Genomic DNA, 142,849 nt, shown 5'->3' on the forward strand with positions numbered 1-142,849 from the left:
TCCTGTCTGGTTCTCTGATCCAATTCCACGCCTGCTTCCTTGTCAGTTAGTTACAGCTGCAGTCTTTTCTTCATTAGTTTCCCTCAGTATAGATTCCCCTTGGTTTCTCTCAGTCATTGCCAGATCCTTGCGGTATCTCCTCATGTTTTCTCAGTTCATGATAATTTTAATCTCCTTATTTTCAGTCAAGTTGCCCAGTCAGTCCTTCGGTTTTTTCTTCTTACCAGTCTGCGCTTTTTGTTACAGTCTTTAAATAAATCGAGTTCAGTTTTCCCTCAACCTCCTGCCTCATCTGAATCTACATTTTGGGTCCTTACCGTTCTTCATCTCCACCATCCGTGACATAAATAGTAGGAGTGTATCTTTAAATTTGTTATATAATAATGATTATATCTTAAACATGCTATAAACAATATAAGGCTTGTACAACGAGGTAAAAAAATAACAGAATGCTGTTGAAGATTGCCAACTTTTGTTTTGCATTCATTTGGAAGAGTTTTTCCATTACAAATAATTAGTATTTATATAATAATTGGGTAAATGACTTGAAAAATGTTCTTGACTGTCACAAACTTTGTATTTTGTCACATTTGGGTGCAAGACGGGTCTGTTGAGAAAGGTTTTGGCCTTCTATTGATAAAGATGTGAAACAGAAAGGGAGAGGATGGCAGTTAGTTAAGCAGCCAAAACCCAACAGAAGGCAGATTCCAAACAATAGACCTCGTATCAAAACAGGTTCTAAAAACAGACGGGGAACGCCAAGACTTGGAAACTTGACTGAACTCGCTGAGACAGTTTTGTCAGTGAGTTCAGAGGAATTATTCCACCTGCACACTGTTAGCGTTTAGTCTTTTTCATCCAGGTCATAAAGCCATGAAGGCTTTATCTGGTTGGACTTCTTGAGTTTGCATTGGAAATGTGTTTGATAAAAAAAAAAGAATAGAAAAAGCTGGCATGTTGTCACATGCTTCCTCCACATATGAAAGGAACCTCTTCCTATATTTGAATAAGATTACATCATCTGACAGCTGGACTTTGTGTCTTTAGGAGTCACCATTACAGCAGAATGGAAATAATACTGGGAACACTGGGAACACTTTGTATTCAGTTTAAAGAAAAAGTAAGTTGGAAGGACAAGATTAAAAAGCACACGAAGGATTCAGCCCCATCGATGAAGCTGCAGAGTATCACAGAAAGGAGCTGCAGAAATCTCTGAAACCTTCACAAGAGAAACTTGATCTGTTTGAACACTTAGCGAACTAACGAACTACCAGGCTGCAGTGGAAAGAGTCCAACAGTTCCCCCTGATGGATGATCCACAGCCAGGTTCAGCAGCCGTGATAGATGAGGCCATATTTTAAGGCATAAATTGATCATCTTCAAGTAAAAAAAAGAAAGTATGAATATGCTATTACAATTTTATTTCAGCAGAGATTTAATTTTAGGAATGAAATCACCGCCCAGAGAACGATTTAGAAGCAGACTTTCTTACCATTTATTCATGAATGCATACACAAAATATACAACCAAACAGGTACAAACTGCAACAAAAATGTTCTTAACACATATATATCTGAAACGTTGTTTAAAAAACCAAAGTTTTGTTTCATTGAAAAAGACATACACAGGTATATATTATATTTTTTCATTAATAAGAAAAAGCAAAGATCAGAGATGCCTGAATCAATTTATTTTATGTAAATATGTGAAATAAAAACAAAGTATAAGGTCACGGGAAATTCAACATCAATAGAATCCGATGTATTGGAGTTATTAAAGACTTCCCGTCCTTTCCTGCAGTTTAGACACAATCCCCATCATTCTCTATGTGAGCCCAAAAAAGACCCCAAAGTTTGCACAGAATGTTCATCTGAATTAATCTGACAAAAAGAAATTCTAACACAACATTTATGCCTGGAAAACTCCCCCAACTGGAGAGTGACATCTTTTTTTTTTTTAGAGTTAAACAGTTCATCTTAATGTAGGCACAGAATCCTGCCATAACTTAGGGATTCAAATCAAAATCACATATAATTCATATGATTAAAAAGATAAGAACATTACTGCAAACATGCTACAGCTGGAGAGTAAATCATGTTTAGTGAGCCCAGTGACCCCAGAAACCTGTCGATAAAGGGACTGCATGTTGTTGTGTTACAGAGATGGTCATTGGTGTTATCTTCAGGGGGCATTTATTCTGAGTGCCAACGTAAGGAAACAGCCTCTCAGTGAACGTGTGCTTGAAGAGGTGAATCTGTTTCTTAGTATCCAGGTCAAAGAATGAAACCCTCCCTCTGTCCCAGTCCAGCTGAACTCTGATCCTCTCCAGCTTCTTCACCAGGAGAACTTTGTCTGGAAGTGGTGGAGAGGCTGCTGTGTATTTTCCATCAATGAAACATATTCCCCAGTATCTCCTGTGCATTTTTCCATTTCTCCGAGCTGACTCTTTCACCACACCAACACACCAGATCTGATCATCTCTGACCTCAACATCCCAGCTGTGAGTCCCTGAGTTAAATCCTTCAGAGCTCAGAACACATAAGTGATGCTCAACCCTCTCTGGGTTGTCAGGAAGCTTCTGTCTTTGTCCAAATGTCACACCGGTCAGATCTTCAGACAGGATGAGTTCTGGATAAGCTGTGTTTGGATCCAGAATGACGGGTGAGAAGGAAACCATCTCCTTCATCTTGCTCCAGATATGAAAGCTCAGGTTTCCCAGATGTTTGGCCTCGTCGATCAGAGATCCAGAGACAGGTTGCACATCATCCAGCAGGTGGCAGTACTTGATCATTTCTGCATCGTTGTAGTTCTGCAGAAACGAGACATTTCCAGCCTTTAGCACCTTCTCTGTAAATCTGATTGTATCTGAGAGACCTTGTATCTGTCCACTCAGCGTATCAGTCTTCTTCTTCATCATCAGGGTCTTCTGCTCCTCTTCTGACCTCAGAGCAGATATCCTGGCCTCCTGTTCCTCTTTCAGAAACTGGCGAAGCTTATTAAACTGCTCCACAATCTGCCTCTCTGTGCGCTCTGCCTGGAACTTAATGTGTTCTGCTGTTTGATCAAAGTTCCCTTTATGTTCTTCTAAGAGCTTCAGTTTATCCTTTGAAGGAATCAAGTAAGTGATGAGCTCCTCCCTGTGATCCTCTGCAGCTTCATCGATGGGCCTGAATCTGTGGCCGTCGTGCGCTTTTGAGTCTCGACAGACGAGACACACGGGCTGCTGATGATCCAGGCAGAAGAGTTTGAGTTTCTCAGCGTGCAGACTGCACAGAGGCTCAGACTCCTCAGAAGCTTTCTGATCTTTATCGAGTGAGAAGGCCTCACACAAGTTCTTTAACGCCAAGTTACAGGGTGGATCCTTCGACAAACTAATCTCATGGCAAAGTGGGCATTTTTGTATTGGTTTCTCAGCCCACCATCTCTGCAGGCAGTCCTTACAGAAGCTGTGGCTGCACAGCAGGACCACGGGGTCTCTGAAGATGTCATGGCAGACAGGACAGGAGAGATCATTTTCAGACTGAGAAGCCATTTTACTTTGAAGCGGCAGAACAATAATGTCGACCTTCAAACTTACTTTCTCTTCAAGTCCAGGCCTCTTTTAACTTCTGTGCAAAACAGAATTTGTACCGTCTTCTTGCATTCCAGTGATCCAGTGTTCCAAGCACTCTTTCCACAGTAGTTGTAATTCCTGGCAGCTCTCATGGAGTATTTCAAACAGCCGTAACAAAAACGAAACTATCAAAGGGCGGAATGAGGAACATGTATGACACACCTCCATGGCTTCTGATTGGAAAATTGGGGCAGGGCAAAGTCTCTGTTTTATATTCATTATTTTTGGGGGGGGGTTATGCCTTTAATGGACAGGACAGTTCAAGAGAGACAGGGAGCAGAGAGAGGTGGAAAGACATGCAGCAAAGGGCCGTCCGATGCGAGACTCGAACCGGGGCCAGCTGCAGCGAGGACTATAGCCTCTGTACATGGGGCGCCTGCTCAACCCACTACACTACCGACCTTTCTGTTAGGAAAATATCTTATGAGATCTTTTAAGATATGATGGAGCTCGGTCATTTAGAGCTTTATATGTGAGGAGAAGAATCTTAAATTCTTATGGATCCTTCTTACCATGTATGTACACAATTAGGCATATATGACTATGAATGATAGTTGATAATACATTGATCACCTCTTCACCATTGTTCTTCTGGCAGACTTCAATACCCATGTTGACTTCCCTGATCTGAATTCAAGTGGTGTCTTGTTTTTGGACTTCTGTGCATCAGTCAGTGTACTAATCTGTCCGCTGTCAGCAAACATCGGAGACATCTATATTGGTTTATCTTTAGGTTGGAAAAATGCTATTTCGACTATATTTTGGATTTTCTTTACTTTAAGGGTTGAAATTAAGGGGGAAAATAGCAATGTGATTAAAAAAAAGTGGGCCGTAGTCATACCAGACTTTAATCCAATCCTGAAATATAGATGAGATCACAATCAGTCGTTAAATGTATCTGAATTTAATTGACTAAGCATGGATTCATAAGATGCTGTCTCAACCACTGCATTATCCGGTTCCTTTCATCTGTAGATTTAGACATTTTCTAATGTCTCACAATAATCCTGGCAGCTGTGATGAAATGCTTACAATTTGGGATGTTATGTTCTTTACAGATCAGGAGTCAATGGAACAACTGAACTCTGAAGGATTTTCACTCACACTGACTTTGACAATTCAGCTCCCACTCAGCTTATAAATGCAAAAGATGTTCTTATATTTCGTCAAAGAGTTTAAATGACAGGTGTCTGGGTCTGCTAGTCTTTCTTGCCCCTTCTGCCTCTATGTAGAGCCTCTAAAAGCCCCACAAAGTGAAACTGCCAGACGTTGCGTGTAACTGGTCGCCCATGTGGGCAGGGAATGAGGAACAGACTGGGAGAAGTAAGAACTCAGCATTAATAAACACGACTTAAATGCATCAAATCAGATGAAAGAGCAGAAACTGGTATAAAAGCCTAAAATTCCCACGGAACTGAAATTTTCACCACAGTGATCAGTTGCAATGACAGTTTCTCCACCAGGTGGGATCATTCTGCTGAGCACACTTACACTTAAAGATGTTGGGTTCCTCTTAAGTCTTTTTTTCTTTGACTTGGCCAGTTCGAGCAACTTTATTTTCTTCCATCTATGCCATTTCTTTTCGACACACAGGGTCCGTCTGCGTCTCCTACTCATCTAACATTCATCCAAGGAATTTAAGTTTATTCATCTTTCACCCATCCATCCATTAACTACGGATGTTTTATTCCTTACATAACAAGAAGCTGTTTGGAACATTGTCGCAAACTGCAGGACTAATGTGTTTTAGCACTTTTTAACAAACTTGTGGATCAAATGCAGCTGTGCTAAATGAGCTGTTTGCCCGACTTTTTACCCGTTACTATGTTATGTCTGTTCAGATCATCGATTTCCCCTCACCTGTATAACTTCTTCCACTCCGTTCATCAGCCTCTCAAGTGTTTATACACTTCCACTCCGCCGTACACCACTTCCAAGATAGAAGTTATATTTCCATTAGTGCTTTCTCATTTTTGAAGCCTGTAGTCATCCACACACTGCAATTAAGATAATAACTAGGGCTGGGCGAGTTAACTTGTTATTATCGCGTTAACTCGTTAATTATTTAACGCCGATAAATATTTCATGGCGCATTAATTCAGTTTTTTTATCTTTATTTTTTTATTATTTTATACAATTTTACTTTTTTGGGGGGCTTTTGTGCCTTTAATGTATAGGACAGTTCAGAGAGACAGGAAGCAGGGGGAACAACAGCAGCAGAGGGCCGTCCCATACGGGTCTTGAACCGGGGCCAGCTGCAGCGAGGACTATAGCCTCTGTACATGGGGCGCCTGCTCAACCCATTACGCCACGGACCACCCCTGTTTTATTATTTATTTTATTATTGTAAAAGTCTGTCGCTCACAGGCTTTCATTTTGTATAAGTCTGCTGCTGTCTTCTGTGGAACCGGAAAAGAAAGTAATCGGCGGATCCACCAAACATGGAGAAGGGTACGGAACTTTTACTCGGCCATTTTCATTTTAAAGTTCTTCCAGACGGCGGAGTCGACAGAACCAAAGTCATCTGTAAACACTGCCAAGTTGAATTGTCTTCTCAGCGTAGTAGTTCCAGTCTAAAATATCACTTAAAGGCAAAACACACAACTGATAGCAGCAAGTCATTCAAGGAAACAGACAGTGGAGCGAGGCTTCTACATAAAAACTACAGAAAGATGCTGATGTTAAAAGTGTGTTTGCACAACAAATGTTATGGCACTTTCATTCATATGGCAGCACATTTAAAATAAAGCTAAATGCTAAAAGCTATACACTACTTTTGAATTCATTTTTGGATTCTGCGTACAAATGCGATTAATCGTGATTAATCAGGGAAATCACGTGATTAATTAGATTAAACATTTTAATCGTTGCCCAGCCCTAATAATACCATAACAAAAAGAGATGTGTCTGTTTTCCTGAAATATTAAAGGCTTGTTTAAACATTTCTGATATGTCTCTTAAAATGTTGTAGCTTTTCTTTTAATAACACAACTTTACTTGTAGAAGAATAAAAACTTAAAATTCAGTACATAACTTTATTCTAGCTCACACGTTTATTTAGAAAGTTTTTCCTTTTTCACCATTGATTGATTGATGCTTTTATACTTTTAAAACACACTGATACAAAGTGAAAAGACATAGTAAAGATTACAGTAATCCTGTACCCGTGTCAGCCACATCCCACATGAGCTAAAAGTCTTGTCCTGGTCACCTGGACCTCTCCTGTAATTCAACTGCAGTGTTCCCCTCCTTTTCTCTCTATCTCTACACTGTCAAATTACAATAAAGACACTTTAAAGAGAAAGAAAACACAGATAAGAAGTCCACAATCACAAATGTTCATGTAGATATAATCACTTCAACTTTTTAAGACACATACATTTTCACTTCTCTCCATGTAAATTCAATGGGCACTGACTGTGATTTTTAAGCCTTTCAATGAGCAGTTTTCACAGTTTAGAGAAAGGTGGAACTGATACATGTTGTGATGTGATGAAATCTCATAAATATCAGGCAAAGTTGCTATTTTATGTCCTTTTTCATCATTTAAATTTTGGAATCCTCAAATCCAGTGTACACAAAGTTAACCGTATATGACAGTTTGATATTCAACAGCTAACAAACCTCGATGAAAGCCCAACGTATGAATCTATACACAAACCAGTCTACAACTAGCAAAGATCAAAGCTTCCTGCATTCATTTTCTAAAGGGTTGGCTATTTTATCATTTTTTTATGCTGTCATTTTTATTGAACCCCCAAACATTAGCATAACAACAGAATAAAATGGCATAAAACAACATCCATCACAGAAGTGATAGAAAAAACAAGCTGAATCTGAGGAATTAAATTATTAAGGCCAGCAGGCACAACACTTCCAACAGTCTTATGAGTCCAAAAATGATCCCTGGGAGCGGTCCCGTCTTCCATTTGGTTTCTTAAGCGACGGGAAATCACAAGACACTCCATTTCAACCATTGTACTTATCAAGTTCTCTGGAAATGTTCCCATTTCTCCCTAAATAATCCTCAGAACTGTGATCAACCTGGCAAAAAAATAACAGAAAATTAACATTTTCATGCATTTTCTATTTGGGATCTGCTCCCTAATGGAACAAAAGTCAGTGAGTTTCAGTTCCTCTGTCTTATAAAAGGTAAAGGTTGTTTGCAACAGTTTTTCCATTCAAGTCTTGTTTCATATCTGAAACTAAATAGCCAGACTGGACTAGTTTGTCTCGTCTCTATAAACCAGGTGTTGTGCATCTGCTTGTGCATATGGTTCTGAAAATGCCGTTTCACCCAATCTAAAAACAACAGATTTCAACTGAGCATACTGTAAAAACCGTATCCTCCCTTAACTTGTGTCCTTACTAATTATGTGATGGTTACCATCTCTTCTTGTATGCTCACACCTTAACTGACCTATTAGATTTCCTTTAACGCTTTAAAGAAGAAGTTATTTAACATCAACTTTTCTTTATAAACACACAACCAAAGAATAGAAATAGACCCTGTGATCCTGAGATTGTGACAAGAAACTGGAAAGTTGATGTCCGAACAGCGCTGGACTTTTCATCATTGGTACCATATCATCCATGTGTTTGAACACCTTAAAAATGATAATGTAATACACAATAATGCTTATAGTATGAAGTAGGGATGCACCGATACCGATACTGATACTGGTATCGGACCGATACTATTCTAGTTTACTTGTTAAAGTTAACTGATACCATGAACCGATACCAATTTATTGCATGAAGACCACGATCAGACGGTAGCTTGTCATATTTGTTGTATTTTTTTAGATTGGTGGCTAGGGGAGATGCCAAGCTAATCAGGAACAGTGTGGTTAGGCTAGTGAGACCGAAACCTAAGTATCGGCATCAGTACTCGATATCGGCAAGTACTCAGATCCAAGTATCGGTTTGAAAAAAAGTGGTATCGCTGCATCCCTAGCATGAAGCATGTTTAGAAACCCCAGAAACCTGTTGCTGAAAGGGCTGCGTGTTCCTTTGTAACTGAGACTGTCATTGGTAAGATCTTTAAGGGTAGCTTGTTCTTGGTGGAAACGTAAGGAAACAGCCTCTCAGTGAAAGTGTCCTTAAAGGTGTGAATCTGTTTGTTAGTATCCAGGTCAAAGAATGAAACCCTCCCTCTGTCCCAGTCCAGCTGAACTCTGATCCTCTCCAGCGTCTTCACTGAAAGAACTTTATTTGGAAGTGGTGGAGAGACTGCTGAGTGTATCCCATTAGAGAGACATATTCCCCAGTATCCAGTTTGTATTTGACCCTTTCTTTGAGCCGACTCCTGTAACACACCTAAGCCCCAGAACTGCTCATCTCTGACCTCGACATCCCAGCTGTGAGTCCCTGAGTTAAATCCTTCAGAGCCCAGAACACAGAAGTGTTGCTCAAACCTCTCTGGGTTGTCAGGAAGCTTCTGTCTTTGTCCAATCGTCACACCGGTCAGATCTTCAGACAGGATGAGTTCTGGATGAGCTGTGTTTGGATCCAGAATGACGGGAGAGAAGGAAACCATCTCCTTCATCTTGCTCCAGATGTTGAAGCTCAGGTTGCCCAGGTGTTTGGCCTCATCTATCAGGAGTCCTGAGACGGGCTGTGGATCTATCAGCAGGAGATCCCTCTCCACTCTCTCCACTGCAGTTTTGTAGCTCTGGAGGAACGAGACATCCGCCTCTCTCAGCCTTTCCTCTGCGACTCTGATTGTGTCTGAGAGAGCTGTTATCTCCCTGCTCAAAACACCAATATTCACTTTTATCACCTGATTCCTCTGCTGTTCTTCCTCCCTCAGGGCAGTTATCCTGGCCTTCTCCTCCTCCAGCAGACACAGGCGAAGTTTCCTAAACTGCTTTTTGATCTCTCTCTCCGTGTGTTGCGACTGGATCTTAATGTGTTCTGCCGTTTTATCAAAGCCGTCATTAACTTGTATGAAGAGCTTCAGCTTCTCCTTCAGGAGCCTCAGGGATCTCTGCAGCTCCTCCCTGTGATCCTCTGCAGCTTCGTCGATGGGTCTGAATCTGTGGTCGTTGTGCGTTTTTGAGTCCCGACAGACGACACACACGGGCTGCTGGTGATCCAGGCAGAAGAGTTTGAGTTTCTCAGCGTGCAGACTGCAGAGAGGCTCAGATCCCGAAGGAGCTTTCTGATCTTTATCGAGTGAGAAGGCCTCACACAGGTTCTTTAACTCCAGGTTACAGGGCGGATCCTTCAGGAACGATAACTTCTTACAGAGCGGGCACGCTTGTGTTTTTATCTCCGACCACCATCTCTGCAGGCAGTCTTTACAGAAGCTGTGGCTGCATTCCAGGTCTACGGGGTCTCTGAAGAGGCCGTGGCAGACGGGACAGGAGAGATCCTTTTCAGACTGAGAAGCCATTTTACTTCAGAGTGAGAACAAAAACCCAGCTGGCGAAATGGAAATGCTGCCTTTCAAAACTTACTGTCACTTTGAGCTTCTTTAAGACTTCTGTCCCAAACTGAAAATCAGCACGTATGTGGCACTCCAGGTTCCCAGTGGCAGTATTCCCAGTGCTCCCAGTATTCTTTGCGCTGTCGATGTTATTCTCACGTCTGCTCTCTCATGCTCACAAAACAAAACTCTCCAGTGATGCTTATCTTTGCACTCACGTGGGTACGGAATGAGGAACATGGATGGCACACCCTTCTGGCTTCGGGTTGCAGCAAAACCTCTTTCTTTGTTTCCTTTTTTATATTTGCACTGTTTTTGGTGGCTTTACATTTCGTTATACCACGTATAATGACAATAAAGGTATTCTGATTCTGATTCTTGTTTCACTGTTATAACCAAACCCGTGTCTGTTCAATAAGAGGAGAGATCAGATGAGTTGTAGTTTATGAGTTTATTTCACTCAAACAAAATGAAGCTGAGTATACACAGAACAAATACTAACGAGGTGGAAACCAAGGAAAGGGGGGCGGTCTTCATGACAGCCTGACTCCACCCAACAGAGTCCTGCAGAGCAGCTTTTCAGACATCGAGAAGTGCCAAGAGACATTTCATATAACCATAGTGTGTCATTGTTTTAACCTATTACAGAATATGAAACATTGGAAGCTTCCCCTCTTTTAAACATTTTATTTTGCACTGTAAAAGGAAATGGACATTTCTAACATTAGTTAACACATTTTTAAAGATTTTTTACAACCAAAGTTAGCAGTTTTTAGCTGCTACATTACCTTCAAAGTACTTGTGTAGATGTTTGCTGGAGCAATTTGCAGTTTAGAAGCAGGAAATTCACGTGTGAATGTCTGAAAATTCTGCTCAGTTGCAAATAAAAACTGGGTTACAAAACTAACGAGGGTGTGGTCATGTTCTGATGTTCATGAACAGTACATTACATTACATTACGGTCATTTTGCAGACGCTTTTATCCAAAGCGACTTACAATAAGTGTGTTCCACATCGGTAGGCAAAAGAACTTCAGGTCACAAGAAATCATAAGTGCATTTCCTTCCAAAACCAAATAGCTAAGAGCATAACTAGTGCTAGAGTAAGTGCGGTACGTTAGGTACCAAGACAGATGGGAAGACAATTTAGAAAACAAAGACAATACCAGACAGTACCAGACTACATCTGCCTGAAGCACGCGACTGAGTCAAAGTGCCTTTTATATCGGATTTGTATTCATGTTGCCTGTTCCCTCAGTAAACATCCAACAACATGTGAAGCATCTTCGAGTTAAATAAAAATACAAGATCAAAGCGTCCCACACACATCAAAACAGATCTCAACCAACACCTAAGGTTAATATTTGATATATTCACTCTTTCTTGAGATGTGAACACATGAAAACAGATAGACTGAGCTGAGGGGGTCTCTCCATGCCCTATAGTGATCTGTTAAATAGAGATGGAAATTAATTAAATGCATGAAATTTATTATTTTGACCAAAGCAGGTCCACAGACATTTCATCAAGACCTCACTAAACTGTCTCAGGTGGTGATATAAAAGGACACATTATGTCTCCTTTAGGCAGCAGGACCTGTTAGTCATCTTGTATGTGGCGCCTTAAGCCTGCTCCACAATTATGCAAGTGATTTTAAACACAGTTTAAAGTCAAATCCATATTTGTCCACACAAAGTAATCTCCATCGACACGGATTTGTTTGAAATTGCAATCAGAACCATTGATGTACACTGGTTACGTGCTGATCTTTCTGAAAAACACACAGTCAACCTGCATGTGTTCACCATCATTTCTGAAAGTCTACGACTCCCTGGTGGGGACTCTGTTTAGGATTTTTGTATTTAGATTTTCTTCTTTTGAACTCCTTCATACCTCCAGAGTGAGGTCAGAGACACCCTGTAGTGGCCATTTGTCCATAAAAAACAAATTAAACTTAAACCAAACAAAATCAAAAGACCACTGATGCACTATGGGGATGTGGTTTAACGCAGGCAAAAGAAGATGAATGTCCAAAAATTTATTCTTGCGTTTTTCTGATTATTTATTTCCAAAACAATAAAACAAACAAAAGAACAAAGAAAACCTGCTGCTCTCTCCCTTTCCCTGGTAAAAACCATTGGCCCACCCCAGTGCATGCTGGTACTCCAGGTGCCTACTACATAAATAGACTCAGGTGCCCAGTGTGACCCAATTAGGAAAATATTCAAAACAAATAACTAACAAAGAATATTAGCAGGAATAATCTAATCAAAATAAAGCACTGAAATTAATCAAATAAAGTTACTCATAATTAGCTAATTAAATTTACAACTAGAACCAAAAAACAAACTCTACAAATAGCTCCTACACACCCCAAGATATTAGATCACTCAAAAAAAAAGTTAAACTTTTCTAGAAAAATGGAATAAACTTATTTATAAGGGGACCGCATGCTGTTTATCTATGGTGATGGTCTTTGGTATTATCTTCAGCGGTAATTCATTCATTGTGTCGATGTAAGGAAACAGCCTCTCTGTGAACGTGTATTTGAAGGAGTGAATGTGTTTCTTCGTATCAAGGTCGAAGAATGACAGCTTCCCTCTGTCACAGTCCAGCTGAACTCTGACCCTTCCAAGCTTCTTTACTGGGAGGTTTTCATTTGGAAGTGGTGGAAAAGCTGCAACATATTTTCCTTCTGAGTGACATATTTCCAAGAAGCCAGTCTCAGTTTCTCCCTTTCTCTGAATGGACTCCTTCACCACCCCCAAAGCCCAGTATTGATCGTTTCTGACCTCAACATCCCAGCTGTGCGTCCCTGAGTTAAATCCTTCTGAGCTCAGGACGCAGTGGTGTTGCTCAAACCTCTCTGGGTTGTCAGGAAGCTTCTGTCTTTGTCCAAATGTCACACCGGTCAGATCTTCAGACAGGATGAGTTCTGGATGAGCTGTGTTTGGATCCAGAATCAAAGGTGAGAAGGAAACCATCTCCTTCATCTTGCTCCAGATGTTAAAGGCCAGGTTGCCCAGGTGTTTGGCCTCATCTATCAGAGCTCCTGAGGCCAGGCCTGAGACACCCAGCAGGGGGTGCTGTTGGACTCTTTTTACTGCAGTTTTGTAGCTTTGCAGGAAGGAAACGTCTCCGGCTCTTAGCTCTTTCTCTGTGGCTGTAATTGCATCAGAAATATCTGCCATTTGTCTGTTCAGAGTATCAATCTTTTCCCTGATCACCTTACTTTTCTGCTCTTCTTCCTCTCTCAGAGCAGCGATTCTAACCTTCTCTTCCCTTATTAGAAACCAGTGAAACTTCTCAAACAGCTTCTTGATTTCCCTCTCTGTGAGTTTAGCCTTTTCCTTGATGTGTTCTGCTGTTTGATCAAAGTCTCCTTTCGTTTGTTCAAAGAGCTTTAGTTTCTCCTTTAAGTCTTTTAAATGTTTCTGCAGCTCCTCCCTGCGATCCTGTGCAGCTTCATCGATGGGCCTGAATCTGTGGCCGTCGTGCGCTTTTGAATCCCGACAGACGAGACACACGGGCTGCTGATGATCCAGACAGAAGAGTTTGAGTTTCTCAGCGTGCAGGCTGCAGAGAGGCTCAGATCCTGAAGAAGCTTTCTGATCTCTTTCCTGTAAGAAGGCCTCACACAAGTTCTTTAACGCCAAGTTACAGGGTGGATCCTTCAACAAACTAATCCCCTGGCAAAGTGGGCATGTTTGTATTGGTTTCTCAGCCCACCATCTCTGCAGGCAGTCCTTACAGAAGCTGTGGCTGCACAGCAGGACCACGGGGTCTCTGAAGATGTCATGGCAGACAGGACAGGAGAGATCATTTTCAGACTGAGAAGCCATGTCGACCTTCAAACTTACTTTCTCTTTGAGTCCAGGCCTCTTTAAACTTCTGTGCAAAACCTAGAATTTGCACCGTCTTCTTGCATTCCAGTGTTCCAAGCACCCTTTCCACAGTAGTTGTAATTCCTGGTTGCTCTCATGGAGTATTTCTAACAGCCGTAACAAAAACTAAACTATCAAAGGGCATATCATTTTAGTGTGGAATGAGGAACATGTACGACACACCTCCATGGCTTCTGATTGGAGGACTGCGACAGGGCAAAGTCTCTGTTTTAGATCTACTATTACAATCACACCCCTGACAGGAAAATATGTGGGGAGATCACAGATGAGATAAAACTCAACAAAGTAGAGTTAACACTAAACAAAACCTAAGGAGGTGGAAACCAGGAAAAAAAAAAAAAAAGAGGCAGTCCAACTGCTATTATCTAGATAAGTGATGTCCAAAGTCGGACCTCGAGGTCCGCTGTCCTGCAGGTTTTAGATGTTTCCCTGCTTCAACACACCTGATTCAGATTAAATGGATCCGTTCAAAATATTGTTAAAGGGATAGTTCGTCTCTTTTGACATGAAGCTGTACGACATCCCATATTAGCAATATCATTTATTTTCTTACCCCCTGCTGCGTCCTGTGAGCAGAGTTCCAGCCTCGTTTTGGTGTTGATGAAGGTAGTCCGGCTAGTTGGCAGGGTTTAAAAAATAAAGCGTTTTGCTTCTCAAAACAATATGCGTTCCAAAAGAGTAATACATTTGCATCACAAAATCGTTCAACAAAAAAAGTCTGACCTCACAATCGCTTGGCCCTATTTTCTCTCCCTTCATATCACTGCCTGCTGCTGCCTGCCTGTAGTCGCACCTGTTACGGTGTTTGCTGCTCGGAAGCAGGGGACTGCTCGGTCTGCACGGTTTACACAGCAGGCAGTGATACGAAGGGAGAGAAAATAGCGCCAAGCGATTGTGAGGTCTGACTTTTTCTGGATGAACGATTTTGTGATGCAAATGTATTACTCTTTTGAACGCATATTGTTTTGAGAAGCAAGACGCTTTATTTTTGTGGCTCCAGCCAACTAGCCGGACTACCTTCATCAACACCAAAACGAGGCTGGAACTCTGCTCACAGGACGCAGCAGGGGATAAGAAAATGTTCTTAAATGATATTGCTAATATGGGATGTCATACAGCTTCATATCAAAAGAGGCGAACTATCCCTTTAAGTTCTGCACAAGCCTGCTGATGATGCATCGATCTGAATCAGGTGTGCTGGAGCAGGGAAACATCTAAAACCTGCAGGACAGCGGCCCCCCCGAGGACCAGATGTGGACGTCCCTGATCCAGATCATCAGACAGACCAGCAGAACTGAGTCTTCATGACAGCCTCAGTGTGTCTCCATTGTTCATTCAAGATTATGAAATGTGGGGCCCACCCTTTTACACAACATTTTAAGCTAAACTATGAAAGAAAATGGACATTTCTAACATCAGTTCGCACATTTTTATTGAATTCTTACAGCCAATATAAGAGCTGTGATCCCTTTATAGCACTGATGGAGATGTTGGTCGGAGCAGCTTGCAGTTTAGAAGCAGGAAATTCACATGGAAATGTCTAAAAATTCTGCTCAATTGCATATAAAAACAGTATGTCATGGACTACCAGAAGTTTCCTAAAGCAATGAGGATGTGGTGATGTTCATACCCTGTTAGATCTGCAAAGAGCATCTGAGACAGCGTGCTCTACTGATGTCTGATTTGTATCGATTCTGCCTGCTCGCTCAGTAAAGCTCCAACAACACGATGCTAGTTGAATATGACATAGATGAGAAAAGAGTCTCACACACATCCAAACAAACAGATCTCAACCAACACCTCAAAGTTTTAATAACCAATATGTGACATATGTTTTCTCATTCATCAAATATGACATTAACCATTTCAAACCCAACTCTGGACTTAACTGTTTGTGAGCAAACAAAATAATATGTACAAAACAACACAAGAGGTCATTCTCATTTAAAAAAAAAAAAAAAAAAAAAAGGAAAAACATAAATCTCTTCAAAAAAGTTTCAGTGCAGCAAATAAATAAATAAATGTTTTTTCTCCACTCACTGGTATCAAAATGGCTGTGGTCGATCGTCTGCTCATACAGGTGAGGAGTTCAAGAAGCCTTCAGGAACAGGTGAGTGGCTGTTACATGTCAGGGTTTATATCAGTGGACAGTAAGAATTCTGGGAGAATTAACACCCAACATGGATCCAAACTTTCTGGGAGTTTTGTTGCTGCCATAATATTCGCAAGACAACATCTTTTAATAAGAAGGCTCACTGGAATACCTACTATTCAGGGTCTTTTTAAGGCTCTTAAAGGCTGAGGTGAGCTCAACCCTTAAAGTATTCACACGTTTAGTGAATTCTACTGAAGGCAGAAATGTTTTAACAACTCGATCACAGATCTTACGATTTCCCGAACCAGTAGGAAGGTGAATCAAAAAGAAAAATGTTTAAAACAACGTTTCTGTGGTGATTTATAGTACCAGTCAAAAAGAAAAATGTGGGCAAATGTTTAAAAGTACAAAAGGGTTTCACAGCAGACATACATGTCAGGTTCTTCTTAAAGTTAAGGCTGCTTCCTTCAGAGTCCCATCTTTCTTAGGAGAGGACGGACTCGGTGTCTGCGTTTGGAAAGCACAAAACAGAAGAGATCTAACAAGTCGGCATACGTCTCTGCGATAGTCCCGACGTCCGTTTCACTCTGCAAACGACAGCTGAAACTGTGTTAGCTGGCCACCTACGCTGGCAGTTTATCTGCTGACCTTTGATTAAACACAACATGATAGAAACATGGTGCAAAACAAACAAAAAGATGTAAATGCATCATCCATCCATCCATCCATCTTCCTTCTGCACCAGCTGTGATGCGGCCTTCCTTCCCCCCCGACACCACACGAGTCCGTCGGTGAGATTTTAAATCACGTGGTGTCGTACAATCGTAGCCGTGAAGGATCCTTCCCTGACTTTGAGAAGCACCTCCTGACCGGTCACATCAGAGAAAGCTCAGGTGTGTTTATAATGGCCGCATTTCATTTAAGTATATGCTCGTTCACAGTGTTACCCGGACACCTAAGGGACTGGAGCCACCATAAACTCACCTTGGCCGTCTCTATTGTAACAGGTCAACGTGTCTGCTTGAAAAATAAAAGTGTATTTCAGGTTTATTTCAGCTGGCAGCGACATGTCGCACGTAGTTTGGATTCTAATGAACTTTTTTTCTTTCTGGTGGACGGTTATACTATTCTTTGAGCTGTCCTGTGAATAAAAGGAGACGGTTGAGCTAAGCTATTATCAGCATTGAGGGTGGAGGAATGGGAAATGGCTCACCGAGCTTTGTTGCATTTTAAATCACCAATGAGCAATCTGTGGTTTTATTTAAGGGGAGTTTAGTGGCTCTGATCGTTTCCATGTTTTCCAGCCTTTATGCTAAAGCTCAGACATTAAAATTTTCTTGGAATCTAATCCTCACGTGGAAAACAAATACGTTTATTTCTCTAACTGTCAAAGTAGTACCTTTGATGATTCTCTTCATCTGTGCATGCAAAGGGAATGATTCGTTCTAAACTTCAAAAATGCAGATTTAACGATGAGCTCACCAAATAACTATGATTACATGCAGAAACAGAGTTAAGTAAAGTACCTCCTGGGACTAAAGGTTCACTCAGTGGCTTCTGGGGGGTGAAAATGAGACCATCGCAGGGCAACTTCACCTTGGTCCATAGAGATTATGAATTCTTTCCGTCTTCAGATCTTTGAGCATTTCACTTTTAACACATTCATTGTTGTCTACCCTTGAGCGTGATCTGTTAGTCCTGTTGTATCTGGTGTCTGAGGCCTGTTCACAAGTGCACAATAAGTGCATTTAAAGTCAAAAACCAGTCTTAGCCCATACAAGTGTTTTGGCACCGCCTGAAATGCCCCCCACACCCCCACTGATGTACACTGGTTATGTGCCGTTAGCTCTGACAGCGACACACACACACACACACACAACAGGCACGTCTGCGCCATCGTTTCAGAATTATTTTTACCCAGAAAAGATCGCCGAGGACCCCAAAAGTGATCGAAAACATTTTTTTTTGTCTGCATTCTGACTTTTCTCCCAACAAGGTGTCACAGGTTTCAGGCTGCTTAAACAATCCCAACTCCGGGTAGCGTTACGTTTCATGCACCGTCATTTAGTCTGAGCGGCTTTCGCTTAGCGATGAGATAAAACATTGAGAAGCTGGAGTTTGTTAAGTATTATAAAAACTGTGGGTGAGGAGCAAATGAGACAGCAGGGAGGGGGGGGGGGGTTCCCACAGCAAAGATAGTTTTAACAGAAGTGTAATCAGGTAAAGACAAAACAGAAAATAACTTGTGAGTGAGTTGGGCTCAGTAGTTATCAAATGAACTTGTTTTTTAGCCTTTTTTGTGTTTAAAAAAGACTTCCAAAGAAAAGCCCACATCCCTGGTTTGAGTTCCAGGTGGAGCAGTGATTCAAAGTAAATGCACTCCAGTAGAGAAAGAACCACGTGTTTACATCCCTCATGTTGTATGTAGCAGTTCTGTAGTTTGCATATGAAGTTGTACCTTGCACACACCGTCTGCTTTTGGTCTGTCTGAGGATCAGTGCAGCTGTGAACGTCTTTTATCCTCCTCACTTCGTGTTCGCTCCCTTTGAGGATCAAGGAGAGCTCAAGCAGTGTTCTTCTTCTTCCCTGCAGAGGTTTTACTTCAGAACCAGCGTGGCCTCTGAGCCGTCCTTCCTCTTCAGATACAGTCCGTAAGTCAGATGGTGTTCCCTCCTCAGGAAGGCGTAGAAAAAATCCGACACCAGCAGGATCTGAGAGGAAATGGATATCAAGACACCAAATGAATTAACAGCTGAAAGTCTACAAACAGGAATGAGTTAGCTGAATTATTTCATTTCTGAAGTTATGTATTAAAAACATTTAAAACAAGGCTACTTCTTTCTAATCTTTAGGAATTATTTGACACTTTTTCAACATTTCCTTTTTTGAATTTAAGCACTTTTCAACTATTCTATGACTTGTTTCAAGTGGACATTTCTTCTTTGGTTTGTTGTACCTTCCCTTATGTATTCATTTTTCAGTTCTACATAATTAAACAATGGGGAAATTCTACAAATAGTGTTTTTATGAGTCCCTGAGTACAGTTAGATCATCTGTGAGAAGCAGTTTTAATGTGGGACACCAGGCTGAGGCGTGCCAAGGTTCGAGTCATCATCTGTGGCCCTTCCCTGCACGGCACGCTCTTTTCTCCGCACGTCCCGTCTCTTTTAGACGAATAAAAGCCACTACAACATGGAAAAAAAAGTAAAAACTCCCCTCTGATCCAAAGGTTCCTGTTTTTTTCCTCAGCAGAAACAAAAACTCGGGCATCAGTCAAGATTTAATCAAATCTGACAGCTTTTTACATGGAATACATTTTTATTTTTGACATCTCTCTTGTTAATGTTTCTGTGTCCATTTGTCTCCAAAAACCAGAACTTCCACAGCCTGTCATTTTTTTAAAGCCCTTTGAATTTCATTACACCTGTAAATAATGTGCTTTTGTTGGCTGATTGCTAAAGAAATTTCTATTTCATCCCAATGCTCATGTGTGAATAATCAGTGTTTGTTGAACCAGCAGCTTTTCTTCATCTTTTAATAAATAAAATTATTGCTGACTAACGAGAAACAACACAGGTGAAAGTCTACAAACAGGAATGAGTTAGCTGAATTATTTCATTTCTGAAGTTATGTATTAAAAACATTTAAAACAAGGCTACTTCTTTCTAATCTTTAGGAATTATGGGCCTTTTTCAATATTTCCTTTTTTGTATTTAAGGACTTTGACTTGTTTCAAGTGTACATTTCTTCTTTGGTTTGTTGTACCTTTGCATATGTATTCATTTTTCAGTTCTACATAATCAAACAAAGGAAAAATTCACGCTGGCACGCTCTTCTCTCCGCACTTCCCGTCTCTTTTAGACGAATGAAAGCCACTACAACATGGAAAAAAAAAAAAAAGTAAAAACTCCCCTCTGATCCAAAGGTTCCTGTTTTTTTCCTCAGCAGAAACAAAAACTCGGGCATCAGTCAAGATTTAATCAAATCTGACAGCTTTTTTACATGGAACTACTGTAAAAGATTACCGTAAAATTTTCTTCTTGCTGATGTTTCTGTGTCCATTTGTCTCCAAAAACCAGAACTTCCACAGCCTGTCATTTTTAAAGCCCTTTGAATTTCATTACACCTGTAAATAATGTGCTTTTGTTGGCTGATTGCTAAAGAAATTTCTATTTTGTCCCAATGCTCATGTGTGAATAATCAGTGTTTGTTAAACCAGCAGCTTTTATTCATCTTCTAATAAATAAAATCATTGCTGACTAACGAGAAACAACACATAGCTGAGAAATATCACTTCTTCCATCTGTTTCTGTGCAGTGGAACACTGTGCATGTGGCATGTTATTGCTGCTGTTTACTCCTGGTTCCAGTCTTTAAGTAAAGCTAAGACAACCTGCAGGTAGTTTGATATTTAACAGATATGTGATGTTGAACCTCTTCCTTATGTTGCATTGAAAATGTTGGACATAGACATAGAAATGATGGATGCGTTCAGAGAGACATTACAGGGAGACAGAGAGGAGACGTACAGTGCCCGGGGATCCTGGAGCTGAAAAAGCTGAATGGAATTAACCCACCATCTTTTTTAAGCATTTGAACATGTGTTTTCTCGTACTGTGCATCTCATCTCTATCTGCTCCTGCCCATCCTGCGGTCCTACCTGTGCCACGTTGAACAGCAGAGTTATGGCATAGTAGAAGTTGGAGTTGGCGCTGCCAGCGTAAATCCAGAGGTGCCACAGAACCGGGAACAGAGCCGAGCAGGCCAGCAGGACACAGGAAACCAGGAAAATGTTCCTCAAGACTACACAAGGAGACAAAACTGAAGCCTCAGCTCAAACTCTATCAAAAATACTGAGTCATAACAAAGTCCCAGAGATAATTTAACTGCTTGTTTAATTATCATTCTTTAAACATCACAGATTGTAAAGAAAGATTATTTTATGTTAACCATGTCATCACATGAGCAACTCCGCTTTACGTGGCTTTTCTGGATTCTTTCAGGTCAGCGTTTTGTTTTTATGACCCACAGATTCTGTTCCTCACACAGCTAATTTTCATTAAAATACCTATATAAACCATTTAAAAAGGAGCTCATGCTTTGTATATTTAAGAAAAAATTAGGAGCAGAGACCATTTTCACAGTAACATAGAAAGAATGAGACCAAAGATTCAGATAGAAACGAACAAACTCTGTCCTGGAACGTGATGTTTTTACTTTAAATAGAGTGTTTACAGGAAGAACAGTGGAAAACCACTTCAACAGCTGTTTTCCTTCTGGGCAAAATCATACCAGGGATATAATCTAAGGGGAGACCAAAGGTCCGAACAAATATGAAAAGCATGTGCGTATCGAGCTGTGGGGCGACTTTGTGGAACAGTCTGGAGACAAAACAAAGTGCAAATATAATTCTGTTTAAAAAAAGGTACAAACAAATATTTTTAAACAAGTACATGGAAGAGGAAGTATGTTAACGGAGGATGATGAGGGATAAATATATGAATAGAATAGGGTTAATTGTTATATTGTCATGTAATTAGTATATGGTATATATTTATTTATGGGGATAGTTATATATATATATATATATATATATATACATATATATATATATTCATATTTACAAGGATATGTGTGTAGTATATATTTAATTTTTGTGATTATATATTTATTTAGATATTTAGGAAGTGTATATATGGCATATATCTATATAGGTGTATTGTAGTTAGGATATTTACAAACTGAAGAGCAGTTAAAAAGGGGTGGGAAACTAAAAAAGTATTGTACTTCTTCCCATTCCTTTTTTCGAACAATGTGCCGTGTTTTGTTATGCATTATTAGCACTTTATGTGATTGAATATTTTATTTTTATTTATTTTAATTTCTCTTTTTCTTTCTTTTGTATGTACAAATAGTTACATACATTTTCTTTTTTATACATGTTCGAAAATAAAAATCTATCAATCAATCAATCAATCAATCAATCAATCAATACTGAAAAATGTTCCTCGTGTATGCAAATCAGATGTCAAGAGAATATATTTGGAGTAATCTTTAGACCAATCAATATGTTCCTCGTAGTAAACCTGCTTTTTACACTCACATCTGTGCAGGTGACTCCAGACAGGAAGGAAGGCCAGGTAGAGGGAGATGTCTCCCACAGTGGGGTAAGACTTAAAGATGGAGATCACAGCTAACTGCATGAAGATCAGAAACACAGGATGCTCCCTGCAGCACACAAAACACATTCAGATTTCATTTCAAGAAGAAACCGGGTCCAACTGCATTCGTTTGGATGAGCAATCGCAACCAGGTGGACTTACTTGAGTTTGATCGACAGAGGAATGGTGTAGAAGAAAATGTTGATCTGGAATACGCAGAGGAAGAAGAGGCGGAAATGCTCGAACATCTCGGCGAAGAAATACCAGAAGAGTCCGATGTTCGGGGTCAGGTCAGGGACTGAGAGACTGAAGGGAGAGAAAAAGCAACCGTCGAACTAAAGTTCCGCAAACGCACCGTTAAAATGCACGAAACAGTAGTTAGAGCACTCGATTTGTTGTTTGGATTAGTTTAAATTAGTTTAACAGATGGCCCTGATTGGCAGAAATCTGCATGAACAAAGCAAAGAGCCAAAATGAATCCGCTCCAAAGTACCGGCTCTCTTTTATTCACTCACATGAAGCCGTAAACGGAGGGCAAGAAGTCCCACGAGCCGAGGAGGAAGAAGGAGAGACAGATGATGACAAACAGGCTGCCGAGGAACATGAAGAGATACTGCACGATGAACCACCAGAAGCTGGCGCGCCGGAAATTCACCGGGATGTACTGACGCTGAGGAAACAGCAACGCACACATGGAGAGGTTGACAAGCTTTATAAAAAATGAGGGTGTTAAAAAGATGAGAGCGAAACAATCGATCATCAAACACACCTGCATGAGATACAGCAGCGCTGGAGCGCACAGTGTGAGAGGATAGATGGACTGATAGGTGGCCAGGCACAGAAATATGGCACTCAGCAGGACGTTCCCTGAAACACAAAGAGATCATTCCAGAATGAGCAAAACATCTGGACACTGGTATTTGATACAGCCAGAAAAGCTCTATATGCCTCTTTTTTGGGATGAAATTTATTTATTCTTATTTTTTTTAAATAAATCGGATAAAAACTAGGGCTGGGCAAGTTAACTCGTTAATTATTTAAGGCTAATAAATATTTTATTGCGCATTAACGCAGGTTTAATTTATTTAATTTAAATTATTATTATTTTCTTATTTTATTTAAAAAAATAAATTTAAAAAATTGGGGCAGAGAGAGGGGGAACGACATGCAGCACAGGGCAGGGGCCAGCTGCAGCGAGGACTATAGCCTCTGTACATGGGATGCCTGGTCAACCCACTAGGCCACGGACTACCCTCGTTTTATTATTTATTTTATTATTGTAAAAGTCTGTTGATCACAGGCTTTTATTTTGTAAAAGTCTGCTGCTGTCTGCTGTGGAACCGGAAAAGAAAGTAATCGGCGGATCCACCAAACATGGAGAAGGGTACGGAACTTTTACTCGGCCATTTTCATTTTAAAGTTCTTCCAGACGGCGGAGTCGACAGAACCAAAGTCATCTGTAAACACTGCCAAGTTGAATTGTCTTCTCAGCGTAGTAGTTCCAGTCTAAAATATCACTTAAAGGCAAAACACACAACTGATAGCAGCAAGTCATTCAAGGAAACAGACAGTGGAGCGAGGCTTCTACATAAAAACTACAGAAAGATGCTGATGTTAAAAGTGTGTTTGGACAACAAATGTTATGGCACTTTCATTCATATGGCAGCACATTTAAAATAAAACTAAATTCTAAAAGCTAAACACTACTTTTAAATTAATTTTTGGATTTTGCGTACAAATGCGATTAATCGTGATTAATCAGGGAAATCATGTGATTAATTAGATTAAAAGTTGTAATCGTTGCCCAGCCCTAACAAAAACTTTAATAAACATCAGCGTTTGAAAGACAAATAAATACAAAAAGCTGGGAATTTGGATATCCACCTTTTATCGTGCAGAGGATGAAGAGTGCGACGACGGCGTTATTCAGGCCGCAGGTTGACTTGGCAACACAGGAGAAGATGGTAAACGGGTTCAAGAGGTAACTATGAGAGAAGACAACAAACAGCTAAGCTGCCACATGACCCATCAAATGGCTCAAATATAAATGCTTCCTTCTTTATATTGAGTGAATGGTTTGAATGCCCTCTGAGGGGCGGGTGCTACTTACAACATGGCTACTTTCAGGGGGATGTAGTACATTTCTTTGGGGCTTCTGATGAGCTCCAGACAGTCCAGAGGGTAGCGGTCTGCCTCCAGGGCAAACTTCTGCTTTCTGAACTGAAAAACCATAAAAGCAGCCGAAAACCACCCATCACTGTTACTACAAGAAAGAGAGCGCATGCATGTACATGACGAAAATATTTGACCGATCTATAGGGATGGGAATTGATAAGATTTTTACGATTCCAATTCCATTTTCGATTCTGCTTAACGATGCGGTTCTTTATCGGTTCCCTTATCGATTCTCATTTGGAGAAAAAGGACAACAAACCGGTCGATTAGCATCAACTTTGTTTAGTTTAGAAGTAACACGAGTCATGACCTTATAAACCCAACAACGGTGAGGTCCACATTGGTCTATCATGGCCTGGGTAATTTAACTCTTCCCTGCTCTGGTGAAAGGAGAAGCTGGAGGTAGAGGTGAACTGGGGGTAGTACCACCAGCCTCTGGCTCTGAGCCAGTCAGGCTCTGTCTCTCATGATTTCATCTAAATGTAATGCCTGAGAAGGCATTCATTTAACCTTAACCGTTACTAACAGCAGGTTTTACAATGAGGCAAATGGCGCTAACATGATAGGCAGTGTTTGTTAGTTAGTTAGTTACCTGCAGTGCTAGCTGAGGACATGCTAACGTTGCTAACGTTGCTAGGTTCAGATTCACCAACGTTAGTCCGGAGCAGATCGAAAACGCGACATTCATTCATAGTTATTGCATGTTGGTAGTATTTCCTCCCGTTGGTGAAATATTCACTTTGCAAGTTGCCCTGTTGTCGTCTTTTTTAGGGGTGTGTAACCAAACTTTCGAGCGTTTGTACCGCTTGGGCGCCATGTTTACTGTTGACTGCGCCGGACTCGCCACGCAACGTTGCGTGGTGACGTCATTCGCGCCCACTGGAATCGATAAGGGAATCGTTTGCAAAATCGCCAAACGATTCCAAGTAATTGAAACACTGGGAACCGATTCTCGATTCCCATCCCTATGAATATAAATCGGACTCCTCTGTCACATCACAAGTGAAAAAGACTGTTTAACCAGTTCCAATCAGAGCACAATGTCTCTATTCATTTGCAGTTTACTCACCACTTGCTTGTTGTAGTCCTTCACTGCCAAATAAAGAGCAACAGCAGTGATAACATCTGCCAACTGAAGAGACAGAAACAGTAAAAAACCGAGCAGAGCAAAACGCTGAACGCATCAGTTCGGTCCAGCTGAAGAGAGACGCGCTAACTGGAGTTCACTCTGGATCAAACCGACTGAAATGCAAGTCCTATAGGCTACCGTCTTCACTCACCATAAACGTGATCTCTGCATAATCCACCACAAAGTGAAAGAGGTAAATGGTGAGAGGAGTCTGGAGAGAAAGAGGAGAGGAAATGGGATGAAAAAGGTTGGTCTTTACACGAGTCTGAGCTCACAAACAAGCCCACACGGGTTGAGCTGATGTCATCTGAAAGCTGTTTTAATAGAAATGTGCAACTCAAAGAGACGTGACTTTTTTGCAGAAAAGGAGGCGACATGATCGATGCTGATGATCTGCTTTGGTTTGATTGCTGAGAAACCTCTTGTGCTTTAGAATAACGGCCGCTGGATTTACAGAAAACAGTTAAGATGTCCAATGTGCTCTCAGACTTAAAGGGATAGTTCGCCTCTTTTGACATGAAGCTGTATGACATCCCATATTAGCAATATCATTTATGAACATGTTCTTACCCCCTGCTGCGACCTGTGAGCAGAGTTCCAGCCTCGTTTTGGTGTTGATGAAGGTAGTCCGGCTAGTTGGCTGGGGTTTAAAAAATAAGCTTCTTGCTTCTCAAAACAATATGCGTTCAAAAGAGTAACACATTTGCATCACAAAATCGTTCCTCCAGAAAAAGTCAGACCTCACAATCGCTTGGCGCTATTTTCTCTCCCTTTGTATCAATGCGTTCTGCCACCTGCTGACAGCCGCACCTGTTACGGTGTTTACTGCTCGGTTTGCACTTCGGTCTGCATAGCACGCAGTGATACGAAGCGATTGTGAGGTCTGACTTTTTTCCTGGTGAACGATTTTGTGATGCAAATGTATTACTCTTTAGAACGCATATTGTTTTGAGAAGCAAGACGCTTTATTTTTGTGGCCCCAGCCAACTAGCCGGACTACCTTCATCAACGCCAAAACTCAGCTGGAACTCTGCTCACAGGAAGCAGCAGGGGGTAAGAAGATGTTCATAATGATGTTGCTGATATGGGATGTCACACAGCTTCATGTCAAAAGAGGCGAACTATCCCTTTAAGTGTGTGTGTGCGTGTGTGCGTGCAGATGTCTCACCTCATGGAAAACATCTCCAGAGTACGGTGAAACTCCCAAGTCGAGTAAAGCCAAACCTTCAACAACTGCAGACAAACAGAAAGGTCACAAAGAGGCAGGAAAGCAGCTTCCCATTCCAGCTGCCTGATGAACAGTTCTCACTTCGGCGTTTTTTTATCCGAAAACATCTGCACGTTGTCACGAACAGCACATCTGCATCTCATGCTGAGATGCACACTTCAAACATCTGATGTCGAAAAACAAATTTTTCAAAACCTCTCCAGTTACAGTTTGTGCCACTTTTATTTATAAAAAAAGCATTCTCAAAATAAAGCAACAAAAACAACTGAATAAATCTAATGAGTCTACAGGTTTGGAGGATTATTTCACCATCATTTTACTGTATTTACTGTACTATTGATAACAGGAGAATGGAATATTGATGGTATGTTGGAGTGATAGTATAAATAACAGATTAATATGATTGTGGTAGCAGGTTGCACTGAGATGGGGCATGTTATTGCTGTTTAACAGTGGTCGAAATGTATATCATAAATAAAAATGGTATTTTAACACAATTTTTAACTTTACTAATCAGTGCACATGCAATGCCTGATTTGCATATTCAAACATAACATTTCAGAGCACTTAGCGCATGAAAATATATATTTTCACGCACAGTTAACAGCAGTTAAACTGGTTAAAGCACAACAGCGAATCTTCGCTCGAGAAAACAAAGAAGCACGAATCAGCACTCGTTCAGATCTTAACTACAGAACTCATAATGCATCTGCTGCTAAAATATGTCAAAATAAAACGTGGATTACCCCTTTTTTTAAAAAAAACAAATGTGATTACAGCTTCGGGTTTGGTCGCTGGACCAGTTTCACACCACTCAGTCACCGGAAAACAGCACCGAGGCGGCGGAGCAGACGAGAACGTGAGCGGCGTTTTGGCGTGAAAAGCAGGCACGAGAGAGCTGCCGGACACGCGCTTACCTCTTTTCCACGCGGTAATAGGAGACACCACCTCCACCCTCTCTGCAATCAGGTCCGCTAAACTGGATCGGAACAGAGCCGCACGGATTGTGACGGCTACAATCAAAAGTAGGGTCAAGGGAGCCGCCATCTTGACAAGGAAGCGCTCTCCGCCCTGTGCGGAAGGGGCATGATGGGAAATGTAGTCTAATGTTGAAGAGAACTCCCAAGTCTGAGCGGAAGCGAAGCATTCTTACAAACAAACAAACGAATTAATATTTTTTTTTCTTCTCTATTGGATAGTTGTAGATGGTTTGTTGTAAAAACGTGTTATAAAGATGTTCTTTTGTTTTTTTTAAACCAGGAAACTACAAACCTGAAAAATGTACCGAAGTAAACTGATATACAGCATAAATTTAGTGAAATATGGAGACCACTTAGTTCAGTTTGACTTTTTGTTAATCAAGGAATAGTACTAGTTGATATGAAAATAATAACTTGAATTTTTAAAGGGTTTTTATACTTTTCATCCCTATTTTGTCAAGCGGAACAATAAATTATCTAAATGTTTTAACTCGGAAACTCTTTGCGTTGGATCAAAACAAAATCGGCAGCTCTGTAAAGGTAGACAAAGTAAAGTAACGACTACTTCACAAGATGCTTTCAAAGAAATGTGATTTAAAATGATTTAGTCGAAACGGCTTATTTTTAAACGATAGACTGAGTCAGAACTCATAACAAGACGATTTAAGCATATGATATCTTTCCTCACAAAAAAGTAAATAGGCTACTATCAGTGTCTCCATGGGCCCAAACAAGACAAAGCGTTTAGAAAAAAAACGCTTGCATTGATCAGCATTATTTATAAATAGTATAAGCTATATTAGTATCATTATAACTACTTTCTGTGTATGAATTATAATTTTACAAAAAAATACATGTCAGGATTCTCAAAGATCAAGAATAGTGATAGTTAATTAGATTAAACATTAAATTAGCTGTTTTTTCGATTTAGTTTCTTTTTGTTTTTTAAACTTTATAATAATTCAATTTCAACGATAAAGATAGTTTTCTCGTCGTCTCAGCATCAACCTGCAGGTTTCTGGTGCTCTTACTTTGAAATCTCCTGACCGGAAGTGGCTACGGTTGCTAAGAAGTTTATGTAAAGCTTCTTTCGGGACTTTCGTTTTCATTTCCTGGCGCTGATGCCGTGTTGATGTTGGCAGATTGAAGAAACATGGCAGGCTTAGAGGTGTTGTACACCTGTGTCGCAGGTAGCATCGGCTGCCCACAGGACGCTGTTGTGTGTTTCGTTCACTGGGAAATGATAAAGAATGGATACCGGTGTATCGGTTCTGGAGACGAGGTGAGTTTAACCTGCTAACTGACTGTTCTGTAATAGCTGCAACGGTTGCGAGTTAAAAACAACACAGATGGCAGCTAATGCCGAACATCTTGGTTCGTGTTGTAGCATTTAGCTTTTTATTTGTTGCAATAGCTCCAATTGAATATATCTGCAGTTTTCTCTTTGACTTACCGAGTTAAAGAGGGTCAAAGAGTAAAAAAAAGAAGCATATTATACTAAATGCATGCTATTTTGTTCATCAGTCATTCGCCGAATTGAAGAAAAAATAGAGAGCATTTAACTTTATGTTTGGTACGTCTGAGATGTAATCCATTTGTTCAAAACAGTGAAAAGAAAAATGAAATATCTTTTTTTCCCATTGGAGTTCTGTACAAGCTAAGTCGCTGGCTCCATTTAGGTTAGCATTTGCTTTCGTAATGAGCATTAAGGCCTGCATGTAATTGACATGATCAACTGCATTTGTCTAGATGACGTGTTTTAGCATCGATAGATTTAGATGTCATGTTTAGTACAGATTCAACCTGAAGTTGTTTAAGAATAAAGATCTGACAAACTGTGGAAAAAACTGTCATGTCATCTTTAGCAGGCTAACCCTCTTTGGGACCAGTTGTCCAAAAACATTGCAGGGATTTCTTTACACTTCCTGTGCTCCAACTCTTTCTTTATAAATCTGTTGATGTCTCTTTTGCTTTGTCTCTCCCCCTCCTCTGCCATCCTGCAGCCCCGCAGCAGTGATAAGAAGTCAGAGCTGCTGCCTGCTGACTGGAGCAGCAACAAGGAGCTGTACAGTCTGCGCTATAAAGCCAAGGACTCAGACACACAGTTGCTACTCAAAGCCATCACCGTGGACTCAGCCCTGATCTTTAACCTGATGGTAGGCACAGTAAACAGAGAAACCTTTTCACCTTGCATGTGCCATGTGTGAACTTCTCAAGCACACAAACAAGATGTGTTGATGCAGTTTGCTTGAATAACTAAATATTTTGACAATTAAGCATAGAATAACCCTTTTTATTCAAATTATCTCTGCAGGGAGCAGCACACCACATATCCATAAACTACTTGGAGACATTTTATAATAATTGTCTGCATTAAACTTTAAAAACGCAGTATGCCCTGAAACATCACAAGGAATTTGGTGCATATATCCTGCAGGCCCATCTACTTGTGTGTTATACCCATAAAAGTATGTTTACTGGTTGTTTAACTCTTCTAAAACTTCAGCTGGACGGGGCTGTGGAACTAATCCCAACAACTCTTGGCATCCCTGTTGTGTACGCACAGACCTGTCTGTTTTCATTTCATGATCTTTACTAATGGTATCGTTTCGTGAACCGTGTACATTACAAAATAGGTTTCTAAAAATGCCCTAAAGGCTTTGCAACCCTTTTCTGTCGCACATCACTTTACATTCCTTCATTTTCAGCTTATATCGATCGGGACGGCTTCAAATTCAGCAGCATTTTTCTTTTGTTGTACTTGTAACTGCGTCCAGCGGTGAATTTCTACGATGTGAGATCTTTACTGAGTTCACATTTTACATGATGTGACCATTAGGGGTGGGTATTGGCAAAGAAGTCACGATTCGATTCGAATCACGATGCATCACGATACTTGAATTATTGCGATGCATCGCGATGCATTGCGATATTTTCACTGAACATACTTAAAAAAAAAAAATACAGCCATTACCAGTGGCTGACTGGCTGTGTATGATCTGGATAGTGTCTTCAATTGATACATAACTCAAACCAAATCAATTCATAACTGTATTTATTGAAACAACTTTTGGAGGTATTGCCATTAAAACAAATATTACTGGACACAAATAGTACTATTACTGGAAACACTCATCACAAAAAGTGCATAGGATTTATAAAACTTAAAATAACAAAATAGGGATGATCAGTACAGACAAAAAAAGTGCATAGGCTTTATACAACTATAAAAAATATATACATATATTGCAAACATCTCTTGCAGCGAAATGCATCAATTGCATGTGTCCTATCATTAAAGGCATAAAAAAAAAAAAAAATTATTATTATTTTTTTTTAAATAATCGATACTTGGCGTCCAGAATCGATGCAGTAGATCGCGAAAATTAGATTCGCGATGCATCGTCATGATGATTATTTTGCACACCCCTAGTGACCATGCAGAGCTTTTACTGAATACCTACATATTTTCTGTTTGAACACATTTGTATGTAACAGGTATTGTTGTTTTGCTTGTTTGTGTGTGTGTGTGTGGTTAAAGAACTCCAGCACGCAGCAGGTGTCAGACTTGACGGTGAACATTAGCGACCACGTGAATGCTGACCAGCTGCAGACGTTTGACAGGTGTGTGATCCCTTATAACTGTTACAACTTGCAGACATTGTCCCGATGATGACCATAAACGGGGATCAGATTTGCTTGTGTTGTCTGTCCTTGGGTTAGACCACAGAAAACCGAAGTGTTATTTTGAAATCATCATTTATTAAACACTATCTACGTCTACAGTTTAGTTTGGTTTCTTGTCTATGAGCTAGATATTTCCTCAGCTCACCAGCTACATATAGGAAAGGAGGGTTAATGTCGTCTATATGTAGCTGTTAACTGTCTTGATGATTTAAGTCTCTTCTTTACAGCGTCTTCAAGGATGCAGACAGTTTGTCAGAGAAGGTGAAGACTCAGCTTCTGCCTTCCCAGGGGAGGCAAGCCGGACAGAAAGCAGAGAAGAAGAGCCAGAGGGAGGAGGAGGAGGAGGCGGCACGGAGAAGACGGGAGGAGGACAGCGACCCCCTCCGCATCTCCAGCAGACATCCTCACCAAGGAACACAACCTCACTGGTTAGTAACGATGTCAAACTAGGACACGTATTTGTAGGTAAACCTCATCAATTTGCTTTAGCTAAAGCTCTCTTTTCAGCTAGCTGCGACCAGCCAGAGAGCAGGCACTCCTGCTCCTTGTGGCTTTGTGTTGTTTTTCACAAAGTTACAACTTTCTACAGTCTCATAATGAAGTGAAATGTCAAAAAGGTAGAATCCAGTTATGGTTCCTCTTCTGGACACAAATGTAAGTCAGAGTTACGTCCCCCCCTCTTAGCCGGGACCCGATCGGATGAGATGTGAGGTGATGTCAGCACTTTATCGACCTTGCTGATGTCGCCTCCTTGTCTCCAGAGAGAAGGCGAGTGAGGGGAGATAAGGATGAGAGCACTGTGACAGATGGAGAGAAAGTCAAATCTGAGAGGAGGGGGGCAGGGAAGATAAAGGGGGAGATAATGAGAAATCACACACTATGGAGGACGAGGGAGTGAAAGAGATACAGGGCGATAAATGAGAGGACTGAGGCCGCCGCTGAGAGCAGACAGTGGAAGATGAGTGGGGAGAGGAGGCAGAGGGGAGGTGGGGACGACAGGAATGATCCAGAATACCCGAAGCTTTAAGAAAGACAACAGAGTGCAGAAAAAACAAAACACACAAGCTTTTACCTCCAAACATTTATCTTTATAACAAGTTTAAAGGATTTCAAGCCTGCCTGTGTGATTCTCTGTGAATTATTCGATTGCTGATGGCACAACTTGGACTAATGTTTCATTTTAAAGGGGATTTAAGATGAGCGGCTGTGCCCTTCCAGCAGCTGAAAACCACCGGGGTGTACTACCATTTCCCACCTAGAGCTTTCTTTTCCAAACTGAAAGCAGGTTTTGTTTGTGCTCGTCTTCCTCAAAACTCTACCGCCACGTTCAAAAAGTCCCCGATGGCATGCAGCTATGCTTTATTTTATCCTCAGATTGCTGTAAAAACACAGCAACGCTGATGTTACTGCCGACTTTCGGGTGCACTTTTTCTTTTTTTTTTTAACGCTTTGAGAGGTTATATTCAAAGATCAAATGTCCTGTTTAATCAATAAACCGTCACAAACCCAGTTGTATTAAACTGAAGAAAAGCAGCAATTTCTCACATTTGAGACGTCAAAGAAGAAAGGATTTTTACTTAAGAAAATTGTCCTGATAAAGTCAGCTCCTCTCTTAGCAACAGTGGTTATATTTTCTATTTATTGACTCAAATCTGGTTTCCAGGAAGCTTTTGGCTCAAAGTTTAACTGTGAAAAGGTGAAACAACAAATGGAATCAAACAGAGTAGAATAAGACCAAAGAATACTTCATCTTTGTGCCGTTTTTTTTGGAAATGAGTCAGATTTGAATGAAATTGGGTTTGTTTATGTGCTTGAAGGCCCGGCCCCATGGTTCCTCCATTCGCAGCTGGAGGGGCGGATCTGGATCCTTTTGGGTGAGTTATGTCATCCCTCATAATAACTTCCTAAAATGATATTTTTGGAAATGAATGTAAATCTGAGCATCACTCTGGCTTTGTCCTAATCTGGGATTTGAGGATGATCCATCAGCACACACAGTGACAGACAGCGGTGGATTATGTCCACCATGTCAGCTCAAGTTTTAACCTCGAATATCAGAAATCTGTTGCGAACATACTCTCGTCTCTGACTCTCAATATATCTATGAAAAGTCCTTTTTTTCAATCACTTAAGGACATTTCAAACCTTTCATATTCACTTTTTATGTTTTAATTTCCCTGAAATTGCTTCGGGGTCGATAAAATCATCTGAATTATCCCCTCAGTCAGTGACGGCATCATCTCTGACTGTCACCTGATGGTTGCATTATGGAGAGATGTGGTTAAATGTACTGTAATGTTTGAGGTAAATTCACCTGCAGTCAGCTTTACACACCGTTATTGCTCTGAGGTTGAACTGTAAAAGGTACTGATTGTTTTGACGGAATGACAGATTTGAATGGAACAGTAATAAGTTTCATTACATACGTGTGTGTCAGGTGGTCGTTGCTGCAGAGTTCTGCCGCTCTGTGTTCCTGACAAAAGGCCTTTTCTTCAGTGGTGCGAAATACTGTTGCCATGCTTTTGTATGACTCCTACAATGGTTTACATTTAAGTCTTAAAGGGATAGTTCGCCTCTTTTGACATGAAGCTGTATGACATCCCATATTAGCAATATCATTTATGAACATTTTCTTACCCCCTGCTGCGTCCTGTGAGCCGAGTTCCAGCCTCGTTTTGGTGTTAACGAAGGTAGTCCGGCTAGTTGGCTGGGGCTTAAAAAATAAAGCGTCTTGCTTCTCAAAACAAAATGCGTTCAAAAGAGTAATACATTTGCATCACAAAATGGTTCTTCAGGAAAAAGTCAGACCTCACATCGCTTGGCGCTATTTTCTCTCCCTTCGTATCACTGCGTTCAGTCACCTGCCGACAGCCGCGCCTATTACGTTGTTTCCTGCTCGGAAGCAGGGGACTGCTGGGTCTGCTCGGTCTACACAGCACGCAGTGATACGAAGGGAGAGAAAATAGGGCCAAGCGATTGTGAGGTCTGACTTTTTCTGGATGAACGATTTTGTGATGCAAATGTATTACTCTGTTGAATGCATATTATTTTGAGAATCAAGACGCCTGCAAACTTGGAATAAATCCATGAATCACACCTTTTTTTGTCGACGTTTTGGACCTTTTTGTACTGCGTAAACCAGAAACCCAAAGTGCATCAAGTGACTATTAGAGTTATGTTTAATTTTAGTTTGGTCACCTTTAAGTCAAAATGTTTTTCTATTATTTTCATAGACAAATAGTCACTACAAAAGTAATAAAACAGACAGAAATGTCATGATTTTGCTATTTCAGACTGGAGCACTTTGAATTCCACTAACGATGAAACTGCTGCAGGAGCTCGTTCGGTTTTCCTTTGTTTCAGTGTTTTCATTCGACACTTTTTACGTTTAATGATGATTTAATTTGATTGAGAAGCACATTGTGATGTCTGCTCTTAAAAGGTACTCTATAAGGGAAATGACTCACCTTTTGTTGGAAATTTCCCACAGTACAAACCAAAGCTGGGTCTTATAATCACAAAACCTACCGTTTTGCTGGTGATCGGCACTGGTGAAGCTCTGCTGTTGTTTTCTTTTTTCTTATCCCTGATGTATAACTGGTTTGAACTTGTTAAACAACAGTGAAACTGAGACAAAGTTCCCTTTCTTACATCCACATCTCCCACTCCTCAGGTCTCGCGGTGGTGGTGGGATGATAGTGGACCCGTTGAGGTCCGGATATCCTCGCTCGGGCTTTGTACCATCTAGCGGCATACCAGACATTCTGCCTCCTGGAGCCGTTCCCCCGGGAGCTCGCTTCGACCCGTTTGGACCGGTTGGACGCCACAGACCCGGGTGAGACGCGCACGCACCTCTCTGTCCCATTGGCTCACAATAACTTTGACCCAATAACTCAGAGAGTGAGCATAACATCTAAATTAGGGCTGGGCAGGTTAACTCGTTATTATCGCGTTAACGCATTAATTATTTAACGCTGATAAATATTTTATCGCGCATTAACGCAGGTTTTATTTTTTTATTTAAAAAAAATATATATTATTTTAAATTAAAAACAAACATTTTTTTTTTAGGGCTTTTGTGCCTTTAATCAGGGTGCTTGCGCAAGTCTTGAAAGTCTTAATAAGTATGGAATTTTGAAGCACTGTTTTCCGGACTTTGAAAAGTTTTGAATTTTGTGTGAAAGTCTTAATAAAGTATGGAAAATAAATGTATGGTAGAATATTACAGTATGCTCAAAGGCATTGTGAAATGAGAAATAGGAAGGTAGGCTATAAAACTATAATTTTACTAACTGGTCACGTACTGTATTAGCTTATTATTATTAGCCTATTACTATATTAATGGGATGAGATGTGAGTGAAGAGACTGAATTCTACATACATACATACATACATTTATTTTTTTTTATAGATAGTTTTTGTGACACTTGTTTGATGTGAAATTCATGTACTTGGGATTTTCATGTTTTGAAACGTTTTCATCAGTAAAAGCATAATTTACTGTAAATAATGCTTTTGTTCATTGAATACTAGCTTATAAAAATTAACATTTCTAATAAACACAGTTGGTACAATCTCAACCAATGAAGTAGGCAGCAGGCACACAAGTTACAAATACATAAAGTTAAGGTCTTGGTGAAAAAAACTATCAGTTTTAAAAAAGTCTGGAATTTTAATTTGGAAAAAGAGCAAGCACCCTGTTTTAATGGATAGGAAAGTTCAGAGAGACAGGAAGCAGAGAGAGGGGGAACGACACGCAGCACAGGGCCGTCCGATGCGGGACTCGAACCAGCTGCAGCGAGGACTGTAACCTCTGTACATGGGGCGCCTGCTCAACCCATTACGCCACCGACCGCTCCGTACTCGGCCATTTTCATTTTAAAGTTCTTCCAGACGGCGGAGTCGACAGAACCAAAGTCATCTGTAAACTCTGCCAAGTTGAATTGTCTTCTCAGCGTAGTAGTTCCAGTCTAAAATATCACTTAAAGGCAAAACACACAACTGATAGCAGCAAGTCATTCAAGGAAACAGACAGTGGAGCGAGGCTTCTACATAAAAACTACAGAAAGATGCTGATGTTAAAAGTGTGTTTGCACAACAAATGTTATGGCACTTTCATTCATATGGCAGCACATTTAAAATAAAACTAAAGGCTAAAAGCTATACACTACTTTTGGATTCATTTTTGGATTTTGCGTACAAATGTGATTAATCAGGGAAATCATGTGATTAATTAGATTAAACATTTTAATCGTTGCCCAGGCCTAATCTAAATTCTTTATCCTTTATAATGAGAAAGTATCTCACAGCAGAGGTTGTTGTGTCTTTTCTTTCTTTCAACAAAGATGAAAGCTTGCAAATGCACATGATAGTCAGCCCAGGATGTTTGATGTTTACCATCGTCGGTAAAGAAATCCTGCATATGTTGTGGTAGTTCCACCCGTAGCGGAACAGCCCACACTGAGGGAAAAACACCATTAGTGTCAGGTTTGAGCCGATGTGCTCAAAGCTCTTCACGTCACCTAAGACGTGTGTAAATAAGGCCGTATCTTTTCCAAATTTGCACTGAAGTGAGGCAGTATGGATGTAATTTAATGAGATGTTTTCTGAAGCCTAATGAGATTCTCCTGGTATAGATCTGTGCGGTTTCTGGACCGTATAAGACTTTACTACATGACAAAAATGACAGTGCTCTCTTTGTATTATCTTTATTTTCAGGCCGGATCCAGACCACATGCCCCCACCTGGCTACGATGACATGTTCATGTAGCACCCAGCGATGTTTCCTACTTTTCTACTTGCTGTTTGCTACTTATTTCAGAACGGATCCAGGCCAGAAACCGCAAAGTTAGGCCTTCTCGAGTCTTCTAAAGAGGAGTGTTTCTTTGATTGCTTGATTCTCATCATAAAAAAAGACTCGTTTGAATAACTTGGACAGAAAAAAAAACGTTAATGATATGAAATAAGTTTAAAATATACATGTTTAAATCTGGTTTTGAAGAATATTCGCCATTATTTTGAAACGGACACATTGTGAAGCAGTGATGCGACGACTGAATGGGCCGCTGGGTGGATCCCTGTGTGGGGAGATTTTATTCTAGCTGACAGCTCACATTCACCTAAAAAACAAAACATTAAGGTGGAAACTCATCTTCTCTCTGCTTTCTAAATGATTAAAGTCGTTCTCATTCTTATCATCCAATTAAACAGCATCTTCTGGTTGTGATTCATTGATAAAAGGACATTTATTTGAATATTTTGTTTTCCTGTTGGATATATGAAAGTATTGTTTGTAAGAGGGCTGATCGAACAACATGGCTGACTAATTATCTTCTGCCAAAAGACTAATAAAAAACCTCTGACTTGACTTTCCTCTCTGTGATGTCCTTATTTTCTGATGCTTTTTCTGGAAAATTACACAAAAACTGTAAAGTTAGCTGCAGATGGAGAGCGTCAACATCTCCATTTTCCCCTTTAATAGTCTACGAGTTTAAAAAAAAGATAAAATATGTCACTGCTACCTCCTCCTAAGTTTCTGTTATGTTTTTAAAATTTTTAAATGAGATATGTCATTATTTTCTGCTCTGCTAGCTCTTCTTTTTCCAGGTGACAAACAACCATCTCCAGTTCTCTCTCTGGACAGCGAGGTACTCGATGTAAATATCTCCGCAGACACCACGGCCCGTTGATGTGGTGCTCTCTGTAAGGAACACTGAGCCACAAATGGTCTGAAAACAGGAAGCTCTAACGAGCTTGAGCAGAGGTGGAAACTGGGAACACCTGCAGCTCCGTGAGGCTTCACTGTTAATGGTCGTCTGCATGTTGACATACTGATGGCTGGCAGCTTTCATTTCAAATCCCCATTAAATCGGATCAGAAGTGCTTTTATGAGCTGTTTTCCGGTACAGAAAGGTAGTTTTGTAGGAATTCTCAATGGTATTTTAATGATTTCGCTGTTCTGGAAAATGATTTAGAGATTTTGATGACTCATTCTGTGCTTGGAGTTGTATTCTAACCTCTAATGTATCTAATAAAATGCTTTGATTAAGTTTGTATAGATTTCAACAGAGAAATAGATTAGCAGGTGCAGTCTGGGCTAATCTGGAGGGTGGTTGCCCCCCCGGTCTTATATTTAACTGGAGGTAAACAGAAATCAGCTACTCATTTCATGGGGAGTTTGTTTGCATGTCAACATCAGCAACTTCTGCAGGTTTTTGATCATTTTAAGCAAATCAACATTTGACTAAATGGTGGCAACACAGGAAAAAAAATCTGAGGTCCACAAAATCATTTCAAATACTTCTGACGGGGGCATGAATGTGTATGTGTCAACAAACCTGACCTCTCTCCTCTCTGAGCCCTCCTCAAGTTGTCTTCTTCATTATCTGGACTAATCGGTGATATATTGCTTCAGATAATATTGTGAATCCTTGTCACTTCAGGAGGTGCGCACACAGATTAATTTGTTCCTTTAAAACTCTGTTTTAGTTCTGTTCTTTGTAATCAAACTTGATTTCTTTGAGAAATAAATGGACGAGAGGAGAAGTGAGTGGGAGAGATGATGCTCTGAGAGTCACGACTCGACTCGCAGCTCAGTCACTTACACTCGACCTGTCTCCTGTTAAATTTAATTAAAGCAGAGGCACGCTTTCCTCAGATCAGCAGGTGTTTGCAGCTTTTGTACCTGCGTGGGTAGAAAGAGAGGTGAGGATTTCATTTTGTCTTGTGGAAATGTTCGTCTTCGACAGACATGACTCATCCTGACTGACTGAAGATTTCTCCAACATCATTAGTCATCCAAACATCAGAAGAGTCGTAAGAGAACAACAGGGAATCAAAGAGACAAAAGGAGACAAAGAACAAGATGAAGGTGATATTTCCCCCCCCCCAATTTAAAGTCTGCAAAAGACGAACAGTAATAATGAGAGTGACACAGCCCTGTTACACTTTGAGATAGGAGTTCAAAACTAAATAAGTAAATATTTGGAGCAAGAACATCTAAAAATGAGCACAACCAGCACTGACGGCCTGTCATTTGAAAACAAACCGCATCTCTGAGTTAGGCTCGGTTTAACTTTAATCGAGTGTGTGAGGGACCGAGCCGGTCAAGCACGAGGACACAGAAATAATTTTCAAGAAAAATGGGTTTATTCCCCAAAAAATAAACTACAAACAATAGTTGCAGGGCCCTTAAAAGAGATCAAATAAAGAAACTAAACTCAAAGCCAAAAATCAAGATTTTAACATAACATAACCTCAAACTAAAGGTTCAAAAACAAACAAAGGGGACTTAAATACTGGCTGATCAGACCATAGTGACACACTGAGGAAGAAGGGAAACATCTACACAAATTTAACTACCAAAAGTAACTAAACACAGTTAGCTTAAGAATCAACTTAAATGACTAATAACTAAACAAAGTTAACAAAATAAGCAAATCACAAGAGCAAAGAGAACTAATGCAAAAATTAAAATGAAGACTCTATGGTCTTCCCCCATGGAACTCCAGATGGTATCGCCCAATCAGCCAGTCAATCTGGGATTGGAGTGTGCCAGCCAGTCCAAGGAACCCCCCCCCCCCCAGCACCAGCAAAAGAAAGCACAAATTAAGTATTTGACTAAATCAAACATACAAAAGCTAGCTAAATGTGCGCGCTACAAATAGAACTAATGTATTTCAATATCATCAAATGAAAATAAACAACCCGTATATTTGTGCTACAGTAAACGTGTATCAGGGTGTATACAGGTATAAACAAGTTAAATTTAAGACTTTTTAAGGACCCACGGCCACCCTGTGTATATGTAAACTCAAATGAAAAAGTGTCGGTGTGTGGCTGCAGGTGTGGCCATCACAGGGTGATAACAGACAGAGAGAAGCACGCTGGATTAAAAACAACAGCAAAACAGAAACTTTATTGGTCACATTCACAAGATCATACTTAAAAATCAGCTGATCGGTATCATCATTACATACAGGATATGGCTCCTCAGTATGTACAAGAACAAGGCATCAGACCTTCGCTGCGTCACACACGAACAACATGCAGATCGGTCTCCTGCTGAAACCCACAGGGCAGCGTCTTAAAAAAAAAACCATAAAGATGTCAGAGAATGTTTAAGTAATCTCCAGAGTGAGAAAGGATTTCACCCGATCGTTTAAAATCCTCATTTGATGTCAAATTACACGTGTTTTAGGAGAAAGTTTCACAGAATCAATTCACTTTATGTGATGTGGTTTTTAAAGGTTTAGAAATAGTCTGAAATCCTTCCAGCCTGGGGTTGTTCTTGTATGAGACACAAAGATAGTAAACATCTGCAACCCAACACTCGTCATCACAAGTTGATGCTCTTTACTCTTTGTAGGACTGATAAACTATCAGATCTAAATCATACGGAATGATCCTTTAAGCCTTTTAAACACAAAACACGGTTACCACTCACAGTTTTATACAACAGTTCTTTGAGCAGAGGGTTTGACATGAAACGTGGAATAAAAGAAATGATGGCAGGAATATTAAGCTGAAAAACAGCCTCATCAAGGGGAAGAAAAGGAAGAAATTTATATCAGGGGACCTGCGTTTTGTGGTTATCCTGTTTGGATTTACAGATCTATATAAGAAAAAACTAGTCCAAACAAAGGGAATATAAACAGAAAAATCTGTGCTCAATTGTGGATTTTTGCAGATGATGTGACCACAGAAGAAGAACACTTAAGGTTTAATTGAGGGTCACTAACGTGGCAAATGAGCATTAAAACAAAGCAACATGAAGCGTGTGATTATTAAACTCATTTCATGTCTTAGATCTCAGTATTTTTTAAATGTGATTGTGAAGAAAAGGAGAATTTATCAATCAAACGAGAAATAAAAAAAAGACTAAATTATTCATTTTGCTATATCTGTAACTCAGATTTAAGAGTTTCGTCACTTCTTTCGTGTAATATTGCAATAAATATTGTACATTCGATCAAATAACAACTGATATTTATATAGTTCTCTGCAACTGTGTGAACATTTGTTTCCTTATAATAACTTTTCAGAGGATAAACATTTTCATGGGTTGACCATACAAGGAAAACACCTTAAAATCAAAGTGATGAATCCCTTTAATGAGCCATATTCTGTGCTAAATGTCTCATATACTGATGGCAACATCTCTGATATACAAACAGACACAACATTCTTTTTTCTTTTTTTTTCTTTTTTACACTTCATAGACTTTAATTTCTATCATTTCATTCTGGTTTCTCAAAGCGATATTTCACTTGGATGGAATATTTTCCTTAGACGTGATGTATAAATTCAGCTGCTAACAGAGGCCGCCCCGCGCACATCTGTCACTCTCTTGTTTTTGAATTTATGCTGAAAATGTTGCCGTTTATGCCTCTTCAGAGCAGAAGTGAAGAGTGCAGGATGACCAATGTCAGATATGCCAGATTTGTGGTGTCAACTCCAGATTTGCCTTAAAAAGTAGCTCGTTGAGTGTTGAAAGATAAATAAAGGTTTGTTCATGAAAATCATTCCTCATCTGTGAAATATCACTTCATCTAAATAAATATACATCTATTCTTTTTTGCACATTCAAGACAGAACTTAAGAAGAAGAACAGGAATGTTTATACAGCTTTTTTTTTTCATTGTAACTGCAGGGAAACTTGTGTGGCTATTTCCACTAAACTGTTTCACCAAAGAATGACGGATAGTATGATGGTGCGTGACAACGCTGCAATGCGCCACCTCCTGCATTACGGCATCGATTTCTACATTCATTGAGTCTCTGAGTAAGATGCTACTGCTGTGTGTTGCATTTGTGCATTTGTGTGGCGTGAATAAATGGAGGCGTCCAGCTAGGACCCGGAGCGGCCTTTCTGTGGGCGGTTTGCCTGAGCTGAACAAAACAGCAGCGTGTCCACTGGAAACTCTTTGTTTTTCACGCCGCTTTTGTGGGGTCATATTTTTTATCCAGGGGGGCTGTCACCACAATGACCTCTACCGAATTTTCTCTGAGGCAGCGAGATGTGTCGTGATTAATGAGAGTGAACTCAGGATCACAACCCCGCACTCTGCCGAAGTGTCCTTGAGTATTGTCCTGAATCCCAAGCAGCTGTGCTGAAGCTCACCACCGACGAGTGAGAGCGGTTCATCTTAGTTTGGATGCTTGCAAAACCAATCCACTGCTGCAGCAGCAGAAACTGTGCTTATTATTATTATTTTTTTAATAGCTTAAAATGCTAAATGAAATGCTTATTAACCTCTCTCACTTGGTTTTCTTTACGTACTGGATGACAGGACGATTTGATGCAAGTTTCACTGATCACAAGGCAGCCTTAAGGTGAATAAAACCCCTTAACACCTCATTCTTTTCATTTCCACTAAACATAAAGACATCAAACACATATTCTTTAATTCCTTGTGACCGGTATTTCAAAGAGAATATTATATATATATATATTTTCCTCAGCCTCCCGATAGGTACAGTATCTGTACATTTATGCTGACATTACCTTCTGAAACAGCTAAAAGCTGCATACTTTCATTACGTCTGAATCTGTTTAATTGTGCCAGTACACCTGCATATTTTACATTTAAAACACAGCAGTAGATGCAGTTCTGTGAGTATAATTCTATTTTGTTAAACTCAAATACCTCAAAATTGAAATTTTACTCGGACAACAAAACTTTATTATGAAACGTAAGTATTGATTTGTGTTCTGAAGTTTTCATTTCTTATCTTTTTTTTGAGCAGAGGACACTTTGATAATGGTATATGTGAATATACTCTTGCAGTATTGTTTGAAAAAGGTCACTGAAAGGATGATTATGAGCTTTAACGGTCGATAGATTCTCCATTTGAATGTTGGAGGGGTTTGGTTGTGGAGCAGGAGATGCAAGTTTGTCTCTAAGTTTAGTTTAAAAGTATTTAGTCACTGTTTGGATGGGCTTAGACAATTTAAAACAACTTGGTTAGGTTTAGGAAAACACCTTGTGTTAGAACAAGAGAGACTTAACAGGCAGCCTTAAGGTGAATAAAACCCCATAACACCTCATTCTTTTCATTTCCACTAAACATAAAGACATCAAACACATATTCTTTAATTCATTGTGTGTTTCAAGAGAATATTATATATATATATATATATATATATATATATATATATATATATATATATTTTCCTCAGCCTTATATTACTCCTGATAGGTATAGTATCTGTACATTTATGCTGACATTACTGTCTGAAACTGCTAAAAGCTGCATACTTTCATTACGTCTGAATCTGTTTAATTGTGCCAGTACACCTACATATTTTACATTTAAAACACAGCAGTAGATGCGGCCCACATTGCAGCTTATGGCATTATTACACATCATGTTTAGCCCCAAAGCTTCATGGGAGCTGTGGTTTTAAACAGAAGAAGGTTTAATAATAACCTCTGAAGTATTTCTGTTGTTCTATAAGTTTCTGTTTTTATGTCGTCCATACTTTCAAATCCCTAAATTTCCCCGTTATACACACAAAACATACACTGCTGAAACTTTTCTGATGATATGCTCATAATAAGACGTATAGCTGAGACACAAAAGGACCAGTTTGCCTCCTTATATATAAAAACCAAATGAAACTTTGTACTTTTCTTGAATTTAAAATCTAACCACTCAGCTAAATTTGGATCTTTTCCTGAGGATGAATCGGGGGCTTTGGTTCATTGGAATAATCCGCATATAAATTGTCCTAAAACTGTGCCATTAATTTTAACAAAGGCTGACTGTGAAGCTCCTAATCTGGAGGAAACCAGAGGTTTAAGGAGACCTGGAGCTTCGTCTCCTTGTCTGTGTCCTCACAAGGACTTTCTGCGACATCCGAGAACTGCTCCGGCCCCAGTCCTGGATATAAATAGACTTTCTGTGGTAACAGAGTCATTGTACTGCACAGAGAATAAAGATCGATTTACTTTTGTGTCATTGGACCAAGTGTTTGTGTTCAGTCTGACATTCAAACGCGTCAAAGAGGAACAGAAACATAGTTTGGGTGTTTTCACTCACACTGTTTGTTCTAATTCATAATAAACATCCTTTCGTGTGTTTGACTATCAGCTCATTTTTCACTCTTTACGTGTAGATCGGTGCTGTAGGAATACTGCCAGGGCAACATTTAACAGATGAATGCAACCTTTATACGTTTGCTTTAGATAATGCGGAGAAAATGACCCCAGTTCACTCCCATCTTTATGTATGAAATACATCAAAATGCACCAGACGCTCTGTAAATAAGGAATAAAGAATGATTTAATCTTCTAGTTTAAACAGAAATCTAACGAGAGCCGTTGCAAGTGAAACTATCTGCACAGCAACACATTCTAGCATTAACGGACTCTTTAATGTTACTTTTTTCTTTAATAGGATCATTTCTAAAAACCGCTCACAAAATCCTGTGTTCGGGGTGATAATTCACATTGATTATGTGTCGTGTTTTACTGAAAACACATCGACTTCACACTCCTTAAAGGCACTATTTCAGGAGCCATTTGCAGGTGTAACTTAATAAAGAAAAAACTTAATCTGAACATGAGAAATGAAACATGTCTGCATGGCTAAACTGTGACAACGCAGCTAGGTTTCATCACATTAGAGTCAAGAACTCTTAATAGTTCACATAAATAATAATCCCCTTAAATTAGACTTTTAGCTTCTGCTGCAGTACGGGTCTCTGGTGGACTCATATCATCATAGAAAATATAATTAGCTACTTAATTCTGATATATTCTATTTCATATTAAGCAACCCAGCAGCAGATGAAGTAAACTAGCTTCCATACCAGCTGTAACAATGAGCTGATATGCACATTAATGCATACATAGCTGTAATACAATGATATATGAGTTTCAGAAAAGTTCTGTGAGTATAATTCTATTTTGTTAAACTCAAATACCTCAAAATTTAAATTTTACTTGGACAATAAAACTTTATTATGAAACGTAAGTATTGATTTGTGTTCTGAAGTTTTAATTTCTCATCTTTTTTTGAGCAGAGGACACTTTGATAATGATATATGTGAATATACTCTTGCAGTATTGTTTGAAAAAGGTCACTGAAAGGATGATTATGAGCTTTAACGGTCGATAGATTCTCCATTTGAATGTTGGAGGGGTTTGGTTGTGGAGCAGGAGATGCAAGTTTGTCTCTAAGTTTAGTTTAAAAGTATTTAGTCACTGTTTGGATGGGCTTAGACAATTTAAAACAACTTGGTTAGGTTTAGGAAAACATCTCGTGTTAGAACAGACGGTAAGTTAATGCATAAAAATCTTGCTTACCGGGTGTCAAGTCACCCCCTACAGTATGTGCAAAAGACAGACGGACTGCGGTGAGGGGACATAAAACCAAAAATCCTGCTTAAATATATCACCATGTATTTAACACTGGGTGTTTTTAAAGAAAAGTCACATTCTTATCCATCGGAACAAACACAAAAGACGCTTCTCATGTCCATTTAACATTGTGATGTGTGACCCATCAGGCCGATCATAAAAGCATCATATAAGGTGGAAATGGGAAAAGAGGGGACATTTTATAACATAAAACAAAATACTTTTGCTTAACTAGCTCGGTACGATGATTTTATTTTCTGATTTATTTTTTTTAATCGATAGTTTTCAGGATGTAATGTTGGTGTAACCGCAGCCGTGTGTAAGGATTGTGCTCGAGGACGGTTGCCGTGGCAGCGTGGGAAGACCTCGCATCAGATGAAGAACAGTACTGTCAGTATGTGAGCCAACGCGCTTCTTTTGCATCCTGAGTGTAATCTATTTCTTTTTTTTTCTTTACCACTGCTAGGGTGCTTTGCTCTGGCTTTGAAGAGTCGGTTGCTTCTTTTTGATTTTTTTTGTTCTGTTTGTCGTTCCAGAACTGAGAGCACCAAATAAAACCAATTACGTGTTTGTAATGATCAGCGTCTCAGTAAAAATTGTGCTTCTTGACATTACTGCTTAATGGTGGTGAAAAGTGATTAATTGTGGGGTGATTACATCCATTCATGGATAAAGGCGGGGGTGGAAATCAAGCCAGAGTGTGTGTGTATAACTTCCCAGTGGCTGAGGTGTAGAAAAGAGAATAATATGTCCTCATGGCTTTATGAATGTGGTGGAAATAATCTGTATACATATTCCTGCCTACACAGTTTTGTGCATCTTGCCCCTGGAAACGCATTTTACACCCATTTTGATGTATTTAGCTGTATGATAAATGAGGGAGATGAAGCACTTGTGCTCCCTGGTTGTTTATCTCATCTTAACAGTCGAGATTGAACTTTTTGCAGCCTTTGTGCAGCTTCCAGATTACATTCCTTCCCTTCTGTGCTGGTTTCAGCACCAAATTGTTGCAAACATTTTCAAGAAACTTTGACTTTGACAGAATTGTCCTTTAGAAAATAACAAATCAGAGAGGTGACTGTGCAGAAATAAAGGTCAATTTAGTCATTATTACTGGCGGTTAAAGGTTAACGAGCAGGGCAGAGAATATCAGAACCCTCTAACACTCTGAATGGGGCTTTTGATGCGTAAAATCAGGGGGAATTCCACTTTGAGAGTGCAGCTCTTTCATAAACCGTCTTTCCGTGCAGCTTAACGAAAAGCCTTTTTCATCCACCTCTGTGTATCCAACATGTGTGGAGCCAACCATCGGCAACAATCCTTCCTTCTATCATTTTGTGCCTCTGCTGCTGCGTTGTTTCCCCCACTAATGAGGACCCGCAGGCGCAGCAGATTGAGCGGATTGAGCGGATCTCCTTACAAGAATCAACATCAGGCTTCACGCTTGTTAAAAGCTTTAAGCCGAGCGACGTCTGTTCATTCTCACAGAGGTGAGCAGCGAGGCCCGAGTGTCTCATTAAAGGACTTCGGTTCGTGCGTCTGCACTCCACATCTTCGCAGACGGGCTGAAAAATCCAGCTCTTCAACAATCACCTCACGTCACCCGGCAGCCCTGCTGCATCCCACCGCCTCACCCACATCTCCCTCACCCTCACAGGAGAGATCTCCGGCCTCTGCTTCTTTGTCTAAAGCTTTGCTTCTGCGTGACCACCCTTAAAATGTCTTTGACTCCTAACCTCTGGCTGAATGTGTGCTTTACAGCTTAGTCTCTGTGTATTTCTGTCTCAGTGAAATCAGAGCACTTTTAGGGCGGGGAGGGGGGGGGGGGGGGGGGGGGGGGGGTCTGCTGATAATGTTTGATTTGGACATTTACAGACTGAAACATGACCCTGCCAGCAATATTTCCCATCATAACTCACTGCTGTTTCTCATTGAGCTCTGCTGTTGTTCCCAAAAACAATCCAAATTGCTTTTGTTATCACAAATGCACTAATTGTACTCACACCATCCTGCTGTGACAAATGCTCATTAAAGCACCAATTTTGTAATCGGTAAATATAGTCCCTAATAAACGTAGTGTTTTAGCAAATTACTGAGCTTCTAAAGTTTTTTTAAGGCTAATAGCCATTAACCCTTATTAGTCTGTGATATAAATGTCAGAGAAGACGGATTATAAGCTCGGTAAATCTCAAAACCCGCCACAAACACAACAGACATCTTTACACAAATATAAACTATGTGAATTGATGTAAGAATTATTTCTCTGTGTGATTTAATTGCTGAAAAATCAAGGAAACATGTGACATCTACAGACTCTCAAGGGTTAAGGCACTTCAGAATTAACCTACAGTTCATCACCTCCAGTAAACCTGCAGGAACAAATCTAAAATGTAGGAGATTTTTGTAGAGCATGGATTTACCGAAAGCAACAATTATATCAGATAAAGCTGTAAAAAAAATATTTCTCTTAAAATTTGGTTGCTTATAAAATAGCAGAACTTTTCAAGCTGTCTGCGATGTACCTTTAAGACGAATTATTTAGATATATCTTTGCATGTTTCAGCCAGAAAATGAGTAAAATTCTTAATTGCAGGGACTCACCTACAGCTAGTTATTAAAGTGTGTTTCACTGCTATGAATACCAGAAGAACCCCTCTTATGATGGATCTTTGTTGCATCATGAGCGAATTTGTTCGGGGGTCTGTTAGTCTCAAAATATCTTGTCTGGCAGAGACCAAAAAGCCCCAAAAAGTTTGAGTGAGCCCCTCGTTTTCTCCCTGTTTCAGTCACATTGAAGTCAGTGTGATGGTATGATTGTACCCTGAATGGAGATGGACACAGTCCCAAAGAGAAGCATACTGGTCGTTTGCTTCTGCAGGTCGAATCGACCTATAATTACGGTACTTTCAAAGAATATGCTGCCTCTAGTGGTCATGCGAGAAACTGCACATGAACTGTAAAAAGGTCGTTTATAAAGATAACAGTTGCCTTGTTGAAGTATTTTACCCCTAACCGTGATTGTTTTCCATTTCCAAACAAGTAGCTTCAGACCATAATGATGTGACGTTATTTTTCCTAAACCCAACCAGGAAGTAACAACAGAGTTTTGAAGAAGCGATACTTTCCATGACGTTGTTATGGGCCATATTTAAGGGTATGAACAAACAATCTGTAGGGTTTCAATCGGTGGACTTGTCGCCTAAACGTGGAGTCGAGGAGGCCGTGAAAGACATCTTCAACTGGAATACATTACTATGACATTCATGCTGGATTTCATAGAGATAAATAAAGCATAATTTGTGTTCAAGCCTATTTCCCAACTGACCATTAGACAAGCTGTATGTTCACATACTAAGAAAATGTCCAATTTGGAGCTAATAAGTAGAAAAATGGGAAAAGCAAGCAAACTGTGATGTTCAAGATACAGAACACTGAAATCTGCTATACATATGATGTGTATTTAATTAGGGCTGGGCAACGATTAAAATGTTTAATCTAATTAATCACATGATTTCCCTGATTAATCGCGATTAATCGCATTTGTACGCAAAATCCAAAAATTAATTCAAAAGTAGTGTATAGCTTTTAGCATTTAGTTTGATTTTAAATGTGCTGCCATATGAATGAAAGTGCCATAACATTTGTTGTGCAAACACACTTTTAAAATCAGCATCTTTCTGTAGTTTTTATGTAGAAGCCTCGCTCCACTGTCTGTTTCCTTGAATGACTTGCTGCTATCAGTTGTGTGTTTTGCCTTTAAGTGATATTTTAGACTGGAACTACTACGCTGAGAAGACAATTCAACTTGGCTGTAAATGCGGGAGATTTTTTCAAATTTATTTTGAAATACGTGCTTTTATGTTGAAACAAGTAAAACAGGAAGTAGCGCCGGTTAGCTCCGTTAGCTTCACACCGAGACAGCGGAGCACCTGTAACGGAGATGTTAACTGCTAGTTCATTTTTATTTTAATGCGTTAATGCGCGATAAAAATATTTATCGGCGTTAAATAATTAACAAGTTAACTCGATAATAACGAGTTAACTCACCCATCCCTAATTTTTAATAAAGTCACAAATAAATTACCTTTAGCATTTCTGATTATGGCCTACATTGAATATTCCCAGTTACGTGTTTCCCAGATTTAAAGATTTTATTTTTCATACACAGGAGTAAACTGAGCATCTCATCTTTGTAAAATGCGAGACACATGAAGGCATTACGACTGGAAATGTTCACAGCCGCCATCTTGAGTCGTCTTTTGTTTCCTCTCCTTCAACACAATGCAGCCAGAGATCTGAGAGTTGTTTCTTACTCAAGGACACTTCAGCAGAGGCCGACCGCAGTAGTGATTAAATCTGCCACTGTTCAGCTACTAAACAGAAAATATGGAGCAAATATGGAGGATTTCTGCTCCTGGTGATGTCTTTTAACACCTTTAATGGACGCTCTGGTCACTAGTTGTCTTTAAATACTGTCACCGAGGCATGAATTGAGTAATGTGAGATCTAAATGCGAAGATGACTTTATTTGCAAAGCTCCCAAATTCACTGGTTCCATCAGCAAAATGTAGAGGATTGTTGATCTTTTTCTGATTTCCTATGACTACATGTATCTTGATCTTGGAGTTTGGGACGAATGATCTGACAACATGCAAGTTTAAATGTCTCAGTTTGAGTACCGTAAATTCCGGACTATAAGCCGCTACTTTTTCCCAGGCTTTGAGCACCGCGGCTTATAATACAGTGCGACTAATATATGGTTTTTTTTAGTTTTTTTTTTTAATGCCGCCAGAAACATTTTGCCTCATAACATTAGACCAATAAAATTAATAAATAGTTCACAGTGGTCCAATGAAATTGTACGATAAATCGCACACACTTACACTACTAAAGTGACAGTTTTTTTTATTATTACCTATCGGTAATAGGTATTTAAGTTAAAACCATTGGTGTTACAGGCACTGTTCGGGGAAAAAAAGCATTTGCAGTATGTATTTGTTTATGTTACCTTTAGCATTTAATTAAACGTTTAAAAATCCTCACGTGTCACATCTTTCTGTGTAAATATCTCACATTACAATGTGGACACCCGCGGCTTATAATCCAGTGTGGCCTATACAAGCACACAATTAGATTTTCTTTTTAAATATTAGAGGCTGCGGCTTATAGTCCGGAATTTATGGTAGTTTTGGGACGTTTCATAGAGCATAATCAGCCTCTTATGAAAGCCAAAAAGTGGTGTTGTCTGCAATTACTTATTTTATTGCCTTTATCTCAAGATCACAAGTTGATTTTTCTGTTATCTCAACGCAACAAAGCTCATTTTTAGCCCGTTTCACCAACACAAAGAGGCTTGGTTTCTCGGGATCACACGTCGCCTATGGTGAGCGTGAAAAGGAGTGTTTACTGTGTCGACACCGAATTAAATTTCTAGCTCTGACTTTACTAAATGTCTGCTCTTAAGCATAGATAGTGGATGCAGAATACTGGAAAAAAAAACCAACAATGCCAAACTGATGTTTCTTATGTCTAAGATTGTTATATTTTACATTTTTTATATTTTTTATATGCTCATGTCTGCACTGAGAAAGGAGATGCTTTTAATCGCATTATACTTGTATAGTGACAATAAAAGGCATTCTATTCTATTCTATGAAATATTTCAACCAGTTATCTCAAGATAGAGAAAATGTTGTTAGATCAACAGAAATATATTCAGTTATCTCGAGATAACGACATAAATAAGCCGTTAGCACAACAGAAAGAGCTTAATCATCTGAAGATAATGAGATAATTAACTTGTGGTCTTCTGATGAAGATATTTTTGGCTTTTGTTCGAACTTTACTCGGCCTGAACGAACAAAATAAGCTCTGTTATCTCGGAATAACGAGGTAATTAACTTGTGATCTGGAGATAATGACATTAACAAATGGCTTCTGCAGTTTCTCGATCAGTTTTTACAGAAAATAACTTAAACAGCCCTAAAATCCACAAATAATTTCCGATATTCCATCATCCTCGAGCTCTTTGATATTTCTGAAAACACCAAATGTACAGCTGCTTTCTCTTTTCCTCTCACAGCTGCACGTTTTGGAGTCGGTTTAAGTTGCTACTGAGCTCATTGAGCTGCCGACAGAGAGGAACTGCTCCGACCGTGACGAGGTTTTTCCAGTTTTGCATACCTGTGTTGTGTATTTGGTTTCTGAGCCTGTTGGTCCTTCTACATCCCACATTTCTGCGAGTGATATTTACAGTCTGTTCGTTCCATGGATTAAAACTGTGGCACGTACTTCCACAAACAGCTTGAGATCTGCAGGTGTAGTACTGCACTCAGAATATCCTCACAAGGCCTGTGAGGACACACTGGCGTGTGTGCGTGTGTGTGTGTGGCTACATTACCCTTGGTTAACTGGCTCACTATACACACTGGAATACATTAGTATAATAACATTAGTGTATACACAATTTACAGTGTGTTTACTCATTAAGGCATATTGTACCCTTACATGACATAAATAACATCAGTTTATATATAGTACAGATAAGCAGGTGCTGAGTCATTAAAGGTTCATTCCACTCAAAACCGGCTTCTTGTCCAAACTACATTAAGAGCCTTAAAATGAGCAATTTCTTTTCAATGTTAAGTCCAACTCCTTTATAACCATTCTGATTATAATCAGTGGTGGTTTTTTTTTAACTATATTTACTGGCGCATCGTACTTAAGTACAGGTTGATTTACTTGTGTGAACTTTTTTACTGCAAAGTATTCGTGACAACTGAGGTTTCTTTTTCAATTGAAAGGCACAAAAACAAGTAAAAGTACATTTCAAAGCCACAAAGTTGACTGATTTCAGTTTTTTTTTTTTAAACACGAAGACTTGTTTGTTTCAGTCGGTAATCTGGAGGTGTGGATTGTTGGTTTAATAAAGCGAACACCGTGAAGGTGTCACTTTAAACGTGGGCTAACTGTGATAACATTTCTACAAAAAAAATGATAATTAGCTGCAGATATTTACGAGAAAGTTAGAATATTATGTCCAAATCCACCATCTACAAAAGCAAAAAGCCTCACAAACACATGAATGAATCAATAATATATAATAGGAACAATCGCAGGGGTTAAAATTCTTCCCTTCCTCCACCTCTGATTATAATCACGGCTCCATCTGTACATGTTTATTCATGAAGTTGGACTTTTAAGGTTTTCCTACAGCGGCATGTTGCACGGGATTGTTTTTCATGTTTGATTTGATCAAAATACGCATTTTAACTTTGAGAGCAGCATCTGCTAAAGGTGATGCTGACAGAAAGGTCGATTTGTAAACACGAGGCAACACTTTTGGCTGATGCAGCGCGAGACGCTGGATGTGTGATATGAATATTTTTTTCTCCTGTTTGATTTTCTATAAAGCAGCATTTCATGTATAAAAGCTATGCGTCTTACTTCTGGTTCTCAGCCACAAACAGAGGAAAAAAAACATTTTCTTGTCAAATATTCTTGCAAAATTACCGTTTTTAGTCTGTAATTTACCTTCAAACACACGTGTGATCCTTGATAAGTTACTCAACATCAAGGCAACAGAAGTAAGGCTGGAAAAGAAGATGCTGGGATGGAAACAGCTCAGGTTTCCCCTTAATCTTGTTTCCACTCTGATAAAACAGATATTATTTGGATCCAAGACTCAGTAAATCTCTGAAGTATAACGGCGACTAATTTAACTTCAGCTGTTTGAAGTCAAACAGCTTTCAAATTTGCCACAAGTTAACGTTGCATTAAGCAGTTTTTGACCACAAGGCGGCATTAAGTGTCAATATATTCAAACCTGCGACCAAAGTCAGATGTGCGACAACATTGGGTTGGATGTCTCTGAATTTGGCTTTCTTGCGTTAGTGTTTGAGGTGTAATGCCACCATCTTACCTCCTTTTAAGCTTTTTCTAACATCTAATAGTATTATATATCACATTTGTGACAGAATGTAAAAATGTTCCCGTATGACAGTATCAAGTAAGAGAAAACGCAGGCATTTCTAGTTGAGCTAGCACTGTCATCAATGTACATATCACACATTTAATATTTTCCCCTTATTTGATCCTCTTACTTGTTGTTTACAAAAATGTAAATAAAACATTCTAGAGAGTTTCTCGTTAACCTCACAAAACATTGAACAACAATCTAAAACGCATAGATTTATAAAACATTCTGCACCGGCTGATTCCAGCGGTAATAATCAGAAAAAGGTCAGCTGTGTCTGAGGGTCTTAAAACATCTGGCTGCAACAGTAGTGTTTTAGTTTACTTTGCATTCTTTAAAAAAAAAGGTGGAGAAGAGGGTGAGGAAAGCTTTTAAACAACTTGCACAGCATCAAAGTTGGAGTCAAAAAACGGGTAAACATAGTGGTGTATGTATAAACTTATGAGCTGAAATTTTTTTTTAAAACAGACACAAAGAGGGTGATCACTGGATTTAGAGTCATGGGCACAAAAATCTGCTATTTTAAGATTAAAATGATGCTATTGGAAAGAAATAATACTGTTAACATAATCTAAACTGAATATATTGAGGATAAAGCCTCTCTGATATGAGAAAAACAACCATCTGAGAACCTACTTATCCACATTTAATCATACTTTAGAAGAGCAGTTGAACGTGCAGCCAGAGAACCGAAGCAAAGACCTACAAGAAGCCAAAAAAACAGCACAGATGTTGCTTATTGCATGTTGAAACTGTCTGCTTTTTGTTTGGATCCTTTCACATCTGTATAGTTTTATGTCCTCCACAGCTGCTGGTTTATTGCTGGTGGTGAAGATAAATGTTGCTTTAAAAGTGTTGCCTCTGTTTACTGGTGTGAAAGCAATCAAACATGCCTTCCATCCCGCTTTATTACACCAAAAAAAGTACGCTGGGTTTAGTTTCTAGAAGCTGTAAGATCTACTTGATCTGTGGCGCTATACACAGCAGCATCTGGTTAATCTTGTGATTAAGGGGTTTAAATGTTGAGCATCTTTTGGGCATCAATCTTAAACTTTCACGTGGTGCTTTTCGCGGTAATGTGCTTTCTATCGTTCAACAGTCTCTGATTAAGATACTTATCTCCAAATGTGCGGTTATCCTCAGCACCAAAGGCTTACCTCTCTCTTCTGGCACCAGATCGAGCCCTCTTTTTGTAAAGTCGTACATCCCTTATGACTGATTAGAATAAAAATCCCGTAAGCTGTGTTTACATTCATCCCATCTGGGATGCTGGGATAAGGCCGGGTCACTCCAGCGGAGAGCCTCGGGCTTAAGATGTGCTTCTCCTGTCGGCAGAGATGGAGGACACGCATCTCTGTGCATCCCCACAATGCAACTGGGCATTTGCTCGGTTGAAGGCGACACATCTGCGGAGTGAACGTGTAGCAGAGTTAGACTCCACATGAAGCAGCAGCAGCAGGATACCTGCTTGGTCCCGGTTCTGATTTGGAGTCCCGGCTGGACTCAGGCTGGAAGTTATTCTGCGTCTCTGCGCGTTCCACCAAAAACTCCTCACCTCCATCCCCGCCGTCCCCTCCTCCGCCCGCCTCTCCGGTCGCCAGCTGCTTCATCCTCAGGTTTATGGAGCCATAAGTCCTCTTGGGTCGAACGAACGCCGCCCTGCGTCGGTACATCTCTCCCCGGCAGATGGACACCATGAGCAGCACAGACAGGAACATTCCCCCCATGGTCAGCAGGCCCAGACCGGCAATGATGCACTTGTCTAGATGGGAGCCCAGCTGGGCGTAGTACATCTCCAGTTTCTCCATCTGGCGCGCTGACACGGAGTCTGGGTCCACTTTGGCCTCCCTGGGGATGGTGTAGGCGACGACCACCAGGACGATCCCGCTCACCAGGAACACCAACGCCAAGATGAAGCCATAGTCCGCAGAGTGGTCATCAGCGGGGCCGAAGGCTGTGTAGTCCTGACCGTCCTCCTGCCCTCCACCTCCACCTCCACCTCCACCCTCCTCATCGCAGGACTGCGGAGAGACCTCCTGATGGTGCTGCTGAAGAGAGGGAGAGATGGAAAGAAGGAAGGGGAAAGAAAGAAAGAAAGAAAGAAAGAAAGAAAGAAAGAAAGAAAGAAAGAAAGAAAGAAAGAAAGTGAAATCTATTCATATAGCACTTTTCAGCAACAAGGTGATCCAAAGTGCTTTACAACACAGAAACAACAATCAGGTACACAAATACAGAAATAAAAACGTCAAAAAATAAAACACAGAAATACAGATACAGAATATCAATCAGGTAACTTTAGCTAACAGTAAGATTGGTATATCTATAACGGAGCAAAAGTAAATTGAGCTAATAGTAGGATTGGTATAACTATAACAGGTAACTTGAGTAAACTAATAAAAACTAACAAACATGGATAAACTTTCCTCTAAGAGGAGGCATTTAAAAATATAGCTAATAACAGAATGGTTGATATAACGAATGAAAACAAATCTTTACTATACTAAGTACAAAGCCGTTCGGTGGTCTATAAATTTAATGGGAGTATTTTAAAGTCTATTATTTAACTAATTAAGGTTGATACAGTGATAATAGGTCTTAATAGACCATTTGAATATGACTAAGTTTTCCTCCTAGTGAAGCATTAATAAGACAAATCTATTTGATAAGGGTAGAATGACAGAAGAAATACCACATTGGGGGAGAGGAGGAGAAAAAACCTCAGCACAGGCAGAGTGAAACAAAGACAGAGTAGCGGGGAGGTGGAGGTGGTGTCAGATGCGGATATGTTTTTGTGTGGATATGTGTGTGTGTGTGTGTGTAAGTAAGTCCGTGAAAGAAAGAAGAAGCTAATGAGGTAAAGATAGAAGCAACATTGAAGGAAGAAAGAAGAGAAAGAAGCAAGGACAGATGAAAGAATGTGAAGAAAACAGATAAAAATAAAGGAAGATGAGAAAAGAACAAAGAAAGAAAGGCACAGGATGAAGCAGAAAAGAAATGATGAATGAAATGCACACAGCAGGAAGCGAGAAAGAAAACAATCAAGAAAGAAAGGATTGATCGAGAGAAAGCGGGAAGAAGAGTAATGAAAGATAAAAAGTTTGAAAGAAGAAAGGCAAGAGAAACAAAGAAAAAAGAAAGAGAAGAAGAAATGGATGAGGGAAAGAAGAGAGGCGAGAAAATATCAGGGAGGAATAAAAGTTTAAAGGGAGGAAGGAAATGGAGAGTAAAGAAAAGGAAGGAGGACTGACACAAAGCAAATTAAACAAAGGTGAAGTTAGAAATAAATGACGTTGTCAGTATTTCTTCAACAAATAGATGCAAAACCTCCATTTTATCAGAGTAACAGTGATTCTTTGTATTATTCACGAAGAAGCAGAAAACAACTTTACAACTTTAAAGGTAGAAAATGATGAACTCATTATTTCTGGTACTATTTTGCTAAGAATCATCAGGAGCAGCAGCTTCCTGATAAGTGGTGGGTGGCTGCATGTCTTCCTCTCTGGCTGTAATTCAGGGCTTTGGCAGCCCGTTAGCTGCCTGTTTGCTGCAGTCTGCTCTGGTCTGTTTGTCCTGCCTGTGCTGTGTTTGACTTGGCATTCAGCGTAAGCTGATATTTGAGATCTGGGACTGCCTGCAGCGCGGAGTCACTGAGCGCCATTCTGTATTCACAGCTATCTTTTTGAAAGCACACAAAACTGTTACTGGTGATCTCTGCACTGGTTTGGGATATTCCGTGTAACTGAAAAGCAATCTGAGAGTAAAACTGGCTCCTGGAACAAAGTGATGAAGCCCAAACACAGAGATTAAAGGATGTAAACGTTGTGCACACATGAATCTGCTTGACTCAGGCTGAATGGATGCTGATGTTGCTTTGTAGCTGGAAGCATGGATGGGTGTCTGAGCTGGCCAACAGCACTCTGACTCAGAGACCCAAACAGGACCAAAGCCCCAATCTGAGGGGATTGATAACATTTCTTGGTGGAAAAGTAATATTTTTTTTTTTTAAAGAAAACTACACTGTAAATAATTTCCCTCTAAAATAATTATCATTTGTTATTGTTATTATACAGTGCAACTAGTTATTTATTTTAACAGTATATTACCGTTTTTTTGGATTACAGTATATGACCGTAGAATAATGGAAGGTGTTATAGTTATTTTACAGTGCAGCTACTGTTATTTATCAAACAGTATAATACTGTTTTTTGGATTACAGTACATGACGGTAGGATAACTGTGTTTTAGTAATTTTACAGTGCATCTACCGTAATTTATTTAACAGTATAATAACGTATTTTGGACATTTTTGGACATCAATTCATTACAAATACTGTTTTATGCTGTTAAATTACAGTTATCTACTGGTATTGTTTAAACTAAACGGACACCATAAAAACACACAAATCAACCTCATAAAGATACACTATGGACAAAAAGATGCAACATAAGTACAAAAGGATGATCAATTACAACAAATAAATGCTAAAAACAATGTAAAATGACTAGCAAAAAAATCCAAACTAAAATGTTTAACTGTTAAATTTGTGTACCATGACAAAATTACCAAATTGAATTCACTTCCACTTTCTTTTGGAAGCAGTCATCTGTTCACTCATCAGTCTTTCTCCCTGCTGGAACATTAAGCTTCGTTAGCTTTGAGTCAAATTAATTAAAACCTTGGATTTCTGGTCAAACTGATGGCCTCCTTTTAATCACAGAAAATACTTTTGAGGATGCAGCTAACTGCTGGGCAACAGGTAAAATTTTTTTTTTTTAATCTAATTTCTATCTTTAGTGCCACAAAACTGAATGAATCAAGGCGAAAATGTTCACAGCGGGGCCACTTCAGCGCATTTATCTGAAATTACAGCTACTGTGAGCACACAGTACAAGACACATGTGTCAGCATCTCTCTGGGACAATGGAGGACTTGGTATCTCCCACAACACTGGTTCTAAAAATAGATTAGTCACCGAGTATGGTGAGAAATCACCAGATCCCAACACTAAGCTTCACAAAGAAGGTATTTCAGATAAGCTCGACATATATAGTCTCATTAAACCCAGTGTTTGTACAAAGGAAATAAAACCTTAGATTGCAAATGAGTATGTTCTTTATGGTTTTCTGGAAAAATGTTTGCTAAAACCTTTGATTTCTCAACCTCTGAGGAAACGTGAAAACTATTTGAGAGGTTGGAGCTTTTGCTTTTTCATAAATAATCGACTTTGTCCTCATGATCACCAATATTTTGTGTCTTGGAAATACTGATGCAACGTGTGCATCGCTTTGGGTTTCAAAGGTGAAAGCACACATGTTGCTGCAGGTCATAATAGGTAAAGCATGTAAGCCTTCCAGGCTCAATATAAGGACAATAAAATAGGAAATTAAACATTTTGGGATACAAAATGGGTGCTACAGACACCTTTGATCCCTTTTGTCTGCCCCACAATCTGTTGACTAACACTGCTTTCTGCCCCGGAGTTGCACAGAAACCTGCCAACAGGTTTCTGTCTTTGCTTTCATTCAGAAACAGAAACACTTGTGCATCGACTTCAAAATCTGATTTATCGTTCAATAACCTGTAAATTCTCATTCAGCTGGTTAGAACATACACAAATATTTCAAAGGAATTTGTAGTGGTACATTAAAAATGTGGTAAACAACCCTCTTTGTGTGTAATTTACCTAAAGAATTACCAGCACTTCATGATAATAAATAAGTCTGGGCAACGATTAAAATGTTTTAATCTAATTAATCACATGATTTCCCTGATTAATCACGATTAATCGCATTTGTACGCAAAATCCAAAAATGAATCCAAAAGTAGTGTATAGCTTTTAGCATTTAGTTTTATTTTAAATGTGCTGCCATATGAATGAAAGTGCCATAACATTTGTTGTGCAAACACACTTTTAACATCAGCATCTTTCTGTAGTTTTTATGTAGAAGCCTCGCTCCACTGTCTGTTTCCTTGAATGACTTGCTGCTATCAGTTGTGTGTTTTGCCTTTAAGTGATATTTTAGACTGGAACTACTACGCTGAGAAGACAATTCGACTTGGCAGTGTTTACAGATGACTTTGGTTCTGTCGACTCCGCCGTGGACTATATCAGCAGGATCACTGAGGTGTAAACGCCTGTTGAGCTGCAGTTGAGCCGGCCGTCTCCTTAAATGACGCGGGCTGATATGAAAGTTATCTCTACAAGACAAACAAATTGCGAACACATAAAACACATATAAACAGGGGCGGACTGGGGAGAAAAAGCGGCCTCGAAAACCATCGGTAAATGAACTCGTTATCTCGAGAAAACCATCAGTAAAAAAGTTTATACGTACCACGTCCGCTCTGGGCTTCCGTAGCAATAAACTATTTGTCGGCGTAAATAATGAACTAGTTAACGCGATAATAAAGAGTTAACTCACCCAGCCCTAATGATAAAAGTCAGTTACGAAATGAAAGCACTACCCACATAAGCTCACTGACCTTACTGTTGCCTGATGTTGAGGACGGATAACTTGCCGGCCCTTGTTGCTGCTCCTGCAGGTGGTGCTGCTCCTGCAGGTGTTGCTGCTCCTGCAGGTGGTGCTGCTCCTGCAGGTGTTGCTGCTCCTGCAGGTGGTGCTGCTCCTGCAGGTGGTGCTGCTCCTCGTCCTGCTGGTAGGAGGCGTTCTCAAAGCCCCGGGCGGCGTAGCCTGCCGCCGGCGTTGGAGACGGGCCTCTCCGGCCTCCTCGCAGCTCCCGGAGCTCTACAGCGTTCAGAGACGACTCCATCGACACGTGCTCATGTCTTCACCAAACCACCGCTCTGCTTTGTCCTCACAAGATGAGCAGATCCCGACAATGATGGAAGGCAGGAAAATGATCCTGTAGCTTTATACAGTGAGTTTAAAAAAAATTGTGACTCACAAAATTAGGTAAAAAAGCATTTGTCAGAGGACTACATAGTGTCCTTTGTCAACAATAAGCTGATTGTAAGTGGATTTTACGTCACATTAGTCATTAATATTCATGTACATAAGCCACATGGAGCGCTCATTGTTTTTATCTATTAGTTTAGTACAGTTCTTAAGTGATAGTTTTGTGGCTATAGCAGATATTTAGTCTAATAATTGTGCTTTAGGCTAAAATAATCTGTAGTGATCCAATTCATAAATGAAAAATGAACCACTGAATGCGGTGGTTTAATTCCTATTGAAACATTACTCTCAAGGAACATTTTTCTGTTGTAAAGATGTCTGAAAAACTCAGTGAAAACCAACTAAAATGCAGTAGTGATATCAAATTTTGGAAGAGTTTTCGAATTTATAAAACCTTTGAAAATAAAACGACAAGGAATCTCTTCAAAGTTATATCAAACCGGTGATTAAAGGGATAGTTCGCCTCTTTTGACATGAGGCTGTATGACATCCCATATTAGCAACATCATTTATGAACATCTTCTTACCCCCTGCTGCGTCCTGTGAGCAGAGTTCCAGCCTCGTTTTGGTGTTGATGAAGGTAGTCCGGCTAGTTGGCTGGGGTTTAAAAAATAAAGCGTTTTGCTTCTCAAAATAATATGCGTTTAAAAGAGTAATACATTTACATCACAAAATCGTTCTCCAGGAAAGAGTCAGACCTCACAATCGCTTGGCGCTATTTTCTCTCCCTTCGTATCACTGCCTGCTGCCGCCTGGCGATAGCCGCGCCTGTTACGGTGTTTGCTGCTCGGAAGCAGGGGACTGCTCGGTCTGCACGGTCTATCGTGAACGCATATTGTTTTGAGAAGCAAGACGCTTTATTTTTGTGGCCCCAGCCAACTAGCTGGACTACCTTCATCAACACCAAAATGAGGCTGGAACTCGGCTCACAGGACGCAGCAGGGGGTAAGAAAATGTTCATAAATGATATTGCTAACATGGGATGTCATACAGCTTCTTGTCAAAAGAGGCGAACTATCCCTTTAAGTCCCAGTGAAATTTATATTTCATCCTCACTAACCTGAACATTTCCCATTTTATTCACAGTGGCAGGCATTTGCTGATTTTCTTTTGGCTCTGCTCTTCACTAATTGGTTGCAGAAACTTTTAATTTGATGTCTATTTATTCATTGGCTTTAAAATGTAATAGTTTTACTTATTTATTGGCTTTTAAAACTGGGAAAAAAACTGTAAAAAGAGTCTTTTTTATTGAGGGAAGGTCTAATGTTGCATGTTGCTGTAACTCGTTATAAAAATCTTTCTAAAGTGCTGCAAAAAGTGTAAAAAAGTGGCATTTTTATGTTGAAGGACAGAGAGGCATGAAAAGCGCTGTGTTTTATGCATTATTTCAGATATTTAATATGAATTCTGGAAAGATAGAAGCAAATTATGGCACTTTTTGCTTTCCAGTGTCAGGCACTGAGCATGAAACTCACAGATTTTCTCACAGGGAATCTTTCCTATGTTGTGTAAAAAATAAAAATGAAAAAAGTGAGATTTTTCACGGACCACTTGATGGCATTGATTTAACATTTACATTTAAACCATCTATCACTGGTATTTATTGTAAGGAAACAATGATTCAAATCAATTTTCCCCCCACACGCTCACATTTGAAAACCTAATGCAGCCAGTTCCACCTCATGGTACAGATAGCTACAAACAACTGTACAATTAGCACACAGATGCAGCTTCATCTAAGTTTATTTGCCAGAGGTTTGCCTTCCTACAGCACGTCTTCTTACATGTTCCAACGTGATGACATCTGTCTTCCGTTCTCCTGAATATGACCCCATGGGTCCTATGTTCACGCAGCCAGATACGACCTATTAGTTAAAGAATGCTTGACTTCTGGTGGTCGTAACTAGCCTGACTTCATCATACTCACGATTCTAGTCAGAATGTGAGTCTGATACCGCTCAATAGAGTTTTGAGTATGGGGCGTGTTTCAACCGAACCAGGAGAAAAAATGCCTCTTCGCTCAATTGGATAGACCTACAACCAATTAGAGCAACGTAGTATGTGACGTAGATTAAGCAACACACACTTGTTGTAGGAAGGACGGCAAAAATATATTTTCTATCGATAAAAGCCTTTATCGCGTTCCTCTGTTCGTCTTTCAAAATGAATGCAATGTGGAGATCCTGTAGAACAGACTCGATGGCAGAATCTACACACCCTAGCTCTCCAGCAGCAGCCATGTTTGTTTCAAACGAATTCAAACCAAGCGCTCTTTAGTGACGTAGTCGATAACGTCCCTGTTGATCATCTGTCCATCATCGTATAAAGCCCGCCCTGGCAATCTGATTGGGTCAACTGTTTTGATGTCGAGCATAGAGATTTCCCAACTGACCAGAGCCAGACCGAACTTCCCAACCAAAAAATTTATGGGTGGGGCTAAGTTCGGCTGGCACCCAGGCTAGGTCGTAACAGCAACTGCATGTGAATTAAAAAAAATAAATAAATGGCATCCGTGGTCCATCCAAGGTCGTGTTATAAAAACGATGCCCTCGAACCCTTATCATAATCACGTTCTAATTCTAACAAAGTGGTTTTTGTGACAAAATTTCTTTGTAACATGTTGTGTTTACACATAACCGAGGCAACCAGCAAATGGCATTCATGAAGGTAATGGTGACATTGTAACAGCTGCCATATGTTGGCCTTAAACTCGCATCATGAAGGCATGAATGATTTAAAAAGCACAGCATGCATAGTGGCATCCAAACCCAATCCCCACCCACATCCTGATCAGAATCGTGAGGCTTCCTAAGGGGATATTTTCTCTGATGTAGAAACGCTTGCATGAGTCATATTTCCCTCCTGTCGTTTGAAGCCGCGATACTACATTACATCACATTACGGTCATTTTGCAGATGCTTTTATCCAAAGCGACTTACAATAACTGTGTTCCACATCGGTAGGCAAAAGAACTTCAGGTCACAAGAAATCATAAGTGCATTTCCTTCCAAAACCAAACAGCTAAGAGCACAACTAGTGCTAGAGTAAGTGCGGTAAGTTAGGTACCGAGACAAATGGGAAGACAATTTAGAAAACAAAGACAATTTAGATTAGATACTAGAACGTTATTACGGGTCTTCTTTAAGGATTTCAACTGACGGCCTATACGGTTATTACAATTGGAGGACTCGATATGCTCTAGGGTGGAGAGCATGGCTGGAGGTCCCAATCTACAGACCTTTGTGACCTTTGTGAATAGTCATACTAGTGATTACTTGTATGTTTGAGACTCGCTGTACTTTTTACATGGTACTTTTCTTCCCACATGTGAATTTTTTTTTTTAAACTGTGCTCTCACCTGCAAATAGTTGGGGTCAGGCATTAGAATCGCTTGGTTGTGGTTGGAGAATCCATGTGCATGGTCAGGTCTAAATGTTGCAAAATACCTGGTTAGACAGGTACAGTTTTAACGGCTTTTGCCTTTTTCAGATTCACACGTCGTGATTCCGGTCACGTCCTGTGAAATATGACCATCTCACAATTTACAGCAATGTACCGTGACACTATTATGTTTTGAAGAGGTGGATAAACATAAGATTTACACACCTGAGACTGGGCTGTATATGTTCTATGTTACTATTCTATTACTGAAGATGCACATTCTGCCTTTCGAGTGGTCAAGACTATAACTTTTAAGCACTTCCTCACGTGTGTTGTGTTGGCAGCTGCTCCTGAATATTCTGATGGCAGCGCTCAGCCTGTTTACTTCCATATTAATGACATTTGGTATAAATCATTTGATGTGATAAAATTACACTTAGGCGTTTCCCTTAAATTTGGTAATTAATTATCATCAATAAAGTCTACATTTTCAACAGAAAGGAACTGAAGAAAACAAGCTTGTGCTTTTGTGATGTGTTGCTGTTGGAGCTACATTTTAGCTGGTTGAAAAGCAAAAAAGGGTTCCTAGTTGTGCAGTCTGAATGGTAGCTGGCTGTCAGCCTGCTCTTTATCGTGCTTGAGTGAAAAAGAAGCAGCTCAGTACTGCGTTTCTTCCCCTACTGAGAGTTTATAAGACATACTGGTCTTTGTCTGTCAAAAAAAACATGCAGTTTAGTTACACTTGTTGGTTTTTTTCCTTCCTGTTGTCTCAACACAACCAGCAGGCATGAACATCACACGCAGAATCGCAGGTGACTCACCTCTGTGATTACTTATTTCCATATTCTCCCCCTCGCATCACCCTGGGTGCTGTCACTTCCTGTTGAGACAAGTGGCGGGTTAAAATTGGATGCTGAGTCTTGAACAGATTGAACAAAGAGGGATGTTTATTCCGTCTTTGCGGAGCATCACGGAAACAGAACCTAAGCCAGAAAGACTGAAAACCATCCCTTACAAACACTTCCCACAAAGACACTCAGGGTCCAGTCGTGGAGCTGCAGAGGGCAATCTTAAAGGGATAGTTCGCCTTTTTTGACATGAAGCTGTATGCCATCCCATATTAGCAATATCATTTATGAACATTTTCTTACCCCCTGCTGCGTCCTGTGAGCCGAGTTCCAGCCTCGTTTTGGTGTTGATGAAGGTAGTCCGGCTAGTTGGCTGGGGCTTAAAAAATAAAGCGTCTTTCTTCTCAAAACAATATGCGTTCAAAAGAGTAATACATTTGCGTCACAAAATCGTTCATCCAGAAAAGGTCAGACCTCACAATCGCTTGACGCTATTTTCTCTCCCTTCATATCGATGCGTTCAGCCGGCTGCCGACAGCCGCGCCTGTTACAGTGTTTTCTGCTCGGTCTGCACGGTTTACACAGCCCGTAGTGATACGAAGGGAGAGAAAATAGCGCCAAGCAATTGTGAGGTCTGACTTTTTCCTGGACAATGGTTTTGTGATGCAAATGTATTACTCTTTTGAACGCATATTGTTTTGAGAAGCAAAACGTTTTATTTTTTAAGCCCCAGCCAACTAGCCGGACTACCTTCATCAACACCAAAACGAGGCTGGAACTCTGCTCACAGGACGCAGCAGGGGGTAAGAAGATGTTCATAAATGATGTTGCTGATATGGGATGTCATACAGCTTCATGTCAGAAGAGGCGAACTATCCCTTTAATTAACTTACTCATTGGTTAACACCTCAGAGTCCCGGTGTGATCCTCCTCAGGCAGCAGTCAGAGACCCAATCTGCAATCTGCCCCCCTCTGATCCCACCTGCCCCCTTAAATCCAGCTTCAAGTGCGATTTCACATGTAAAAAAAAAAATAAAAAAGTGTCCTTTCCATGTTTAATATCCTCCAGAAAAATAGCACCTTTTTTTGTGCGTGTGTCTACAGCTAATTAATCTCCTGGAATCTCCAGGCAGAAGTAGCCCACTGACACACTTCCCATTTATCATCATTTCAAGCGCCTGCGGCACAGGGCGCCTGAGTGCCTATGAGCAAGCCGTCATTGCACCTGGTCTAAGCAGCTGTTACCATCATCGTGACCTTGTGATGCACCAAACTACCAAAAATATGGATCACAACACGGTGCGTGTATGTGTGTGTGTGTGTGTGCAGAGATGATATCAGCATGAATGGGGGAAGATAAGCGCCACACCGACTGACACGCTATTCATTAACCCGACCAGCGGGCAGATAACACGGGCTGAGAGAGGAGGGAGAGTCCGAGTCACCGGATGATCGCCTTCAGAGGGAAATTATGCAACCAAACGACACAAGAACTGATTTCTCCGGAGGGGAAACACCGGGGCTGGATTGGTTATCCAGGCGGGCGAGCGGGGAGCATCCACCCCGCTCTGCATTTCAATAATCACCGCCGAAAGCATCCGCGGGGACACCGACGAGCGGGAGGCTGGATGCGGAAAGAGATGGAAATGCCAGCCTGTTCTTACCTGGTGCTGATGAGCGGGCGGGAATCAGGCGGCGGCGGCGGACACCATCGCGCCCGGAGAGATGGATGCTGCTGCTGCTGCTGCTGGATGATGAGTGAGAAGGATGGAGAGAGGCGGTGACACTGACCATGCGCAAAAGCAGCCCGTGCGTTTTTCTGGCCGGTCACACGAGCTGCTGGAGTCACAGGAACCTCTTGACTTTATGGCTTTTGACCTACATCGTTAGTATTTTCTAATGTTGGGAGGCTGCAGCGCCCCCAAAATCCAAAAGAGATAAGGATGGTGCCAAATTACTCCCCCCCCCCACACACACACACGCAATTAAGACGCTTGTTTAAGTTGTTCCGTTATTAAAAAGGAAGCTAGTTTGGACAAAATTGTCTTTTAATTTCCTCAGGTCCTTCTGAAAAGACTTGGAGACCTCTCTTTATTTATTTATATTATATTTATATTGAATCTTTGACATCTCTGCCTGACGGCGACCACTGAGCCCATATATTTATTTATTTTCTTTTTTCATCGTTGTCGTTTTTTTAAACATTTTTATTTAAATTTACTAGTTTAATTTGTCATTGTCAGTATTCATGTGTTTGATGTATGTGTCTTGTACTGTTTATGTGTTGATATTGAATTCTTACAATTGTTCTCTGTTGCGTGGGGTGGGATTGTCGGAGGGATAAAAAAAAAAAAAAAAAAACTGGGAAAAATTTATAGAATGGAAGGCTTCTCTGTTGCGCTGGACTGCTACATTACTTCCTGTGAAATTGTTTCCAATAAAGAAAGTCTATTAAAAAAATTGTCTTTTAATATGGAGGTCTTTCTTGCATAGATGTTGTGTACCTAAGCCCTAAATTATGTTTTACTCCTATTTTCCTTCTTTTTTGTAATCGCTTTACAAGTAATCTATGACTCTCATATTTGAATTAACTTATTTTATGGCCTTTTTTGTCTCATGGATTACAGATGAAAAACAAACTAAAGTAATGCATTCATCTTTTAAATCTCTGATTCCATTTGAAATTATATTGAACCCGATGTAAAAAAAAAAAGGTCAGAGGTTTTTTTTTCTCTCTTTTTTATTATTATTAATATTATTATTACATAATAATACACAACTGTCAATATCAGATTATTATTGATCAAGTTACAACCACTTTTTGCAGAGAGCGTGAGTCAGATTTTAGCAGCTTTAGGGAAAGGTAAAGTTGCATAGAAATGATGTGAATTTTTATAGATTAAAAAAATTTACGCTCAAAAGATTCACAGCTAATACGCATCTATCATTTTATAGCAAACCTTTGAGGGGTTTTACAGTTTTAAGGCCCCAGTTTTGGTACAGCACAAAGTGAATGGAGGTATACCATAAACCATACTTTATATCCACCTCACAATACACTCACTTCAATATACTCATGATTTAGTAATAACCTGAGACACCTGAGGGCTTATTTCAGTTTACCAGGAGTGGAAAACGGCACGTACTTCAGAAAATAATTAGTATCAGGATGACACTATCAGTCTGCCAAAGTCAAGAATCATTCCTTCAGCCAAGAACTTCAAACACTTCACTGAAATAAGGCAATGGACGAGGAATAACTTGCTGCTCTGAACCTGCTCTGTATGCGGTGTTTGTCTGGTTCATCTCGGTGCACGTCTGAAGTCTTTCCTTTCACGGAGGTATCAAATCCCTCCTGGATGTGTGAGCTCAAATAGACTTAAAAGGGCAAAGGTGCCATGTAGATGCTCCAAAGTTCTATCTTCTTGTTAAAACAGTAAAAGCACAGTGTAAATGGATAATAATACAGACAAATTCCAAATAAAGCTGCTTTTATTTACATGTTTTCTGTGTTTTTCTTTTTTGACTGAATATCAACCCATTATGACTGTGTATTCGCTTAAAGCACTGCAGACTGTTTCTTTGCTCTAATAAAATCCTGATTTTACAACTACGGCATCATCTAAAAAAAAAGAAAGAAACACAGTTCAAATCATGTAAAAGCAACATCTGTGCAGTGAAATCAGCTGTACTTACATGTACCATGATCTCCCACGGAGAAAGTTAGAAGCAGCACAATGTCTTCAATGTTTTCTCATGAAGTCCAACAATTCTCTGCTCAACAATTCACTTCCACTCCTGGAGTCCTTTTCCACTCCAAACTGGAAAAGGTTTACATGGCCAAGTTGATCTGTAACTGTAGCTCGGCTTAACTGTGCATGTGCTGGAGCTGAACGCTTGGTACTGGTTCAACACACTGGGATCTGGACATGTAACCATGGTGATTATATAGCTTTATGACCCTCACCACCTACCTTTTAACATCTAAGGCAAGGCACAAGGCAATTCAAAGTGCTTTACAGCTACATAAAATCACAAGAAGGCAATACAATCATTCCAAAAAAACATAAAAATAATCATTAATTAATTAAATTAAAAGTGAAGAGTGCAGATAAAACACTTTCAGGTGTCATAAGCTGTCTTACAGCCCGTTTAGAGAGCCCAGTGAGCAGGCCGTTACAGCAGTCTAACCTGCTGGAGACAAACGCATGGATCAGTCTCTCTAAGTCTGGTTTAGACACTATTCCTTTGATTCTGGCAATGTTTTTTAGATGGTAAAAAGCTGCTGATGTTACAGATTTAATGTGGCTGTTAAAGTTCAGGTCTGAGTCCAATATTACCCCGAGATTTCTAACCTGATTATCAGGTTTAGAGAGAGAGTCTCAAGGTGACTGATAACACTTTCTCTTTGTTTCTGTGGGCCACAGACAATGATTTCAGTTTTGTCTGAGTTTAGCTGGAGGAAATTGTTTTGCATCCACACACTGATCTGTTCAATGCAGCGACACAGTGTATCTACAGGCCCGTGTTCTCCTGCCGTCAGTGACACGTAGATCTGAGTGTCATCTGCATAGTTGTAGTAGGACACATTATAGCTGCGTATTAGCTGGCCTAGTGGAAGCATGTACAGATTGAACAATACGGGTCCCAGGATTGACCCCTGGGGAACCCCACCAGGGTGTCCACAGGTATAAACAAGTTAAATTTAAGACTTTTTAAGACCTTTTAATACCACTTCTAAATTAAATTTAAGACCAAACCGTACGATGGATATACCAAGTATTTCCAAGTAAACACACTGACAGTATGGTCAAATGACGGTTGAGTTTAAGAACATCAGCTAAATGTGTGTCATGCGAAAAGATCACAAAAATGTCATCACTGTCCTAAATTAAATTTATTACAATATTTTCAGAACATTTAAGTCCCATGAACAAATGCTTATAAAATCAAGTAAATATATTTAAAAAAAATACTGTTCCTTTAGAGCAAAAAGAAAAATACACAAATATTTAAGACCCATGCAATCTGAATTTAAGACAATTTAATACTTTTTAAGGTCTTATTTTCAGGAAAATTGATTTACGACTTTTTACGACTTTTTAAGGACTCGCGGCCACCCTGCCCACAGGTCAAAATGAAATATGGCAGATAGACAGAGGGGCAGAAGGATGAACCATCATTAAAATCCGTCGGACAGTTAATGGATTTCACTTCAAACCAGGTCAGTGTGGACTGAGAGCATAATGCTGTATAAGCTCTGAGAGAAGATGTTCTGCTGTTTGATTAATGCTTTACAAACTCTGGAAAAAGTCTTGAGAAAGGACTCAGGCCACCCTGGAACAGTCAGTAGAGCCGATGAGAGATGAATAAAACATAAACAGGTGATGAAAGCAGCTCCTGCAGACGTTAACCATCAGAGATTTTCATGGCATACGACTCACAGATATGGAACTCACTGCTCCGTCTTTCACAGAGATGAAAACACCGTCTGTTGCTGGGAAGTCATCCGTATTAAAAAGGCAGCAGACTGTAAAGCTCTGAGTAATCTCATGTCACGGCAACTGGGATGCGTGTTTGATGCCTCAGGTGGATCCTCACTGCTCACCTTGAGCAGATGTAAGGTCAAGTGAGGGAAGACTTATCAGTCACTGCACAGAAAACTATTAAAAAAAAAAAAACCACTGAGAAGCTCACAGCTCTTTGCAGAGGTGGCCCAAATACTCAGCTGGGCTAATTTTAGATCAGGCCATTGTAATCAGTTTTACAGGATATAATAGGATTGTATTCGTGGGGATGTGGAGCTTTCTCTGCGTCTCACTTCCTACATTCGAACGCTGCATGAACGACATGAAAAGTCTAATCATGCAAGGTATATAATACTTAATCTGACCGTCTGATACCTGAGAAAAAAAAAAAGTGACTCCGTATCCTTTTCATGGTTGCAACAGTTATGAATATCTACCAAAGAGACACGTTTCTGCAGATTCCGTCCTTATTTTCCAACATTTGGACCCGGACTAATAAAAATGACTGAAAAGGTCATCAGGTCCGTGGACGAATGCCATCGAGGGGAAAGAGACTACGAGGAAATGCAAAATAAACCCATCTATTAGAACAAAAAAGATGCCAAAAGGCCACAAAGGGACAGAATGGCAGCTAACAGATCGCGTGAGCTCAACAGTCTTTATGTTTACATCCAATAACCAAGCTTGTGGGTGTAAGAAGTGACATAATAATAATAATAATAATAATAATCCTGACATTTACATCTGGTCTTCCAAGAATGCATCCTGGCTTTGGAAATCCTCTCCTTATTCATAAAGAGCAGCGACTGAGCTTCCCAGCTTTCTACCACAGAAATGCACCTAATAATAATAATAAATTTGATTTGTATTGCACTTTATATTTAACAATCTCAAAGTCCTATATTAAAGATATTTTAGCAATAAGCTTTCTTAAAAAGGTGAGTTTTTAGGTCACGTTTAAAATATTTTGCATTACAGTAGCGTAAGTTTGATGTAACTTTACAGTATCTTCCACCATGTTTCTTTTCATTTATATAGGGGGAAATAAAGTTTTTCTTCTTTTGTAGACCAATGAAGACCAATGAAACCAGGAGAAATCATGTGAAGTAAGTACATTTTATTTTACAAAACTATTTTACAAAACAGTCTGTAGAAAATACAAACATCCATGCAACTGAGTGGAGAGTTTTTTTTGGAAAGAGTCTCATCCATTATCGGATTTTATCCACGTTTTTAAATCTCTCTCTTTCACAAAAGTTGGTTTGTCTCCGACGCTGAAACAAACCGAAGATGTTAAAAGTTTAAAGTTACAAAGATTAGTTTCTAACGTCAGTGCTGATACAGAAATAAAGACGGATTCTGTAAAATATGTTAAGAACAAGAAGAAGTGTAGATACTACACACAGCGAGTACACAGATGCCGCTTCAGCTGAGCAGTCTTTACTGTCAGCCCGTTAATAACAGCAACACGGAACATCGAATGGTTCAAAACCTCAGAGAAAATATTAAATACAAACAGTAAAACTAATAAAATTAGACAATTTTCCCACAATGGAAGACATAATGTCAGCGGAGGATTTACACAAGTGTGGAGTCAAACTATTTACAGTTCAAACCTTTAAAATGTTCGTCAAATGACTTCAACTCGCGGCGCCTTCTTTCCACAATGCTGCCATTGATTTGCATTTGAATAAAATGCAGACGGGTCGAGAGGTCTGATTGCGCTTATCTGTTGTCACGGCGACCGGGATTTTGCCAGGACAAATGAGAAATTAAAATCAATCGAGCAGTCGCTCGTGCTTTGTCTGTGAAATGAGGATTTTACTGAATAGATGTTTTTTTTTCCCCTCAGTGGAAATTCCCTATGAAAGTGGAGAGTGCTTCGTATTCGCTGAGAGGAAGGTCACATATTCACAGCAGCTGAAAGCCTTCTGGATGGAAAAGAGCGCAATGCATCATGGGTCGTTGGGTTGTTGAAGGTGGAGTTTGTGTCGGAGTGAAGGAGAGTCGACTCAGGCTTCTGCAGCTCCGTCACGACGCTCCGAGCCCGACCGTCCACCCACGAGGTGAATAAAACTGCAAACTGTTTGCAGAATGGCTGCAGTTACATCAAAGGTAGACCTGATATGGATCGTGGCTTCAATTGGGGAGCAACAGATGTAAAAAGTTTGATCACTGTGGTCTAACGGAGGAATTTCCTGCTTCAGCCACGCAAACAAACAAACACAGAGAACGAGGATGGTTCTCCTCCGTAAGCCTCTCTCAGCTGCCGTCCAGCGCCTAGAACAGGTCGTTTTTAAACCCTGACAATCGCTCTGCGGTCCAACGCCAACACGGGCTTAGGTGGTTGTGATTAAACCAACTGCGGAGCTTCAGAGATTATCACATGAGCTGAGAGATTATTTTTGAACCCATCGAGTCAGACCTCTGAAAGAAACGATTCTCCTCTGGTTGTGCATGCAAGGTTCGGGGTGTTATGGCAGCCAGATGCAGGCGATGCCAACACCTCTCTCTAAACTCCGCTTTCTCGGCCCTGCTGAGGTTTTAAAAACTTCTGTAAATACTAAATATGAGCGGAGGAAAAGTAAAAGCCTGGTCTGAGTAAATAGCTTTACACTGCTGACAGCTCTGAGAATGCGTCCAAACCTTAAGAAGACTGAGCCACATCTCAAGCCAACGCCGATTGATCCAATATTGAGGCGGAGTCCAAACTAAGGCGGCACCTCCACCATCAGTCTGTACAAGTATAAAACAAAGCCACAGAGCATCGTCTGTGTTCAGTGTGGAGATAAGAAAAGTAAAACATATCTCCGATTGTATGTTTTGGTTCCTAATTTGGCTCAAATATCACATTTCAGATATTATTACCGCCATCAATCAGAACTTTGGGGTCATGGCAATGAAGGGGGATTATAATCTGGTTTGGACAAAAGAAAAAGGCTTAAATGACACTGCTGAGTCCATCAGACGGGGAAACTGAAAGGAATGCTCCTCTACAGGTAGCGTTTACCTGAGGACCGGTTCGCTTTCAGTTCGGTTCAGGCTTGCCATCAGTGGCTCTGTCGCTCCGACACGACGTCCTGCAGACGCTTCAGCAGCACGTCCGGACTGCTGCCGTTCTCCGGGCACGCCCTCTTACTGGGCGAGTCGCACGATGACGACATCATCACATCCCCTTCCATGGTGAAAGCCCTCTTCCTGCTCACGGATCCCTGCCGGATCATCCGATTGATGTCCGACAGCTCCTGCGTGGAGGCAGAGGAGCAGACAGAGAGGGATCATGAACCATGCATCAGCAGGATTTTTTACCAGGTAACAACTTCCAACGTCCGGAGTGATCGCCTAAAACGCCCCGCGTCTTCAGCTTACATCACTCATGGCAGAGAGAAGCATTTTATTTGCAAAGCTGCATTTTTGTAAATGCAAAAAACTTCATTTTAATTTAAAATAAAAAGTAAACACAGATTTTAAAATTTTAGTGCTGTTTTTTTTAGGTCTACAGTATGAATAAATGCAACTGATTTCTTCATTTAAATTTTAACTACAGGTGCTTAAAGGGATAGTTCGCCTCTTTTGACATGAAGCTGTATGACATCCCATATAAAGCTCTAAATGGTCCAGGACCAGAATACATCAGTGACCTCCTGACCCAGTATGAACCCTCCAGACCCCTCAGCTCATCAGTCAGAACCAGACATGGAGAAGCTGCATTCCGCTTCTATGCTCCACATGTCTGGAACAAACTCCCAGAAAGCCTCAGATCAGCTGAAACACTCAGTGTGTTTAAGTCCAGGCTGAAGACACACCTATTTTCAGCTGCGTTTGAATAAAGCTCAAAACTTAATCACATTTTAACTCCTGATTTTATCTGGTTTTATGTTCTTATATCTATTAATTAATATTAATTAATAGATAAATTTAAGATATCTAATTTATATCTTAAATTAGATATAATAGATACATTTGCATCACAAAATTGTTCATTGCTTCATGAGAAGCAAAACGCTTTATTTTTTTTGGCCCCAGCCAACTAGCCGGACTACCTTCATCAACACCAAAACGAGGCTGGAACTCTGCTCACAGGACGCAGCAGGGGGTAAGTCAAATCTAATAAATGATATTGCTAATATAGGATGTCACACAGCTTCATGTCAAAAGAGGCGAACTATCCCTTTAAGCAACACGCTTTTTTTTTTAGGTATCACGTTTAAAAAAAAAAAAAAGTTTGAAAACTGGATTTAAAACAATAAATCATCACAGTGAGATTTGAGAAAGTTGAGCAAAAACTGAAATCTTTAAATCTGTAAATTAGAGAAGCACCAGCATGAGTTAATGATTTAAATAGTCTTATACGCAGCTCTTGTATTAGCAGTGGTGTAGCTTATTTAGTTGTCAGGCTTCACTCTACAACTTCCAGAGAAAGAACAAGTGGAGGGCAGAGCGTCCTGGAACAGGGACTCAAGGGTGTCCCAATGTGAGAGTGTGTGTGTGTGTGTGTGTGTGTTCTTGCCTTAGACGGGCTGCTGTTGATCCTGTACGTGTAGGAGTTTGGCGTGAGGCAGCCTGCGGAGTTCTTACGAGGGGAGACGTACAGCGAGTGTCTCTGAGAGACTCGACGAGGAGACAGCGGCTGAGCCCGGACCGACGGGAACGGGGAGAGGGGGGGGGCGTCCGCCTGGAGGATGCAACAAAGTCACACCATGTTACCGTTCGTTAAGATAGATAGATAGATACTTTATTGATCCCAAAGGAAATCCAGTAGCAGACATAATAAAGCAATAAAAATGTTTATACAATTATAAACAATCTAAGAATTTAAAAAATAATTTAAAAAACTGTTTAAAAATATAAAGTGACCAGTGAAGTAAGACGAAAGTGAAATATAAAGTGACCAGTGAAATTCAGAAGTGCAGGATGTGAATCCTTTCATCCCGAAGAGTCAGCGTTACAACACAAAAACACGCTGTAAGAAGGTCGTACCCGATTGTCGTGGGTGGCGTAGCGCAGCGCGAAGCTCTTCATCTTCAGGACGAACACGGTGTTGTAGAACTGGATGAGGTCGCCACGCTCCTCTTCGCCTGATTGGTCAGAATTTGTGTGTCCTGGGAGCTGATTGGTCTTCTCTGCAGCTGAGGAAACATAAACAAAGGATTTTAGGAATATATCAATTAAAGGTCATCTTATCTGGTAAATATACAAATGAAAGACTTAATCAAATCGCATAATATTATTATCAAAATAATAAGCAGCAGTCTGTTCAGAAGTCGCATAACTTTCATTTAAATTTGTAGATTTCAAATAACTATTGTGAATTAAAAGTCAGTGTCCAAGTCTGTTGGTCAAATTGGGTAAAAAAGAACTTAAAAATAACAATAATAATATTTTTCCTGATTTTCTCCATCCTTTTTTCTTTTTCTCATCAAAATAAATGACTGAGAGTCCTGAAAGTTCATTAAAAAAGTGGATTGGATCCAAAGGTAAGTGTTTCAGTATTTAGGCCGTCAGATGTTCATCTGGCAAAGTTCAAAGTTGGTCGTTAACCAGGCGGGGAAAAAAATAATAAAAATCGATTGACTTTGCTTTGATTATCCAAAGAGATGAAACTCAGCTTCACAGAGAAATAAATGAGGAATTTAAAATGCTTGAGTGGGTTGAAATTATTTCATCATCTAAATGAATCAAGATTTGTATTTTACAACAGTTTATCCATCTTTAATCATCTTATTTCACAGCATGTTTATGAAGCTCGTGTGTGAGCTCACATTCTCCACCTGATACAGAATCCACCTCCATTTTTTCATCGACCGCCAGCTCTCTGGGACTGTGACGCAATAAGACGCTGCGGTACACCTGCATACACGGGAATAAATACACACACACACACACACACAGCGTGAGCCTCCCGAAATACAACTTTTATACAATTTCAGTGGTTTGGATGTGAGTGCATGTGTGTTTCTCACATGGCTGCTGGCTTGTGGCTGGCTGCGGTAACACTTCATGATGTCCTGGAAGGTGTGAGTCTCTTTGGTGATCTGCGAGGAAGGAATCAAAGCAGTTAAATGTAAATGTATTTTATTTATGCAGCCCTTTACAGACAATCATTACGATGTACCAAAGTGCTTTACAGCAGGTAATAAATAAAGAGAAGAATAAGTAAAAACAATAAAAGAACAGTGAAAGCAATAAAATACAACAAAATCGAATAAGATAAAAGTGTAATCATGCTACTGGGTATTAAAGCCATCCTAAATAAGTAGGTTTTTAGCCTAGATGTGAAGAGGCCCAGGTCAGAAATAAGACTCAGCTGGACGGGGGGCTTATTCCAGAGCCTGGGGACAGCTTTGGGAAAAGGCTCGCTCACCCCAGGGTTTGTATTCTGACCTGGGCACTTCCAGCAGAAACTGATCTGTTGACCTCAGAGCTCTACCAGGACTGTTAAAAGCTCAGATAAATACGATGGGGCGAGGCCGTTAAGAGCTTTAAAAACAAACATTAAAAGTGTAAAATCAGTTCTGTAAAGGACAGGAAGCCAATGGAGGGAGTTAAGAACAGGAGTGATGTGCACACGTCTGTTGGTGTTGGTTAAAAGACGGGCAGCAGCGTTCTGCACCAGCTCAAGGCGACTGAGAGAAGACTGGGAGACGCCCACATAAAGCGCATTGCAACAGTCTGACCTTGAACTTATTAGGGCACGACTTAAAAACATTTTAACTTTGGCCGGGAGACGTAACTGGAAAAAACTAGTCCTGACGACATTGTTAATTTGTTTGTCCGACCTCAGATCAAAGGTCAAAGGTCAAACTGAGCTTTGAAGACAAGGTGCCAAAGCCAGCCGTCACAGCATCCCCAAACACAATGCATTCAGTTTTGTCATCATTTTAATGAAGAAAATTTTGGGCCAACCAACAGTTAAGTTCCGTGTTTTCACAGAGCTGGAGCTACAGTCGTTTCCCATACAAACAGTGTATGGACAGAGTTTCAGCGGGTCTCAACTTGAGTTAAACTAATAAACAGTTTTCCGTTAGAAATCTAAATTGCGTCTTTGCTTGCACACAAACGTGATAACGTTCAGGAAGTAGTTCTTCGGCATTAAGATCAGAGCAGCTGTGGACTTTCTCACCTTAGATATGATGTAAACGCTGCACAGCAGCAGCTGGTCCAGGTGTCGGTCCTTCATCAGGTCAGTGCAGTGGACCAGAGAGTGCTCAAAACACGTCCAGATTTTCCCCCGCAGCTCTGAAGAGATGTCCAGCTTCAAGCACAAATCCCTCAGGCGCACGCTGGCCAGGTGATACACCTGCAGACACAGGTGTCCATGTATGAGACGGCTTTTATCAATCATTCAGCAGATAAAACAGTGAAAAAAACTAGTAAAAAAAAAAAAGATGTCCCACTTCTTTGGTTCATTGAAAGCAGCATTACACTGCAGCAAAGAGGAAGGAGCATCAACTGGAAAGGCTGCGTTAAAAAACATGAAATACGCCTTTGATGGTGTTTAAGACATCCACCGTGGCTCTGTGATGCAAACATGAGAAGCTATTAAACACCGAGAGCTTTTAAGAACAACTCTAAGGCTAAATCAGCTGCTTTGTTTCCGGCTCACTGGTTGTTTTTAACAGTTTAAATTGCAGCTGAGAGCAGCAGACAGGCAACAATTAGCTGATTAATCAATTAACTGATTAACTTTGCAGCAGGTAAATGATTTAATTTAAAGGAGTAGAGGCAGTAGTAGCATCCCTGCTCATTTTAAGGTTGGTGGATATTGGCTGAAATGTTTTTCCTTCACAGAAACGACCCCCCTAAAGAGATGAGGTAGATGTGAAAAAAAAAAAAGTAATTGCTGTTCCCCAGATGACTTCCACTGAGCGTCATGTGATCTCTTTCTCCTTGCTTCTGGCCAGGCGGGCCTTTCTGCTTAGATGGAAGGGGACAGCCTCACCCACACACATTCAGTGGCTCCGAGGTGTTATGCACTAACTCTAGAGAAGGTAAGATTTTCAATTGGAGGCTCAGAGGGTAAATTTTCTAAGACCTGGCAATCCTTTCTGACCTATTTCCATGATTCTTACACGGCACGGATTACAACATGAGAGATTGAATATTGTGAACCCTTGACATTCGAGTAGCTCAAGGTTTTGATTTTAAGAAGCCCGCCAACTACTTTTAATTCAAGAAAAATTCACCATCTTGTTTTCTTCTTTTTGTGTGCCCTTTACATAACATCTTTTAAGACTGGGGGTGGGGAGGCCGGGTCAATGTTCTACCTCAAGATTTCTGTAAATCTTTTTTCTTCTTATATGTAAATGTTAGCCTGGCTGACGGGTCCACATCTCGATGAGATGGTGGTCTGGGAACTAGATGGTGGTCTGGGAACTAGGTGTGCATTTTCTCGTATTTGAGGCGTGGTTTACGAATGCCTGGAGCCGTTTATTGGGCGCTACGAATGTCTATCAAATGGCGTCTGGTTCTTCCCGTGATGCTTTGCGCGCGATTCATAGCCAATTGTATCACTTATACCAGATGACGTATGTAGAGCGACAGAAATTCGACGAGGAAGAAGAAGACGCTTTACTGTGTATGAGAAGACGATGGCGTTTAACGATTATTTTTAAAATAAACTTGCGTTCTAAGCTACTTAAAACACTTTCTAAGGCTGCATTGAACGGTAACGTTGTGTCCGCTGCCATGTTGGATTAACACTCTACAAGCTTGGGTGTCGCGCATAGACGTCGTCATCGTCTTGCTGCCGCCCCGCCCCCCCGTTCTGTGATTGGTTCCCAAACTCTGGCAAAAATAAGGGCGGTGGTTTCCAGGCTGACTTTGCAGTGAGAATGAAATCGAGCGCAAAGCAGCATGGGAATTCCCAGGCTATGTAAATGTTGTACTTTTACAAAATTTTGATACCATTTAGAATCACGGGAGCCCAACCTTGGGGTTGTTTTATGGAGGGTATTTTTGTTATTGTTGTGATACTCGTCTTCAATGTATCATTGTTACTTGTATATATTCATTGTGGAAATAATAATAAAAAAAGATTTGAAACCAAAAGAAGTAATAAAAACTGCTCGACAGTGCGCCGACCTTCCTAAAGAACAGAGCGAGCGACCCCGTGCGTCGCGGCCGTCCAAGTCCCGTCTGGGGCTCGGAGGTGGGCGCAGCGATCGTGGCCCGGCTCGGGGAGGTGGTCAGCAGGAACTGAGCGGTGAGGATGCCGGAGGAGTCACACGGCTGCACAGGGATCAGCGTAATGGTGTGGTCGCTGCCCATACCTGCAGACAGTCACACAAACGCACATCAGCCAGAAGAAGAAACAGCGAGTGGCTTTTATCTTTATACGCTTTTTAAACTACGCGCTGAACAGAAACGAGACGATATTTCACATGAACATTTTCACACAGTGTCTGAGGTAGTTTTCCACTCGGCTGAATGACACTCGGCAGTTCTTTGAATAGTTTTATTGCTGTAAAAACAAAAACAACAGATGATGTGATAAACTGATAGAGAAGTTAGAGATAAAGGCAAACAAAGTTTATAAAGGCATAATATACATGTAATGACATCACTGATGACGTCACTGTGTGGCAGTATTTTGGATTATGAAACGTTTTTACTACTAAAGCTTTTTAATGTTATGATGTTTCGATGATCAGGTCATTTTACCTGCTTATAAACAGCCAGAAAAATCAGTGAAAGGAATTGATTTTGGCTTCAGTGTTTGAGGCGCCAAGAACTGGAGTTCAAATCTGTAAGTTTCATCTGTTATCAGTGTCCAGATGTCATCAGTGAGACAGAGGTAGCCCTGTCGCGATATTCAATAAATCAATTAATCGCATGATACTTAAAATTAGCTCGATAATTTTTCTGGCCGGGATAAATACCATAAATGCATGCTTGTTTGTTTTCCTCGTCTCTCTCTTTCTCCCTCTCGGGTCCTTAAGAGTAACGATGAGTGAACTCTCATGTCAGTCACATGGTGTGTGGGGAGACACCACAGAGTGCAGCTAAAGAGCCGCGTGAGAAGTATACCGGTGGGCACCGGGCAGAGAGAAAGCTAGCTGCGGGTTTGAGTAGGCTACGCCTCATAAAGACAAAAAAGATGGAATTGGTTTCTAAGCCAAACACAACAAACATGCATCTAAAACACAATCATCCGCTGCAGTTTTCCCAGTTGGGACAAAAAAAACACAACAAGTGGGCCGTCTTCCTGTTACCGACAGAGCGCAGTCACTGGGGCGTTTAGTCGACAAACCAAGTACAAACAGGACAGTGCGAAATGGGTTACACTCACAGACAGTGGAGTTCGCTTCATTGCTAAAGAGATGCTGCCCTTTAGTATCATCGAACAGCCAGCATTTCAACGAATGCTGCAAACATTTGACAGACTTTATACTTATTTATTATTTTTGGTTGTTTGTTCATTTATTGTGTTCTAGTGTTTAATATTCTTTAAAAATAAAAGTGTATTTCTCTTTGAAAAGGTGTACCTGCATTATTATACCATTATCATTGTATTAGATGAAAATTATCTCAGAACGACAATATTATCGCTTATCGCAATCATTCCTGAGACGATTTATCATCCAGCAAAATTTGTTATCGTGACAGGCCAGGCCCATCCAGAGGGCCAAAGAAACAGCCAACAAGCTCATCAAAGAGCCTAATCCTCCCCTGGTACAGTTAATCAGTATCAAAAACAAACTCCGTCGTCATTATTTCTGTCACACTTGTTTCCAGCTCCGCTCAGACCACCCCTCCAAGCCTCTTCCATGCACACCTGCTCCCCCTCCATTAGGATTTAGTCGACCCGAGTCTCCCTCACTGTTGCTGGGCAACGGCTTGAATCCCTGTTCTAGATAAACACGTAAAGGCCGTCACTGATACAGAGTTTTATTTAATTAACTTCCTCATCAAACACGTTGAATGGGAAGATTCATTTGTGGATATGATTCAAACGATTCACGTCAGCCTTCTAGTGGTAAAAATCAAGATTTGTTGCTCTACTGGAGACTTTCGGTGACTTTTCCGTCTCCGCTGAGCACACATGGAACCACTGAAACAGGGAAAGAGAATAAAAAGGCGTGACGACCTTGCAGAGGGATACTGAGGATGGAGGTCTGGGTCCCGTGGGCTGCGATCTTTAGGGTGCCGCTGTTCGAGCCGAACGTCAGTCTCTTGGCTGGAGACGGCACCGGGCTCCCGCTGGGATTCTGGATCGCGGTTTGGGCCGGTGGGTCGTCACCGAAAAGACGGCGTTTGGCGCTGCCGGCCGCAGGGGAGCTGTATCTGTCGTGGACCGACAGAGGAGAGGGAGGTATTTCTGCAGGAGGAGAAGAGCTGAAACTTAGATGAAGTTAAGAAAAAACAACAACAACAGTGCAGACTTTACGACACCCACCTTTACGTGCGCTTCCCAGGCCCGACCTGAACTCCCTGATACGAGGGTGTATGATGGGGGAGTGGGCCACCAGAGGCAGGTGAGACTGAGCGCCGTTTGTAGAACCCGAGTCAAGACTGGAGGAAAAGTTGACCTACAGAGAGGGATAAAGCGTGATTAAGCAAACAGCCAAATATCCCTCATGCAGCCCCATGATGATACCTTCTACGTTTGCTGTCAGTCAGTTGGGAAAAGGGAACTCGCACTTTGGATCTCAACATGCTCGCCCTTTCTGGTAGTGTTCTGAGGATATTTTTTACCTCTTTGTATTGTTGCAGATTCATTGTAACAAAAGCAGAGGCTACCAGCAGAAACACGAGGGAGCATTTCACTTATCTGGACTGTTACTTGTTTTTAAATTCATTTGAATTATTTTATTTGTTTCTCTTTATATTCTTTTATGTATTTTTAATGCTTCTTCCACTCCTTGCTGCAATGCTTTTACTTTATGTGAAGCACTTTGAATTGTTTTGTACATGAAATGTGCTATACAAATACATTTGACTTTGACAAAGCCTGGATGGAAGATTTAATTGTGATCTTCAAGGTCACATTTAGACGAGACTCCAATTTGAATAAAGCAGGGAAAATTTATTCTGAGCATTTTTCATGTCAAGAACATCGGTTATTGAATGCATATTTTTGGCTGTTAATACATTCACGTGGTTGGCTACTGTTTTTTTCCATGTACACATTTAATTTTTCCATGTTTACATGTGTTGCTTCCTTGTACACGTCCATCAGTTGTTGGCCTGGAACTAAGTGCCAGGGGTGTTTTTATAGAGTTTTTAAGTTGACAGTAACTTTAGAAACTCAAACATATGCTCTGAAGCACAGAAAGTGATTTATTTTTTCCAAATATGTCCCCTTTGATTGATATCGACAGTTTGTGATGTTCCTTCTACTATCTAGGGGTCTATGGCCTTCTAGAGTCTAGGGCTTTGTTCGAAACCGCATACTACATACTTGCAAACTGCATTCTTCCATTCTGCGTACGGCAGACAGTATGCAGAGCGTTTACCCACAATGCATTTCACTCCTGCCCGAGCTGAAATCAGCCGGCCTGAAGCTGATTTCGCTTAAAAGTGGGGTAGGGGTTCTTTTTCTGGAGCATTTTTTTACATATTGCTTGAAATACTCTTCACACCCCCATTGCAACCAATTAATTTTTAAGTTTTGACACAAAAATGAAAAGTTTTAGTGGCCTCTAGAACGTACAATCTAGGAAAAACACTATCCAATCATACTGAACGGACCGTTAACGATGATTGGATTCTGATGCCGTCTATCAAACTGCAATCTGCTCCTCCCTCCCCCTCCTCCCCCCTGTGCGCGTACCCTGCTCCGTGAACGAATTACGCGTCCAGAAGCTTGGCAGGAAGCTAAACTAGAGCCAGTGGCTAGCACCTAGCATTATTAAACGTATAGTTAGCATATACTACGGCAACGATCGATGCTTGCTGTCAGAACAGCGCTCGTGCGCGTTCATGTACTCTAGAGGCGTGCCTTCGGGGGGAAAGTGAAGAAAAGGGTTGGGACTTTTGACCTGTGTATTTTCAAAATGCAGCTTCGCTGGACTCAAAATCCAGGATCTCCTACCCTACCTTTAAGCTCTAAACTCTGTAAACTTTAACAACATTTGAAACATTTTCAGGCGAGAAAGTAGTCGTTTAGATCCCCAACGTGTTGAAAACCTGACAAAATTCCGGCTATTTACAATTTTGTTCCCACGAATTCGGCGCTACTAAAGCTAGCCGCAGTGAGCAACGCACTTCCGGTTATTTTCACAAAATAAAATACCCGTTGCCTTTTATCATAGGGAAAGCCATTAGGATACAATTGGTGCTTTTGTTTTGAAAACAGGAAGTGAACCTACCCTCGTTGTAGCTAGCTTGAAACTGCCGTTTTGACAGGAAATGATGATCGGCGGCGTCACGTTGCGTTGCATCTTGGGTAGTTTGAGTATGAATAGTAACCTCATGATGCATACCCAACATTTCAGAGAATCTAGTATGCATCCGGGAACTTCTCGCTTACTCAAACTCGCTTACTAACTCAGAAAGTTAGTAGGAGTAGTGGGAGAAGTATGCGGTTTCGAACACAGCCTTGGTGATTATTGAGCTCATGAGTTCAGTCATAACTCAGTTAAAATAATGCTTAAACATCCGATTCATGATGGTAAGGATCACTTATATCTTGCGCTCAACATCTTTAGGTCAGTTGGCACCAGAAGACTTTCTGAACAGCATTTTAAGTGTGTGTGTGTGTGTGTGTGTGTGTGTGTGTGTGTGTGTCGCTGACCTCCTCCACCGTGGGCACTTTGTTCCCAGCAGCTTCGAAGGCGCTCCACAGAGCAGAGTCTGCGGTCCACGCCCTGCTCTCCAGAACCTGCTCTTCGATCGAGTTTAGATGCTTCACCATGTCCCTGGACAGGCCTTCCTCCGAGCGGATGAACACCTCGATCACCTGCAAGCAGGTACGCACAAAATGGTTTTGGTAGAGCTACGTTTACACACAGGTTTGGTCTAAATGTGCATCAGAGACGGAGGTGGGTGGAACAAAGCATCTACTTGATTTCTCTTATTCTTCTTTATTATTCTGAAGCCATCTTCCAACATAAAAAATAGATATCTTCAGGAGAACGTGGGGACAATTTAGTCGATACTTTTTCCAACGTTGCTGTTCACACAAGCGCATCATAGAAGGAAGCTTTCTGCTGGAGAGGAGCTCTCCGGGAGGTTGATGCCCAAGTGTCTCAAAGCACGGTCATTTCAAATGTTGAGTAAACTGAAGAGGGTTCCTTTTTCACAGCATTGAAGATACCATAATATTACATCCTGTCGTCATTGTACCACAGCAAGAATGAGTTCAATCAAGATTAGACCTCTAGTGGAAATCTTTGACAATCTAACAGCAACATAATTAAATATCTTTCATTCTTTTGATAAAGAACTTGCTGAGAAATGAAGGCGCTGCGTGACAAGTCCATGTAAATTCAATTTGTGTCTTTCTGGGTTATAGTTACCTTAAAAAAGTAAAATGGAGTCTGTTTAAAGATGTTGATGATCCAGGGGAAGGTCCGCTGGGAGCTGTAGGAAAACAACACCACCTCCAGGCAACATGCCATCAGGGAGCAGTGGAAAATGTCCTGCTCAAGCAAAACCTAGCAGCACACAAACATGCAACATACGTTAAGGGTACAAAAACACATCTTTATAAGACAGAAAACAGCCCCAAAACGCACTGAATAAACCCTTTTAGGTCTCTGTAGATTCAGCGATAAGAGCAAATTTTAAATCTGAATGATTTTCATTCAAATAAAAATGTTAAAGATGCAAAATATCTTTGTGAAAACATATGAAAACCTAAATGTACGAGGCAGATGGCTGCCCTCCCTGGTTCTGCCATTTCTTTTTACTTCTCCAACACTGTAGGGTCTTGAATTAACTCTACAAACTGCCGTGATGATTAATGCAACACGTCCTGGATTCTTACGAGACATCCGAGGTCATTCTGCAGCAGGTGCAACCAGTTGACGTTTTGGCTCACAGGTCTATAAAAACAAATTGTCGCTTACGCTCATGTCTCTGCCTTGCAGCCGTTTGGTCTCCTGAACCAGAACGTTCTCCAGGATCTTGTAGTAGAGGATCTCTGCCAACTTCAGACGGTTCTCTGCAAAGTCTTCAAAGACAACAGACAAACTCATACATTACAGAGATTCTGCTGAGGCTGGTGTGTATAGAAACTTAAAACACGTGCCTTAAACAGGCTACAAAGACAGAGATTTAACTGTTTTCTAATCAAAGTCGATCAGTGGAGTGGGACAAACAGCAATCGGACGAGGCAGCTTCCCGTGGAAACATTCGGACATCCAATTCTCATCAAAAGCGGTTACCTATATGAGAGCCAGGGGTATCCTCCGAGTCGTTGGTGTAATGTTCTTTGAAGGTTTGACCCAGAGTCTTCACTCGAGCCAATATGGACTCTGTGGGATTTCTGGAGCAGGACCTGTGATAAAAAGAGAGAGCTCATTGACATTTTATAAACACAACACAGTAAATAATAACAACACTAAAAAAATAATCCGTTTAATGGAAAGCAACAAATGTATGAGCAGCATTCATACAAAGTGCTTTATTAAACCATCTTAAGAACTTGAGCTCAGAAGCTGAAAAGCTCCTGAGTGAGAGGGATATCAGATGTGTTCAGATTAATCTTTTATGCTCCCACTGAAGCGATATTTTTAGTCAGTTCATATATTAAATAGCAGCTCTAATAGAAACTGCATTAGGACACATATTTAATGTCCTGTTATTGAAGGGTAATGATTATGGAACAGTGAAGCAGACTGCTGTAACATGTTTTTATTTCTTACCATTAGGGCTGGGCAACGATTAAAATGTTTTAATCTAATTAATCACATGATTTCCCTGATTAATCGCGATTAATCGCATTTGTACGCAAAATCCAAATATGAATTCAGAAGTAGTGTATAGCTTTTAGCATTTAGTTTGATTTGAAATGTGCTGCCATATGAATGAAAGTGCCATAACATTTGTTGTGCAAACACACTTTTAACATCAGCATCTTTCTGTAGTTTTTCTGTAGAAGCCTCGCTCCACTGTCTGTTTCCTTGAATGACTTGCTGCTATCAGTTGTGTGTTTTGCCTTTAAGTGATATTTTAGACTGGAACTACTACGCTGAGAAGACAATTCAACTTGGCAGTGTTTACAGATGACTTTGGTTCTGTCGACTCCGCCGTCTGGAAGAACTTTAAAATGAAAATGGCCGAGTAAAAGTTCCGTACCCTTCTCCATGTTTGGTGGAGCAACAGACTTTTACAATAATAAAATAAATAATAAAACCTGCGTTAATGCGCAATAAAATATTTGTCGCCGTTAAATAATTAACGCGATAATAAAGAGTTAACTCACCCAGCTCTACTTACCATCAATGTAAAAAAAACAACAAATATTTACAGGTCATTTTGAAGTTTGTAGCATTTGTACCTTAGTTTGTTACTTCTAAACTTTGCTAACATATTGAGGACCTTCAACAGCACCTCTTACAAGTTGTATAAAGTGCAAAGAGATATCTTAATACATTAGCAGAGAAATGTATAGGTCTTTATCAAGTCTGCAAACTATGGACAGGAAGAAGTGAGGCGGTAAGGCAACCCGATGGTTAGCATGCTACAACAGACACACAATAAATAGCCGTTAAATTAGATTAACATAATCTTAATGCTAAACTAAAACGTGTTGTTTGTGACTTCATGATTAACAGGAAGACACAAGTGTTTACTGATGTATTCATTCAATTCTATGCTGGGCAGAAACAAGCTAAACTCCTCCTAAAACACCGAGATTAATGCTTAGAACTGAGCATCTTTTCATTAATTACATCCTCGTTTTGTCTGTATTTATTTTGTTTTTGTTTGAGTGAATCAACAACAAGAGAAAAAAAACAAAAACAAAACAAAGAGTTAAAACAAAAAAAGGTCAACCTACTTGAAGATCTGCATCAGGTGCTCGCTGGGGGCCGTCCTTAAACCAGACACCATGCTCTGCAGCCGACTGACGCTCTGTGTTGCCGAGGAGACGGGCGTGACGAGCAGGTCTTTCTCCTTCAGGTACACTCGTCCTGTCAGAGGGGTGGATGGGGCGAGAGAGCCAGGCTGCACACACAGAGAGAGATTTCTGTAAGAGCATGTGTTAGTCTGCATTTATTGATCCAACACTCACTGAGCACTTTATAAGGAGCACCTAATCAACGACGTGACAAAATATTGGAGGAGATTCTGCTCCATACTGACACAATTCATCCCAACCTTTCTGCAGAGCAGTGAGCTGCACATTCATGTTACAAACCTCTCAGATCAACCAAAGAATCGAGGTGGGTGTAAAGCCGCTTGTGCCAAAAGGTATTACAAGAAAACTCTTGTTTCTCTAAATTTACTCCTTGTTTTTGCTACTGACAGAAGCTAATTGCATCTGCTCCTTGTCCTGTCACAGGCACACGATCTGGGCAGACACGCGCAACGAGGAAGGCGTTTATCTCTTCCTACTGCGAGGAAGCGGCACTTTAAAATGACTGCGTGACAACGTGAATGTGCCACAGAATTAAAATTAACTGCTGGTTACAGCTTTGAATTAAACATATTCAATATACTCCATTATCTTATTCATCCATTTAAACCTACCTTGGCGTTTGTATCCACCGTACGAGCGAGGTGGGCGTATGTGCCACTCAGATCTGAACGGGGCATCCGGCATATGCGCCGGATGACACGGCGATTAAATGGCGTCCGGACTCTTGCTTGCTTTGCTCATGGCACCGGCGTATAAATGGTGTTGTTTTGTGATAAAACACATAAATCAATCACCCAGCACTTCCATTTTACTAACTGTATCCGTCAAGGGAAACTTACTGGCTGACCTTATGACCTGCATACTCTTCATATAAAACTCATGCACACGTAGGGATGGGAATCAAAAACCGGTTCTTGTTGAGAACCGGTTCCCAGTGTTTCAATTCCTTGGAATCGTTTGGCGATTTTGCAAACGATTCCCTTATCGATTCCAGTGGGCGCGAATGACGTCACCACGCAACGTTGCGTGGCGAGTCCAGTGCAGCCAGCAGTCAACAGTAAACATGGCGCCCAAACACTCGAAAGTTTGATTACACATCCCTAAAAAAGACGACAACAGGGCAACTTGCAAAGTGAATATTTCACCAAAAGGAGGAAATACTACCAACATGCAATAACTATGAATGAATGTCACGTTTTCGATCTGCTCCGGACTAACGTTGGTGAATCTGAACCCAGCAGCGTTAGCAACGTTAGCATGTCCTCAGCTAACACTGCAGGTAACTAACTAACTAACAAACAAACACTGCCTACCATGTTAGCGCCATTTGCCTCATTGTAAAAGCTGCTGTTTGTAACGGTTAAGGTTAAATGAATGCCTTCTCAGGCATTACATTTAGATGAAATCATGAGAGACAGAGCCTGACTGGCTCAGAGCCAGAGGCTGGTGGTACTACCCCCAGTTCACCTCTACCTCCAGCTTCTCCTTTCACCAGAGCAGGGAAGAGTTAAATTACCCAGGCCAGGATAGACCAATGTGGACCTCACCGTTGTTGGGTTTGTAAGGTCATGACTCCTGTTACTTCTAAACTAAACAAAGTTGATGCTAATCGACCGGTTTGTTGTCCTTTTTCTCCAAATGAGAATCGTTAAGGGAACCGATAAAGAACCGAATCGTTAAGCAGAATCGAAAATGGAATTGGAATCGTAAAAATCTTATCAATTCCCATCCCTATGCACACGTGCAGGCTCGTTTACAGTCTGAAGAGGACTTTCAGGACATTCAGGATATAAGGCTGATTTATGGTCGCCTACAGAGACGCTCTCCACTGCTTGCGTGCGTCGGCCAAACTTCCTATATATCTATCTGTCGAGGAGACGGAGACTCGCGGAGACCACAAGGGTTGTGATTGGTCGGCTAACGACATCATTTCCGGAATCACTTTTCCGGTTTAGCTCCTTCCTCTCAGAACAACAACACCGCCATTTTTGAAAGAGTCTACGGTGTGCCGGTCAACATTCGGTCAAAATTATTTGCATTTCAAAATCAACAACAGTCTTTCTCTCTCGCTCGCCATCGTTCACTGTGAGGAGTGGAACGGAGCCGGAAGGTGAACAATCGATCAACGGCTTTCACCATAGACATCGTGAGATTGGGTCGTTTAACGTAGCGTATACTGAGGCCTTTATGCCGTGGCTCAGTGGTTAGAGTCGGTCGTCCAATAACCGGATGGTTGCAAGATTGGTGAAACTGACAGCTGGAGGGGTGTCAGTCCACCTCCTTGTCACGGCCGAGGTGCCCTTGAGCAAGGCACCGTACCCCCATTCTCACCGGGCGCCTTTAATGGCTGCCCAAAGCTCCAGGTTGGCATCTGTCTCCATGAGTGTGTGACTCTGTGCATGTGTGTGTCAACAGGTGCCAACCTGGATGGGTTAAAAGCGGAGGACAAATTTGGTGTGTATCAACGACCAATAAATCTGATCTTAATGATCTTAATCTTAGGCGAGCTGCTCGAGTGTGTTTTTGTCAGCTCCAGACAGCCAGACCCCGCTCGTTTCTCTTCAGCATCGTGACAATCCAGGATACATAATGAGCCTGTCTGACTCCACTACCTGCGCCGCAGTCATGGATGTTTGCTGAGTGCATACACTGAAGCCCAAGCCTGCGTCGGCACAGGTTTTCACCCTTTTGTGCCAACTAGATAAAGATAAAGATATCGTTACAGATAAAGAGCTCTTGTGAGTATAGTCCTGATCCTGTAGAGTCCGTATTCGCCCATTTTCCAGTGTGTACCTTCTCCATATGTTGTTGCAGTTGGTTCTGAGCAGCCGTTTGGTTGGCAGACCGTTCCTGAATGACTTTCCTTGGAGTTCCGATTTCCTCATCAGCGTCAGCTTCCAGAAACACTCGCTCATCGAAGTCCCCCACAGTCAGCACGTACTCTTCATACTCCCTGTTTATGGCCTTACTGCAGACAAAGCAAACAGAGTCTTAACCAATTAAACAGTGAATGTGTGACTTCTACAAACGCACAAAATGTTCAAAACTTAAAGAAATCTGACCAAGTCAGGGAGACAAAGAGACAAAAAGGACAAGAAAAAGACATCTGTCTAAAGTCGACTACCTACCATGATCCTCTTGTTACTTACTTGTTATCAATGAAGTTCTGCGGATCCAACATTTCAGTCAACAGCTCCTCATTTCCTTTCAGGATCTGGTTGGGGCAAAGAGAGAAGAACAAACATGGGTTGAAAAGGAAGAGGAAGTGGGAAAAGGGACATAATTAAGGAAAAACGAGACAGAAAATAAGTGTGAACAAAGAATAATTGTGGATGGCAGAAAGTAAAGATTTTCCCTTCGTGCGTGTTTAGAGAAAGCGAGCGCACCTCTTTCTGGAACAGCTTCTTTATGTACGGTTTGAAGTAGTGCTGCTTGATGCCTTTAGCCTCCACCACAAGCCCATCGTGCAGCTCACACAACCTCTCCAGCACACACGGGGGAGGCTCGTCGGGGGAAATGTGGCCGTCAGCCCGGTACAGAGGAGGAAGACCTGCACGGACGCACCCAAACGAGATCATTAAAAAACAAACATCACGCCAGCACACAAACAGAGAGACACGCTTTCATGAGCAGCAACGTGGATAAAAAGCCAATTCTTCTGCTGAACTCACAGCTTTAGACTAAAACTGGTGCCCCTAATTATTTCTTTTCAGATATGAGCAACCGCACAACCAATTAGGGGAACCACTTAGACTGACTTTTACATTTTTATTCATCTTGAAGTGACAATGAATGGCAGCTCTTCCTTCACAATGTGGTGGGATGTTTACTGTCACTTCAGTTTCCTCGGCAGGCCAGTTAGTCCATTCCTGCTATTAAAATACTGATGGTTGACCTATTGCAGCTCATCAGTACCTTCATTTCTGCATAATTTAAAAGTAATACTGTCATTTTGTTTTAAGGCAAGGAAAGGCAAGGCATCTTTATTTATATAGCGCATTTCATACCACAGGCAACTCAATGTGCTTTACATAAAGACATTTAAAAGAACAGCATAAAGCAGCATAAAAATTAAAACACAGTTAAAAGCATTCAAAGAAGAGCGGAAAAAAGAAAAATATAAACTCAACCATAAGCACACGAGAGAGAAATGTTTTTAACCTGGATTTAAAAGTGCTTACAGTTGGGGCTGATTTAAGAGTGTTTACGGTTTATGGTCGAGTCTGTGAACTAGTTTGGACCACACTGAAGGCGACATGTTCTTTTCTTTGTAATGTCTTTAAATTCTATAAATGTTTGTTATTCAAATGTGTGGCAAATACAAAAAAACAACAAAAATGAAAGTATCGTTAGCATACAGTGTCTGGGTCTAAATAAATGGAGGATGTGAACTTTTAATGATGAACAAACCACACGCATGCATATAACATAATCCGTGCATAAGTCTCATAAGTTGAGCTGCGTCTTATTTCTGACCTGGGTCTCTTCAAATCTAGGCTAAAAACCTACATATTTAGGATTGCTTTTAATACCCAGTAGTATGATGACACTTTTATCTTATTCGATTTTGTTGTATTTTATTGCTTTCACTGTTCTTTTATTGTTTTTACTTATTCTTCTCTTTATTTATTACCTGCTGTAAAGCACTCCGTAATGATTGTCTGTAAAGGGCTGTATAAATAAAATACATTTACATAAGTCATCCGCTGCAGCTGTCATGTTGCAACAGGTAAACCGCTACATTTTAAGTAAATAAATCCAGGTAGAAATGAGCTTCGCTCACATGTAAACACACAGACAGCCTTACCTCTAAAGGCTGGGTTGATGAGGTCCTTCCTGTTGGCGCACAGAAGAGCGTTTCCAAACACCAAATCCAGACAGCAGAGCAGCAGGTGGTACGAGTTCACCAAGTCATCACCGATCATACGAAAGTTGCCTTCAGAAGAAAGAAAAAACACATTTTCTTTATGAAATCTGGTTGGTTTTGGACTGGAATTCATCACACTGTGTAAATACTAGGGCTGGGCAACGATTAAAATGTTTTAATCTAATTAATCACATGATTTCCCTGATTAATCACGATTAATCGCATTTGTATGCAAAATCCAAATATGAATCCAAAAGTAGTGTATAGCTTTTAGCATTTAGTTTTATTTTAAATGTGCTGCCATATGAATGAAAGTGCCATAACATTTGTTGTGCAAACACACTTTTAACATCAGCATCTTTCTGTAGTTTTTATGTAGAAGCCTCGCTCCACTGTCTGTTTCCTTGAATGACTTGCTGCTATCAGTTGTGTGTTTTGCCTTTAAGTGATATTTTAGACTGGAACTACTACGCTGAGAAGACAATTCAGCTTGACTGTAAATGCAGGAGTTTTTTCAAAATTTATTTTGAAATACGTGCTTTTATGTTGAAACAAGTAAAAACAGGAAGTAGCATCGGTTAGCTCCATGAGCTACACACATAAACCGATAAAAAAAAATGTATTGACGTTAAATAATTAACAAGTTAACGGGATAATAACGAGTTAACTCGCCTAGCCCTAGTAAATACATCACTCTACTTTGTGGGAAACTGTAAGAAGCATTTCTCATTAGTTGGTATTTTACAGACAGCATTGCAACGACAGCTGCAGCTCTTAACCTCAACAAGCAAGAACTTCAATCTATTTCATTAAATTAAGAATGAAAAGTAAATGTTACAAAGCTGTCACAAGACAATGTTTTAAACATCATCAATAATGTCAGCAAAAAGATTCCAGATCCCCGAGTCACTGAGCTGTCAGCTTTGGTTTCTTAGTACCTTTAGTGTAGACAAAAAGAGTCCAGCAGAACTTGAACACATCGCTGATGTGACAGGGCAGTCGCCTGCAAACAAGAACACAACGTTAACACTTTAACTCTGCACCTGTGTTCACTGAGGCAGACAATGAAAGCACACAGGGCTCAGACACACCAAAGAAAAAGGAAAAATTATAAAGAGCCGATTGTGGTCTCTCAGAACCGGTTCTTTAAATGTGTCATGTGACCACATCAGTAACAAAATATATCGTTAAAGGTCACTGTGCTGAAGCAATGCACATATTTCCAGTTATTCATTGGGCTGATGTTACAAAAAGTGAAACAAATTGTATCAAAAAGAAATGATAGCTATTAAAAAGAAAAATATTTAAAAAAAAAAAAGACCACAATGTCAGCTGTTCTGTTGACTCAAGCTATTCAGGAAAGTGAAATACTGGCTTATGGAGGCCAATATGAGGGGTCCAACATGCTGTTTGCACAGACCACAAACTGGGCTTTAAACTTATGTCAAGACAAGTTAAGAAGAGAAATAGATCTATCCATTATCTATACCGCTGAATCCGTCGGTCGGGTCGCGGGGGGGCTGGAGACAATAACAATACATTTTTTCAAATAACATACAGCGAATACTGCACAGTATTATTATTTATTAAGTATTAATTAAGGCTTAATGGTGTTTCCTAAAGGGGGCACACTGTTAAACCTGGCAACGCAGCCCGCTTAAACCACTGTCACACTTGACCGCAGAGCACGCTAGCTCCTTTAGCCAGCGCGAGATGCAGGCACAATGGATCGATTTTTGATTAAAAAAGGACAAAAACCAGCACAAAAAACATGCTCATCCTGAATGTCTCACTATGATTACAACAACAAACTACAAATACAACATGAAGAAAGTCAAGGACATGCACGCCAGCTTCCACTCATGCCAGTATTAAGGTAAATATTGTCTTAATTGAAAATGTATTGGCTGTGTTGTTTCTTTTTTTGTGGGATGTTTTATATGTAGAAATGCATATTTGCAAAAGGGAACTTTAGTATGTTGTCGTAAAAGTGGCTCTTCCCTTGATTTTGCTTCGCCAATGTGGCTCTTGTGAAAAAAATAGTGAGGATCACTGCTCTAAGATTCAATGTGCATTTTCACGAAGAGGATCATTGACAGTGGCAGCTACCTCCCAGGTGTGTACATGATGTGTGCCGTTCTTTTTCCACACATAAACACTGGAGATTTTCAGGGGACTGTTTGGACAACTCGGTCTGCATATTTTCCCCTGCAGCTGCTCACTCAAGCACATCACAGCGGGAGGCTTTCTGCTGGGGGTGAGCTCTCCCAGCTGGAAATAAGAGGGGGTGAAGGAGGCAGTCAGGAGGCAAAAATGATGCCGTGGATATCTCTCCGTTTTCTCCACAACACATTAAGAATGGAAGATGAGGCTCTTTATTGTAATGATATCAGCACTGCATGCATCTCAAAGCATCAACCAAAGTGAGGAGCGACTGAACGTCACATTTCTGAAAGATATTAGTTGGAATTCTGCTTTTCATCTTTTGACCTGACCAAACCTACAATATTTCCAACAGTCATGAGCCTGGTTCAATTATCTGAATGGTTCTAGGTTGACCCATGCATGCCTGACATTAAGCACGGTGAATCACAGCAAAAACCAACAGAGCAAAGCAGATTTGAAGATTTGCATGAAAACATTTACATTTGTTCAGGTGAATTTCAACCACAAGGATGTTTTGCAGGAACCAGAGTTCTTTTCCACTCATACTGCCAGGGCCAAAACAGAGTTCACGGGGAGAAATCTCAGGCCTTAATAAGACTCTGGTAGGGGTAAATGTTAGGGAATGCTACTTATGCTAAGTTTTCAGATTTTAATCCAATGCAACATCCTCTGAACGGATGGGAAACGGTGTGTTGTACCTGTGCTTCCTGCTGCGCGGCTGCCGTGGCGGCTCGCATCCCTGCGGATTCTGGAACATGTCCATAAAGATGGGCTCAAACTTGCGAAAGATCACAGTGGAGACCTCAAAGTTTCGCTCCAGCCTGTCCATCCGCAGCCGGAAATCCTGAGTAAGATTTGACATGTCGGCCCACTTTCTCATCTTGGAGAAGAACTGGATCAGACTGCAAACAGGACAGAAATATCAAAACAATGAATGGGGGCAGTACAGGAAAAACACGGCTGGTGGACTTATCATGATTTTATAGTTTACGGTCATTGACAAATAAAGACAGGATAGACTAAAACAAACATTCATGTGCGTTGTGATTTGAATGTTTTCATGCATCTGACATGATTTATTGTATATTCATATTTGACTTTTATTCAGCTGAGGACGGTCGGGCCCTGCAGAGCCGACGGTGTCTCACCTGAGCTTGGAGGAGCGAAGGATCCTCGTAAGGGAGACACAGTTTCCCTCCATCAGGCCTTTCCCCACCGTGGGAGTGGAGCCCTTCCTGCAGGCAGCATAAAGCGAACAGGCCAGCCAGTGGACCACCTCTCCCTGCAAAAGCAAAGCTCAAACAGTTCAATATTTCCCTTTTCTTTTAATTCAGTTTGGCACAAGAAGAAATCTGGTGATCATCACTCCAACCTCCAGCTCACAACATTATAAAACACGACTGCTTAGGATGTAAAAACAATCTCTACAAATTAAACTCTGTTTGCCACGTTCTTACTTTATAATTTGGCAACCAAAAATGCAGTTAGCTAGTTTACGCTAAATGCTCCAGAAAGTCAGAATTTAATTACTGGGGTGGTTCCCTGACATTCAAAACCATATAAGAAAACGTTTAAGCATTTAAAAGAATGTATGATCAGGAATTAGTTGTGCCATTTTGACAACAATTATTGTGTTTCATGAAGAAATATCTAGCAAATAGTTAAAAGCCTCTTGAGTGCAAATATTTTCAGCGTTTCTTTACTTTTATGCTTTGAATTTAACTGCACTATTTTCTTCTCAGGAAACCACCCGAACTTCAATTTGCCACGTTGGTTCAAATCTTTCGGACAACGCAACTAAACCATAGTTGCAACCCAAGTGTGATGAAAAATTCCAAGAATTTATAAAAGTATTCTTGTTTTAAAACCACTGAGCTTGCATACAGCAGACACACATCTTACAAGCTTTGCAACAAAAAATATAGGATGCGATACAGAACATGTAAACTCGAAAATCACTTGTGTTAAACAACGGTTTGGAAACAGATCAAATATGACAGAAACATCGAACTTCTGAAGTTGGGACTCTGTCTCCATGTATAAATGGAGACATCCTCCCTCCCCCCACACACTGTGTGCAACCTCTGCTCTTTCTGCAGTGCCCCTTTGACCCCTGCATTCAGTAACGATGATGCAATCAAAGGGGCGAGGACTTAGCAAATACCCGTCCCACAGAGAGTCGTGCAGTCTGACAGACAACGTGACATTTGCTAAGTGCATGTTATTCTGAGCTCCAGTGAACTCAGTTTATACCATTTTATCCTTTCTATTTAAAAGCATTAGTGACACAAAATATCTGAAACACTTTTAAGCTTCCTGGACTACAGCTGAATAAACCTGCAGAAAACAAATCTTTATCAATCAGCTTATTAAGATGATTTGATTGTACTCTACTGTGGTTAATGTTTCAATTCTGATCCTACATGTGGGGCGTGTTCCATGAGGTATACCTCACCAACCAAGGATATGAAGTCATATCATTATTTTAATGGTAAGATGTTAGCTCAAGTGACCCGTTTCAGAAGCCAGCACTAAGCTAACTTTTGTTGTTAAAAACTCATTCTTTTTGGCAGATATTTTTGGAAAACAGTAAACAAATGATAAATATATCATATAGTCAGCATGCTCGGTTGAAAAATGTCTCCCGATGTTGCACCCTTTGAACACGGCAACGCTTTCTTGGAATAATGCCTGCAGAACTGACACTTATAACAAGATATTTTAGATGCGTGACACTGGTTTAAAAACACAACATAAATATAGTCAAACTTCCTCTTTTTGAAACATTCATGCTTAGTCTGATTCTGCCTTTGAAACCGTGGACCAACACAGCCTGGCAGAGAAAATGTTAAGCCTAATTTATTCTATTGGTTAACAGTGGCCTCAAAATTCATTAACAGAATGCATTTTTTTTATTCATCCATTTGTTTGTTTACATTCGGGGCTGCTGATTTTGGTCACTGATTTTTACAACAGCTAAAAGCAGAGGAAGTCAGGATGAAATGAATGCTGCAGCTCTACTTTTTGTTCGTTTTGCTGTTGGTCAGAAGTAAATAAACAAGTCGCAATGAACTTGACCGAGACAGACATCAACATTACCTTCACAACAGAAAATCTGAGACTATCTGTGAGCTGCAACTCTTCACTGCTTCTGTTTAATTAATCTGTTTACCCTTTCCAAACTTAATAAATGGGTTGCTTATTCAATAAGAACCTAGAAAAAGAACTAGGAAAAACTGACACGTCAAACTAAAATTACCCCCACAAAAAAAGCTATTTTTAAAGAAGATTCCTTAGGGGGAAAAAAACATAAATACTGTAATGTAACGTGGCACCAAGGCTTGCATAACGTTTTCCCTTTAATGGGGAACACATTTAACTCAGTTTGACGTTTATTACAGAGATTATTCTGTAATAAATATAAATAATACAATATATAGAAATAATATTCTCAGTATGTTTCAGTTTTATTTCCATGAAGCTTACGTTATATTTGCTTGAACAAACTCATTGTTTCCACTGATTTAGCTTCTAGAAGACTATTTTTCCTTTATTTCCCCAAAAGTGTCCATCTCAGACAAGCTAAAACAGAGAGATTTTCAATATTTTAAAGAAAATAGTATATCAAGAGGTTTATTTCGGTTGCAAATAGCCATGTTAAGGTTTTATCTCGGCCGGAAGACGAGTGGACAGATCTGAAAATGAAAACAGGGCTGAAGCCCTTTAATCCTTGTGTCTGTATCACGGACTGCAGTGAAGTTTAGTTTTGTGTCGATTCCACTTAGGGTGAAAGTGTGTTTTAACTACAGACTGGATATCTAAGTAAGGGCTGGTTATTTAAAGACATCACTCACCTCCAGAGTGTAAGTATTCCATATGGCGGTGAAGTTGTCCATAGCCTCATTGGCAGTCTGCTCGTCCATGTTCAGCTCCTGACACAACGTCTCCAAACTCCTTCGGACTGAACTCTCCTCCATCCTCCCCGACTCTGAATCCGACGACTCTTCGCCCCGCATTCGTACTTATTAAAAGCGATACTTTCGACTTTTTGTCAAATCCTGCCAGGAGTTAATTCTTAAACACCAAAACACGGGGGCTCCCCTGCCCTCACCCAAACAACACCAACAAGCAGCTTCCCCACGAGCAGCAGACTTCCGCCACCATCCCCACAATGCAGCGCGTTGGCGCGAAAACTTCATCACTCCGACCAATCAGAGGCAAGGGGAGCGTCAGAGAAAGAAAGCCGTTCGCCCGCCCTTTCGGGTCTTCTTCGCAGCCAGCGGTTACCCAGCAACAGCTCTAAACCGGTGTCGCGCCAAGGAAATATCTCCCATACGCGGGAGCGCGCACTCAATCTGAGCATAATGACACGTTGGTTGGCTCAGCGAGGTCACTTGATATCAAATATACACGATGACAGAACAGAATACACAATATTTCATAACTTAATCTCACGTTTCCATTGCAAACAGTGACATAAAACTCCTCTCTATGATGCAGAGGTGTGACCAGAATGGCATGTGTGGGGGGGCAGTTAGCTCATCTGGGGGGGCAGAAAACAATACCTGAAAAAAATCGGTGGAAAACCACTACTACAACTTCAAGCATAATAATAATAATAATAATAATAATAATAATAATAATAATAATAATAATAATAATAATAATAGTAATGATTCAATTCGGTAATGAAAATATGGTCACACTAGCAAAAAATTGTGACCGTCAATTTCAATTTTTAATTTTGTTTAACGTGCTCCACATTCTCCATTGAGGGTTTAAATTCAAGTAAATACTTTGGGCAAGACATCCAGCCAACTCCAGCTTTTTATTACCGTCTAGATTTCAGATCATTATATACAACAAAAACATCCAAAAATGTGAAAATCGCCTTTTTTTTTCAGCAGCAAGGGGTTAAGGTTACGGGGGGGGGGACAAGATAACAAAAAAATAAATAAAGCTATAAACTTTGCAGACATATGCTTTTTTAAAATCACCAACTGCATTTATTCTATCAATACAAGACACAAACAGAGATAATAAATCGTGGCCTTTTTTTCTGGCCAGTTTTCTTTGATGGACAGGGCATTTCTCAGGGGGGCAGGACTTGTTCCTGGGGGGGCAGAATCAAAATTATTTCTGCTGATTGATTCCAAGACATTAAAACACCTGAAAAGCAATCTACCATCTGGAGCTAACACGTCTGATTAACTCCTAAAGTTTCCCAAAAGTTCATAAAAGCTTCCAGGGTTCAAATCAGTGTCTTAATCACTCAAATCACTCTTTAGCCACAGAGCAAGAGACAATGAAGGAGCTACTGCAACATCTTTTTTTCTCTTTTAACAGGGCGCTGGTCTTCAAAGTTTACTGAGCTTTACATGGATTGAATTTCTGCCTGTGATATAAAGCTCAAGACTTGAGTTTTATAAGATTTCTTTGGATACAGGACATCTAAAAGACTCCCATTCAAAAAACTACTCCTCTAATTAAATACTAAGTCCAAACCTTTTCCAATTATAGTCACTTCCAGCTGTAAAAAAGACCAAGACAGTGATGCCTGAATGCCAACCTGGAGACTTTAAAACCACAGTTTACAAGCCACTGGGCGACGACATCCAGGTGGTGACTTCCATTTCTTATGTACAGTTTCTGATTATAGCTAGAAAGATGATATCAGTGTTTGCAGCAGTTGGATTGGGACACTTTGATAAGACACCGCCTGGGAAAACTGGGTTTTGTAAGCTCTTCCACTTCCCTGGAGAAACAGCAGAGGGCGCTGCTGCTCAGTAAGTGGACACACAGCTCTATTGGGAGAAGACAATCACTCACTCATGGAAAATAGAGTAGTTACATTTATCAGTTACAAAATTCATAAAACTCAATGAGAAAAGGTGAATGGAAAGAGCAAAAGTAGAAGAGAAACTACTCTGAAGTACAAAAAAGTTCACCCCCCCCCCCCCTCTTGAGATGCTTTTTTACCTGTTCTGAGGAAGACCAGTAATCTATGTAAAGGGTGAAATTACATGACCTGGAAAAGATTCCAATGACATGTAGTAGTTTAGTCAGATTCCATTCAGTGGAGCAGCCACTGCACGCCTCCACGAGTAATTACCAAAGTGTTTTAATTGCTAGTTTAGTTTTTATGAGATCAATTAATTCAAAAACCCTCCCACGCATGGCCATTGGGTTAAAGTTTCAGCTACTTGTGGTTTTCCAGTTCATAACCCCTCGTCTTTGTCTCTCTGGAACAACAACACAGGGTTTTTGTGTATCCGGGCACTGACAACAGGCAGGATTCAAACCAGACGCTGCACCACTGCAACTTATGAAACCCACCATTGATTGAGTCATAAGTTTTGATCTCACAACCTCTGAAGTTGAAAGCATTCACCTAACAGTCTGAACTATTCTTCCAAACACTTGGGTGTGCTACCCTGAAGCTATTTTTTGAAATTTGACCTATAAAATAAATACATCTCATTGCATTCATGACTTTTGACAAATACAGATCATTGAGACTCACTGGGATGTGACCCTAACCTCCTGAGCCATCTTGTTACACTTTTATCTTCCTTTCTGGTCACATTCGATTCTTCCAATTTGGATGTTATACTTAAAAATATATATTCAGTCATAACTTTAAATCCCCTTAATGCGGCATCTAGAAGAGTTATAATAGTTTGTCTTTAGAATTTTATATTTGCGTCTTTCTTCTCCCTTTAATCCTCGGACGGCCCCTCAGATTTACCACATGTCCACATATAAAGAACTTTACACAGAATAGTTCAAAGCTGCTTCACCTCCAGCAGCTGCAACAGAACTAGTCTGTGAGTACACTGATGCTTCAGTTTGAATCTAATTAATCTAATGACGTCAATAATATATCAGCCAGGGGGAACTAAGCCCGTCCTATTTGACTTTACTCTAACTTTTTGCTGCTAACACTAATGCATAATTACTAAGGTAAGGATATTTTCCTACCTGACTTTGACTTGCTATGTTGGTTCTTCTACTGAAATGGATTATTTGAGCACTTTATCAACAACTGGATAAATGAGTGAGCAATAAAGGCATCCCAAATGTTCAGCTGCAGGGATATTTCACAACAAGGACAGAAGAAAGGTGTTCATGATGACTTATAATTAACCTGTGAATTATTACTGAATAATTAGGTAACCATTAAGAAAGCCTTTGATTCTGTAGCAGAGGAAAGGGTGGTCCATTCCACCAGCATCATACAGGTATACAGATGCTCTTAGTCTGTCTGCCTGTATCCTCTCAGACTCCTACATTTGACTCTTTAAAGGGATAGTTCGCCTCTTTTGACATGAAGCTGAATGACATCCCATATTAGCAATATCATTTCTGAACATCTTCTTACCCCCTGCTGCGTCCTGTGAGCGGAGTTCCAGCCTCGTTTTGGTGTTGATGAAGGTAGTCCGGCTAGTTGGCTGGGGCTTAAAAAATAAAGCGTTTTGCTTCTCAGAACAATATGCGTTCAAAAGAGTAATACATTTGCATCACAAAATGGTTCTCCAGAAAAAGTCAGACCTCACAATCGCTTGGCCCTATTTTCTTTCCCTTCATATCAATGCATACTGCCGCCTGCCGATAGCCGCACCTGTTATGGTGTTTGCTGCTCGGTCTGCACTTCGGCCTGCACGGTCTACACAGCCCGCAGTGATACGAAGGGAGAGAGAAAATAGCGCCAAGCGATTGTGAGGTCTGACTTTTTCTGGATGAACGATTTTGTGATGCAAATGTATTACTCTTTTGAACGCATATTGTTTTGAGAAGCAAAACGCTTTATTTTTTAAGCCCCAGCCAACTAGCCGGACTACCTTCATCAACACCAAAACGAGGCTGGAACTCTGCTCACAGGACGCAGCAGGGGGTAAGAAAATGTTCATAAATGATGTTGCTAATATGGGATGTCATACAGCTTCATGTCAAAATAGGCGAACTATCCCTTTAAGTCAGAATTGATGGCTCGTCGGTAGTTATTGAGATTTGGATGGTAACTTTTGCTTTAAATGTTATTCCTTTTAATCCTGCTTTTAGTCATTTTTATCGACATTCTTTTACTGTGATTACTTGAAGCTGTTTACAGTGAATGTGCTCAAGTGTTTTCCTTGCAGGGAAGCTGGATTGTCACAAGGTTCTACATAGCAAATAATCTTTCATATCTTGAGTTTGTATAATATGGCGTGCTCTTATCCCAATTGTTTGTAGGCTTCTTGGGTTTGGGTGGTCTTTAGTCCAAGGTATTGTACATCCAAGTTAAAAAAAATGAGAAAAAAGAAATTCTCTGACTCAGGCACTCCCAATTAAAATGTCTTTATTACTTGACAAGTCCTACTTGGACATTTTAAAAACAAGGCCTTTGTCTCTGCCTTAGTCAGAGAATTTCTTTTTTCTCATTTTTTTTAACTTGAATCTTTCATATCTGTTAAGATTATCACCGATGTCTTTGGACTGAAGTCATCTAATGTCTTATTCAAGGTAAAAACCTTTTTTCTCAGGTTTAAGTACACACATTTTACTAAGCATTTGAAGGAAATGCATATATCTACAGAATCTCATCATGAAATAATTTACGTCACTTTTAAATCTCAAAATCAGTGACATAAACTGTACACATCTACACACAACAATAAAAAAAAGGCCTAGGACACCACCAGATTACATCAAAATTCCTCTTTGATTTAATCATCTGTGCTGAGCAAGCATGAGGCAACAGAAAAAAAAACCTTCAGCAGAACCAGAGACAGGAACGAGGGCCATCTGCCTCGGCCAGCTGGGGGTTGAGAGGACAGGAAAGAGGGGACAACAAGCACCATAACACCAGGTCAGGGACACCTGCTGAGAAAGAGAAACACAAGTTAATGACAACAATAATGTCATATTTACACGAAGAGTAGAGAGAGCAGAGGAAGGAGAGTTGCGCATTGCATCATGGGAGAGCACATAACTAAAACCCAACCAGACAGCAAGTCACATCTGAAGGAAACATTGACAGAAAACAAAAAGAAAACACATATAAAGTGGAGGCAAGCTTGGGTCTCTGGGGTGATGGTTATATATATCTCCAGTTTCCCAATATAGACCTTTAAAACTGGTAATTTCTCAACAGTTTCACCAAATGCTGCAATTGTCTTCCTGTCAGCAGTTATTTCCAGGTCCACAAGCACACAAAAGAGGGAAATTTGTGTCCCAGGATACGACTTAGTAGATGACCTCTGATGAGAGTTTCCCATGACATTAAGTTGAAGATCTGACCAGCGTTTCACTCCGGATTCACAGATTCATCGTCACTCAAACAGATGTCAATGTCATCCAGCTTGACTATCTTCATTCCTTCCACTTTTTCCAGTTGCATACCATTACGCTCTGCTAATAATGTGATTGTTCCCGTGATGAGCGAGGCTCTCAGAATAGACTTGCAGACGTTGAAGTTTAGGAAAAAGAAAAAGAAAAACTGTTTCTTACCAGACCTTGGCACCAACCATTGATATATATATGCAAACAATGGAAAAAAAAGAATTTGCAGAGCCATGTGACCTTTTCATGTCATGTCACATGTGCACTATGACCAGCACTGTGCTGTTGGTTATGACTTTGAAATGCAATCATTCACACTTATAATCTAAGTAAAAATACTTTGCAAACTGGATAATTTAACCAGGAAACATCTGCAGATGAATATCAGTGGGCTTTTGGTTTAGGCCAAAAATCCATCTGTGATATGTTCAGAGAATATAAAGCCAGCAGAGCTCTTAGATCCAAGGACTCAGGTCAGCTGGTCCAGTCCAGAGTCCAGACTAAACATGGAGAAGCAGCATTTAGCTGTTATGCTGCAAACAAGTGGAACAAACTGCCAGTGGAGATTAAACTTTCACCAAATGGAGACATTTTTAAATCCAGGTTAAAAACATTTCTTTTCTCATGTGTCTATGCATGAAATCTGCACAATATCTTTTAATTGATCTGGACTGTTGCTTGTAGATGCACAACACATGTGGAGACAACATCCAATTAAATTATAACTCTTAAAATACATTTCTACATGATTTTGGCTCAATTTAATGCAAAGAAATCAGGCGTTTTTTTTACTTTTTTCCAATATTTTCATCTTTACTTCATTGGCATTCAATTATTCCCCCAAATTATGACATCAGTCAATATGCCATCCTGTTCACCAAACAGTATACTCATTCCACAGAAAAAATTAGAAAAATCCAACCAAAATCATTGGATCTGTGATGATTTCACTATAAAGGGTAAGAACAGACAACTTACTCGGTTGGAAGACTTGTTGCACAAACACGTATATGAGTAAATGAGGACGAAGAAGAGGTGAACAGAGGTGTAAGTAATCTCCAGAGAAAACAAGTTTGAGACACATCCCACAGACTGTTATACACTCTTTTCTTTCCAGTTCACATGACACTGAAGACAGCAGCATGTTGCAGGTACACATTCCAGTCGTGTTCTGTGTCAGCTTCATCGTGCCATGCAGGAAGAAGTTGTTGGTATGAATCTCTACCGTTCAGGCAGAGGTTCAGGTTGATAGGACTTTTAGAAAACATACTAAAAACATGGCTAAAGTACTCAGGGATCTACCAATCGGAACATAAACAAGAAAAAAAAAAGGAATTTAAAAAGAATCAAATTGTTCAAATTGGCTTTGTTCTTAGACATTATGAATGAAATAGTCTCTGTATTTTATGACGAAGCATTTTGAACCTACTCATGTCCAATCATACTCGGTCGAGTGTGAGTCCAACTATGTGAAATAATGAGTCTATAAATACAAATGAGACCCGGAAATCGAGGCTCAGTCTGACGGATTTCCTGCGGGAGCTCTGTTCCACTGAGCCCAGCGCTGTTATGCGTGACGTGTGACTACCAATTAACACTTTAATTTAACTTGAGATTCCTCCGGCTTGTTCTTGAGCTTCCAATGAAAGAATCGAGCTAACAAAATAAATAATGTCTGAACTAAGATAAAAACACTAACACAAAAAACATGAGAAAAACAAAGCCTCAGCAGTCAATCTCATTCCATCTTATTCAGTGACATCAGGGTTTAGCAGTAACTTCTCGTAAGTGTTCAGGGGGGGATTTGCTGTTTTTCAGCACTGAATTAAGCTCCACCCCTAAACTGACATGCCATTCTTCCTTGTTAACACCCACATAAAAACCACAGCACAGTTCACAAGCAGATCAGTCTAACGACTTTCCACTGAGAGCGGACGGCCGGAGCAGCGAACACCACTTCAGTCTCCTCCAGCAGTATGTACTGAACCTAAGGTTTATACAAGATATTACTTAATAATAAAATCGTCGAGCAAATGTCGGAAATGTCGTTGAGATCGGAGGAGGATCTCTGTTGCATTATCTGCCGGGACATCTTCAGGGATCCTGTGGTGCTGTCGTGCAGTCACAGCTACTGCAAAGCCTGCCTGGAGAACTGGTGGAGGGGGAAGCAAATACCGGAGTGCCCAGTCTGTAGGAGAAGATCATCGAAGAGCGATCCCCCTCGCAACTTGGCGTTAAAAAACCTTTGTGAGGCGATCCTACTGAGAGCAGAGCAGGCACCTGCAGCAGGAAGGGAGACTCTCTGCGGTCTGCACTCTGAAAGGTTCAAACTCTTCTGTCTGGATCATCAGGAGCCCATCTGTCTCGTCTGTCAGCATTCAGACGCACACACTGGACACACATTTAAGCCGATTGATGAAGTCGCAGGGAAGCGTAAAGAGGAGCTCAGAAAACTCCTGAGGCCTTTACAGCAGAAGCTGAAGCTCTTTGAAGAAGCTAAAGGAGAGTGCGATCTGACGGCGGAACACATCAAGGCCCAGGTTCGGTACACAGAGGGGCACATCAGGGAGCAGTTTAAGAGGCTCCATCAGTTTCTGCAAAAGGAAGAGGAAGACAGGATTGCTGCTCTGAGGAAGGAAGAGAGCCGGAAGAGTCAGACGATGAAGGAGAAGATTGAGGCTCTGAGTAAAGAGATAGCGGCTCTTTCAGACACAATTAGAGCCACAGAAGAAATACTGGGAGCTGAGGATGTCTCATGCCTGCAGAACTCCAGGACGGCTGCAGAAAGAGTCCTGCAAGGCCCCTTGCTTGATGACCCAAAGCCAGTCCCAGGGGCTCTTATAGATGTGGCCAAACACCTGGGCAACCTGACCTTCAACATCTGGAACAGGATGAAAAATGCGGTCCCCTACACTCCAGTGATTTTGGATCCAAACACGGCAAATGATGAGCTGATCCTGTCTGATGACCTGACGAGCGTGAGATGCGGACAGAGGCAGAACCTTCCCGACAACCCGGAGAGGTTTGACTTCTTCCGCATCGTCCTGGGCTCGGAGGGCTTCGACTCAGGGACCTGCAGCTGGGATGTGGAGGTCGGAGAAGGCGCCGACTGGTTTGTGGGCGTCTCTGCAGAGTCTGTTATAAGAAAAGGACAGCATCCGTCTTGTTTATGGAGAATAGGACACTTCAATGGAAAATACATAGCACGCTCCTTATCGGATCCATCCGAAGAGCTTTCGTTGATGGGAAAGCTCCGCAGGATCAGGGTGTATCTGGACTGGAACAGAGGAAAGCTGTTGTTCTTTGATCTTGACACCGACACACACATTCATACCTTCACACACACTTTTACCGAGAGACTTTTCCCATACTTCAACACTGTGAGTGCACGTCCACTGAGGATAATACCGGAAACATTTTCCTCAACACCAAGTTGAAAAGGCATTCATGCTGCCTGAAAGCTGGAATTCATTTCATTGACATTGATTTGATATAGAGTAGTAGGACACTGACTGGACTTCACCTCTCCTGTAAAAACTTGGACTTTGTGCGAGTGTAATGGATGCAGTTACACAATCAAAGATGCTATTCACAGTACTGGAAATAGTACTAAACAGCATGAAAATATTTACGAGAAACATCGTTTTATGATTCAGTTTTATCAATTAAATTTTATTCCTCAGTGAATCATTTGAAAAAGACTGTTTATCAGCTTTTATACAAAATCTTGTCACTGTGAAAGTTGCTAATAACACTGAACAGAATGCACATGCTTGCATATTTTCAGGTTAGCCTGATCTAATGTTATCTAATTCAAACTGGCAGCATGCCACAATGTAACTTTATTTCCTTTCAAAGAGCACATGTTGTGGTCAATTAAAGGTTCAGGTAGCTGCTTATTCTTTGGATACGTTAAATAGTGAGAAAATGACCTTGTATAGTCTTATCCGAGGTATTTTTTCTTGACCTGGTTGGAAACAGATCATGAAGTCATGGAAAAATGGTGTGAAAATATTGTAAAAACTTCGAAAAAGCCTATTATGCAACAAGAAACTGAGAACTAAATACGTTTCGTGGCATTGTGCCTGTGTGAAGGGAAAAAAAACAAGATGCACTGACGGAAAAACTCCCTTTGGAAACTTTTTACATGCCAGGAAACTCCTTTTGATTTGATCACCTCCCAATTTCCTGATAAGTAGAACACAGACAGCTCAGGTATGAACCAGAACATCCCGTCAGACGGAGAACATCTGTTTTACCAAGCTTAGCATGGATTGGACTGAAGACTTACAGATTAAACAAGAGAAAAACGTGACTGTCAGGTATGTGCAGTTTGATGATTAAAGCTGTTGTTGATTCACACAGGGATGAACAACACCAGGTTTATCCTGGTGTACCAGTGGTAGGTATTTCCTTCGGTGGAATGCTTTTAATTATTTCCCTTTGTGCATTTTAAAATATTGAGTTCAGGACTCAAATGCTTTTAAACTCTTTGTCTTGTGCCGTACATTAACCTACACCCCATGTGGCCCAGCTCCGCAGTTATTCTGAACGTCACTGCAGAGATTTCTTTCCAAGAAATCAATAAAAACATGCCGAGGACTCATTGGACACCCGGGGTAGACAGGCTCTTAATGAACCCAATTAAATGCTTTCTCAGGTGTTCTCCTCCCTGCCCATGACTCTATGATGGAGTGATGTGCAGTTTCTGCCTCTGGTAGTTCCAGATTAGGAACAGATTTCTTTGTATGAAGCAGTTTGTCGGTAAAACTGACTTCAGGTTAGCATAAGTTAGCAAACACGTAGAACTCAGAGCTGCAGCAGATAGTTTTGTAATTGTTTTCATAACTGTATAAGCAGAAATGGCTGTTTTCACTTCTAAATTACAGTTATTTGCTGCTTGCCTTTTGTCACACATGCACACGAATGGAATATATTTGGATTTAAGCCTGTTGGCCGCACTAAACCAGTTCCAGAGGCGCACCTTGTCAACAGGCAAAGCAGGCAACTGCATGGAGCCCCGAGCCACTAGGGGCCCCCCGAGAGCTGAGGTGCATTCAATCAAAGATTGTCTAGTTTAATTTATAAACTGTCTCAAACAGTGGCGAACGTTCGTGGTGAACATGTTTTCTTTGAACAGTTAAATTTAAATGATTTAGTCAAAGATTGTCTAGTTAACATGCCATTCTATAATTCCATAATTGCACTGTTGACTTCAAGTTCCACTGCAGGCTATGTTCGCGGAGAACTAGCCCCTCAGAGTGTTTGCGATTGTTGGCAACGTTCGCCGGAATTTTTTTTGCTAGAATCGCCACTGACCAGTTCCCACAGTGTAAACCGTGGTCAGGAACCGCCAGTAATATTCCTCTCACTGCAAAGCACAATACAACTTTTTAACCTGGTTATAATCACCCTTAATTTCTGAAAATATCTTATAACAGAAATGTCCCACAGTGCAAAGCTTATGTAAAAGAACAGAACCTTTGCATTAGCCTTGTGCTAACAGTATGTGTTACCTGTGAAGGCAGATAAGAAAACAAACTCTGAACATGAGATATGTGCAGAAACCAAATCAGATGAGATCATTAGTCTTTGGAAATCAGATCAGTTATAATAATTCTGTTTGTCACATTCCACATCTAAACACCTTGTGACGGATGACTGAGAATAATGTGGGTGACGAGGAAGGAATCTGAGGTTTAGCATTTGAACAAATTCCATGAACATGACATTGGGTCTCATGCAAGAACCGCTCGTACGCACAGATTTGTTCTTAAATCGTGCGTACGAGTGATTTAAGAGAATTGGCGCATTCACCAATCTTTTTGTATTTTTACGTTTTCTTTCAGGTACGAACAGAATTTACGAGTGATCCAGAGCTGTCGTAGGAGTTTCCTAAAATAGTCCGCTGTTATTCAAATCAAGTTTGTTTAACTCATGGATTGTATATTTAATTACTTTGAAGCAAACATAAATAAATATATACATTATACCCCATAATGATGCTGACATTATTCTGTTTGACTTTTTGCACTAATTGAAAGTTAATTTGACTATATAACAAAGTCAATGGGAAGCGCAGCGGCTGTCTTGCTACTTTTGGATGCCTTAGCGCGTCAGGCTCTTGGAAGAGACCGTGTGGAGACAGACGAATGGCTGAAATCGCGATTTTGATTGCCAAGGACTGTGCTGCTGCAAATATGCAGCTTGCTAGAGCCACGACTCCAGAGAAAAACACGCCGATCAAACCCAATTCCACCACACGCCCAGGTCCTCACCACTCTTGGATTTTTGGCCACAGGAACCTTTCAGAGGGAGACTGGAGACAGATCGGGGGTGTCCCAGTCCTCTGCGAGTCGTGCGCTCCCCTTGGTCATCAAAAGTCTCATCAGTTTATCACCCATGGTACATCAGATTCCCACACACCGCTGTCCAACAAGTACAAATTAAGAGGGACTTTCATGCCGTGGCTGGACTGCCAAACATAAATAGGAGCACTAGAATACACACATATACGCATCAAAACATCCGTGCCGTTGTTGAGCGCATTGAGCTGAAGGCCAGGTGGGTGCTTCTCGATACGATCCTTTAGCAGGTCCCGTAATTTTCCTTTATGGATCTTTGAAAGCAGAACTTCGGGCTCTGAGCCCGTGAAGTTGTTCTTTATGCGCCTTGATGCCATTCTCATGATTCAACACTTCCTGGCACAGGAGAGAGGAAGCACAGCCTAATATGGTATCATTTTGGGCGTGGAGAATGCAAATCTACTATCCTCGTGCACTTAAATACGCACGGGTGGGATTCATCATTCACGCAGGTTGTTTACACACTTTTTCCAAAGTTAAGATCATTTGTTGAATCTCACGTGGCGTGTTCGCACGAAAAAATTGAGAGAAATTTAGAATAAAAATCTGAAAATGTTCTTGCATGAGGCCCATTGTTCCCCCCTCCTATGCTCCAGCGTTGTGAACTACTTAAAGCAAATGTTAACCGGTCCACAAATGGTATTTTTTCACCAGTTTATTAAATATGTACATGACAAAGTTCATACAATGCAGCATTAAAATGGTTGACATGTATCCCTACTGCTGAAGCCGAAAACAGAAAGTGCCACACCACGCGTTTCAGTTAAGATAATTTATTTTATACAGTAAAACAGAGGTTTAGGTCATGCTTTGTGCAGACGACAGCAAAGGATGAATTTAAATGCACCCAGGATGTTACAAAGTTTGAAACCCACCATTTCTCAACATTTGCGTGTGGGTATTGAGCATCTTACAAAGATAGCTAGTCAATAAACGTATCAGTCAATTGCGAGAAAGCGTCCGATGCGTGACGTAAAGATGTGAACTGCTTCTAGTGAGGACTCCTTGCAGATCCAACAAATTTTGGGGAGGGTGCGTTCAAGAACGCCACAAATCTCTAACAAACTGGCACCACAATATTGCAGATTCAGGAAAGTCTGCCACACGAGTGGTTCTACCATGCCAAGAACTTAAAAAAAAGAAAACAAAAAGGCATTTTCCACTGAAATCAACATAGTATTTATACCCTTAATTCTCCCTCTCCTCTGAGAAAGGCATGTCTGTCAATCATTGTGTTTATTATGAACGTTGTGGGGTCTTTGAACGCAGCTCTCAGTTTTAGGCCCAGGTTGGGGGGTGTGTGCTTTCTTTTACTTGGGAGGCCTGTAGGCGATCTTCCTGCTCTTCATCACAGACCACCTGTGCCTCTTCATGTAGTAGAGCAGAGGGACGATGATGGCTGCGCCCATCAGCAGCTGGGAGGACAATGACAACAGAAAGATTCAGTCCACAACACTGTACTTTTATGCCATATCCTTCTTTTGTGCTACGTTTCACTTTCCTATCGACAATAATCTCCGTTTTAGAGAGTTATTATCATTAAATTAATCTGTCAAACAGACCCTGGAAGCTGTAATTAGTCTGCTCGAGTTGGACAAAACAGAGAAAAACCTTGAAAGTCTAAAACGTGCGCTGTACCTTCAGCCCCATGCGTTTGCGTTGGTCGTGCTCCGGCTCAGCAGCCCATCTCAGGAAGGTACACACGTCTTTAGCGACCTGACTCATGGTAGCAGGGGTTCCTATGGTAACAGTCAGAAACCCGTCAGCATGGGGATTTTGTGCAACTCGATTTATTTTTGAAGATTTTCTCTACTTTCGGCAGCATCGCAGCACATAACGCACACCGTACTCACCGTCCTCAAACTCCAGGATTTCGTTGTAGATGGGCGGGGCCATGCCGATAGCCTGACCAGGGAAGTAGGGGTTGTAGTAGAGTCCTTCTCTCACCGTCACTCCTGCAGGCGGCTCACAGTAACCCGTCAGCAGGCTGAACACGTAGTCCTCTCCGCCATGTCTGCAGGGAAGCAGAGAGACATACGTTAGCGTCGGTATTTCAGACGGACTTGTGGCTTTTAAACAACAAAACTGGATGTTTTATGGAGTTACCTGGCATTGACGATGTAGCTGAGGTCTGGAGGAAGGGCTCCGTTGTTGGCGACGCGGGCTGCCTCGGGGTTGGGGTAGGGCTTTGGGAAGTAGTCTGACAGCTTTCCTGTCCGTGTGAACATCTCGCCATTCTCATCAGGACCGTCCATCACCTCACACTAAACACAACACAAGACTCATTCAATCTCTGTTCAAAAAGCTGGAAATGTAACAGCAGACACAGCTGACTACTACCATCTACTGGCAGAACTTGGTACTAACATCTAAACATCAAGAATTAAATGACATCAGCTTTTGAAGTGGTGTAGACCAGGGAAACCCACATCGGGTCCTTTAGATGTTTCCCTGCTTCAACACATCTGAGTCAGATTAAATGGATCTCTTCAAAGGTTTGTTAAGTTCTGCTCAAGCCTGCTAATGATCATTCATCTGAATCAGGTGTGCTGAAGCAGGGAAACATCTAAAACCTGCAGGACAGTGGCCCCCCGAGGACCGGATGTGGGCATCCCTGGTGTAGACAATGATGTGATCAATTTAAAACCGCTCCATCACGGACTCCATCAGCCCCACAGCCTCACCTCCTCAGCTATGACCTTAACCTCCTCCTCTGTGTGTGACACTCCCACCAGATTTCTGAAGGCCAGGTACTCCATACTGTGGCAGGCTGAACACACCTGCTTGTACACCTGGTAACCGCGGCGAATACTGCAGGAACAGAAAGAGGAGACATTTATGTTCAAATCCTTATACAAAGAATATGACTGAAGGTCTTTAAATTCCAAGTGTAAATGTTTAAAATTTAGAGATGAAACTGTTGGTGAATTCTAGTGTTTTTTCAGTAAAATTTTCCAATTTTTTTCCATTTCAGGATTATTCCTTACCAGGTAAATTAATCATTATTAGGTTTCGTCCATTTCTGCTAAATAAAAATGACAAACTGAAGTTTTTGTCTGTCAAACCTTTGACTGGCACTGTTTTTTTTTTGTTTTGTGTTGGAGGAGTTTGGAGTTGCCTTCTTTCTAACACAATAGAACTGGATGGCAGAGCTACATACCAGTTTCAGTTCAGAAATGATCAACATAGCAATTTTGGACTAAAAGGAAGACATTAAATCTAATCTTGCTTAAGAATTTTTATCTGAACAAGAATGAACAAACAAATGACTGATTTCAGTGCAGAGATGCTGATTCTCAATCTTTACAGTTGATACATCAAAAACTCTGCAAAGTCACACCAGAATAAGCTAGACTGACATAACAAAACGGGAATGACTTTAACTTTAAATTGAAGATTTCTACAGATTGACAGTTCATTTATTTCCCTTTTTTAACTCAAAAGTCATCAGAAGTAGCAGATTTTTCAGGGCGAAATCTAATCCTGTGACCATATTAGATTTTTGCACATTTTGTGTACGAGCGAGTCCGTCCAACCCACCTTGCGTGGTCCAGAGAGGACAGAGGTCCAGCGTGGCTCCAGGGGTAGTGAGGGGGGTGAAGCTCCAAGTCGGAGGCTTTTACAGACTGGTGCAGCATCAAGGCGAGCCCTGCACCGCCGGCTGTGACCACACCTAGTGTTGACAGGGCGGCCTTCTTCTTCCCTGACAGACTGGCAAAGGACATGTTGACCTATAAAGGAACGAAAACAAAATTGGATACAAGTTATTTACTTATTCAGAATCACACAAAAGGTGATTACCCAGTAGGTCCAATTACAAAACCCTTTCCCCAAATTAAACTCATCATTTAGCAGCCAGCTGACACAGATATAAGAAGCCCTACTGATTGTTGACTTAGAAATTGTTCAACTGTCATTTTATTGTAAAATGATTGCAATTGAAATGTCTTTTTGTTGTTTATTAAAAAAAAAAAAAAAAAACATCTTAGCAACAGGAGACAACTGACAATAACTTCTATCACATCTGATCTTTTAAAATTCATTTAAAAGCCCAGAGGTTTGACAACTGGAATAAAAAAAAAGGAAAAGCGGCAACTATCCTTATTCAGGAGGCTTTTAACAATTATTTACATTAACTCAATTGAAAAAGGCTTTAAAACAAATTTATCAAACATAAGGGGAGTTTCTGATTCATAATAAGCTAAAAGCCTAATTTTCCTGGAAGGACAGGGACTGCAAGGTTTGGATCATCTTAGTGTCCTTGCTTGCAGTGTGTGATCTGATCTACTTATGAAACTGCCCTTCGCTGGTGTTTTTATAACCGTTTGAGGCTGGGCGGGGGGCATCACATGATCGCATCTGTGCACCTCACAAATAACCATCCTCACCATGCTCCATCTTCAAGCTGTCACAATGCTACACTCAGCAAGGGTGTTGTATACATATTAATTCAAGTTTGCTTTGGGAATTAAACTGTGTTTGAAGCAGCTGCTAACGGAAAACGCTTCAAAGCTGTTAAATAACACAACGCAGCAGAAGAATCTCATAAACTGGTCCCGGTGTCTCTGCCATGTCATGTCATCTTCACCTCCAGCCCTGATCTCTGCTGACACCCAGACAGCAGGGGATATGAAAAACTTAGGTTTAATTACATCACTAATTTATACTTTAATGACATAACGACCACAGGTATCGATTTTTTTCCTCACACATAAAACTTCTCAAAAACACAAAGCACTAAACCAGTCTAATAGTTGACAGGTTATAGATGAAAAGTACATTGAAACACGACTAGACCCGGCTTTTCTTAACCGGAAGTCTTATCAGTCCTTCAAATTGCTATCTTGTTAGCCAACTAAGTCAGCGACTGTTCTTTCCAACCACGAGAAAAACGAAACGGAACGATTATTTGGATTTAAATACCTACAAACACTGTTACGACACAGTTTGACGGACAAATTTGTTACCTTACATCTACAGCTGACAGAAAAATAGCGTTTAAACCAAGCTGTACATGTGCCGGCTGTTTGACACGTAACTAAGAGCTAGCTGCCAGCTAGCCTGTTACATAGCCTACCAAGAAGGGTACCGAGTAATATTATCATGTATGATTAATGTTAAATTTTATAGACATAAAATTTAGTCCCTTAAGTTGAGAATGACTAAATATATGAGGAGTAATAGATAAAGGCATTGACAACAGTTTGCAACAAGTGGGAAAACAAGTGACCTTGTCTCATCCCGTTGCTACCAACCAAGCTAACGTTAGCTCGCTAGCAGGACACCGGGAGGGAGCGCCTTTACACAACACTTTAGTTAAAAACACACACTTTTCCGAGTAGTTGATACAAGACTGATCTACAGGTGTACCTTGGGAGTTTTAAGGGTTTTCGGCACGCTGAGGAGAGCTCTCCCATTCCCCGAGAGCACCACGACTCGAAGCGCCGCCATCTTCGCTGCTGTTCTATTCTCTTTGAGGGAAGCTGCTGTCAAGACAAGCGCCAAAGAAACTCTGGGTGTTTCCGGGCTTAACCTTCAAAATAAAAACACGTTCGTGACGTACTTTGTGTTACACAATGAAACACCCGGTTACACATGTCACAGTAAAACGTCTCAGTCTCAGTTTTTATCGCATCAATATGCAAGGCTGGTGAAGATTGTAAATGTACGAGTACTATGGGGCTGCATTCGTTTGTTTAGCCCAGTTTTCATGTAGGTTTTTGAAGATGTTGAGTTATTGCTCTGTCATTGATTCAGAAAGACTTAAATCTTAAGATGTAAGACTGTATTGTAACAAATTAGTCATGTAAAACTTTACTTTATACAATCTTTAATGTTTTGTTTTTCTATTTGTATTTCCTATGTAGTTAAAATATGGATTGTTAGCGTTCCCCCCCCCCCTTCTTCTGTTTTATAATTGAATGAGCTTTTATTCTGAAGGTCAGCTTCAATGACCTAGCGGAAGTCCATAGCAGGACTTTTTCTTGTTACCTTGACGTAAATCTTACACAACGAATTTACACAACCTCTTTTTTTCCTCCAATAAATTGTTTTGTAACAGATTAATTAAAAATGAGAAATATTAATGGGTTCACAGCTGATTTTATACAGTATTTTATTCAAGACCATTTTGCTACAAATCACATATGAAGATAGTTTCACAAAGAAAGTCCATTTATTGGCTACTTCACGACTCTTAGATTAATATTTGACCTAGAAATCAAAGTCTGTGTCAGACTGCAGTAGCCTAAAGTCTGATATATCCTCAAACATGGAGGCAGAGCATTTGTTTGATTACACCAATCAGCCAATGACCCCAAACGACTTTTAAGAGAGAAAACTGTTTATTTGAACAAAAATTTGAACCCCTGAGCAGAGATGGCATCCCTGTAAACATGTCATATTTTGTATTTCTTTTACTGAAGAAAATATCAAAATAACATAACTTGAAAATCTAATTATAACATGGACCTTTTGTCTCTAATGTTTGAACAAGCTAGAAAACAGTCCCACTTTCTTATAACTTTGCTTCTCTACGGATGCAATGTAAATTTGATACTGTTCCAGTAGTAAAATCGAGGTGAAGTGGAGATCCATTACAAAGTCATTACACACATAAAAAGGGAAGGAAGAAAGAAAATATATATTTCTATATGTTTCCCTGGCAGTGTTTCAGAGCTGAGTTGTAATAATTAATATATTGTCCCAAATACTACATAGAATTTCATTCTAAAATTAGTAATTTAGGAAACAACCTCACTTCATTGGTTGTAATGGGGCCTGAAACCTGATGTAGTCTTTTGTGTTTCAATGATAATTGTGGTGATCAGGTTAGGAAGTGAAATTTCAAAGGACACTAGTGTACAGTACGAACATGAGATGGTGAGATTTGCTGAAAACAAAAATTGAAGATCATTTTGAGGCATAAGAAAAAAAAAACCAAACATGTATCATTCATAGTTGCTGCGTCACACACCCACATGGAGCACACAAATCTAAACTTTGACTAAGGGTGTTGTGTCTTGTTCCTCCAGAAGGTGGAAGCAAGGTAAAAATAATGATGATGAAAACACACAGGAGCTCCAGATCAAAGAAACCCAAACCTGGAGGGATGTAGCACCTCACTCAGAGAAGTCCAGGCAGACAGAAGCTACAGATATATATATTACTTTGTGATATAAGCACAAAGTAATTGATAAAATTAAAAAAACAAGGATGTTTTGCTATAGTCTTGCTATAGTTACAGGGCATAAAGAGGAGTCCAAATACTGTAATACTGTGACATAATACTTTTAGCTCCGTTTTGTCTCCTAATAAAAAGATAGTGAAGGGAAAGGATGATGTTGTTTTTTTGCATTAATGTAGATAACTTAGGCAGATAAGAGGAAGAATACATTTCCTGCATCCTGTACGATGCGAAACATCTGAAACCAAATCAGGACCCGGAATTTTTCAGGCGGACGCAGAAGTGAGTTAACATCCACCAGGATGCGAGTTGGAGCGAACAGATACAACATAAATAATGAAAAGCAAAACATCCAGCCTGAAATATTAAGATACATTAATACGAAAAGCTTGTCTGAACGAAGTGCGGCTGGTGTTGAGAAACTGTAATGGATGTTTGCTGTTAATGGCAGGTAGGTAATAAACTATTCATCAGCCCCAGCAGTCACTGTCATCTCCTGTCACGTTGGCACGACAGAAGGCATTTTCATTGTCTCTTCATTGTAGGGTTGCGTGACAAATGCTACAGCCTCATATCAGATTATTCAAACTTAAGTTTATCAAAGGTTTGTTTGTTTTCTTAAATCAGACCTTAAAACTGGGGCATCTATGACCATTTTGCTTATTTTCTGATAATATCTAGATTTAGTAGACATGGTGATGATAGGTTATCCTATTCATAGGAAACTCACAAAAGCAAATAGATAAATTGTAACTTTACTGGACGTATTCATTAAAATGTTGCTTGGTTTAAAATGTTTTTAAGTCGTCATGACCTTGAGAAAGCCATCCGTGCCCTAATAAGTTCAAGGTCAGACTGTTGCAATGCGCTTTATGTGGGCGTCTCCCAGTCTTCTCTCAGTCGCCTTCAGCTGGTGCAGAACGCTGCTGCCCGTCTTTTAACCAACACCAACAGACGTGTGCACATCACTCCTGTTCTTAACTCCCTCCATTGGCTTCCTGTCCTTTATAGAACTGATTTTAAACTTTTAATGTTTGTTTTTAAAGCTCTTAACGGCCTCGCCCCATCGTATTTATCTGAGCTTTTAACAGTCCTGGTAGAGCTCTGAGGTCAACAGATCAGTTTCTGCTGGAAGTGCCCAGGTCAGAATACAAACCCTGGGGTGAGCGAGCCTTTTCCCAAAGCTGCCCCCAGGCTCTGGAATAAGCCCCCCGTCCAGCTGCGTCTTATTTCTGACCTGGGCCTCTTCAGATCCAGGCTAAAAACCTACTTATTTAGGATGGCTTTTAATACCCAGTAGTATGATGACACTTTTATCTTATTCGATTTTGTTGTATTTTATTGCTTTCACCGCTCTTTTATTGTTTTTATTTGTTTTTACTTATTCTTCTCTTTATTTATTACCTGCTGTAAAGCACTTTGGTACATCGTAACGATTGTCTGTAAAGGGCTGTATAAATAAAATACATTTACATTTACATGTTAGTTATTTGTGTTTCTTAAAGTAAGTTTTGATTGTATTACAGATTAAAGTTCCGTGATTTCGATATCTTTTGGCAAACTGCCTGCAGCAGCATTTTCACTCATCTTGGCCTTGTGCATCATGGGAGCTGATTGATGGGAATGTGGCGCTGTTGCTGAACTCTGTGATCAGATCAGAAGAATCCTTCAACTCTGTGTATCAGACTTCAGGTAGAAGGATGCTGTTCCAGGTTTATGAACAAAGAGTCAAAAGCTTTCATTTATAATTGCTATAAATTCAACTGGACAAGTCTTAAATTTTACACGTCAGCCTTTTCTCCCTGACTGAATTACAAACAGAAGAAAACAACATGAAGTCAGATAACTGAAAAGCAAAGGTCGAGCTCTTGAAACCATTGATTCTAAATGAGCTGTCACACACTCACCGCAGCCTTTATAACGTTTTTAAGTTTTAATTATATAATCACATGATTTCCCTGATTAATCACGATTAATCGCATTTATACACAAAATCCAAAAATTTATTCAAAAGTAATGTATAGCTTTTAGGATTTAGTTTTATTTTAAATGTGCTGCCATATGAATGAAAGTGCCATAACATTTGTTGTGCAAACACACTTTTAACATCAGCATCTTTCTGTAGTTTTTATGTAGAAGCCTCGCTCCACTGTCTGTTTCCTTGAATGACTTGCTGCTATCAGTTGTGTGTTTTGCCTTTAAGTGATATTTTAGACTGGAACTACTACGCTGAGAAGACAATTCAACTTGGCAGTGTTTACAGATGACTTTGGTTCTGTCGACTCCGCCGTCTGGAAGAACTTTAAAATGAAAATGGCCGAGTAAAAGTTCCGTACCCTTCTCCATGTTTGGTGGATCCGCCGATTACTTTCTTTTCCGGTTCCGCAGCAGACAGCGACAGACTTTTACAAAATAAAAGCCTGTGAACAACAGACTTTTACAATGATAAAATAAATAATAAAACAGGGGTGGTCCGTGGCGTAGTGGGTTGAGCAGGCGCCCCATGTACAGAGGCTATAGTCCTCGCTGCAGCTGGCTCCAGTTCGACTCCCGCATCGGTCAGCCATGTGCTGCGTGTCGTTCCCCCTCTCTCTGCCCCCTGCTTCCTGTCTCTCTGAACGTTCCTATCCATTAATTGCACAAAAACCCCACAAATTCTTAAATTTTTTTTAAAAATGAAAAAATAAATAAAAGCTGCGTTAATGCGCAATAAAATATTTATCGGCGTTAAATAATCAACGAGTCAACGCGATAAAAACGAGTTAACTCACCCAGCCCTAATTAACAGGAATATCATGAAAGGGAGACAGTTAGAAAAAGAGGATGTTCAGCATCGTCACGTTGATAATTCATAGCATCAGTTTAATACATTGTTTTAAACTCAAGAGAACGATCTACCTTTGCGGATTCTGCTAGCTTCTGGTAGCTAGCTCCAGAGAAAGTTCATTACATGTTAAATGAAGAATCCTTATTCAACCCAATTCTAATCCAGTTCTATTTCTATTCTACAGGAGTATTTTTGGGCTGGATGGCTAATATCAGTGCACCACTATATTAGTAAAGGACTCTCATAGAGTTAAGAAATGCATTAAATGGTCATCCAGCCTGGTGCGGTTTTCCCATTGGCTGCTGCTCCTCAAAACCTTTTTGGTGCATTCTCTCTCCCGGGGCGTGCACATTAAGAAAATGGCACTGCATGCAGCAGACATGTTTTTACCAACATTGTCGGTGGGTTTTGTTCCAGGATTTTTTTTTCTAATAACTACTATTAGGCCCATTACTCAACTCACGTTCAATGTCTTTCCTCTCTGCTCTGTGTCCGAGCTGCAGGTACCACATAGCAGAGACATTTGTGCCTAATCTGGGCTACTTTTGGCACTTAGAGCTCAATTACAGAGGATATTGCGTGGGTCAAGTGTGACCCAAATAAAATCTAAATTTGGGCCATGTTTGGTGGAAATGTGGCTGAGTTTAGCAACCTCACACAATGTGAGCCAACACTGGAATTTAAGGTCAAATTTGGCCATGTCTGTGTATCTGTGACAGGCCAAGCCGAGCAACAGCACCTGTCCTATGAACAGGGAGGCCATGGCACACAATTCTTACTTCATAAACTGTCCTGAGATGACTTTAGTTTTGAATTGGCATTGCACAAATAAAAATGAATTGAAAATATATGTTCTTAAATTGCATTCAAACAAAATCGATCTTTTCTGCATGGCTGTGGAGACGTGAGGGCATCTCAGTGAGTTTAAGTATTTAACAATTTTCAGAAAATGTTTCACTGTTGTGGTGTTCTGAATGCGCGCTCCTCCTCTATTATTCTTTGGTTTGATTGATCCCTGTAGATCATTCATGAATTACTGTGATGGCCAAACCCATGGCCACACTCTAGTCAGCAACTCTCTTATGTAGTATTCTTTTACACATCACTTTCATCACTTTAGTTCCAATAAAATGTTTATTGTTTGGGTTAAATACATTTGTTCTATTTGTAAGCGCGCACATTTAGTTACTTATGTATTCTTTCTCAACCTGTGGTTTCTGTTTGTTTAATTCTGTTTCTTTTACTGGTATTTACCTGTTCTGTGGGAGTTGCCTGACGAGCTGAGCAAACACTGATTGGACTGAACCACCAGTTCCTGCTGGAGGGTGGAGGAGATTTTGAGTTCTTTAGTTAAATAAGTTTCCTATTTAAGTGATTTTTGTATTTAAATTGCAAGACTTTGTTCTTATTTTTGGGTGCTTAGTTTATTTATTAATGTGGCTGTAATGTGGTATTTGTTGCAGTTAGTGATTGTATTTTGTTTAGTTACCCCTAATGTGTGTGTTACTGGTCTGATCAGCCAGCATTTACCCTTGTGTGTCATTTCTTTGTTCAGGTCAGTTATGTTTTGTTTGTACAGCTACTTTGTTCACATTTTTGCCTGAGTTCAGTTTTGTTTCTTTGACCTCTTTTATGAGCTCAGTATTTTTGGGTTAAATAAAGAAACCCTATTTTCTAATAATTTTCCTGTCTCCTCTCTTGGTTTGACGTGGTCCCTCACATATGGTGTCAGAAGTGGGATTCTTGAGTTGAGGAGACAGGATTTTTTTTTTCTTTTTGTTACTCCCCCAACAAATCTTTTGAGCCATGCAGAATGGTGTGCAACCAAGGAAAGGAAATAGAGTGGAGACCAAAGAGGCCTTGCAGCAGCCAGAGACGGAGGGAGGAGCTTCAGTCATGCCAGAAGAAACTGAGGGTGAAGATATCAGGGAGCCAACTTTGCTTGATATTGCAGGAATCCTTCAGACCTTCATGGGACAGCAGGAAGTTCAGGATAAAAAGCAGAGAGAGGAATCTGCACAACAAGAACAGCGCTTCAAGAGTTTACAACACCAGTTTCGGCTTTTGCAGACGGAAGTACATTCCAGGACAGCTCCTGTCCATGAGCCTACATCAAATGATTCAGGGCTGGTTGGAAATTCAACTGATTACCAGACTCAAGTAACTTCTCAACCTGGGGTTGACTCAGCTTCCAGTCTAACAGGTCAGTCTGGGCATATTCATCATCCTAGATTGGAAAAATTATCTGTTGAAGATGATATTGAACATTTCCTGACCACCTTTGAGAGAATTGCAGCTGCTTGTCACTGGTCCAAGTCAGACTGGATTTTTCATCTAATACCTCTTCTGACTGGTAAGGCCCGAAGGGCTTATGTGAACATGGATGTGGATGATTCCCTGGATTATGTGAAGGTAAAAGCTGCCATTTTGCAAAAATATGATGTACACCCAGAAACTTATAGGCAAAGATTCCGCTCTCTTGATGCTACTGATGAGAGTCCAAAGGAATTATATGTAAGGCTGAAAGAACTTTATGAGAAATGGATTCAACCTAAAAATAAAACTGTGAGGGAAGTTGGTGAGCTGATCATTTTGGAACAATTTTTGAGACTGCTGTGTCCTGAGCTTCAGGTCTGGATCAAGGAGCACAATCCAAAGACTGCTGCAGAAGCTGCCACACTGGCAGATGTATTTGTCGCTGCCCGAATTAGGAGTCAGCCATGGAGCAACAGTGCATGGAAGGCTGCTAGAGACTCACGTCGACCACAGGCCTCTCCACATCATCAGAGGTCAGCAATAAGTGTGGGCAAGCTCTTTTCAAGGGAAAACCAGTCTGCAAACACCTTCAAGTCAGGTAAAAGACCACCTGTGTGTTACCTCTGTGGACAGGAAGGCCACACTAAGCCTGTGTGTCCCAGGAATCAAAGCAAGTATGCTCAGATGTGTTCAGTGCCTCATCAGAATGTGGATATTAAATCTGAGATGAAGCAGTCAAATAAAGTCACCCAGGTGAAGATTTATGAACAAGAATTGGATGCTTTAATAGACACTGGTAGTACACAAACTCTGGTACACAGGAAATATGTACCAACTGGCTATGTATGTCCCTCTGAAACAATATCTGTTTGCTGTGTACATGGGGATGAAAGATTGTACCCCACTGCTGATCTGTTTATTGAGGTGCAGGGGTCTTCCTATTTGTTAAAGGTTGGGTTAGCTGATAACCTACCCTATCCGGTTGTTCTTGGGGATGATCTGCCAGTTCTCTATGATTTATTAACGGAAGTGCAGAGCTGCAATGTGGCTGTAACAAGGGCTCAAGCTAAAAATCAGGATGAACATTATGCAACACTTAGTGCTTTACCCTTCTTTGAGGCTGAGCTAGAGACAGAACCGGGAAAGTCTCGGAAGCCACGCAGTCAAAGAAGGCGTGAAAAATTTCAACATGCAACTAGCAAGCCCTCAAGTGAGGTTGCTCCAGATTTGCCTTTGGGTTTTCAAATACCCATGAACATTAGACAACTGCAGCAGGATGATCCAACTTTGTCTGCCATACTTTTGAGGGCTAAGGAGAAACCTTTTGCAGAATCTGACACAAATAAAGAGCAGTATACTCTGCAAGATGGCATTTTATACCACCAACATCGCCAGGTTAAGCAGTTAATGGTCCCTAAAGTGGCTCGTGAAGCAGTGCTTACTTTGGGACACTCTATTCCCTGGGCTGGCCACCTTGGGAAGTATAAGACCACTGCTCGCATTAAGCGATATTTTTTCTGGCCTGGTCTATGTTCAGATGTTGCTCGGTTTTGCAGAAGCTGCCCTCAGTGTCAGAAAACTTCAATTAGAGTGCCAATTAAAGCACCACTTCACCCTCTCCCAATCATTGGCACACCATTCCAACGTCTTGGCATGGACATAGTTGGCCCTGTGGAAAAGAGTAAAGCTGGAAATCGCTTTATGTTGGTCATTACAGACTATGCCACAAGGTATCCTGAAGTCTTTCCATTAAAAACTGTTAAGGCAAAACCTGTGGCTTCTTCACTGATTCAATTTTTTTCAAGGATTGGATTTCCACAAGAAATTTTGACTGACCAGGGTACTAACTTTATGTCAAAGTTGTTGAAACAGGTTTACAAGCTGTTGGGCATCAGGAGCATGCGGACAACTCCCTATCATCCCCAGACAGATGGACTGACGGAGCGTTTTAATCAAACTCTGAAACAAATGCTCCGTAAGTTTGTTAATGATACAGGATCTGATTGGGATCAGTGGCTGCCATACCTACTTTTTGCCTATAGAGAAGTTCCTCAGGCTTCGACTGGGTTCTCGCCATTCGAACTCCTTTACGGCCATGAGGTGAGGGGTCCTCTGACCTTGTTGAGGAACTCATGGGAAGGAAAGCAACGTGAGGAGGGAGATGTTAATGTTGTCTCATATGTTGTGCAAATGAGGGATAAGTTACAGCAGATGAGTGAACTGGCTCAGAGTCATATGGCAGCTGCACAGCAAAATCAAAAGGCTTGGTTTGACAAAAAAGCTCGCCATAGAAATTTTGTCCCTGGCCAGAAGGTTTTGGTTATGTTGCCAACTTCTGACAGCAAGTTGCTTGCAAAGTGGCAGGGGCCTTTTGAAGTTTTAAAGAAACTTGGACCCACTACGTACCAAGTTTCCACACCAGGTCTGCAGCGTGGGAGCCGAGTGCTCCATGTTAACCTCCTTAAGGAGTGGGTTCCACGTACTGGAAATGACTCGGAGGTGTTGCTTATTCACAGGGTGGATGAGGCGGAGGAAGTTAATGATTATATTCCTTCAGTAACAGCCTCTGTCCTGGATTTAAGTCATCTTACCAGTGAACAACAGTCTCAGATAAGGCCTCTGATTAATACAAATTTATTTCAAGAGTGTCCAGGTCGTACCACTCTGGTAGAGCACAACATTGTTTTAAAGCCTGATGCTGTTGCAAAGCGTATGAGTTACAGGATACCAGAACGATTCCGGGAGAAGCTAAAGAAAGAGGTTGACCTCATGCTGTCCTTAGGAATTGTTCAACCTTCAACAAGTGAGTGGTGTAATCCTGTTGTGTTGGTTCCAAAAACGGATGGCACAATACGATTTTGCATTGATTTCAGGTACCTCAATGCTATTTCAAAGTTTGACTCTTACCCGATGCCACGTATAGAGGATCTCATTGAGAACCTGGGGAAAGCAAAATATTTGACAACTATTGATTTGTCTAAGGGCTACTGCCCCTCACTAAACAGGCCCAGGAGCTGACGGCATTCCGTACTCCTTGGGGATTATTTGAGTTCACTGTCCTGCCATTTGGTCTGCATGGGGCCCCAGCAACATTTCAAAGACTAATGGATCAGGTTCTCCGTGGGCTCTCGGCATTCACCTGTGCATACCTTGATGATATTGTTATTTTCAGTGAAACTTGGGAGGAGCATGTAGATCATCTAAGGGAGGTCCTGGATCGGTTGCATTCCGTGGGCCTTACTATCAATCCAGCAAAATGTGCTCTTGCCAGGACAGAAATACAGTATCTTGGTTTTACCATTGGAGGGGGCACAATTAAACCACAAGTTGGTAAAATTGATGCAATAGTGTCATGTCCTCTTCCACAAACCAGGAAACAGCTGCGATCCTTTCTCGGCATGGCTGCATTCTATCATAGATTTATCCCCAACTTTTCAGCTAGAGCAGCACCCCTAACAGATATGACAGGCTCAAGATGTCCCAACAAACTCCAGTGGACAGCAAATGCCATTGCAGCTGTCAAGGATATTAGATAATCCCTGAGTAAGAATCCAGTGTTGCACTCACCAGATTTTACAAAGGATTTTCTGTTGCAAACTGACGCTTCAGATAGGGGTCTGGGTGCAGTGCTTCTGCAGGGACCACCAGAGAACCGACATCCAGTCGCCTATATCAGCCGAAAGCTGTTACCAAGGGAGAGGCGTTATGCAACTGTAGAGAAGGAAGCCTTGGCCATTAAGTGGGCCCTTGACTCATTCAAGTATTATTTGCTTGGGAGAGAGTTTATTCTTCAAACTGATCATAGAGCCCTCCAGTGGCTAGAAAGAATGAGGGACACTAACGGTAGGATTACTAGATGGTATCTCGCACTGCAGCCATATCGGTTCAAGGTTCAGTACATCCCTGGTAAAGACAACGCCACTGCTGATTACCTTTCTCGATACTAGAGTGAAGACAAAGAAGTGGGGGGGTGTGTGATGGCCAAACCCATGGCCACACTCTAGTCAGCAACTCTCTCATGTAGTATTCTTTTACACATCACTTTCATCACTTTAGTTCCAATAAAATGTTTATTGTTTGGGTTAAATACATTTGTTCTATTTGTAAGCGCGCACATTTAGTTACTTATGTATTCTTTCTCAACCTGTGGTTTCTGTTTGTTTAATTCTGTTTCTTTTACTGGTATTTACCTGTTCTGTGGGAGTTGCCTGACGAGCTGAGCAAACACTGATTGGACTGAACCACCAGTTCCTGCTGGAGGGTGGAGGAGATTTTGAGTTCTTTAGTTAAATAAGTTTCCTATTTAAGTGATTTTTGTATTTAAATTGCAAGACTTTGTTCTTATTTTTGGGTGCTTAGTTTATTTATTAATGTGGCTGTAATGTGGTATTTGTTGCAGTTAGTGATTGTATTTTGTTTAGTTACCCCTAATGTGTGTGTTACTGGTCTGATCAGCCAGCATTTACCCTTGTGTGTCATTTCTTTGTTCAGGTCAGTTATGTTTTGTTTGTACAGCTACTTTGTTCACATTTTTGCCTGAGTTCAGTTTTGTTTCTTTGACCTCTTTTATGAGCTCAGTATTTTTGGGTTAAATAAAGAAACCCTATTTTCTAATAATTTTCCTGTCTCCTCTCTTGGTTTGACGTGGTCCCTCACAATTACATTAAAAGGGGTTTGCTTATCCTTGTCTGAACTGTTCAGACATTCAGCTGCAAAGAACTTAGAGTACTGATGATTTAGTGGATTGGGAAGGAGTAGGCAAACGGATACAGCTAGCAGAAGAGACAGGGTTCAAAGTTTATTGCTCAACCCCACCTACTGTGATTAACTGTTGTGGTTTAGTTGGAGTTAACTAATGCTTACGACTGACAGCTAGAGATGTTATAAAAACTTTGTGAGTGCGACCTTGGTGGGTTTTCTTTTCAAGCATGAAAATGAGTCACACGGTATGAATGAAACTTCTGGTGTAGCATACATTATGAAGAGAAATTTCCTTATTTTCTACCTCATTAATTACTGAAACGTTATTCCAGATGCTGCCTCTTTTTTATTTTTATCCGGCTGTCAATCTCACAGAGAGCCACCAACTTTTCCACATGAGGCGGCAGTTAATTCCCACCATGGATCAGGCAATCTGTTCTTTTCCAGTCAAGAACATGGGACTTAAAAAGTATTTATTCTAATCCAAACTCAACTCAAATTGCTCCGGTGCAAGCTGGAGATCATCACTCAATAAAGTAAAATGGACAACTTCATTTGCAGAAAGCTCACTGAATCAGAAACCCTCTGCTTGGCAGTCACACATTAAAATTCTGTTCAACAGCTAAGACCAAAATCTGTGGCAGAGGGAGACACTCCGAGAGCTTTAGTAAAAAGATGAATTATGCCTTCTAGAATTGCTTCCATTTATGTGTTTTTACATTGATATATCGTCCTCTGGTGTCCTCAAAAAGGAATCCATTAAAAAAACACAGTTTTCTTTAAGTGGAACACACTTGTTTAAGAAGTTGTTTGTTTAAAGGAGCCCAAATCAACAATGCTGTGTGACGGTTTGAGCAGTTTCACACTCATATTCAGGGGCAGCTGTTTCTAATAGACTAAAGCTGAGTTTTTCAGTCATTATGGAAATGTTTGACCTGGTTTCCATTAGCAAAAAGAAATTGGAGTTGTTCAAAATAAAGAGAAACACGATAAAAAATACACACGCAGATCAGCTGAAGTAACGAACGCACTTTCCTATTGCCGCTTGTCCAAGGACAAAGGTTTGGCTTTTCAAATGACTTTAAGAATTTTCTTGGAGAGTTCATTCACAAGTGCTTTTGAGGTGTCTGATACTCAAGAGAAAACAGTTGAAAAGGACCATCTCTAAGGCCGCTGTGTGCATGTGTTCCAACCAGAGATAGCATATAGTCAAATAAGGAGATTCGGAGGAAAAATACATTCCAAAGGCGTGAAGTCCATATGCATTGTCTCTTGGTTAGATGCCTGGAGAAGAAGAGACCTGGAGCATCTCCACCATAGAGGGATAAATTAACACCCATAAAAAGAAGTTTCACCCCTCTGAAAGGAGAGAGATTTTATTCGAACAATTGAGCTACTCTCTTAAGACTTGATGCATCTTTTCTGTAAATTCGAGACGGACCTGATGAATGCAATAAAGGTTTCTATGTTCGATCAGGGGCGATTTTAGGATCTGGTCTTTAGGGGGGCCCAGCCCCCAGTGCTCACAGAGGCACATTATTTCTCATTAATTGAGGCGAACTAGTACATTTATAAATTTGGGAGCCGTATTAGTTTTGCTTTGAGTAGTGTTTTCCCCTACAACATTCAATTTTGACCTCTTTAGACCATTTCAAAAGACTGTGGCTCGACAGGGATAACAGAGAGCCTGAGACAAATATTGAAGATAACTCAACATTTATTTTGGGAGTAAAGAGTTCAAACAAAAACAAATGCTAGAAAATAAATAAAATGGTCACTAAAATAATGCAAATAAATTTGTTTTTGCATAATATAATATTTTAATAACGTGCTGAGCCAGGGGGTGCCGAGCTATCTCACGGTGGGGCCTTGGCACCACTAAAAATACCCTAGCCTCGCCCCTGTGTTCGATTACATCCGTATCAGCAGAGTTCTTCATCACTCATCTCCACATCGGCGATCATCCCTGATTTTTATACTACACTTTCTTTCACCAGTGATGTACGTATTAACGTCTGTGCAGCTGAGCACATCTGTAGGGATGGAGTCACAACAATGTGGAGTCGATCCCGCCGCAGTGATTGGAACTGACAGCTGAAGTTATCGTCTCATATCACGGTAATGGATGCCCGGGAAACATGCTATGAGATTAAATCAATGTTAGCTGTCATGAAGATTACGGGCTGCGAATCATCTCCGTGATGTAGAGACTCGAAGGCGTTTGTTAATGCAGCTTGGTTTCACTGAGCTCTATTCATGTGCATAGTCTATCTGGGTGAGTCACTCAGTGTTGCGTCAGATGTTTAAATCACAGTGAACGGATTTCTGACAGCCAAACGTAGCCGCGCTCCAACTCCACGACATGTGATGCTTTAATTACACCGATGTGTGCAGATCAACAGACTTGAAAGGAGCAGGTGGTTGATTTAATTGCTGCTGAAGCTTCCGCTCACAAGTTTTAATGACTGTATCTATAGATGCAAAGTTTGAAAAAGCTCAGAGGATATCAGGACTGTTCTCATTGACAACAAACGCAGTTGAAAGCATTTTTTTTATGTCAACTAAATTGTAAACCCCCCCCATTTATGTATGCACTTTTTGTTTGTTTATTTGTCTCTTTGATAACTGATGAATGTTATCAGTGTCCCTCTTGCTCCTGATGTGAAAGCATCAAAGGAGCCTCAAAATGATGATAATAAAAAATGCATTTCCCATCGTGGGTAACAAGCACCGAGTATATAGTAATCCTTTGAGTTCAGACAAGTCATTTCCCTTGAATCCTTATTGGTGTCCTTTGTTTGAGGTTTGTGTACAGTCCCTATGATGTAGATCAAAGACCAAAATTACTGAGCAGCATTTGCTCATCATTGCACTGATGCATTACATGCCGTGCAGAGTTTTCTTTTCCATTCTTTCCTTTTATTCATCGTCTCAAATGCTCTTCACAAGTGCATTTCCTTCACTAAATCACATTTCTGCTCACTGTGTCTGTTCTAAGAAGCCTTTTTTCTTTTTATCCATCCAAAGTTCTTTCCCTAATTACTCTCTTAAAGCTGAAACCCGTTCCACAAATTAACTTTATTGAGCTCGGAGTCTAATGCAGAACGGTAAAGTAGATTAGTCTATGCCACATTTGGACATACGCCAAGGACTCGTACTTTGTAACTATAATCATGTCGGCGTTCATCAAGGTTATTGGCTGTGTGAGCCTCTTTGGGGAAACACTAGCCAGGATTTTTAACAGAGAGCGTTGAACAGCAGAGTGTATGATCAACCATGAATGTGTCGGTCAGTTGTATTACTGACCGCAGACAGGTCAAAGTAATGCTAACTAAAAAAAAACAATCAAACTCCATCCATTTTCTATATCCAAAATAAAACAGCTATGTACAGCACACTTTGGGATCCCTCATTATGTACAAGCTGCCCACCAGTACAGTGAGAACAGGTTTCATTATGCAGCACCACAACCCAGCCTGATGAAACTACCTGTCTGACGACTGGAGCAGACTTAGATGTCACCTGCATATTATGTCTTCTTGCACCTGTTTCCTGAGAGGCAGTGGAAAATGTCAAGAATTAATACTTTAGAAATTATTAAACCCAATTAAAGTCAAAGCTGCACAAACCCTATCAGACGCTGAAACTAATAAAATGAACATTAGTTTAATTAGTCTATACAATTTATAGAGCACAACATGAACAATTACAGCAGTGTAAGTGTAGCACCTTGTGTTAGAAATACAGTTTATACTACTAAGACCTAGGTTCTGAGGAGTAATAAAGAGTATGGTTAGTAGTAAACCAGTGACAGATTTATTGTAGCACACAAATAAAATATATATATAGAATATCACAATTACAGTGACTGGAAAAATAACCCAAATAAAATAAAAGAGCTCCTTTCTTACAAATAAAATTCTTCTATTTTCATTACCCCCCACCCCGCTGTGACTGGTGTGCAGTTGGTGAAGAGGCTGAGGTAGCTTGTGGCTGTGGGAGGAAAAAAATAAAAAATAATAAGATGGTGGTTGTGGTGAGAGGAGCAGTGATGGCTGACATTAGGGGAGTGACTCTGGGACGCCAGTGGTCATTGTCTAGCTTCCTGGAGGTGTCGTGGGCCCAACTAGACGAAACACTGATGAAAGGAGGTTCCCACCTGATGACCCCAATGATATGTTGGTCAGCACTGCTCACTGGTCTATATAGGGAGTATAGGGAATTACTCACTGAGTCTGGTCCTTTTTTATTTATTTATTTTTTTCTTTAGCACAAGTTTCTTGTGTTTACCTTGAATTCTTGTGCTATTTCAGGTCTCTTGTGTACACTACCCAGGTAGGTATAAGTGTATTTCCTTAGCTGGGAAATCCTGAGAGTTCCAAGATGAATTCCCTGTATCAGCCGGCCAGTCTGCTAACAGGAATCTTCAGAGTATCGTCCATGGGTCCGGCTCGCCATCGAAGAATCAGCCTTGCTCTGATATAACTTGGTAGCTTGTTCCATCATCATCATGGAAAACTCCTTTGTGTGTAGGGCTGGCAGCACAAGACAATGTTCCTGTGAGGAATGCATTGGGTAAGAAGGAGCATGAACTCATATGACACGGTTAAGATGGTTACAGACTTTATAGGCCAGCATTAATGACTTGAATTGATTATTTCAGCCATGTGGAACCAATTAAAATCAGTGAGTTCAACATCCAAAATGTGTCTTGTTGCTAATATGAGAGATAACATGACTTGCGCCAACAACGGGGTCAGATATGGACCCTTTTTTATGTTGTAAAGTAAGTGATGTGAGGTGGTCATCAGTCATGACACTCAGGCCTCCTGCATTCTTGCTGTGGACACAGGTAAAGAGGTGGTTTTTAATCTAATTTTGTAGAAATGTTTATATATGCTGTTGAAGGAAAATCCTTATTGTTGAATGTAGAGAATTTGTGTGTCAAACAGTTCAGCACACACACACACACACACACACACACACACTCACACCCTCCCTCATACCAGTAACCTTGCATGACTCTCTGCAGACTTCTAAGACCTTCAAAGTGACACAGCAACCCAGATCAATACAAATATTAATGAGAGCCGATGACTGCAGTGTGTTCACCACCCAGCATCCTTGAAACTCATAAGCAGGTCATTGCGTATTCATGCTGCGACGGATTCTGAATTCATAGAAGTAGAGTGAGCATCAAACTGCCTCTTTCACCTCCCACAACACTGCTGAATAATTTAATCAAGTTTGTGGAGAGGAACATCATGTGGAAAAAGGATAGGTGGAGCAAAGAAAGTAGACGAAGCTCATGGGGAAGGCTGGTGGGCTTCAAGTTGCTGGCGAGGTGCTCACTCTTTCAAGGCAAGGCAAGGCAATTTTATTTATAGAGCACAATTCGTACACAAGGCAATTCAAAGTGCTTCACAGCTACATAAAATCACAATAAAATCATTCCAGAAAAACCCTAAAAAATAATCATTAATTAATTCATTTAAAAGTGAAGAGTGCAGATAAAACACTTCCAGGTGTCATATGCACAGCTAAACAGAACTGTTTTCAGCCTGGATTTAAACATTGTCAGAGTTGAGGCCTGTCTCACATCTTCTGGAAGACTGTTCCAGATTTTAGGAGCATAAAACTGAAACGCAGCCTCACCTTGTTTAGTCCTGACTCTGGGCACCAGCAGCAGACCCCTCCCTGAGGTTCTCAGAGCCCGAGTTGGTTCATGTGGCTCTAACATGTCAGAGATGTACTTTGGCGCTAGACCGTGAAGAGACTTGTACACAAGCAGAGCTGTTTTAAAGTCTATTCTCTGAGCGACAGGAAGCCAGTGCAGAGACCTGAGCACTGGACTAATATGGTCGTATTTCCTGGTTCTAGTCAGGACTCGAGCAGCAGCGTTCTGGATGTACTGCAGCTGTCTTACAGCCCGTTTAGAGAGCCCAGTGAGCAGGCCGTTACAGTAGTCTAACCTGCTGGAGACAAACGCATGGATCAGTCTCTCTAAATCTGGTTTAGACACTATTCCTTTGATTCTGGCAACGTTTTTTAAATGGTAAAAACTGCTGATGATACAGATGAGTTCTATTTTTGATATAGTTTCTAAAGATGATCATTTCCATGGGTTGTGTTTCTGTAAAAAGCATGCTTCATTCAGGAAGCAAAACTGAGAACTCAAACTGAGAGAGGAGAGGTTACATGTGTGGGGACGCGTCAGAATTTGACCTTACTGCTACAGACTCTATGTCGGGGCATCAGAAAAATGTGGAACTAGCTCAACTGTAGTCTGCTCTTGGATGTGTTGGTACAGTTGCTGGTCAGTAGAAGATAGAAATGAAAATAGACAAAGATCTGCTCCGTAAGGGAGTAAAAGCATGAAATAATGAAAAAAATGGGCAGAAAGATCCCCAGGCTCCTCAGTGCAGGTATGGGCCATCATATCCTTGTTACAGCAGCTTGTCGCAGTGATCGTCGTGGGTTAAGTTTATGCTTGGTTTACACTGGCTTCCAGTCAGTCACACAGAATAGATTTTAAAAGCCTGCTGATGGTTTACATCTGTGATGTGTTCAGAGAATATAAAGCCAGCAGAGCTCTTAGATCCAAGGACTCAGGTCAGCTGGTCCAGTCCAGAGTCCAGACTAAACATGGAGAAGCAGCATTTAGCTGTTATGCTGCAAACAAGTGGAACAAACTGCCAGTGGAGATTAAACTTTCACCAAATGGAGACATTTTTAAATCCAGGTTAAAAACATTTCTTTTCTCATGTGTCTATGCATGAAATCTGCACGATATCTTTGAATTTATCTGGACTGTTGCTTGTTTTTAAATTCATTTAAATTATTTTATTTGTTTCTCTTTATATTCTTTAATGTATTTTTAATGCTTCTTCCACTCCCCGCTGCAATGCTTTTATTTGATGTAAAGCACTTTGAATTGTTTTGTACATGACATGTGCTATACAAATAAATTTGATTTGATTTGATTTGTGAGTGGTGGCAAAATTGACATTTAGTGGGCCTTATTGTTTCAGCCGATTGTGCACCTCCCAATTTTTGCTGGCTGAGCGTAAAAACGGGAAGAGCTGCAGCTAAAAACCAAGAAAGTACAATTATTGCAAATGTCTCAAAGACTGCTTTAAAAAGTTAAAAAAAAAAAATTCTGAAACTTCTTTTAGTGCTATTTCTGTGTTGTTGTGTTAAGATTTCCTCAGATGATTGATATGAGTCCAGTTAGTCCAGCATGCCTGAGATGCTGGTAAATGTTTCTGGTGTCCGCGGCCTCTCTTCTCATTCACTTTAAATATGGGTGACATCTTGCATTGCTGAATTGAATTCGGCCTGAAACACAGCCTTAGTAAAATCCTGAAAGTACCTCAACTTTTCAAGTTGTAGCTTATTAAATTCTCTGTCTAATATCTGATCAAGTGATTTATTGTAACTATCTTTCCAAATATCACTCCCACCATCGTCTGTTTGAATTCTGCATCTCGGCGCTGTGTCGGTATCACAGTTTGGTTGGGTAATGACCAATGTGACAAACAAAATCGTACCGTTACGCGGCCCCAGTCTGTGCACATGAAAATATCCACAACACGATGTTCACTTTAATCGCTGTGACATTTCTGAGGTTTAAATGGTGAAGAATTCCCTGTTTTGGACGCAACTCAACTTTATTTATAAAGCCCTTTAAAACAGCCGTGGCTGAAACAAAGTGCTGTACATGAATAACAACACGAAATATAAGGCATAAAACATAAGAACAATGTAAAAACAATAATGGTCAGCAGGAAGTGTATGCATAAAACTGAATGTTGATTCAGCTGATAACAGAATATGTAAATTACAAAAATATCTGAATCATTGATGTGCGACTGCATGTGTATGGGCATCACACACTGGGGAAAAGCACCATAATGCTGTGCAGCCTCTATGACAGTCCTTATGTGCCATTCCATTGAATCTCCCTCTCTCTCTGCGACCTGTATGTAAGCCCCTTACTCTTTATCAGTAAAGTAGTTAGCCTTCAGGGACTGTTTGTGTGTGTCTTTGTTAAAAGGTGAGATTAACAGAAGCTGACAGCAATAACACCCTGCGTAATGGGAACAGCCAGCTTGTCACGGTGTTGGCTGAGAGTGTAAACGATGGACCTTTCATTCGATCTCCACTGAACGGTAGTTTGCTGTGTGAATGAGTCTTTGAAACAGATCGAGTTGTTAACAGACCAGTTTAGACTGAAGTGAAGAGAGCAGGTGTGAATGGCACCAGTGGACCAGACAGCACAGCACAGCACAGAAGTCATCTACTTCTTATTGTTTAATATTGAAATTTGAGTGAAGACCTTCACTAGAAAAAATCAAAGTCTTCCCAAGTATATTTGTCTCATTTCTAGTCAAAATATTTCATTACACTTAATATAAGACACAACTGCCTAACAAGTACTATTTCAGCCAGATATAGGGACTTGTTTGAAGACAATACATCTGGAATATCTTGTTAAATGAAAAAGTCTTGAAAACAAATTGTTTTGAGTCGGATTTCATATGAAACAAGCTTTTTTTTTTTACATTTGAAGAGGTTTTTAAGCTAATTTCAAGATCACTTTTATCTCAAAAGTCCCAAACATCACATCTTATTTCAAGAAATCTTGACAAGCCGATTTTCACTAGTTCCATTGGCAGATTTTTTTGCTTATTTCAAGCAAAAACGTCTTTTATTTGTTGTTTTTCTTACTTATTTTTGGAGGGGCATTTTTTCCAGTGTACTTATCTGTGAGAATTCAGTGACCCAAAGATGCTCATGTGAATAACTGCATATGTTACATGTTGTATAACATGCACAATTTGACTGTTGCATTCAGACAAAACAAGGTGTCTGGTGGTCTTTTTTATGTTTATGTGACTCTTTTTTTCAGTGCTTAGATATAACTGTATAACCCAACTTGTTCACACATTTGTCACTTAAAGGATTGACCACAACAGTTCCTTAATGTTCAGATTTAGTCCAAATAACAGCTCTCTGAATAGTCTGCAGCTGATCCAAAATGTTACAGCAAGGGTCCCGACAGACACAAGTAGGAGGGATAATCTGTCTCCAGTTTTAGCTCTCCATTGGCTTCCCGTAAAATCCCCAAAGAAATTAAAAATGTTTTTTCTTCACATATAAAGTTCTCATTAACATGGTTGCCAACCTTGTACCTTAAAGACTTTATGCTATTTATTTTCCCAACAGAGCACTTTACTCTCAGATAGCAGGTTTACTTGTGGTTCCCAAAGACTTCTCTCATGGTTTGAGGTTAAGGAAGGACGTTTCGAATATTATTTACATGAAATGTATTAATAACCCCCTGAAGCTATCGCCTAGAAGTCAGGCCCCAGGTTCACCGGCAGCAAATCGGAAGATCAATGCATCTATTTGCTCGGGCAAATATAGTAATCTATTAATCAGTCTGATCCCGAATGACGAGAGAGATCTGATATTGCAATGTTGAGACTTCAACAGGATGTCCCGGCTGATGATATGATGTTAAAGGGATAGTTTGCCTCTTTTGACATGAAGCTGTGTGACATCCCATATTAGCAATATCATTTATGAACATTTTCTTACCCCCTGCTGCGTCCTGTGAGCAGAGTTCCAGCCTCGTTTTGGTGTTGACGAAGATAGTCCGGCTAGTTGGCTGGGGCTTAAAAAATAAAGCGTCTTGCTTCTCAAAACAATATGCGTTCAAAAGAGTAATACATTTGCATCACAAAATCTTTCACCAAAAAAAGTCCGACCTCACAATCGCTTGGCGCTATTTTCTTTCCCTTCATATCAATGCGTTCAGCCACCTGCCGACAGCCGCACCTGTTACAGTGTTTACTGCTCGGAAGCAGGGGACTGCTGGGTCTGCACAGTTTACACAGCACGCAGTGATACGAAGGGAGAGAAAATAGGGCCAAGCGATTGTGAGGTCTCACTTTTTCTGGATGAACGATTTTGTGATGCAAATGTATTAGTCTTTTGAAGGCATATTGTTTTGAGAAGCAAAACGCTTTATTTTATAAGCCCCAGCCAACTAGCCGGACTACCTTCGTCAACGCCAAAACGAGGCTGGAACTCTGCTCACAGGACGCAGCAGGGGGTAAGAAAATGTTCATAAATGATATTGCTAATATGGGATGTCATACAGCTTCATGTCAAAAGAGGCGAACTATCCCTTTAAGTTATCTACGTTTACCTGAAAGAATCAAATAGATTTCTTCTAACAATGTTGGTTGCTTTACTTTCACACAGCATGCTAATAGTTAAGCAGAATGTTTTTGAGTTCAAATCCAGTGTTTGGACAAGCTATCCATCATTCGCCTCCCTGTATCAGACTTTGTGGCTTTATGAACACAGAATTTCTTTTCATATTCTTAATGTAATGTGTTTGGCAGTTATTACTTAGATTTGACCGTATCTACAAGTTACCAGAAGCATGTTGATGTATGTCATAAAGAGCCTGGGCCTTTTAGATATTTCCTTCATGCATCCGGCTGCCATCTTGTCTCTCTTTATCTTATTTTAGCCAGAAGAAGACGCAGCAAATGTGTTGCACTTTCAATCTATGGATCCCTATCTGCGACACTCATGTAGACCTTGAAGATAAGCTCACGAAACATAATTACATTTTTAAACGAGGCTCAGTAAGAGTCAGACACTATGAAGAATGAGACATTTGCCCTCTATTAACGATGCTGTATCCTCTCTAAGACTCTCAATGTGTCTTGTTTTGCCCATGGGCAGAAGTAGGCTTGTAATTGGTGGGAAATAGCCCACTTACTCACCTAAGCACACAGCAGGGAAGAAGTAGCTGTTGTTGATGTTGATAGAGTTTGCAGCTGCAGGTTAAATCTCCTGAGCCGTGGCCTGTCTAAACCTGAGACTCTCTGCAAGCTGCTGTCGCCTTTAACAGCTGACCTGCTGCCTATAATGCAACCTGACGGGGAAGAACAGCCAAAATGTTCTAAATTTACCTTGCTGGGTTTGGACTTATTGCTCTAAGAGAATATTAAGTGAAAAAATCAGTCAGTCCCAACTTGTTTTAGCTGCTTGTGGTTCATTCAGTTTTTGTTACTTAGTTTCCAAAAAATTCCACCTGATTAAACTTCAATATTAACTTTTTTTGTTGTTGCAATTTTCATCAGTACTTCAGAGGAATGGTTAGTGGTTATTGGTTCATGGTGGATATGTGACATGCTGTAGTAGTAGCGGAGGACCAAAGAGCTGGCTCACAGACAGTCGGCAGGCAATGAATTAAAATAAAAACTAGGGCTGGGCAACGATTAAAATGTTTAATCTAATTAATCACATGATTTCCCTGATTAATCACGATTAATCGCATTTGTACGCAAAATCCAAAAATGAATTCAAAAGTAGTGTATAGCTTTTAGCATTTAGTTTTATTTTAAATGTGCTGCCATATGAATGAAAGTGCCATAACATTTGTTGTGCAAACACACTTTTAACATCAGCATCTTTCTGTAGTTTTTATGTAGAAGCCTCGCTCCACTGTCTGTTTCCTTGAATGACTTGCTGCTATCAGTTGTGTGTTTTGCCTTTAAGTGATATTTTAGACTGGAACTACTACGGTGAGAAGACAATTCAACTTGGCAGTGTTTACAGATGACTTTGGTTCTGTCGACTCCGCCGTCTGGAAGAACTTTAAAAGGAAAATGGCCGAGTAAAAGTTCCGTACCCTTCTCCATGTTTGGTGGATCCGCCGATTACTTTCTTTTCCGGTTCCGCAGCAGACAGCAACAGACTTTTACAAAATAAAAGCCTGTGAGCAGCAGACTTTTACAATAATAAAATAAATAATAAAACAGGGGTGGGCCCTGGCGTTGTGGGTTGAGCAGGCGCCCCATGTACAGAGGCTATAGTCCTTGCTGCAGCTGGCCCCGGTTCGAGTCCCGTATCGGACGGCCCTGTGCTGCGTGTCGTTCCCCCTCTCTCTGCTTCCTGTCTCTCTGAACTTTCCTATCAATCAAAGGCACATAAGCCCCCCCCCAAAAAATAAAAAAAGCATTTTTTTAAAAATAATAAAAAAAAACTGCGTTAATGCATGATAAAATATTTATCGACGTTAAATAACTAACGAGTTAACGCGATAATAACGAGTTAACTCGCCCAGCCCTAATAATAACCTTTAATAAAGAAACTGAAAGCAATACAATGATGGGTAATTGAAAACACATAAATCCAAAATACATTGATGAGTAAGAGCAAAACAAGTCTTGGCATACAGATTAACTGCTATACACATTAGAGCTGTCACTTTTCCTTCAAACGTGGATAAACTTCAAGCGTCAGTGGTCTTTTCTGATTAAAAATGATGTCTTTATAGCACTTCAGACCATTGGCTGGGTAGAGAGAAGCATCAGCAAAGAGAACAATCATGGCACCAAATAATCTTAGAAGCAGTGTTTGTGAATGTTTTGGATTTTACACTGTACATGGTGAAGTAATGAACAAAGATAAGGCCATTTCGTGGACTTTCTACAAAGCAGCCATCTTATTTTCCGAACACAACTGTGGGCTTCACTGCCGGTTTGTCACCCACGTGAGGTAGCGGACAATCTCAGGTGTTTTGCATGGTCTGATTGCCTGCTCCCTGTAAAAGGCTCAGAAAATTACATCACTGACAAGATAGAAAGATTAATGTGCAAAGATACGCTGCTCGCAGAGGTCATTTCAGGAGAGGGGGTTTCAGGAAGCCACAATTTAAAATTGCAGCGCATATTCCAATCTCATCGCACAGGAAAACATTAAGGCAACAACAAGTGATGAGACACTTAACTGGCCATGCACACTCACTGCAATTCAGACTTTCTACTACATCTGAGGATTGCATGTTCATTTCTAATTTGTTCAAACTTGATTTAATTGACAAAAAAGGTTAGAGCCTTAATACACTATACTACTATAATAACATTACACTCAAAATCATGGGCAAGGATCTCAAAAGGATCAAAGGAAGCATAACTTATAAAAATAATGCACAAAGAAGAGACCAAATTAAGCAGAACTGTGGAAATCCAAAGGCCAAAAACTTCCCAACAACCCTTAAACAATGACAAGTTGAGATAATGTATCATGAATATTTAGCATCTAAACACAGAAGTAAAACAAATGATAAAATGAATCGTAATCCTTTTAAATCTGTAGAAGCAGGGCAACTCTTCAGGAAAGTAAAAGTAATAAAAATGTTACAACTATTTCCCCGTTCTATTACACTTGCACAAGCGTGTTCCCTTTTGAGGCAAAGTATAATATACTGATAATAATCATGACATCAAAACTATTAAAAAGATTAAGAATTACAACAAACAACCGCAAAGTATTGCCTTTTGCGTGCTTATTCACCCCAGTGACAGCAAGGACAATATTATATTATTCATGACAGTGTTTTGGAACCAGCTGAGCAGGACCAACCACCAGGACTACATTATTTAGATTAAGATCTCATCCAATGCATCATGCAACCGTGAATGTGGGCGCAGCCTGAGGTCATGTTCATTGTGAAATATGGCTTTAATAACAAAACAAGAAACGGCAAAATTATGACCATCGCCACTGCCCTGATAAGCTCTCTGTCTAACTGTGCTGTTAAATCGGAACAGATTAAGATTTGTCCTACACTGGAAAAAATCAAAATCTTCCCAAGTATATTTGTCTCATTTCTCGTCAAAATAGCTCATTACACTTAATATAAAACACAACTGCCTAACAAGTACTATTTCAGCCAGATATAGGGACTTGTTTGAAGTCGGATTTCATATGAAACAATTTTTTTTTTTACATTTGAAGAGGTTTTTAAGCTAATTTCAAGATCACTTTTATCTCAAATGTCCCAAATATCACATCTTATTTCAAGAAATCTTGACAAGCCGATTTTCACTGGTTCCATTGGCAGAATTTTTTGCTTATTTCAAGCAAAAAAACGTCTTGTATTTGCTGTTTTTCTTACTTATTTTTGGAGGGGCATTTTTTCCAGTGTACCGATCACATCGCCGGCATTATCTTAAACGGGTGGTCATTCACAACATTGAAATACGGAAACATCTTCTCTCTCGAATTATATGTGAAGGTGTGAATTTGTGTTTCAGAGGCAGGATCAAAGAATGACAGCCTCTGTTTGTCACAGTCCAGATGAACGCTGATGAGTCTGAACGTCTTCTTTATTGGGAGAACTGTTGGGAGAGCAACTCCCGAGTCTGCTGTGTACTCACCATTAAAGAAAGCTATTTTCAGTAACTTAGACGATATATTTTCCATACTCAGGGCAGACTGTGCCAACACCCCCAGTGCCCACACTGGACTGCCTCCAACCTCAACGTCCCAGGTGTGAGTCCCTGAATCCCAGCCGTCAGAGCCCAGGACGGCGGGATAGAAATAAATCCTCTCGGGATTTTCGGGAAGGTTCTGTTTCTTTTCACGTCTCACGCTGGTCAGATCCTCAGACAGGATGAGCTCTGGGTGAGCGGTGTTGGGATTCAGAATCACAGGTGTCCGGGAAGCCATCGCCTTCATCTCGTTCCAGATGTTAAAGGTCAGGTTGCCCAGATGTTTGGCCACATCTATCAGAGCTCCTGAGATCGGCTGTGGAGCATCCAGCTGGAGACACGGCTGGATTCTTTCCACTGTGGCCTTGTAGTTCTGCAGGAAGGACACATCTGCAGCTCTCAGCTCCTTCTCTGTGGCCCTGATTGTGCTTGAAAGAGCTGCAATCTCTTTGGTAATACCTTTAATCTTCTCCTCCATCACCTCAGTCCTCTGCTCCGCTTCCTCCTTCAGAGCAGCAATCCTGGCCATCTCTTCCTCTTGTAGAAACTGGTGAAGCTTCTTAAACTGCTCCTTAATCTGCCTCTCTGTGAATTGGGCCTGGACCTGTATGTATTTGGCTGTTTGATCCCAGTTTTCACTGACTTGCTCAAAGAGCTCCAGGTTTTTCTTCACAGCCATCAGGATCGGCTTGAGCTTGTTTTTGTGATCCTCCGCAGCCTCATCGACAGGACTGAATGTGTGCTTGTTGTGGGCTTTTGAATCTCGACAGATAACACACACCGGCTGCTGATGCTCCAAACAGAAGAGTCTGAGCTTTTTAGAGTGAACACCGCAAAGAGGTTCTGACTTTCTCGAAGCTGCCTGCTCTCTGTCACGCAAGAAGGCCTCACACAAATTCCTCAAAGCCAGGTTACGAGGTGGATCACTCTGGTGAGACGGCGTGTTGCAAACCGGGCACCTCATCAGGCTTTTGTGGGACTCCCATCGTTGCAGACAGCCTTTACAGAAGCTGTGGCTGCATGCCAGTAAAACTGGATCTGTAAAGATGTCCTGGCAGATGGGACACAGGAGATCTTCCTCTGTTTGTGAATGCATTTCTTTTTTTCCTGTAAACTGGGAACCAAGCACATATGAACAGATAATCCTGAATTTACACTCTTCAGAAACTAAATTTTTGCTCAAAGATTTTTTTTCTGCCACTTTCCCACATGCTCCAATGCAAATGCAAATGTAAATGTATTTTATTTATACAGCCCTTTACATACAATCATTACGATGAACCAAAGTGCTTTACAGCAGGTAATAAATAAAGAGAAGAATAAGTAAAAACAATAAAAGAACAGTGAAAGCAATAAAATACAACAAAATCGAACAAGATGAAATAAGATAAAAGTGTCATCATACTACTGG

The 142,849-nt window shown here is 40.6% G+C and overlaps 10 protein-coding genes and 1 long non-coding RNA gene across 11 annotated transcripts in view; 2 read left to right on the plus strand and 9 right to left on the minus strand.

The window, feature by feature from the left end:
- Positions 1–1,496: 1,496 nt before the first annotated feature.
- On the minus strand, positions 1,497–3,532 carry LOC142377982 (zinc-binding protein A33-like). The gene has a single exon (XM_075462318.1). It carries the CDS (start codon positions 3,530–3,532, stop codon positions 2,099–2,101), a length of 1,434 nt encoding a protein of 477 aa, XP_075318433.1. The 3' UTR covers positions 1,497–2,098.
- Positions 3,533–8,286: 4,754 nt separating this feature from the next.
- LOC142376688 (nuclear factor 7, ovary-like) lies at positions 8,287–10,270 on the minus strand. The gene has a single exon (XM_075460156.1). The coding sequence runs from the start codon at positions 10,008–10,010 to the stop codon at positions 8,583–8,585; it is 1,428 nt and encodes a 475-aa protein (XP_075316271.1). The 5' UTR covers positions 10,011–10,270; the 3' UTR covers positions 8,287–8,582.
- A 205-nt stretch (positions 10,271–10,475) lies between these two features.
- Positions 10,476–14,351, minus strand: LOC142377685 (E3 ubiquitin-protein ligase TRIM39-like). Its single transcript, XM_075461996.1, has one exon. The coding sequence runs from the start codon at positions 13,882–13,884 to the stop codon at positions 12,478–12,480; it is 1,407 nt and encodes a 468-aa protein (XP_075318111.1). The 5' UTR covers positions 13,885–14,351; the 3' UTR covers positions 10,476–12,477.
- An 822-nt stretch (positions 14,352–15,173) lies between these two features.
- On the minus strand, positions 15,174–27,804 carry pigu (phosphatidylinositol glycan anchor biosynthesis, class U). The gene is made up of 12 exons (XM_075460157.1): positions 27,652–27,804; positions 26,675–26,739; positions 25,658–25,717; positions 25,447–25,509; positions 24,313–24,422; positions 24,087–24,187; positions 22,972–23,069; positions 22,718–22,872; positions 22,365–22,508; positions 22,145–22,269; positions 20,702–20,844; positions 15,174–18,753 (listed from the first exon to the last, which is right to left on the minus strand). The coding sequence occupies exons 1-12, from the start codon at positions 27,779–27,781 to the stop codon at positions 18,640–18,642; spliced, it is 1,308 nt and encodes a 435-aa protein (XP_075316272.1). The 5' UTR covers positions 27,782–27,804; the 3' UTR covers positions 15,174–18,639.
- A 951-nt stretch (positions 27,805–28,755) lies between these two features.
- On the plus strand, positions 28,756–37,768 carry psmf1 (proteasome inhibitor subunit 1). Its single transcript, XM_075460158.1, has 7 exons — positions 28,756–28,996; positions 29,718–29,870; positions 31,256–31,338; positions 31,629–31,829; positions 33,219–33,275; positions 35,075–35,236; positions 37,120–37,768. The coding sequence occupies exons 1-7, from the start codon at positions 28,868–28,870 to the stop codon at positions 37,169–37,171; spliced, it is 837 nt and encodes a 278-aa protein (XP_075316273.1). The 5' UTR covers positions 28,756–28,867; the 3' UTR covers positions 37,172–37,768.
- Positions 37,769–47,602: 9,834 nt separating this feature from the next.
- On the minus strand, positions 47,603–66,639 carry tmem74b (transmembrane protein 74B). The gene is made up of 4 exons (XM_075460159.1): positions 66,554–66,639; positions 64,863–64,921; positions 60,227–60,613; positions 47,603–55,790 (listed from the first exon to the last, which is right to left on the minus strand). The coding sequence occupies exons 3-4, from the start codon at positions 60,512–60,514 to the stop codon at positions 55,173–55,175; spliced, it is 906 nt and encodes a 301-aa protein (XP_075316274.1). The 5' UTR covers positions 60,515–60,613; positions 64,863–64,921; positions 66,554–66,639; the 3' UTR covers positions 47,603–55,172.
- A 4,875-nt stretch (positions 66,640–71,514) lies between these two features.
- rbl1 (retinoblastoma-like 1 (p107)) lies at positions 71,515–98,998 on the minus strand. The gene is made up of 22 exons (XM_075460160.1): positions 98,334–98,998; positions 95,628–95,761; positions 95,178–95,381; positions 93,252–93,316; positions 92,254–92,382; positions 90,833–90,996; positions 90,596–90,660; positions 90,240–90,414; positions 87,366–87,532; positions 85,750–85,862; positions 85,432–85,535; positions 84,880–85,017; positions 84,156–84,320; positions 81,816–81,948; positions 81,507–81,737; positions 79,502–79,689; positions 77,541–77,717; positions 76,381–76,452; positions 76,180–76,267; positions 75,398–75,546; positions 74,928–75,092; positions 71,515–73,662 (listed from the first exon to the last, which is right to left on the minus strand). Exons 1-22 carry the CDS (start codon positions 98,493–98,495, stop codon positions 73,468–73,470), a joined length of 3,183 nt encoding a protein of 1,060 aa, XP_075316275.1. The 5' UTR covers positions 98,496–98,998; the 3' UTR covers positions 71,515–73,467.
- A 32-nt stretch (positions 98,999–99,030) lies between these two features.
- On the minus strand, positions 99,031–104,949 carry LOC142376693 (uncharacterized). Its single transcript, XR_012769469.1, has 4 exons — positions 104,779–104,949; positions 103,230–103,341; positions 100,459–100,507; positions 99,031–100,283 (listed from the first exon to the last, which is right to left on the minus strand). It is a non-coding gene; the product is annotated as an uncharacterized LOC142376693 (long non-coding RNA).
- Positions 104,950–105,720: 771 nt separating this feature from the next.
- LOC142377686 (nuclear factor 7, ovary-like) lies at positions 105,721–108,068 on the plus strand. Its single transcript, XM_075461997.1, has one exon. It carries the CDS (start codon positions 105,834–105,836, stop codon positions 107,235–107,237), a length of 1,404 nt encoding a protein of 467 aa, XP_075318112.1. The 5' UTR covers positions 105,721–105,833; the 3' UTR covers positions 107,238–108,068.
- A 2,737-nt stretch (positions 108,069–110,805) lies between these two features.
- Positions 110,806–115,664, minus strand: cyc1 (cytochrome c-1). Its single transcript, XM_075460162.1, has 7 exons — positions 115,536–115,664; positions 113,706–113,896; positions 112,850–112,976; positions 112,272–112,429; positions 112,019–112,179; positions 111,804–111,904; positions 110,806–111,580 (listed from the first exon to the last, which is right to left on the minus strand). The coding sequence occupies exons 1-7, from the start codon at positions 115,614–115,616 to the stop codon at positions 111,476–111,478; spliced, it is 924 nt and encodes a 307-aa protein (XP_075316277.1). The 5' UTR covers positions 115,617–115,664; the 3' UTR covers positions 110,806–111,475.
- Positions 115,665–139,281: 23,617 nt separating this feature from the next.
- Positions 139,282–142,849, minus strand: part of LOC142377687 (E3 ubiquitin-protein ligase TRIM35-like) — a 3,928-nt gene continuing 360 nt past the window's right edge. Inside the window, exon 2 of the mRNA XM_075461998.1 lies at positions 139,282–142,552. Coding sequence (XP_075318113.1) covers positions 141,158–142,534 — 1,377 coding nt within the window. The 5' untranslated portion in view covers positions 142,535–142,552 and the 3' untranslated portion in view covers positions 139,282–141,157. The remainder of the gene's footprint in view (positions 142,553–142,849) is intronic.

The sequence above is a fragment of the Odontesthes bonariensis genome, chromosome 3 (assembly GCF_027942865.1).
Source record: "Odontesthes bonariensis isolate fOdoBon6 chromosome 3, fOdoBon6.hap1, whole genome shotgun sequence".
Classification (NCBI taxonomy): domain Eukaryota; kingdom Metazoa; phylum Chordata; class Actinopteri; order Atheriniformes; family Atherinopsidae; genus Odontesthes; species Odontesthes bonariensis.

Bases quoted from the DNA above. Each gene is read 5' to 3' on its own strand.
- rbl1 (XM_075460160.1), bottom strand. From the start codon at position 98,495: ATGCGGGGCGAAGAGTCGTCGGATTCAGAGTCGGGGAGGATGGAGGAG. The intron at 81,949-84,155 runs GTCAGCGACACA...CCCTCTCTGTAG, and splicing joins AAGTGCCCACGGTGGAGGAG to GTCAACTTTTCCTCCAGTCT. The intron at 81,738-81,815 runs GTGGGTGTCGTA...CTCCTCCTGCAG, and splicing joins CCTGGGAAGCGCACGTAAAG to AAATACCTCCCTCTCCTCTG.
- cyc1 (XM_075460162.1), bottom strand. From the start codon at position 115,616: ATGGCGGCGCTTCGAGTCGTGGTGCTCTCGGGGAATGGGAGAGCTCTC. The intron at 112,180-112,271 runs GTAACTCCATAA...GCTTCCCTGCAG, and splicing joins AGCTACATCGTCAATGCCAG to ACATGGCGGAGAGGACTACG. The intron at 111,581-111,803 runs GTACAGCGCACG...TTGTCCTCCCAG, and splicing joins GCAAACGCATGGGGCTGAAG to CTGCTGATGGGCGCAGCCAT.
- pigu (XM_075460157.1), bottom strand. From the start codon at position 27,781: ATGGCGGCTCCCTTGACCCTACTTTTGATTGTAGCCGTCACAATCCGT. The intron at 25,718-26,674 runs GTGAGACATCTG...CTTTCTCTCCAG, and splicing joins CTGGAGATGTTTTCCATGAG to ACTCCTCTCACCATTTACCT. The intron at 24,188-24,312 runs GTAAGTAGCACC...CTTCTCTCATAG, and splicing joins CCCCTGAAAGTAGCCATGTT to TTACCTCTTGAACCCGTTTA.
- tmem74b (XM_075460159.1), bottom strand. From the start codon at position 60,514: ATGGAGTCGTCTCTGAACGCTGTAGAGCTCCGGGAGCTGCGAGGAGGC. The intron at 55,791-60,226 runs GTCAGTGAGCTT...CCCTCTCTTCAG, and splicing joins CAACATCAGGCAACAGTAAG to CAGCACCATCAGGAGGTCTC.
- LOC142377982 (XM_075462318.1), bottom strand. From the start codon at position 3,532: ATGGCTTCTCAGTCTGAAAATGATCTCTCCTGTCCTGTCTGCCATGAC.
- LOC142376688 (XM_075460156.1), bottom strand. From the start codon at position 10,010: ATGGCTTCTCAGTCTGAAAAGGATCTCTCCTGTCCCGTCTGCCACGGC.
- LOC142377686 (XM_075461997.1), top strand. From the start codon at position 105,834: ATGTCGGAAATGTCGTTGAGATCGGAGGAGGATCTCTGTTGCATTATC.
- LOC142377685 (XM_075461996.1), bottom strand. From the start codon at position 13,884: ATGGCTTCTCAGTCTGAAAATGATCTCTCCTGTCCTGTCTGCCATGAC.
- psmf1 (XM_075460158.1), top strand. From the start codon at position 28,868: ATGGCAGGCTTAGAGGTGTTGTACACCTGTGTCGCAGGTAGCATCGGC. The intron at 33,276-35,074 runs GTGAGTTATGTC...CCCACTCCTCAG, and splicing joins GCGGATCTGGATCCTTTTGG to GTCTCGCGGTGGTGGTGGGA. The intron at 35,237-37,119 runs GTGAGACGCGCA...CTTTATTTTCAG, and splicing joins GTTGGACGCCACAGACCCGG to GCCGGATCCAGACCACATGC.